The sequence below is a fragment of the Ranitomeya variabilis genome, chromosome 4 (genome assembly GCF_051348905.1).
Source record: "Ranitomeya variabilis isolate aRanVar5 chromosome 4, aRanVar5.hap1, whole genome shotgun sequence".
In the NCBI taxonomy this organism is placed as follows: domain Eukaryota; kingdom Metazoa; phylum Chordata; class Amphibia; order Anura; family Dendrobatidae; genus Ranitomeya; species Ranitomeya variabilis.
In genome coordinates, this window is record NC_135235.1 from 542,368,623 (window position 1) to 542,505,627 (window position 137,005).

At 44.3% G+C, this 137,005-nt stretch overlaps 2 protein-coding genes and 1 long non-coding RNA gene across 8 annotated transcripts; 2 read left to right on the forward strand and 1 right to left on the reverse strand.

Annotated features, from left to right (window-relative positions):
- The first annotated feature begins 23,712 nt into the window (after positions 1-23,712).
- On the forward strand, positions 23,713-86,466 carry SLC4A1 (solute carrier family 4 member 1 (Diego blood group)). 3 transcript variants are annotated; one of them, XM_077252523.1, is made up of 22 exons: positions 23,713-23,846; positions 29,357-29,445; positions 31,963-32,044; positions 33,721-33,772; positions 34,166-34,263; positions 59,620-59,699; positions 64,380-64,560; positions 64,634-64,769; positions 65,044-65,131; positions 65,479-65,545; positions 65,799-65,983; positions 66,124-66,322; positions 67,016-67,219; positions 71,913-72,061; positions 72,179-72,373; positions 72,832-72,999; positions 75,006-75,095; positions 75,177-75,352; positions 75,669-75,910; positions 80,027-80,196; positions 83,544-83,717; positions 85,326-85,554. In XM_077252523.1, exons 2-22 carry the CDS (start codon positions 29,428-29,430, stop codon positions 85,404-85,406), a joined length of 2,835 nt encoding a protein of 944 aa, XP_077108638.1. In that variant the 5' UTR covers positions 23,713-23,846; positions 29,357-29,427; the 3' UTR covers positions 85,407-85,554. The 3 variants fall into 3 exon arrangements, with proteins under 3 accessions (XP_077108638.1, XP_077108639.1, XP_077108640.1); XM_077252524.1 differs by lacking the exons at positions 33,721-33,772; positions 34,166-34,263 and having other exon boundaries at positions 85,326-86,466; XM_077252525.1 differs by lacking the exons at positions 23,713-23,846; positions 29,357-29,445; positions 31,963-32,044; positions 33,721-33,772; positions 34,166-34,263 and adding an exon at positions 56,059-56,095.
- Positions 32,085-37,435, reverse strand: LOC143765653 (uncharacterized). The gene is made up of 2 exons (XR_013213439.1): positions 37,305-37,435; positions 32,085-32,915 (listed from the first exon to the last, which is right to left on the reverse strand). It is a non-coding gene; the product is annotated as an uncharacterized LOC143765653 (long non-coding RNA).
- A 34,530-nt stretch (positions 86,467-120,996) lies between the features above and the next one.
- UBTF (upstream binding transcription factor) lies at positions 120,997-135,622 on the forward strand. 4 transcript variants are annotated; one of them, XM_077252503.1, is made up of 20 exons: positions 120,997-121,266; positions 127,855-127,954; positions 128,039-128,214; positions 128,577-128,660; positions 128,779-128,934; positions 129,463-129,527; positions 129,602-129,722; positions 129,802-129,912; positions 130,243-130,376; positions 130,640-130,781; positions 130,942-130,983; positions 131,072-131,179; positions 131,300-131,419; positions 131,506-131,616; positions 132,720-132,808; positions 133,012-133,201; positions 133,655-133,702; positions 133,803-133,871; positions 134,162-134,329; positions 134,415-135,622. In XM_077252503.1, the coding sequence occupies exons 2-20, from the start codon at positions 127,894-127,896 to the stop codon at positions 134,514-134,516; spliced, it is 2,097 nt and encodes a 698-aa protein (XP_077108618.1). In that variant the 5' UTR covers positions 120,997-121,266; positions 127,855-127,893; the 3' UTR covers positions 134,517-135,622. The 4 variants fall into 4 exon arrangements, with proteins under 4 accessions (XP_077108618.1, XP_077108620.1, XP_077108619.1 ...); XM_077252505.1 differs by having other exon boundaries at positions 121,099-121,266; positions 131,072-131,119; XM_077252504.1 differs by lacking the exon at positions 120,997-121,266 and adding an exon at positions 121,345-121,539.
- Positions 135,623-137,005: the final 1,383 nt, after the last annotated feature.

The window sequence follows — 137,005 nt, forward strand, 5'->3', positions numbered from 1 at the left end:
ATTCCGAAATTCCAATTTTAGCCCTGATGTAACTATACCCAAGATCCAACTATTGGACGTTATCTTGGCCCATTGGTCAAAAAAATATTTTAATCTTCCCCCCACGGGGAGGCCTGTTTTATCGGTAGTTGCATCTATGTCTTGATGATGAAGAGCCACTGAAGCATGTGGAGCGCCCCCACACCGCCGCAGGGCCGAGGGGTACCCGGAGCCGGGCCTCTGAGTCTCAGTTCTGGGGTTGTCACGGTGGCTAGACCCGGTCCGTGGCCCTGTCTGTCAGTGGGGGACGTCCGGTGCAATAAGTGGTGTTGTAACGGTGCAGTTGTGGGGTGCAGATCGCGGTAAATAACGAGGACACCAGGTTGCAGTCTCTTTACCTCTTTACTGGAGATCTCTGAGTCCTCAGTCCAGAGTACGGCTCACCAGGCTGCGCAAGTCCGGCCGGTCCAATGGCACCTCCAGAGTCCTCTTCACAGGTGGAAATCGGTGCCTTCCTTCTTAGCGCTATGTGTTGTAGTCCTCCCCTGCTATGCTTACGGAAAGTACCCCACAACTGTTGTGTCTGTTTCTTAAGTTCCCTCACAACTCGATTAAATGATGTTCTTCTAATCGTCCGTCCCTCCCTGATGTTACGGTTAGAACGGCACCCGTTTGTCGGGTAGGCCTGGAGTTCTTCCGGGACCCTAGAGACGCCCCTCTCCCGCAATTGCCTCCCAAGACTTCATAGGTGATATGTGTTAGACAGCCCGCCTTAAACTGACTGTCCTGCCGCTGTTTAGAGTATTGCTTGAAGCTGAATGTTATAATACTCCCTCGGCGTTCCGGCCACCGGTAGTGCGCCTCAGTAGGGTGTTGCTTCGGTCTTACAGCACGACCCCTGCTGGAATTCTCCTATCGCTTGATCTCGTTTCTCACTCAGCACAATCTATCTCGCTTCTAGTCCTTTCTTGAATCCCGCCGCTTCCCGGAGCTGGCGCGGACCCGTTACGTTCTTTCCAATGCCAAGCCTCTGTCAGGATCCCACCCCTGACAGAGACCCTACTGTCTCTTCCTCCACAACACCCTCTGCCACTGAGTGTTGCTTCGTCCAATCCAGTCAGCTTTCTGATCTAACTTCCTGCCTGACCCCCAGTTTACCCACTATGGTGGGGAGTGGCCTAATGAATAGAACCCTTAGCTCCCCCCGGAGGCCCGGCTGTGAAATGTATTGGTGTCTGTGATACCTGATCAGATGAACTCCTTCAGTGCCATCGGACGCACCATGGCTCCCCATAGTGGCGGAGCCACAGTACTGCAACGACCAGGACTCTGGGGCGCTGCACTCCCCCCTGGTTAAACACAGTACTCCGGGACTGGGAAGAAAACAACAATACAAGTTAGCAAAAAGACATACAATTTTTGTTGAGTGTAATAACAATAAGCATATTTAAACAGGCTTCCCTTTATGGGAGGTAAGGACACTTGAACGTTACAAACATGGTTAACATTATAAATTACAGGCTATAAATAACTCCTGTTACCCAACCGGGTATTCTACTAAGTGCAAACATTATTGAACAATAATTTAACTTTGCCTTTAAGGATATACACTCTTAGTCCATTAAAGACCTTCCTATAGTCACATTATAAGGTACTTCAACTTTTTTCATTCTCCTTCTTTAAATCTGCAGGACCGCCTGTCCTATCGGCACCAGACCTACTGCCTCTCCTTTCAGTTACAGGACCGCCCCGTTCAGCCAGGGCCTACTGCCTTTTCAACTACTATACACAGTATAGAACATAACTTTTCTTTCAGTTCGAGAACACTGAGCCGGCTCTACTTGGCTCCTATAAGGACTCACCCAGTAACCCTTACAGGTTCACTTTCTGTCCTTAGTAACACATTACTAACTTTCGATGGGGAACGCAGGGTTTACCTTCTACTCCCCCCCCCTTTTCTTATCAACATTATCAACTATCTTCTTTTCATTTAACCAGTTAAACACATATAACTTTTCTCAGGTAAACATTATCATCGTTTTCTTCCATTGACATTATTGCTACCGATCTTAAAGCAATATCACCATTTACGTGCATCAAATGAACATCCCCTTTAAGAGAGGACCAAGTCTCTGTGAGGTAGCACATCTTCGCAAGCTACCAGTCCATACTCAGCAAAGGTTCCAGTGCGGTATCTTCGCAAAGAGTCCTTGTTTAAGTAAAACCAGTAGGGAGCGCCTTTAATAAGGTGCAAACTATGTACAAAGAAGTTCCGATCATGCATTGTTCATGATTTCTCAGTTTTTGAATAATCATAGAAAAAATAGAAAAATAACCAAAAACAATAGGGATCCCGGGTAAACAAAGGGATCCCTTTTAGAGTTAGCCCTTTACGGGTATAGCAACAAAGTAGTGGAACAGTAACTATTTACAAATTCAGGGTATCGAGGTTTATTCTTCCAAGTCTGGGGCGGTCTCCCCCCTGGTGGAGGCAGCTCCTGAGCTGGTAGTTGGTCTTTCAGGCGACCTCAGATCAGCCGGTGCCTGAATTTGAAGGCTAATCCTGCTTGCAAGTTCTGGAGCCGCTACGAGGCGTACGGTGGTGATAGGAATAAGATCTGGCAAATCGGGATCATTCATGATCGGAGCAACAGGGGGCGCTCTTTCAGGCCCACACCGTCGAACGTTCCGGGCACACCATCCTTGTGCACTCCGATGGCGGGTGTAGGTCACCTGATCTCCCCTCTGTAACGGATCACCATTTCGGCTGCAGCAGGGGGTCTTCACGTTATAGCTAGTAACAAAAACATCAGTTGGTAGCCCCTGTTCTTGTATGGAACCCCATCCCCTCTTCGGGTGGTAGGCCAGCACGGTTCCCCGCTTTACCACGTCTTTCCTACCGGGACTAGACTTCTTACGTTGTGTGTCAGGCGATTCGGTCTCGTCTCGATCTTTCCAGTGTTGAATCAAACATTGCTTATACTGTTCCCAGGTAAGTACCGCAAGGGTGAGGCCCTCTTCCCGGGTCCCATCCGGCCCGGTCCAGGGGGTGTCCCACCGAAGGATCACCCCGTCTAGGCCCACATCTAGGGGTTCTCCCATCTTGGTTGGTAGTGGGGGCACTAGCTTCCCCATCGCGTTAGAGGTGAGGATCACCCGCTCCACCAAGAAGGAACGATCATTGCTAGGGTGAGGAGCGGTCACAGGAGCGGGATCGATCGGAGGAACCGGATCGGTCGGGGGAGCAGAATCGACCGGGGGAGTAGGGGCGCTTTCCATACCTGCGCCTGATGTGGTTCCACCGGTGTCGATCCGTTCCGCTGACAAGGACACTGGAGTCAGCTGCTGCTCGGACCGCGGCTCCTCTAAGGCGGTCCTCGGACGCGGCTCCGCTCGCTGTGGTCCCTCCTCCGCTGGCTCCGGGGTCGGGATTGGTGGACTCAGCTCCGCTATCTGTTCCAGGGGCTTCGGGTCCGCCTCCGATAAATGAGGGTAAACCGGGACTGCTCCTTCCTCGTTCCGGCGCTCGCTGTTCTTCGTCATGATCCGCTGATCGGTGGCAATGCATGCATCGGACTCCGCCATTTCTCCGGGGCCGAGCTTCTCCATCTCCTGCTTCCCGCCGTTGCAAATCAGGGGGTCGTCCTCTGCTTGAGGGCAGGTCCTCACCTTGCAGCCAGAAGCGCAGGGGGCGGTAGCCATTTCTCGCGCCACTCTGGTAGTCTCCTCCCATGGCACGCCCTCCTTCTTCTCTGGCGTAGCAATGGCGGCGGCGTTTGGCGGGAACTTCTCTGGGTCAATGGCAATACACAGTCTCTCAATAAAGTACAGTCCAAGCACAACAAATCACAGTTCCAAGGCACACATTCTTCAGGCTTTAAGTAGATCCTGTTCGTGACGCCAAGTTGGAGCGCCCCCACACCGCCGCAGGGCCGAGGGGTACCCGGAGCCGGGCCTCTGTCTCAGTTCTGGGGTTGTCACGGTGGCTAGACCCGGTCCGTGGCCCTGTCTGTCAGTGGGGGACGTCCGGTGCAATAAGTGGTGTTGTAACGGTGCAGTTGTGGGGTGCAGGTCGCGGTAAATAACGAGGACACCAGGTTGCAGTCTCTTTACCTCTTTACTGGAGATCTCTGAGTCCTCAGTCCAGAGTACGGCTCACCAGGCTGCGCAAGTCCGGCCGGTCCAATGGCACCTCCAGAGTCCTCTTCACAGGTGGAAATCGGTGCCTTCCTTCTTAGCGCTATGTGTTGTAGTCCTCCCCTGCTATGCTTACGGAAAGTACCCCACAACTGTTGTGTCTGTTTCTTAAGTTCCCTCACAACTCGATTAAATGATGTTCTTCTAATCGTCCATCCCTCCCTGATGTTACGGTTAGAACGGCACCCGTTTGTCGGTAGGCCTGGAGTTCTTCCGGGACCCTAGAGACGCCCCTCTCCCGCAATTGCCTCCCAAGACTTCATAGGTGATATGTGTTAGACAGCCCGCCTTAAACTGACTGTCCTGCCGCTGTTTAGAGTATTGCTTGAAGCTGAATGTTATAATACTCCCTCGGCGTTCCGGCCACCGGTAGTGCGCCTCAGTAGGGTGTTGCTTCGGTCTTACAGCACGACCCCTGCTGGAATTCTCCTATCGCTTGATCTCGTTTCTCACTCAGCACAATCTATCTCGCTTCTAGTCCTTTCTTGAATCCCGCCGCTTCCCGGAGCTGGCGCGGACCCGTTACGTTCTTTCCAATGCCAAGCCTCTGTCAGGATCCCACCCCTGACAGAGACCCTACTGTCTCTTCCTCCACAACACCCTCTGCCACTGAGTGTTGCTTCGTCCAATCCAGTCAGCTTTCTGATCTAACTTCCTGCCTGACCCCCAGTTTACCCACTATGGTGGGGAGTGGCCTAATGAATAGAACCCTTAGCTCCCCCCGGAGGCCCGGCTGTGAAATGTATTGGTGTCTGTGATACCTGATCAGATGAACTCCTTCAGTGCCATCGGACGCACCATGGCTCCCCATAGTGGCGGAGCCACAGTACTGCAACGACCAGGACTCTGGGGCGCTGCACATGCACCTTTCTTCTTTGGCTCTGCTGGTTCCCAATCCCGGTCTGAATAAGTCTTCCGGAAGGGCATACATCTCCTGATGGCAATTCTGAAAGTAGGATTAAACACTTTAGGAAATCCCTTCTTTCTATCCTCTGCCTTCGCAATGATATCATCCAGCATGGGGCCAAATAAGTACTCACCCCTGCATGGAATTGTACACAATTTTGCCCTAGCTTGAGCATCAGCCTTCCAGGTCTCAAGCCAGAATGCCCGCCGGGCAGCATTCGAGAGGCCTGCCGATCTGGCTGCTAGTTTTAAAGAGTCTACTGACGCATCCGCCAGATACGCTACACCTTCACAGATCTGAGATAGAGAATTAAGCAGTTTGTCTCTAGGGATCTTAGCTTTTAGCTGCTCCTCCAGCTGACCCACCCAGACCATAACAGATCTGGCAGTGCAGGTGCTAGCGATTGCAGGTTTAAAGGCTCCAGACGATGACTCCCAAACCTTCTTCAATAACATGTCCGCCTTCCTGTCAGATGGATCTTTAAGAAGACCTACATCTTCCAGGGGTAGAGTGGCTGACTTTGATGTGGAAGCCACAGCTGCGTCCACCTTAGGGACCTTTACCCATTCAGCTAGTACTTCGTCATCAAAGGGGTATCTCCTTTTTGCGGATGATGGCAAGAACCCCTTATCTTGTTTATCCCATTCACGTCTAATAAGATCTTTAACTGTCTCAACAACTGGAAATGATTTACGATTTTTCTGACACAGACCCGCAAACATGATGTCTTGGGTTGATCTGGGTTCCTTATTATCTGCAACCCCCATGGTCGTGCGAACCGCTTTAACCCCTTAATCCCATATGACGTAATATCCCATCAAGGTGACCTGGGACTTAATTCCCAGTGACGGGATAGTACGTCATATGTGATCGGCCGCACTCACGGGGGGAGCGCGGCCGATCGCGGCCGGGTGTCAGCTGACTATCGCAGCTGACATCCGGCACTATGTGCCAGGAGCAGTCACGGACCGCTCCCGGCACATTAACCCCCAGCACACTGCGATCAAACATGATAGCAGTGTTCCGGCGGTACAGGGAAGCATCGCGCAGGGAGGGGGCTCCCTGAGACGATCGGTACAAGGCAATGTGCTCACCTTGTACCGAGCGTCTCCTCCCTGCAGGCCCCGGATCCAAAATGGCCGCGGGGCTACTTCCGGGTCCTGCAGGGAGGTGGCTTACCAAGTGCCTGCTCAGAGCAGGCGCTGGTAAGCCAGGAGCCCTGCATGTCAGATCGCTGATCTGACACAGTGCTCTGCAAAGTGTCAGATCAGCGATCTGTCACTATACAGTGATGTTCCCCCTGGGACAAAGTAAAAAAGTAAAAAAAAAAAAAATGTAAACGTGTAAAAAAAAAAAAAAAAAAAAAAATTCCTAAATAAAGAAAAAAAAATATATTGTTCCCATAAATACATTTCTTTATCTAAATAAAAAAAAAACAATAAAAGTACACATATTTAATATTGCCGCGTCCGTAACGACCCCACCTATAAAACTGTCCCACTAGTTAACCCCTTCAGTGAACACCGTAAAAAAAAAAACGAGGCAAAAAAACAACGCTTTATTATCATACCACCGAACAAAAAGTGGAATAACACGCAATCAAAAAGACGGATATAAATAACCATGGTACCGCTGAAAACGTCATCTTGTCCCGCAAAAAACGAGCCCCCATACAGCATCATCAGCAAAAAAATAAAAAAGTTATAGTCCTCCGAATAAAGCGATGCAAAAATAATTATTTTTTCTATAAAATAGTTTTTATCGTATAAAAGCGCCAAAACATAAAAAAATTATGTAAATGAGGTATCGCTGTAATCGTACTGACCCGAAGAATAAAACTGCTTTATCAATTTTACCAAACGTGGAATGGTATAAACGCCCCCCAAAAAAGAAATTCATGAATAGCTGGTTTTTGGTCATTCTGCCTCACAAAAATCGGAATAAAAAGTGATCAAAAAATGTCACATGCCCAAAAATGGTACCAATAAAAATGTCAACTCGTCTTGCAAAAAACAAGTCCTGACATGACTCTGTGGACCAAAATATGGAAAAATTATAGGTCTCAAAAGTGGTAACGCAAAAAATATTTATTGCAATAAAAAGCGTCTTTTAGTGTGTGACAGCTGTCAATCATAAAAATCCGCTAAAAAACCCGCTATAAAAGTAAATCAAACCTCCCTTCATCACCCCCTTAGTTAGGAAAACATAAAAAATTTTAAAAAAATGTATTTATTTCCATTTTTCCATTAGGGCTAGGGTTAGGGCTAGGGTTAGGGCTAGGGTTAGGGTTAGGGTTAGGGCTAGGGTTAGGGCTAGGGTTAGGGCTACGGTTAGGGCTAGGGTTAGGGCTAGGGTTAGGGCTAGGGTTAGGGTTAGGGCTAGGGTTGGGGCTAGGGTTGGGGTTAAGGTTGGGGCTAGGGTTGGGGTTAAGGTTGGGGCTAGGGTTGGGGTTAGGGGTGGGGCTAGTTAGGGTTGGGGCTAGGGTTAGGGCTACAATTAGGGTTAGGGCTACAGTTAGGGTTGGGGTTAAAGTTAGGGTTAGGGCTGGGGCTAAAGTTAGGGTTAGGGCTGGGGCTAAAGTTAGAATTAGGGTTGGGGCTAAAGTTAAGATTAGGGCTACAGTTAGGGTTGGGGTTAAAGTTAGGGTTGGGGCTAAAGTTAGGGTTAGGGTTGGGGCTAAAGTTAGGGTTGGGGCTAAAGTTAGGGTTAGGGTTTGGATTACATTTACGGTTGGGATTAGGGTTAGGGGTGTGTCAGGGATAGGGGTGTGGTTAGGGTTATGGTTGGGATTAGGGTTAGGGGTGTGTTTGGGATAGGGTTTAAGCTAGAATTGGGGGTTTCCACTGTTTAGGCACATCAGGGGCTCTCCAAACGCGACATGGCGTCCGATCTCAATTCCAGCCAATTCTGCGTTGAAATAGTAAAACGGTGCTCCTTCCCTTCCGAGCTCTCCCGTGCGCCAAAACAGGGGTTTACCCCAACATATGGGGTATCAGCATAGTCAGGACAAATTGGACAACAACTATTGGGGTCTTTCTCTTGTTACCTTTGGAAAAATAAAAATTTGGGGCGCTAAAAAAACATTTTTGTGGGAAAAAAATTAATTTTTATTTTCACGACCGTGCGTTATAAACTGTAGTGAAACACTTGGGGGTTCAACGTTCTCACAACACATCTAGATAAGTTCCTTGGGGGGTCTAGTTTCCAATATGGGGTCACTTGTGGATTTCTACTGTTTAGGTGCATCAGGGGCTCTGCAAATGCAAAGTGACGCCTGCAGACCAATCCATCTAAGTCTGCATTCCAAATGGCGCTCCTTCTCTTCCGAGCTCTGCCATGCGCCCAAACGGTGGTTCCCCCCACATATGGGGTATCAGCATACTCAGGACAAATTGGATAACAACTTTTGGGGTCGAATTTCTCCTGTTACCCTTGGAAAAATACAAAACTGGGGGCTAAAAAATAATTTTTGTGAAAAAAAAAAGGAATTTTTATTTTCACGGCTCTGCGTTATAAACTGTAGTGAAACACTTGGGGGTTCAAAGCTGTCAAAACACATCTAGATAAGTTCCTTAGGGGATCTACTTTCCAAAATGGTGTCACTTGTGGGGGGTTTCAATGTTTAGGCACATCAGGGGCTCTCCAAACGTGACACAGTGGTTTACGCCCACATATGGGGTATCAGCGTACTCAGAACAAATTGTACAACAACTTTTGGGGTCCATTTTCTCCTGTTACCCTTGGTAAAATAAAACAAATTGTAGCTGAAGTAAATTTTTTGTGAAAAAAAGTTAAATGTTCTTTTTTTAAAAAACATTCCAAAAATTCCTGTAAAACACCTGAAGGGTTAATAAACTTCTTGAATGTGGTTTTGAGCACCTTGAGGGGTGCAGTTTATTGTTTTCTATCATATAGACCCCTCAAAATGACTTCAAATGTGATGTGGTCCCTAAAAAATATTGGTGGTGTAAAAATGAGAAATTGCTGGTCAACTTTTAACCCTTATAACTCCCTAACAAAAAAAAATTTGGTTCCAAAATTGTGCTAATGTAAAGTAGACATGTGGGAAATGTTATTTATTAATTATTTTGTGTGACATATCTCTGTGATTTAAGGGCATAAAAATTCAAAGTTGGAAAATTGCAAAATTTTCAAAATTTTCGCCAAATTCACGTTTTTTTTTCACAAATAAGCGCAAGTTATATCGAAGAAATTTTACCACTATCATGAAGTACAATATGTCACGAGAAAACAATGTCAGAATCGCCAAGATCTGTTGAAGGGTTCCAGAGTTATAACCTCATAAAGGGACAGTGGTCAGAATTGTAAAAATTGGCCCCGTCATTAACGTGCAAACCACCCTTGGGGCTTAAGGGATTAACTAATATGTCCATATTCTCTACAGGGAAGCATGGTCTACCCTCCTCATCTGAGGAGGATGACGATGAGGATCCTGAACATTCATCCCGCTGATCTCCTAAAGACGGGCTGGAATCTGAAGGTAAGCCAACACTAGGTTTTCCATGCCGTCTGCTTTTAAGGGAGCATTTAATCTCTTCCCTGATAACCGCTCTTATGTCAGATGTACGGAGGGGAGCCTCTTCTTCTAAAGTTTGGCATATACTAGCCTGACAAAGCTATTTAACATAGCTGTCTGGCAAAGGTACTGTGCATAAAGCACACTGCTTGTGTTTAGCTTTGGTTGCTTTTTTAACCTACAACAAAGCACAAAAATGGGACAATTCAGCTACTAGTTAAACATCACACACTCACCCAAAGCTGTTCAATGGAGTACCAATTGCGGAGGAGGTGAATCACCGCGTGACGCTGGGGTACTCGAGTGCTGCCGCCCCCGTGCCACACCGCTGCCGCTTCTTGAGCGGCTACTACTGCTGCTTTTTCTGTGCTGCTCGGGCACCTCCACCTGTAGGTGCTCTGCGTCCCCCACAGAGGACATCTTGCTGCACGCTTTCCACAGCCCCGGCTCCCTCCTAAGTTGGCCAGCCACGCCTCCTCCCCGGCCTCCCTCGGAAGTGCCTGTGATCCACTTCCGGGTCACGAGCGCTTTGCCTTCCGCTCCTGGATGAGAAGCTGGGATCCCCAGCACTGCGCTCGCGCGACCCAGGGCGGCATTTCCCGGGCCCTGGGATCCCGACATCCATGTGTCCAGCTAAGGAGGGGTCTGCGTGCAGGACACCTCCCAACGCTGCTTCCAGTGCCCCCGTCTCTGCCGTTCCCACATACACAGACCCAAACTGAGGAGGCGAGGGGGACCGCCCCTCTTTAACCTGTAGGTTCCTGTCCTGATGGTGGGCGGATCCCCTCTCTCGTAGGGTGCTGTCGTGGCGATAGGAAAACACAATATATATGGAGCAGGCTGCCACACCATGCTTGGCAGAATAGCATGAAAAGACGAGACACAGCCATAATGGGCAGTCAATATGAAAAGAAGAGGTGCAGGGGAGAGCCCACGCGTATCGCTATACAAGATAGCTTCATCAGGGAAAGTATCATTTTATATTTTTATGTGTTTGTGGTTTTGGAAGTTCCAGTGTTCCAATAAAATCATACATTTTATACTATTTATATTACTGAATTAGGTGTGCACACCAACCTTGCTTCTTTTCTTTGTATTGTCCGGTGACATAAAGCCCTCCGGGTTAGTAATGGAGAGGAGTCTATAAGACACCTATCTTTCACTAATCCTATAGTTACATTGTAAATAAACACACAGCAAGTATAAAGTATTTTATCTAAGGCTGCTTTCATACTAGCGTCGGTACGGGCCAGTCGCAGTGCGTCGGGCCGACGTACCGACGCATGCTGTGAAAGAAAAGCACAACGGGGGCAGCGGAAGCAGTCTTACGAGTTACGACGCTTCCGCTGCCGCATTGTAAGGTCCGGGGAGGAGGGGGCGGAGTTTCGGCCGCACATGCGCGGTCGAAAATGGCGGACTAGACGCACAAAAAAAGTTACATGTAACTTTTTTGTGCCAGCAGTCCGCCAAAACACGACGCAACCGTCGCACGACGGTTGCGACGTGTGGCGATACGTCGCAATGCGTCGGTAATGTAAGTCTAAGGGGAAAAACGCATCCTGCGGGCAACTTTGCAGGATGCATTTTTTCTCCTAAACGTCGCATTGCGACGTCTGCCAAAAAACGCTAGTGTGAAAGTAGCCTTATATATAAAGCTGAATGTGTGTGTGTGTGTGTGTGTGTGTGTGAATGTCCGGGATTGGCATCTGCACCGTCGCAGCTACAGCCACAAAATTTTGCACAGTCACACGTCTGGACCCCGAGAGCGTCATAGGCTATGTTGTGAGGTGAAATTTTAACCCCGTGCTTTCCAATTCACCAAACAATTTTGCCACTATCTACATAATGGGGAAAAAGTGAAAGGAAAAGTGTTGGAGGCAAATTAACAGCTGCCAGATGTGAACAAGGGGGACTTAAAGAAAGAGAGCGATGGCGCCAAAGAGTATATACTGTACAGTTGCTAAGGTGGGGCCCCGACATGGGATACTCACCACACCACGGGGATATGAACACACACACAAAATGCGCCACACACTACCAAATGCTTGAACACACATACCACCCTCAGCACATATTTCACCACACATACACCAACCTCACCACATAAAAGTCGAAACACAAAAGTCACCGCTCAAAACTCGCCACGCGCAAAATTCGCCACATGCAAAACTCACCACATGCAAAACTAGGCTCACGCAAAACTCGCCACATGTGCAAAACTCACCTCATGGAAAACTCGTCGCACGCAAAACTTGCACATGCGGAAAAATTGCCACATGCACAAAAGTTGCAACACATGCAAACGTTGCCTCACAAAAAACTTGCACATACTCAAAACGCAGCACACATAAAACTCGCCACGCGCAAAACTCGCCATGCGCAAAACTTGCTGCACACAATTTGCTACACTAACCTGTCACATGCAACTCGACACACAAAAAGTTGCTACACGCATGTCGCCACACAAAACTCATCTCACAAAAGTCGCTACATGCATGTCGCCACACGCAACTCAACACACACAACTTGACACATGAAACTCGCCCTAAAACACACACAAGTCTGGTATTATTCAAAAATAAAAATCTGATTAATAAGCAGACAAACTACAAGAAAAACAAATGTATCATATAGGAAATATGGCAGCTGTCAGTCACATGACCTGTCTATTATGTGTATGTGTGAGTTAATACATACTGCCAGGAGGGAGGGCTTCCTGTTGGCTGGGGATTTATCAGGCTGCCAATTTAGCTTACAAATACTGAGGTAAAAATATTGACCAAATAACGTGTGAACGAGGTCTAATACAGGAGGAGATGACATACAGGTACATACTATATACAGGGGAGATGACATACAGGTACATACTATATACACGATCAGATGACTTACAGGTATATACTATATACAGGAGGAGATGATGGAAGGAGGTGGAACACAAGAAGAGTCCGGGGGCAGTTACCTTCTCTGCTCCGTGCCTGGAACCATTGAGCTGTGCTACAGGTTCCCCGGGGGGCAGACTAAAAGACGGGGACAGGAAGGAAGCCGGGCAGAGAGCGGGAAAGGCGCGCGCGCAAGTAGCAGAGCAGCGTGTGCAGCGGTCAGGGCAGGACGCAGCTGCGCTCCGGGGAGGAGATTGCCCAGAAATAATGCATCTTGTGATTGCATGAAAGCAGACTCTGTTGTGACTGGAGAGGGACGCCTTGACACCCGTGCAGAGACAGTGGCCCGTGCAGAGACAGTGGCCCGTGCAGAGACAGTGGCCCGTGCAGAGACTGTGACCCCTGGTATCCACGGCATCAGTGCAGAGCCCCTGATTCCTGTTAAGAGACTTAATAATAGACTGAGCATCGTTATCCTGGGATAGGCTGTGCTGTTAAAGCTAAAGACTCAGAGCCAAGGGGACCCCGTTTGCCAGGCATCCCCTCTGTCTATCACATTAACTCCCGAAACCCCCAGGCTGTGGGTTCCTAGAGACTACACAGCTCACGATAACAGAGGGATAACAAGTGCCGCTGTTTCTCGGCGCCTACGTTGGAGAAGAAGACCCTTCAAGCAAGTCCTCATCAGACTGATAAGTGTTCTTTTTCTCAAGAAAACCCGCTTAATTCTGTTACACTGTTTGACTCCCATATTTTGCACCATTATCTTTTCAGTTTATATTCTACTGTTCTCTCCCTGCGAGGAGAATATTGTCCCTGTTAATAAAACCCCCTCAACAGTTGGTCTGTCTGTTCCGTGGTGACATACTCAACCCTGCACCCTATTACACTGACATACAGGTATATACTATATATAGGAGATGTCATACAGGTATATACTATATACAAGAGGAGATGACACACGTATATACTATATACAGGAGGAGATGACATACAGGTATATACTATATACAGGAGGAGATGGCACACGTATATACTATATACAGGAGGAGATGATATACAGGTATATACTATATAAAAGAGGAGATGACACATAGGTATATAGAGGAGGAGATGACATACAGCAGGTATATACTATATACAGGGGAGATGACATACAGGTATATACTATATACAGGAGATGACATACAGGTATATACTATATATAGGAGGAGATGACATACAGGTATATACTATATACAGGAGGAGATGACTTACAGGTGTATATTATATACAGGAGGAGATGACATACAGGTATATACTATATACAGGAGGAGATGACATACAGGTATATACTATATATAGGAGGAGATGACATACAGGTATATACTATTCACAGGGGAGATGACATACAGGTATATACTATATACAGGGGAGATGACATCCAGGTGTATACTAAATACAGGAGATGACATACAGGTGTATACTATATATAAGGAAGATGACAAACATGTATATACTGAGGGGAAAATGAGAGGTGTGAGGTGAAAATTAAAAGGTGTGAGTGCAAAATGAGAGGAGTGAGGGAAAATAGTGGAGTGATCAGAAAATGACAGAGGTGAGGTCGAAATGACAAGTGTTAGGGGGAATGAGAGGAGTGAGGGGGAAAATAAGAGGAGTGAGGGGGAAAATGAGAGGTGTGAGGGAGAAAATGAGAGATGTGAGGGAGAAAATGAGAGAGGTGAGGGGGAAAATGAAAGATGTGAGGGGGAAAATGAGAGGCATGATGGGAAAATAAGAGAAGTGAGGTGCTATAACTAACCACAGATATTTACTATGCCCAGGCAACGTCGGGCTCTTCAGCTAGTTTGAAATAAAACACAACACACTTTTCCATTTTTATCTAAAAATAACAAAAACAGTTATACTCACCTAACGCCTAAGGGTATGTATCCACGGGCTGGATTACATCCTGATTAACTGCAGATTGAGCGCTGTGTACAACCGCAGTGTTTAATCCGCAGCGTCCAGATGTTACAGCATAGTGGAGGGGATTTTATGAAATCCCATCTCCACTATGCGTTCGAACACGCATCCGGCGGCCCTGCATTTACGGACATGCGGCTAGAACGCAACGCGTCTGTTTACTTTGCGGCGACGCTCCATCGCCGCAAGGTAAATCACAGGACCCTATGTATGGGGTGCAGCGAATCCGGATGTGTGCAATGAACACATCCGGAATCACCACGCGTACAGAAGAGGGCGGCGCTTTTGGCGGAGCGGGTTTTCTGCTCCGTCCAAAGCACCGTCAATCCGGAACGTGGACACGGGGCCTAATTCCACTGAATCTCTTGTCTCCTGTAATAAAATAAAAATAAAAAAACAACAATATCCCTCCAACGTTTTATCACATGCTATAATCTATGTCTGGGGATTAATAGTTTTCAATCTGGATGTTGTCAAGATGCGACCATTCAGGCTGAGATCCACTGGTGAATAAGTGGCTGTGAGCACAGCATTACACCAGCGACAACATCATTGAGGTTATCTCCAGTCACTGAGGCTGCGTTCCCAGCCGGGCTGAACTGCGGTGACCTCAGTACCATGAGGAAAAGTCATTGAGTTCACTGCAGTTCAGCTCAGTGAGTTCACCGCAGAAATTCACATGGTGATCAGTGGTGAACTCACAACCTTGCTAACTGCACCGGTGCTTCTGTTGAGCCAGTACGTGTGGTACTGATGCAGCACATGGGCAGCACACAGTTGCCACACGAGTGCCGCAAGTATTACACACACACACGGACAGCTCCGGGACTGGTTTTTCTGGTACCAGAAATATCAGGACATGTGAAACCGGCCTTAGGTGTTTTAATATACAGTAATAGATAACATTTTTGGTTTTAAATCTTCCAGACCGTGTGCTGGATCATACTGATCAACATTACACCCCCAATTATTTCACAATTCTGGGCAAATTAGCTACTTAAATAGCCTCCACTGCAGTACCAGACACAACCTATTAAAGAATCATAGAATCATATTATCATAGAATCATATAATCATAGAATGATAGAGTTGGAAGGGACCTCCCGGGTCATCTGGTCCAACCCCCTGCTCAATGCAGGACTCACTAAATCATCCCAGACAGATGTCTGTCCAGCCTCTGGTTGGAAACTTCCATGGAAGGAGAACTCACCATCGTGGCAGCCTGTTCCACTCATTGATCACCCTAACTGTCAAAAAGGTTTTTGCAATGACTAATCTGTGTCTCCTCGCATTCAGTTTCATCCCATTGCTTCTAGTCTTTCCTTGTGCAAATGAGAATAAAGATGATCCTTCTACAATGTGACAGCCCTTGAGATATTTGTAGACAGCTATTAAGTCTCCTCTCAGTCTTCTTTTTTGCAAGCTAAACATTCACAAATCCCTTAACTGTTCCTCATAGGACATGGTTTGCAGACCGGTCACCATTCTGGTCGCTCTTCTCTGAACTTGCTCCAGATGTTGATGTTTTTTTTTTTTAAATGTGGTGCCCAAAACTGGACACAGTATCCCAGGTGAGGTCTGACCAAAGAGGAGTAGAGGGCAATAATGACTTCACGTGATCTAGACTGTATGCTTCTGTTAATACATCCCAGAATTGCATTTGCCCTTTTTGCTGCTGCATCACACTGTTGACTCATGTACAGTTTATGATCTATTAGTATGCCCAAGTCTTTTTCACATGTGCTGTTGCTTAGCCCTATTCCTCCCATTCTGTAAATGCGTTTTTCATTTTTATTGCCCAGGTGTAGTACTTTGGATTTTTCCTTGTTAAAAACCATTCTGTTAGTTGCTGCCCACTGCTCCAGTTTATTTATATATTTTTGAATCATCTCTCTCTTCTCTAGTATTAGCTATCCCTCCTAGCTTTGTGTCATCAGCAAATTTAATCAGTGTACCCTCAATTTCTTCATCTAAATCACTGATAAAGATGTTGAACAATACAGGGCCCAGGACAGAACCCTGTGGTACCCCACTTGAGATATTCTTCCAACTGGATGTACAGCCATTTACTACCACTCTTTGGGTCCGATCACTAAGCCAGTTATGAATCCACCTAACAGTTGCCTTGTCCATTCCATACTTAGTCATTTTTTCAATAAGGATGGTGTGAGATACTTTGTCAAATGCTTTGCTGAAGTCAAGATATACTATATCTACAGCATTTCCCTGATCCACCCAGTCAGTGATTCTGTCATAGAAGGAAATTAAGTTAGTCTGACATGACGTATTAGTTACAAACCCATGCTGACTCTGGTTAATCACTTAATTCGTATCCAGGTACTTACATACATGTTGTTTAATAATTTGTTCAAAGATCTTTCCTGGTATGGAACCCTATAGTTCCCTGGGTCCACCTTCTTCCCTTTTTTGAAGATAGGAACGACATTTGCTCTTCTCCAGTCTTCTGGGACTTCTCCTGTTCTCCAAGAGTGGTGCTGTTTCTGTGGAAAACAAAAAGTATTATTTCTGTTTCTGCATCTTATACACACCCCTTTAAAACATTACCTATTAGTAATTAATTTTTGCACAGTTTTAATCTTTGTTCCCCAGATCACAGAACTGCAGATAATATTATAAAGCTATAAAAATAAAGAACTTTTTTTTTTACTCATTCTCGCCAGGTCCAGCCCTGAGTCTCTGCTGCTGTTATTTTCTGTAGCTATGACTTTATTTTAACAGTGCCACAGCCAATCAGTGAGGCTGCAGTTAGTGTAAAAAACAACAAAAAAAACAGTTCTTCACTCTTCCTCCCCAGGTCCAGCCCTAAGTCTCTGCCGCTGCTCCCAGTGTCAATTATTTTCTGCAGCTCTTTAGTCACATTGACAGTGCTGAAGCCATTGAGACTGGGAACAGTAGTGGAGATTGTGTGCTGGACCTGGTGAGGGGGAGTTAATTGAAGCATTTTTTTAATCAATCTTAACTTTAGTCACCCTCCCCAGGTCCAGCACAAATTCTCCACCTCTTCTCCCAGAGTCAGTTATTTTCTGCAGCTCTGCAGTCACATTGGCAGTGCTAAAGACAATCAGTGAGCTCAAGTTGACTTCACAAGCCACTCAGAGCCCCTGAGCTCACTGATTGGCTGTGGTGCAGTTATAATGATGTCATAGCTGTAGACAATAATAGCGGCAGAGACTTAAGGCTGGACCTGGGGAGGAAAAGTGAAGCAGAGTTGTTTTTTTTGCTTTTTTTTTACACTAATCTCAGCCTGGGAATAAGGTATCCAAAACCAGAAAACCCCTTTGACATGGCACAAGGAATATGTTGTTATGTAGCTGGTAATATTAAGAGCTTTGATTAATAATAATTAATAGATTTTGGCCTCCTATGCATATGAAGATGATGGCATCCTGTAAGAAATATTGGTTGGCGGCACGTTCCTATTATTCTGTGTGATTGGCATTGGGAGGAGCGCGCCTCTACACCATTTCTTTTAGGATGACGGCAGGGAGGAGCTGCACGAACTGAAGCAGCAGAAACAGCTTAGTCACGTAACAGCAGGAGGACCGAGTGTTATATCAGCAAATGACAGATGCGGCCATATTCAATAGCATCACATCAAGAGAAGCAGGAGGAGGGGATGGCGAATATCGCCTTTCTACAATGTCAGCGCATTTTTTTAAAAATCACCCTTAACCCCTTCCTTTAGATACATTCTGGGCACTAATGTCCAAGGCAAAATGAGCAATATTGCTGTGCCTTCCAGGGTAATGAAAGAATCATGTCTGTTTTTGCATCTACTTCACAAGAAGCTCGGCCTTTGTTGATTTTGATTAGCAAAGTATTTTTGCACCATTCTTATTCATGAAACCTAAGCCCATGTCAAATTTTTACAAAAAAATAATTTTGAAAAACGACTTCGGTTTGCATATGATTGGGATATTTTATTATCAGTTTTATTTATTTTTATTCGGATTTTTTTAATGATACTTTTATTTAGTCATTTATTATTTAAGAGGAATCCTCAAAAGTTTAGAGAAGCCTTTTTTATACTTTCATATTTTTTTTTACTTCTTTCGCTTATTATTACTTTATAGTCCACTATCTTATTCTATTCTATACTTTTTTTTTTTGCAATATTTTTTTGGGCTTCTATCAAACTAAAAAAGCCCTGTGGACACTCGTAGGCTCTGTTCACACTCGTGTCTGGATTTTCAGCTTGTCCATTTTTTTTTTTTTTTTTTTTAAGGAACAGACCAATGGAATTAATGGCCTAGATGGCTAAATTACATAACTAATGCAATGAATAAAATAAACCCCATTGATTATTATTATCTGGGTTCTGTTGTGTGTCTGTTTTCAGTATGGAAGAGAGTATGGAATATTTCTTCCGTCTTAGAAAAATTACAGCAAACGGAAACCAGTCATACCCTTATAATAGTCAGTGGGGTCCATCTGCTCTCATTTTAGTTATGTTATGGATCCATTTCAGATCTCAATTCCATTTATCTGGTCCCAAAAACTTACACACACGTAATGTAGCCATACACCCAGGCTCGGACTGGCCCACAGTAGAGCAGGAGAATCCTCCGGTAGGCCACTGTGAAGGACTGCAGGTGAGCGGTGTGATTATACTTGAATCACAATTTGCAGAGAAAGATATCTAATCATTCATTAAACAAGCTAGTCTAATTAATATTACATAGAAGCAATAGCAAATTTGTGCTAGGGTCAGGTTATTTTTGCATGTAGCTGAACAGTGGGCCGAATAATCAATGTTATAGGTGGGCCTTTGCCCACCCAGTCTAACACGGCATATATGTTAAGAGAAGACCAAAACATGGCATGATCAATGCCTTACAAGGGTCTTAGGTAGCCCCTCCAGCATAGTCATGTGACTCTACCCCTGGTGAAATTGTGATTGCTCCGCCAGTCTATACACAGCTGTCATATGAGCACTGTATGGGCTCGTGCATATGACCGATTATCTTGGATGAGTGCTATCCATGGTTTTCATGGACAGCACTAGTACCCATGATAATCTATGGGGATGTGCACATGTCCTATTTTTTCCACGAACTGAGTGGTTTGCGTAAAAAAAAGTCAGAGGAATATCCAATTTTGATCAGGGCAGCAGATCAAAATTGGCAATGCAAGTCTATGGGTCCATAGAAATAATCAGACCACAATTGGATGTCCGGTTTTCATGGATTTACAGAATGAAAATGGAGGAGAACCTTTTTTTTCCACTCCACATCTGAAAAGAATTGATGCCACTCTGATCAAAGTCGGATCAGGATAATCGAACTATTTTTCTCGGAAGTGGAGAATCGGTGGTGTGACCCTAGTCTATATATGAGAGATTGGGAAGTCAGGAACCATAAAATACTATAGTTTCTTTCTCTTCTAGGTATCTGACGGTCAGACACTCAGTCCGAGGCTGCATGATCTCCCGTGCAATAGCCCTACAACGCCCCCGAAACACTGTGCTGTAGAATAAAGGTCAATTACTGCCAGCCGTAAACAGGTGTATGGCCAGCTACTAAAGTGATTGTGCCAGGAAAAACATCACTGAGACCCCCACCCATCAGAAAAGTGAAAAGGGTCCGGGTTGGTTCCAGAAACAGCACCACCTTTGGCTGTATCTGGAATTGCAGCTCAGCCCCATGAACTAAAATATTTGAATACCAGACACAACCTTCCGGACAAGATTTTCAGAAATCAGTGTAGACGCTTATTTCTAATATCAGACAACCCCATTATCTAGTTTATGCTGAAAGTTCCCCTGAACTGAAGTAAATTGGATGGCTACGTCATTGCTAGACTTTCCTGCGCCCATGCAAAGATTCCATTTGCTGCCCTAGCCTTGTATTCAAAAGCCTCACATAAGGCAGACTGGCCTGTCGGCATTGCCTGGCACCATGCCCCTTGTATGGTTATGATGCACAAAACTGGTGGCAGGCAGGCTACCATTGAACTCTGCCACTCAGTTTGGGCAATAAGCAGAGTCACTACGTATCCTCTAATATTTGGATGTTCCTAAGGATGGGTAGTGCAACGGGTACCTTTGATACTAACCATATTAACCAGCACCCCAGGAATACCTTTTTATACGTGCACCTGTCACACATACGCCCTGAATTATGTTTTCTTTTATTATTAGTCAGACCTGTTTATTTTGACAATGACGTCTAATGTTCAGCTGTATATGATATAGAAGGAAACCATAACTCAGCTGTAAACCAGGCTTTGCTCAGGGTCAGGCAGCTGCTGGTAAAGCTGAAGGCAATATGGTCAAAATAAAGGAAGTTATTCCATCTTTACTGAACTTGTGTCCGAACCTTTAAAGACCTTAACAGGGTTTTCTAGTTTAGAAAACTCATTGTCAAATGCTCTATTAGTACAGACGTGTTCCCGATGTATTTTTGCCACATAGTAAAAACATGGCAATTTTACAGCTTTTTTTTTTTTTTAATCATGGAGGAAAAAACCCGCATCAGAAATGTAATATGTGAACAAGGTCTTATGGTAGAGGCTCAATAGATCTGTCATTTCCATACATCATTTATTTCAACATGGGCTGTGTAATGCTTAATTTCTCCTGTGGTGGCGCTGCAGTCACTGCCAGTTTTCACCAGAGACTACGGCTGATAACTGCAGACCCCATAAGCAGGTGAGTCAGAATATTTTCAGAGAATACTTGTAACAATAAAACAAAAAAACTAAAAAAAAAGAGATTTTAGGCAGTGGAGAATCCCATTATCGGCTTAATTACATTACAAGTAAGACATCAGTCCGATATATACAAAGTCTCTGCTCATTTATTAATATCCTTTGCAGGAATATGTCAATAATTGAAACAAACAAGTCTACAATAATGAACCCCGACATGCTGGATGCGGAACCAGGCAGCAGAGCTGACAGTCAACCTGAAGCTGGGACAATGAGACACTGGAGGATACTGGTTAGTAGACATCTAGACCGGGTTTTGTGGAATAGTGAATGGGTTAAATGGATTGTAGAAGGATAGAAAAAGTCTGCTTTTTTTCCCCTCTAAACAGCGCCACTCTTGGGCTGTGCTAGGTATTACATTAGTGTGAGTAAGGGCAGCGGCAGATGAGAGTATGGAAAATTCCAACATGTACATGATCATATACAGCTTCCTAGGTTTTGTAATAGAAAACAATGTGTAAAAGTCGGATGGTCCGTGTGGGATCCAATTTTTTTTAAGCACCCATAGACTTGAATGTGTGAGTCTTATCTGAGACAGATGAAAGTACTGCATACTGCAAGTCCTTAGTCAGAAAAAAAATTGTTCATCTGAACAGCCCTATTGAATAACATGGGTCAGTGTGCTATCTAAAAAACAATTGGATATAACACGTCCGATTGATACGGTGGTCTGCATCAGCCCATAAGCTGAGATGCTTTTCTACACACAGCCCATGGACAAGAGTTGTACTAATTCTGGAAATAAAGCAGACCCTTTTTTAGTCCTGGATATCCCATACTATACTGATTTACATATAATGAAAGCCAGGGGACTAGAGAAGATGTGGAAAGCTGCATGTATTAAAATGTGATTTATCTTACCTCATCTGTTCTGGTTTTCAGGCTCTGCTTTTACGACATTATCATGGTTGGTCAGTTGTCCATGAGATAAACTGTATAGAAGTCTATAAAGTACAGACATCTAGTATCCAACGTGCAAAATATTATGGAAGACAAAATCATTATTATGAATCCCACTAAGTCTTGGTTCTAATTCCATATAAAGAGGTTCTTGAATTCTATGATCATCTTCATTCATCTTGGTACTGTTGACTCCATAATTTCCATCCCCTTTCTGCTGAGCGCCTCCTCATCTCCATCTAATTTTCTGCTGGTTGCCCCCTCGTCTCCATCCCTCTTGTGGCTGGTGGTATCTTGCTCTCATCTTTGTTGCTGCTAATAGCTAATTGCTTTCATCACTCTCCTTATCTTTATCAATGCTGTGGCTGATAAACCCCTAGTCTCAATCCTTCTTATTGTTGGCTCCTTGGTCTCCATCCTTTTTTTTATTAGTAGACCTCTGGTCTCCATCCTCATTGTTGTGGCCTCTATACTTTCTCTTGCTGATGTCTATCGTCTCCATTTCTCTTTTTGGTAGTAGGTACCTCACTAGTCTCCACACTTGTGGCTGGTTGCCCCCTGGACTTCATCTTTCTAGTTGTTGGGGTCTGCCTTGTCTCCATTCTTCTAGTTGCAAGTAGTCCCCTGGTCTGCAGCCTACTTGTTGTTGGAGGCACCCTGGTCTTCTTCCTTCTTTTTGGCTTCCTGGTCTCCTTCCTTCTAGTTCCTGGTGACTCCATTGTCTACATTCTTCTAGGTCCTTGTGGCCCCCTGGTCTCCATCCTACCCTGGTCTCCATCCTATTTGTTGCTGGTGGCTCCCTTGTCTTCATCTTTCTTGGTTTATTCTAATAAATTGAACCTTCTTATAATCACTATTAAGATTAATTTCATTCTGGTCATTTGCGCTTGATACAGGAGTTAATGTTTCATTTGGTCAAGGGTTCCATTGTTTGATCGCCTTATGTTCATGAGCTGAAAATACTTGTGAGGTGATCTAGAAAATGATCCAGCTCTGTATTATAGGGCATACAGAGAGTGGATGTGTGCACAGGTGATCAGAGACAATAGCCAGATCTATAATTCATGATCTGTTTCAGTAGAAAGAAATCCTAAATGTTAAAGGTTCAGCTCTGTTTCATTGCCAGGTCTATGAAGATGGAGTGTAAGTGTGTGGAGAAAGCCGGGATAAATACAGAGCCAGGAGGGCCATATTCTAGGGGGCAATAGATGTTATTAGAGATCAAATGTGTTATGTAGAAGTAAAATCATCCTAAGAAATAGATTTTGAATGGATTTTAAATTATCTTGAGAATGTTGGATTTCAAAAAAAGGATTGAAGACCTGAAAGATTAAAAAAAAAAAACTTTTGACATGCCTGTCCACATAAAAGTATAGCAGACCGAAATGTTAAGGACAATGAAGAACTTGTGTTTAGGCCCCAACCATTTGTGGGATCATTATTGGTCAATGAGGCTGTAATTGCCGTACTAGATTCCTAGAGACCCTCAAAATTAAGTACTTCCCCCAAAAATACATTATGTTAAGAGAGCCTCAATTTTAAGGAGAAGGCATTGGGAACTAGAGCACAGAAGAGGAGGGGCGAAGAGGTGGAGGTTTGAGGGAGCTGTGTGTATGGGGAGATAAGGCTAATTTTTGGCAGAGGGAGGAGGCTTAGTGACTTTGGTGACTCAGGGTTTTGGAAGAAACAGTTGGTCCCAGGAGAGCAAGACCCGAAGCGGGACAGGACCCTGCAAAGACTGGTTATCCAGGTAAGTTTCAAATGGGGAGTCCTGGGAAATCAAGAGATAAATAGGTATAAATGATGATTATGTCAGAAAAGTATAACCATATATGATGAATTATTGAATGGATGATCTGGTCTGTGGGGTTTGAGATTAGTCGTGAACCATAAATTCAAAGAAACATTGAAATCTAAATAACCTTGACCAAATCTCTTAAAAAAATTGGTCATAGACTGCTGAGTTCTGGATCTGTGTAAAATGTGCATATATTTAGTCAAATATTTAAGAAAATCCCATCTGAGAAGTCCGTGAACCTCATGATTTGGGAAAGCTATTTGGGAGAGTGGTTATACATTTACAATTAATTGCATCCATGCTTGTCCATTGGTATTCTTAGTAGGTAAAAAAAAAACTGTCACATTCAGTATCAATGAAGAAGAACATTTATAGCATGTATGACAACACCAACCAATTGCATGAATTCCCATTGGTTGTAGTATTATTTAGTACTAGACATAAGACTTTTGATAGTGGTTTTCCCACCTAACCATTGATGACGAGTCAACTAGGGGGGCACCGATAGCTGGGACTTCTATATAATAATTCATCAGGTTTGTGGCACCTTCTACCTGCAACTAAGCACTGTGCCCAGATCTGAAGCAAGGCGCCATGGTCCCTTCATTTTAGGTGTTAGTATTAGGTCCAGCAGATGGACCTCCAATCAGACAATGATGTTGAGAAACCAGTAGATGACATTTTATGTAACATGATCACATGGTTATTAGGATAATGATGATTGTGCTAATTACATATTGGACCATGTGTCATTGAGAATGTTTGCCGCTCTAATTTGAATAATGCACCCATCACACATAGGTCTCCTCTCTCCACCCAACGTTTCTCCTCCCATATCTGCTGACCTTGCTCACGGAACATAGATTCTGCTTAGTGACTTGATCAGAGATACTGTTGGTATGCAATGTCTGTGCCCGGGTGATAGCAGCAGATCTGAGCATGTTTATATGTCAGGGTTGAGGGGTCAGGGGCTATTACTCTAAAATACTACTCACGACTAGAGAATATAGATGAAAATTCTCCATCAATTATACAATCATATTTGCTGCAAATGGAATCGAATCAATACCTTGTAAACTTCCTGCCCATTACCTCTTGCCAAGCCAACTGTTGGCTATCTACCAGGTGTCATTTTAATAAGTCCAGAAGGGACAACTTATGTTGTAAGGCTGCACTACTGGAAGAAAAGTCTTTGGCCAAGAGTAGATAAAAATGTTTTTATTACTACGACACATTTCAGTGGCATACTGGCATGGTTTTCTCAAGTGAAAAAAACCCCAAAATGTCCAAAACACATTTTTTCACTTGAGAAAGACACCAATAAAGTGTTGAAACACGTTGTGGTAAATAAAACTTTTTTTTATCTACTATTGGCCAATGAGCTTCTTCCAGCAGTGTAGCCTTACAACGTGAATCATCCCTTGTGGTCTAAAATCTCTTGGAGGATCTAGCTCCCTAGCTATGGGCTTGCAGCAGCTGACACTTCACATTTACTCATGAGCAATACACTAGTCTGTCTAGTGAAATGATTCTTAAGGATCTTTTCATGATCATGGAAATGCAGTTGGCCCGTCTAATGAAGCTACTAAACAACCATGGATCAGCTTGCTTGTGGCCAACCATCAGTCATTTAATGGCCATGGACGGCCAATGTAAATGCGTTCTTTCATATTAGAGCAAGTTGAGCTAACCCGCGGGACAGCCACTATCTTATGTCTATGGGCATGTGCTGACTCTCTTGAAAAAGGATGGCAGGGAAGAAGAGGATCAGGCATGTTGATTTTCATAGTTCCATCTCTTGTTCTCAGGTGTGTGTGGCAGTCACATATTCCACTTTGCCCATTTAAAATACACGAACACGTCAGAACAGTGGGGGAAGGGGTTGGGAAGAATAGATGTTGGTCGAACAAGTGTCCAGCCAGCACTATTCAAAGTGTATGTTCTGCTTTAGGGTCCTTATAGGAAGGTCAACACCAGGAAAATGCACCTTCTAATGTACTTAAAGCTCCAACTTGATAATTAAATTATGTAAAATAGAACCAGGGGAATGTCCAAGTGGTTAACCCTTAGCAAGTCAAGTGGTCATAGACAATTTCTAAGCATTTTTTTTTTATTGAGACAGTTATGTGTCAATGTGCTGCAAATAGCCGCTAATAACCATAGTTGACTTGTTTCTGTCTCACAGCAAAACAAGGTCTGAATGGGTCCATAGAAGCAGATACTGAAGGGGTTTCCTATGACCTCATGCATTGTTCTGAACCAAGATATTTCAGATATTGAATTCAGATGGTGACGAAGGTAGAGGATGAGTAGAGGCAATGCTAGGGTTCATCTCGATGCCTCAGTTGGGTGTGGTGGGGATTCCTCTGCCATCCTTATCTTTGGTGTCACGTAGTAGGGAGTTCCCCATTACGAGATCGTCTTATCGGCTGTAACAGAGCAGTCTTGGAGAAAGACGTCCACTAGTGGACGTGAAGAAAACATGAAAAAAAAAGTTATCTCCTTATGCTGCTGTACAAAAAAATATGTATGACATCAGGAATCCCTTACTAGAATATAGGAAAAACAACATGACCCAGTGTAGATGTGACAGGAGCCAGATGTATTCCAAGTGTTGGATATCGGTCGGATGTCTCTAACACAGCCAAACCAGATCTCCACTTTGCACTGACGAGGGGCAGTACCCCGAAACACAGTGTCTGCAAATTGAGATTCTGGTTTGGTTATTATCCTAGGTCATGTGACAAAGCTCGTTAAAGGGTCGACATTGACTTGTAGGATTGCTACTAACAATAGGTGGCACTAGAGTTCTAGTTCTCTTCCTCTCTGAAGAGACAATTTGCATAATTAGCATATTTCCCAGAGGAGCATTACGGCTTTAAGTCTCCTCATCTCGGCATGCTGAGCATGTCAATCTCCACTAGGAGAATCAATACTTCTTGGATATAAGTGTTGGATCATTACATTCAGAATTTCAGATCAAAAATTAGTTGGACCTGTTCATATTTGCACACCAGTTCACATATATAATTAATCTACATATATAATTTGTAGAGAAATATGGTGCACACTGAGCGTTGATGAGTGGGTGCAGGTTGAACTTGGAGATCCAAGTAGTAGATTTGTAGAAAATGAACCACACTCTAATGAAGGATTTCAGTCTGATGCTGGGTTATTTATCACAATAATTCACCATAGTGCTGGATAAGGGGATAGAAAAGAGACAAGTAGTGTTAGGCCGGGGTCACACTTGCGAGTGTGATGCAAGAAACTCACGCGAGTCTCTCGCATCAATACCCGGCACAGCCGCCGGCACTCAGGACCAGAGTATGCGGCTGCATAGAAATACATGCAGCCTCACACTCCGGTCCGAGTGCCCGTGACAGTGCCAGGTATTGATGCGAGTTCTCGCCTCACACTCGCAAGTGTGACCCCGGCCTTGGATACACTGTACAATTCAGCACTCACTCTTATACAGATCTTGAGTTACTACTTGAGTTAAGCTATGTGCACACGTTCTGGATTTTTTGCGTTTTTTCGGCGGTTTTCCGCTGCAAAAATGCTTTTATAAAGCTTACATTAAGCATCCCATCAATTTTAATGCATTCTGCAATTTTTGTGCACATGTTGCTTTTTTTCCCCGCAAAAAAAAAACGCATCGCGGAAAAAAACGCAGAATGTTCATTAATATTGTGGATTTTTCGCGGATTTGCCGCTATATTATTGCATTGGGAACCTCCGGAAAAATCAGCAAAAAAAATCGGAAAAAAAAAAATGCCTGAAAAAAAAAGGGATAAAAACGCGAGCGGATTTCCTGCGAAAGTAGTCCGGATTTGCTGAGGAAAATTCTGCAAACTTTCCTGAACGTGTGCACCAAGCCTTAAAGGGGTTTTCCCATGAGCACATTTTATTTTAATCAATCTGATCTTTGAATAATAATAACTTCCACTATTGGATGTGTTAAAAAATGTCCCTGTGCTGAGATAATCTTATAAATGTGCCCCTGCTATATACTGTGTAATGTCTGTGTCTGACCGTATAGGGACATGGCCTGATGATACCACAGCTCCTGGGCAGGGGAGGAAAAAAAGAGTATATAGACATTAATCATGGGACAGTGGCTGATTCTTTCTGCAAGGTAAAACATTGTTTAAAAACAGGCAGGAAAATGTTTTACCTCACAGAAAGTAGCAGCTGTGATCTCATACTGTCCTGCCTGTATACTCTTTTGCTTCCTCCACTTCCCAGGCGCTGTGGTAGGATCAGACCATGTTCCTGTACGGTCCGACACAGCCATTCCACATTACACAGCAGGGGCACATTTATCAGAATATCTCAGCACAGGAACATTTTTTTAAACACATCCAATTGTGGAAATTATTCCAAGATCTAATGTTTAAAATGTACTTTGTGGAGAAAACCCCTTTACGAGCTCAAATGTCTCAATATTACTTTCTGGCTGACAGGCTGGGGTCACACAAACTTATTTCATGGTCCATAAACAGACTGCAATGCTTGGTCTGGCAGCTTGTCTCCCGACCATGAGTTACAGGCTTATGTATGTCTCTGAGGCTGTAAGTTCAGGTCGGGATGCCAATAGTCAGTCCGTGAATTGTGTGAAATGCCATTGTGTGAACCCGGCCCTATTTTGGGTTCACAGTGAGTTTTTTTCCTGAGTTTCTGGAATGTAAATGTTTTTTCAATAGAAATTTGGGGTATGTGCATACATCATCTAATCACTGGCACAGCCACCAAAATTTCCCAGGCGCAGCTGCTTAAAAAATACACCACAGTTGTCTCCCTGAGGCGGCTTCGCTGCCAGCGGCTCTCACATTATACTGTTAAGTATACAGAGTAGGCGGCTAAATTGCGGGAGTTGCTTGAAGAATGAGAATGTCACTTCCTTTAACTACTTCAAGATTTCCAAAACCTGAAGCAGTTAAAATAAGTGACATAAGACAGAACCTGTGCACAGCAATGTCGTTTTGATTTTGCTGTGTATTATGTTCATTTGATGAAGCTGCGCAGGCTGCACCTCTATGACTGAAAGCTGGAGACTGATGGGAGCAATAAAGTTAATTTCCTCACAGTGTTTGGGCTTTCAGTGTGGCGGATACAGTGCTTTACTACGTTATTAACTCCATATCTGCAGGTTAATGGCAATTTATTAAACTTTAGGTCATACTTTCCCTAAATATGTCTTCTGTCTCTGTCTACCATTACAGCCTATATGTTAATTCTATCCACACCATATTCCAAAATGATAAGTTACAGAGGAGCAAGGACATAATAATAAGGACACCAAGGTTAGGCTGAAGTATGTAAGACTCACAGATAATTGAAGAATCAATGGTGGATGGTAGGGTAGATCCGACTTGTAAGATTGAGTAAAGGGTTAATTGAGTGATCAGGAAGAGATGTACACAGTATATTTTGCTAACACCATTGTCTTACCCACATAGGTCCCAGGCCTTGTGTTATGGTCACCACTCATTGGATACTGGAGCAGGCAGGGAAATAACCAGTGGACAGAATGACGTCTAAAGGAGAGGTAAGAAAAGTCAGGTCTTCACTGTCCAAGCCAACGGAAATTAAGGGCCCGATTCCTCATTACATTTTCCGCTTGAATAGATTTCAAATAGTGGCATTTTAATTAGCAACAAATTTGGAGATTTGGGCCTTTGTTTAAAGCTGTCCTTGGTTGTTTAGCTAATTTACTGCATTTTACAACAATGTGGCTTATTCAGATGTTTTAGACCGATCCCTCAAATGTGACTATTCAAAAAGTTCCAACATTTTTACATAACTGTACTCCATGTACTCCAGTTCCCCCGGAGTTATATATATATTATATATATATATATACACAGTTATATGAAAAAGTTTGGGCACCCCTATTAATCTTAAGCTTAAGGTTTTAGAAAAATTGTTTTTTTTTGCAACAGCTATTTCAGTTTCATATATCTAATAACTGTTGGACACAGTAATGTTTCTGCCTTGAAACGAGGTTTATTGTACTAACAGAAAATGTGCAATCTGCATTCAAACAAAATTTGACAGGTGCATAAGTATGGGCACCCTTATCATTTTCTTGTTTTAAATACTCCTACCTACTTTTTACTGACTTACTAAAGCACTTTTTTGGGTTTTGTAACCTCATTGAGCTTTGAACTTCATAGCCAGGTGTATGCAATCATGAGAAAAGCTATTTAAAGTGGCCACTTGCAAGTTGTTCTCCTGTTTGAATCTCCTCTGAAGAGTGGCATCATGGGCTCCTCAAAACAACTGTCAAATGATCTGAAAACAAAGATTATTCAACATAGTTGTTCAGGGGAAGGATACAAAAAGCTGTCTCAGAGGTTTAACCTGTCAATTTTCACTGTGAGGAACATAGTAAGGAAATGGAAGAACTCAGGTACAGTTCTTGTTAAGGCCAGAAGTGGCAGGCTAAGAAAAACATCAGAAAGGCAGAGAAGAAGAATGGTGAGATCAGGCAAGGACAATCCTCAGACCACCTCCAGAAAGCTGCAGCATCAACTTGCTGCAGATGGTGTCACTGTGCATCGGTCAACTATACAACGCACTTTGCACAAGGAGAAGCTGTATGGGAGAGTGATGCGAAAGAAGCCGTTTCTGCAAGCACGTCACAAACAGAGTCAACTGAGGTATGCAAAAGCACATTTGGAGAAGCCAATTTCTTTTTGGAAGAAGGTCCTGTGGACTAATGAAACAAGATTGAGTTGTTTGGTCATACAAAAAGGCGTTATGCATGGCGGCAAAACACAGCATTCCAAGAAAAACACTTGCTACCCACAGTAAAATTTGGTGGAGGTTCCATCATGCTTTGGGGCTGTGTGGCCAATGCCGGCACCGGGAATCTTGTTAAAGTTGAGGGACGCATGGACTCCTCTCAGTATCAGCAGATTCTTGACAATAATGTTCATGAATCAGTGACAAAGTTGAAGTTACGCAGGGGATGGATCTTTCAGCAAGAGAATGATCCAAAACACCGCTCCAAATCTACTCAGGCATTCATGCAGAGGAACAATTACACTGTTCTGGAATGGCCATCCCAGTCCTCAGACCTGAATATCATTGAACATCTGTGGGATCATTTGAAGAGGGCTGTCCATGCTCGGCGACCATCAAACTTAACTGAACTGGCATTGTTTTGTAAAGAGGAATGGTCAAAAATACCTTCATCCAGGAACTCATTAAAAGCTACAGGAAGAGACTAGAGACTGTTATTTTTGCAAAAGGAGGATCTACTAAATATTAATGTCACTTTTCTGGTGAGGTGCCCATACTTATGCACCTGTCAAATTTTGTTTGAATGCAGATTGCACATTTTCTGTTAGTACAATAAACCTCATTTCAAGGCAGAAACATTACTGTGTCCAACAGTTATTAGATATATGAAAGCATGAAGCACGTGCACCATTTTTGAAGAATTTCGTGCAAAAAATGGCAACGAAAACCACAAAACAAAAAAGTGACAAACAATGCAAGTAAAGATTCGGTGGCCAAAGGGTATTTCCAAAAAACATACTGTATATATAAGCACCTGGAGCGCAGCCATAATCACACCATAAACTCTTTGGACGCATAGGAAGACACGTTGTACATGGTGTGTTGTAGGAGGCTCTTACAGATTTTTACATTGGGGCCCAGGAACTTCAGGCTAGATCTCTATGTATCATCTGTTTTAAAATGTTGGCCAATGAGTTGACCCCTGGACCTGACCCAAGAACATGTCACATCTACACATAGTAAACCAGGGGGGTAACTATATTGAGTGCAGTTATGGTCGGGTCCTGGAGCCTAGGGAAGTCTTAAAAGTTCCCTTTGACTCTTAAAAAGATGAATACTAGCAAAAACCCATGATAGTCGGGGGTCATATTTGAGATTTCACATTGGAGCTGATGAGCACCAATTATACTACTGTAGTCAGCCTTTACTAGATCCATAGAAAGCACAGCCTCAGGCCTGTAACATGGGGGTTAGAATCCTTCTAATGCAGAATTATTGTTTGGGTTACACTTTTTTTAATTATGTTGTTGTCTTTAAGTTCAACTATGATAAAGACTTGGAAGAAGCACTGGATACTGCAGGCTTCGATGATCCAGAGGAAACCATAGGCAGTGGAGATCGTAAGTAACAAGCACATTTACAATTACGTACAGACAGAAATCCAAATGAAATATACTGGTTTTATGAAAAAACTATTTAAAAGAGATTGTCCACCCTTGATCACAATTTTTTTTCTGGTGCCATTTCATATACTTTTCTAGTGTTTTGAACTCTCTTTTAGTAACAGGGATCCAAAATCAATGCACATATGAAGTGGTAAATGATATTCTGGTTTCCAGCAGCCACCACTAGGGGGAGCACTGCATACTATTGTATTACAGAACTCTTTGTATTATCTTATGCAGAAGGCTCCTGAGCTCCCTCTATTGGTGGCTGCTGCCAACCAGAACTGTACATGTCTCCATGGCTGCTGATATAGTCTATAGTGCGCCAATGGAAACCTGGTGGGTAAGGAAATCAAGCCTTGCATGTTAGTAATGGGACGCCCCAGCATCTAAAGGAAGCACTTGTTACAATGACACTTTAAACTTGTCTTTCTTTTTGAGTCACTTTCCTAATATATTTGTAGAGGTTTCCCATATCCTTCAAAAGATTTTCAACTTTAGACATTTTAGCTTAATCACAGGAAATTATTCATTTCCGATAGGTGGTGGTTGGGTTAGTCTGACCCTAACTTATCGGAAAAAGTGGAATCCCAGATTCTCAAGCAAGCTGCTTTGCAGATTCCATTACTCCCATAGACTTCAGTGGAGAAAGACTCCTTATATGGATGCTTGTTCTTGCCATCGATTGGAGGGGTAACATGCCTTAAATGTCCAAGAAGCATCAATCCTTTCAGCGCAGCATTGTAGTTGCTGTAAATTAACATCTGTATAGTCTTTGATGCATCTTTGCTTCTTTGGATATTATTAATAAAAGTCCATAAAAGACCTAGCAAAGAGAAAAGGAAAACAAATTAGGGGAATCCATTTCATTTTTCGTCACCTTTCCTGACATGTCCATTTTAGTGAATAATTGTATTCCCAAGAAAACAACTATCCTGGCGCATATTTTCTTTGTTCCCTGTGTTGTGCCGTCCCCCTGTTATTCCTCCAAGAAATGTATGAAGAAATTGACAACTGGGTGTTACCAATCGCCTTGTCAAAGGGGTGTATCCCTGCAAAGTCTGATGTCTCAGCATTGATTGGACAGTGTGAGACTGTATGGACACGCCCCAGCTGGTAATACCTAGGTCTAGTTGTCATAGTCATCAACAACACAACACAGAATTATAACAAAAGATGTTCTAGAAATGATATTTGCTAAAATAGTCATGTCAGGAGAGCGGACTGTTCTTTTCATGCTGTATCTTTGGATACTTGAAGAAACCAAGACAAATTTAGCATATCCATATGGATGTCAAAATGGCAGAACACAACGATTTATTCCATAGGGCTCCTTCACACATCTGAAAAGGACCCATCAGTTTTTAATATCAAAATTATATTATTTCTCTACTGCAGTAAGACCATCAGTAAAATACACTAGAAAGTAGGTTAATGCAGAGGAGCCATATATTCTATGTCACCAATATTGGTAGAGCCAGACTCAAGAAGAACCCCAAAAATGGAACTCTGCCACCTTGATTGACTTTGTTGTCAGGACTGTCTGAGGCCATAAGGATATGATATTATGGAAGACGGTCAGTAGTTCTCAGGATCAGGACATATTATAGCATAGTCTTTGCTTTGTGTAGGACAAAGTCAACAGGAGGAGAAGAGGAAGGCAAAACTTTACAAATTCATTAGGTGAGTTTGCATGACAATTTTAGGACTAACCATGAAAAAATATTCCTCTAGTCACAAGCCAGTCACCAATTCTGGGTGAGTCATTGATACCAATGTTCCCTAAAGTAAGATCCATGGTTGTCTACAATGGATGACTCCTACACCCCCCTCCCAAGAAATGTCATAATTACCTGTGTAATTTTTACCATATTGGCCACCCATAGTGATCATAGCCAACAGAACTAAGATACTTCCCTCAATCCTAATAAGAGTAGAATGTATGTACATAGTACAATCCATAGAATTATATGCCTTAAAATGGTTAAAAAAAAAAAAAAACAGATTGGGGGGTCCAAAAGCAACAAAATGAGATATTACAATCTCCTGCTCTCCTCCTGCGAGTCTGTTTTTCAGACGGTCAACAGATTGGAGGATCCGAGGATCATATAATCTGGAAAGGAGGAGGCAGAAGGAAGACAGAGGGAAGGGAGGACGATACCGTGGGAGAAGAAGTAGGTGACTTCTATCATTTGGTCTTCTGTCCAGAGTTCAGGTTGAGTCACTTATTGCTTGGCAATGAGCAGTGAGCCTCAGCTTTCATTAGCATAACATAAGCAGATGGCACTTATTTTGAGTCACCACCACATCCCACACTGCTATCAAAACTACCTTTAGGTTCCAATTTTAATAGGATTGTAGCTCATTGTTAGATGCTCCAAGGCCTTCAACCCATGGTTCTGCCTCTTATTAGTGTAAAATTACATTGGTAAATCGGTTATGTATGCACCAGTAAGAAGAACCCTAATTGCAGCATATGTCCTATGAATATACAAGCCACTGATTTAGTGAGAAGATCCTAGAAACATGACCTGGGCACACTATAGGCCCAGGGGCAGGATTCAAAATGAACTGTTTGCAGTATAAATGGGTAATCTTAGTGTACTTTAGGTGGCAATAGAGTTGCATAAAGGCTGGCAAAAAGCAAAGCCAATAAATACATTGAGTACCCCAATCTGGTACAAGTCGGAAGGCTTCACTAGAGCAAAGCCATGATAGATGCTGCAGGAGCCACCACAACAGAGTCTAGGCTGGAGAATCAGATCAGTCATTTCGTGATGACGGAACATCGCCTCATGTCTAGGACCATTCATGAAGCCACTAGATATGGAATACAGATCTGTTATTTATCAGATGCCTATTTCGATTGGTTACAAGTGGTTTAAGGCTGTCAACACAACCAGACTCCAGTTTTTGGAGGAATCTGCTCAAATTCTGATCCTTTTGGAACACCAATCCCTCAATCTGACCAGACAAAGTGATGGATACTTCTGATATCCCCATTATCATGGACTTATTTCATGCTGACTCTATGAAGGAGGATGAGATGTGTAGCTTCAAAACATTTCTTCAATGTTTGTCAAGATGGAAGCAACAGAATTTGCCAGAAAAAAATCTTCTATACTCATGTTTGGCTTGGTTGGTTTTTGAGTTTCTCTTCCGATTATTACAATATTCCCACCCATTCATTATCCACTTAGTTATCAGTCTGGATGAGGTGGAAGGTAAAAGTAGATTGGGGGCCTTGCTATATTGTGTACCTCTATCCTAAAGCCTCCTTGCGTCTCAGCGTATAACCTTCATATTCTACAGATCAGGGATATGACACCCATAAATGTCTACTGGCTCTTCGTGCCTCAGATTTCATATTAGGAATACAGAGGTTTCCCACATCCTATCAGATTCCCTATTATAGAGATCTTTGTCCCCAGAAGCGATGTAGGAGGCGAGCCCTCGGAGCTGTAAGGCTGTGTTCACACTGGTGGGATTCTGCACTGAAATCTAACCATAGTCTGCATCCAATAAATGTGCACAGGATTTTCACAGCCCATGTAATGCAGAATTTACTCACTGATTTTGTGGCCCCGCTGCAGAACAAAAAATTTCAGAAATAAGTTGCGTGCTAATTTTATGCGTTTTCAGCACAGAAAAAAAAAAAGAATTAGCCGCATTCGCATTGAATGATGACGAGCCTAATACTCCTGTGGCTCAGAACAAGTGAAAACTGCAAATCAGCAGCAGAAATCTGAGTATCAGCAGGGATTACGGATTTATCCCCCCACAAGTCAGGCAGTGTCGGCCTATACTCAGCCTCAGTGACCATTACAGCGCTCCTCCTATTAATAACGTCCATGTAAACTCGGGAACAGCGCCCCCTATAGGTCATTTAATTGAAAAGTACTCAAGCTGTTTATATTGTTTAAAGCTACAATGAGTATTAGGAAACTGATAGAATCAATTTTACAGAACATAAAATATCCCAAGAATATGTGTAGTTAAGTGTCACTAAATAAGAGGACTAGCATGACAAATATGGCCTCGGTCCACTAGCTTATGAGATGTGGTGTGTATACAGCATACATACTACACATATATCCAGCGCGTTCCCCCACTTATATGCTGTATACGTATACACAAAGCCTGTTTATACAGAGCACATCATAATCCAATGGTTTTATGAGCCGCCTGCAGGTAACAGGACAAGTGGAATGGTCGCCCAGGGCCGAGCTCAGGTGACCTGATCACTTACCCATCCTTCTCCCAATGCATTTATCAGGGCTCCAAGGGTAATCCATATAATACGTCACAATGGCAGCTGCACGGTCAGGTATGTTATATCAGGGGCAGACATGTAGCCTGTGAAGCTGCACAGGGGCCCAGAGTAGTGGGGGGCCACTCAGCAACAACATTTTTAGAAGTAAAAGAATGTTGCATCTGGCCCCAACCAGTGCACAGGGTAGCCTCTGCCCCCAAGGGGATAGATACATGTTTGCCCACTTAGACCCAACACCATCCGTAAAACGGGGCTCTCAAAAGTCTCGTCTGAATGGAGCAGGGGTCGAGCATGTCCACCCCCCACCCATTCATTCTCAGTGGGACCACAAAACATCGCCACGCTCCAACCATCCACACTGCTCACACATGGGGCCTATCTTCCAATGTAATATACAATTGTCATGCTGCCAACATAGGCAATGGCGCAGACAAATTCAACTCGGTGTAAGGATTCATCCTATGGCTACTGCAAGGGTTAAATGCCCTTTAAGGTTTCTGCACCCATAAATTAAAATTGGTTTAGTGCATTTTTTTTTTTTCGAAAAAAAAAGCAGCGGAAAAAAAATCCTCCAAAACTCACCGTGGGAACGTAGCCTTACTGCTTATTTCGGCCTTCACTTGTTGGGAGCTATAATAACCTTATACAAGAAGCCGTGCACGGCCATTAGCAATAAGTCATTCCATTACACTGCGTTTCTAATAATCCATTTGAAAGCTGCTGAGACTTCAACCAGGGGGGCCCAAAAGGTCCTTCTGCCCCCACGTGGGGAAAGCAGAGCTACAGATATGAGGTCCGGGTACACATCCTGTATTGGGGCCCAGGAGCTTCACATCTTAGCTTATTTCTATGGCGGATTGGTCTTCACTGTCATTCTGCCCCCTCAGTGTGTTCCCGTATTACACAAGATGAAATTACACAAAGTGACAAGCTTGTAGATACCTCAGACATTAGTTTCCAGCCCAGTGTCTGTTCCATGCATGGTCATGGGTGGAGTTCAGGCTTGTGGTCTCTGGTGTCATCAATTAATGCAGATTGCTGAAAATGCAATATTTTGTTAAGGCTGTGTTCACACATAGTGGCCAAAATTGCCTGCAGCTAAAAGCTTTCATTATTAGTGGCCAATTGGCTATTTCAGCTGTTAACAAGAAGCTGCATTTTTTTTTTTTTGCAAATGTTGGCCATCGCCATGTTTGCATGGTTCCTGGCTACATGCGGATGCAATGTGTGACTGCAGCCTTAGGCCAGTGCTTCCATGAGTAATGACCGCCTGAGAAAGCCCACTGTGATATGGGTTTGCCTTATATGTGTATATACAATCTAGCAACTGCGAAAAGAAAGCCTCAGCACATCGCATTCAAAATGTTGCCGTGGGATCTCAGATTTAGGCCTCGTGCAGATAACCATTTTTTTTTTTTTGCGTATGAGAAAAAAAGTACCATTTTTAATCAATGCGCTGTATCTCATTTTCTGCCATCTTTGGTCCTTATGCCCATTTTTACCATTAGTGTAACATCAGTTTTTTCTCATTTCCAAAATAAAGAAACGGACACCCCCACTCGAGTGGTCTTTGTTGTCCTTTCTCATTCTCGAGTCCTCTACCAGAGGCCTGGGAGTTTGAGGGCTCTGCGCAGGATCTTAGTTGTTCCCAGCATTGCGCTTTTCTTTTCTGGACAGAGAGCTCAGGTGTTGCTCCTAGGATCTGTTGTAGCCATTCTCCATTCTTCCAACTTAGGGGTCACTGCTCCAAGTTCTCCTATCACCACTGGAATCACTGTTGCCTTCACCTTCCACATCTTCTCCAGTTCTTCTTTGAGGCCCTGGTATTTCTCCAGCTTCTTTCTGATGTTGCTGTCACTTGGAACTGCCACATCTGTTATCATTGCTGTCTTCTGATCCTTGTCTACTATCACACTGCCTGGTTGGTTAGCCAACACCTGCTTATTCGTCTTGATCTTGAAGTCCCACAGGATTTTAGCCCTTTCATTCTCCACCACTTTTTCTGGGGTCTGCCACTTGGACTTAGGGGGACTTAGCCCATATGCTGTGCAGATCTTCCTGTATACAATCCCCCCTACTTGGTTGTGGCGTTCGGTATATGTTGTTCCTGCTTGCATTTTGCACCCTGCCACTATGTGTTGGACGGTTTCTGAGGTTTCTTTGCATAGTTTGTGGAGCACCCGCCAGGGCCTAGGGATACTCGGTACCGGGCCGGTTCTTACAGGGATGTGTCACGGTGGCAGTGACCCGGTCCGTGGCATTGGGCATCCAATAAAAGGGGTAGCAGTAAATGGGAAATAAAGTTTGTAAAGTTTGTTCGTAACGCTACTTGTGGTATTCAGTCAGGGGTGACTGACGCTGCTTAAAGGGGTCCACTGGGGTGATGTTATGGCAGCTGGGATGATATGGCTTCCCACTGGTGAAGCTGGGTCCCCAAGGCTCCCGGTGTATTTGGCAAAGATGGTGTGGTGCCAGAAATAAACAGAGGACACAAAGTTTCAATCTCTTTACCTTTTTACTGTAGAGTTCAGGCAGCGACAGTCCAGGGTACCGGATCACAGGTACTGGTATGGTCCGGCCGGCTTGGATTCAAATCTGGAATCCCTCTAACCAGGTGGGGTTGGAAGCCTTCCTTCTAGTGCTGCATTGTAGTCCCTTGCTGTTTTAGGCCTCACACAAGGTCCTCACGTTCTTTCTCTGTCCCCCTTGCTGGTAGGACAATACCCGCATGACAGGTAGCCTTTATACAGGGTCTCTCAGATGACGCCAGGTTCTCGGTGCTACTGTGCCTTCGGGTGTTAATGGTGGACAGGAGACCTGCAATCTGCTGTCCACCGGTTTCTGCCATGGGGCATGAAGTTACCCCCACAACCTCGGTCTTCCGGCTACCGATATCTGCGCTTCAGCTTGGAGGAAGTTCAGTCGCAGCTTGCTTCCCTCCAGCTCTTTACTCTCCTGCGCTCCACTTTACCTCTCAGTCTCCTACTGACTGCTCTGTTCTCATTTCTTCCAGGAGCTGCAGCACCTCATGTGGCTGCACGGCCCCAGCTTTCTTCTCAGACTCTCTCCGTCTGCTTCCACTCTGCTCTGTCAGACTCCTCTCTCTGTTTCTCCCTCCGACAGACTGACCATCTCCTCCTCCAGACCAGAATATATATTATCTAGTTAAGCTCCCCTGAAACCGGGTTCAGAGCTCCCCCTTCTGGCCTGGAGTCAGAACAGTGTTGTATGTGCTGAATACCTAATAAAGGGATCCTTCCTTGCTTCCAGGCATGACATCACTCTCCCTGTGAGGAAAGCAATGCCACTGTAACAACCGGTTACCTGGGGTGTTACATCTGCACCTTGGGTCTTGTCTTGTGTGGTAGATTCCTGCTTCTATGGATCTGGTACTTAGTGCTTGCTCTTGTGCCGCTATGATTAGTGCCTCTGTGTTGTCTCGGAGTCCAGCTTTCTCCAGCCATTGGTAGGATTTCTCCGTGTCAGCCACCTCCATTATCTGTCGATGGTACATCCCATGCGGCGGCTTGTCTTGCTATGGCGCTTCATGTTCCTGTTCTTCCTTCCAGATCTGTTGTTGTTGCTGCCTTAGACTTTCTCTCAACATCTCATCTTTTGGTGCCATTTTTCTGATGTATTCTTGGATACTCTTTGTTTTATCCATGATGGTGGCTTGGATGCTTATCAAGCCTCGACCACCCTCCTTTATGTCGATATACAATCTTTGGGTGTTAGACTTAGGGTGGAGACCTCAATGCATTGTGAGGAGCTTTCGTGTCTTCACATCTGCAGCTTCCATCTCTGCTTTGGGCCAGCACACTATGCCAGCAGTGTATCTGATAACTGGCACGGATTTTATTCTTCCCATTGAGCTGGCTCTTCAGGACCTGTCTTACCCTTTGATGGTATTTGGATGTTGCTGCTTTCCTTGCCTCCTCATCATGGTTACCGCATCCCTGTGGGATGCCGAGGTACTTGTAGCATGTCTGTACATCTACTATGTGCTGTCATGATCTCTGCAGGCAGAGATCATAGCAAGCCTATAGAGGGACAAGCTCTCGGAAGATGGAACTATACTGACCATGAACTAAGCCTGCCGCGCAACTAGAAATAGCCAGGTAGCATTTCCTATTTATCGCTAGATGCCCAGCTCTGGCCTAAGACCTAAATAGCTAGCAGAGGGAAATATAAGACCTGGCTCACCTCTAGAGAAATATTCAAAAGAAGACAGTAGCCCCCCACATATAATGACGGTGAGTTCAGATGAAACAACAAACGCAGCAGGAAAATAGTCTTAGCAAATTTGAGGTCCGCTTACTAGATAGCAGAAGACAGATAGTATACTTTCATGGTCAGCAGAAAAACACTAACAAAACACCATCCAGAGATTACCTTAAACTCTGGCATTAACTCATAACGCCAGAGTAGCAATCCCTGATCAACGAGAGCTTTCCAGACACAGTAACAAAACTTCAGCTGTGAACTGGAACAGATAGGCAAAACAAAACATGGACAAAAGTCCAACTTATCTAGTAGTAGTCTAGAAGCAGGAACAAGCACTGAGAGGCATCAGATAACATTGTTGACCGGCAAGAAACCACCAGAGAAATGAGCTTAAATAGCGACACCCACTACTGATGGAATCAGGTGAAACAGGAAAGAGGATGACAAGTCCAATTCCACAAGCGGCCACCGGGGGAGCCCAGAATCCAAATTCACAACAGTACCCCCCCCTCAAGGAGGGGGCACCGAACCCTCACCAGATCCACCAGGGCGACCAGGATGAGCCCTATGGAAGGCACGAACAAGATCAGAAGCATGAACATCAGATGCATTGACCCAAGAATTATCCTCCTGGCCGTAACCCTTCCAGTTGACCAGATACTGGAGTTTCCGTCTGGAAACACGAGAGTCCAAAATTTTCTCCACAACGTACTCCAACTCACCCTCAACCAACACCGGAGCAGGAGGCTCAACTGAAGGTACAACAGGTACCTCATACCTGCGCAATAACGACCGATGAAAAACGTTATGAATGGAAAAGGACGCAGGGAGGTCCAAACGGAAAGAAACAGGATTAAGAATCTCCAATATTCTATAAGGGCCGATGAACCGAGGTTTAAACTTAGGAGAAGAGACCCTCATAGGGACAAAACGAGAAGACAACCACACTAAATCTCCAACACAAAGCCGAGAACCAACACGACGATGACGGTTGGCAAAACGCTGAGTCTTCTCCTGGGACAACTTCAAATTGTCCATAACCTGCCCCCAAATGTGATGCAATCTCTCTACCACCGCATCCACTCCAGGACAATCCGAGGATTCCACCTGACCGGAGGAAAATCGAGGGTGAAACCCCGAATTACAGAAAAACGGGGACACCAAGGTGGAAGAACTGGCCCGATTATTGAGGGCGAACTCTGCCAATGGCAAAAAAGCAACCCAATCATCCTGGTCAGCAGAGACAAAACACCTCAGATATGTCTCAAGGGTCTGATTAGTCCGCTCGGTCTGGCCATTAGTCTGAGGGTGAAAAGCAGACGAAAAAGACAAATCTATGCCCATCCTAGCACAGAATGCCCGCCAAAATCTAGACACAAATTGGGTACCTCTGTCAGAAACAATATTCTCAGGAATACCGTGCAATCGGACAACATTCTGAAAAAACAGAGGAACCAACTCAGAAGAAGAAGGCAACTTGGGCAGAGGAACCAAATGGACCATTTTAGAGAAACGGTCACAGACCACCCAGATGACAGACATCTTCTGGGAAACAGGCAGATCTGAAATAAAATCCATCGAGATGTGTGTCCAAGGCCTCTTAGGAATAGGCAAGGGCAACAGCAGTCCGCTAGCCCGAGAACTACAAGACTTGGCCCGAGCACAAACGTCACATGACTGCACAAAGACTCGCACATCTCGTGACAGAGAAGGCCACCAGAAGGATCTTGCCACCAAATCCCTGGTACCAAAAATTCCGGGATGACCTGCCAATGCAGAAGAATGTACCTCAGAGATGACTCTGCTGGTCCAATCATCCGGAACAAACAGTCTATCAGGCGGACAACGATCCGGTCTATCCGCCTGAAACTCTTGCAAGGACCGCCGCAGATCAGGAGAAACGGCCGACAAAATTACTCCCTCCCTAAGGATACCTGTGGGTTCAGAATTACCAGGAGAGTCCGGGTCAAAACTCCTAGAAAGGGCATCTGCCTTAACATTCTTAGAACCCGGTAGGTATGACACCACAAAATTAAAGCGAGAAAAAAATAAAGACCAGCGCGCCTGTCTAGGATTCAGGCGTCTGGCAGTCTCAAGATAAATCAAATTTTTGTGGTCAGTCAATACCACCACCTGATGTCTAGCCCCCTCGAGCCAATGGCGCCACTCCTCAAACGCCCACTTCATGGCCAAAAGCTCCCGATTCCCAACATCATAATTCCGCTCTGCGGGCGAAAATTTGCGAGAAAAGAAGGCACAAGGCCTAATGACGGAGCAGTCGGAACCTTTCTGCGACAACACTGCCCCAGCTCCGATCTCCGAAGCGTCAACCTCAACCTGAAAAGGCAGATTCACATCAGGCTGACGCAACACAGGGGCAGAGGCAAAACGGCGCTTAAGCTCCTGAAAGGCCTCTACAGCATGAGGGGACCAATTAGCAACATCAGCGCCTTGTCTGGTCAAATCAGTCAGTGGTTTAACGACATCCGAAAAACCAGCAATAAATCGGCGGTAAAAGTTGGCAAAGCCCAAAAATCTCTGAAGACCCTTAAGAGAGGAGGGCTGAGTCCAGTCACAAATAGCTTGCACCTTGACGGGATCCATCTCAATGGAAGAGGGAGAAAAAATATACCCCAAAAAGGAAATTTTCTGGACCCCAAAAACGCACTTAGACCCCTTCACACATAAAGAATTAGACCGCAGAACCTGAAAAACTCTCCTGACCTGCTGGACATGAGAGTCCCAGTCATCAGAAAAAATCAGAATATCATCCAGATATATTATCATAAATTTATCCAGAAAATCGCGGAAAATATCATGCATAAAAGACTGGAAAACTGAAGGGGCATTAGAAAGACCAAAAGGCATGACCAAATACTCAAAGTGGCCCTCGGGCGTATTAAATGCGGTCTTCCACTCATCCCCCTGCCTGATCCGCACCAAATTATACGCCCCACGAAGATCAATTTTAGAGAACCACTTAGCACCCTCTATACGAGCAAACAAATCAGTAAGCAATGGCAATGGGTATTGATACTTAACAGTGATCTTATTCAGAAGCCGATAATCAATACATGGTCTCAAAGAGCCGTCTTTTTTTGAGACAAAGAAAAACCCAGCTCCCAAGGGAGAAGAAGATGGACGAATATGTCCCTTTTCCAAAGACTCCTTTATATATTCCCGCATAGCAGCATGTTCCGGCACAGACAAATTAAACAAACGACCCTTTGGATATTTACAACCCGGTATCAAATCTATGGCACAATCGCACTCACGGTGCGGAGGTAACGACCCAAGCTTGGGTTCGTCAAAGACGTCTTGATAATCAGAGAGGAACTCAGGGACTTCAGAGGGAATGGACGACGAAATAGAAACCAAAGGTACGTCCCCATGAATACCCTTACATCCCCAGCTCAACACAGACATTGCTCTCCAGTCCAAGACTGGGTTGTGAGACTGCAACCATGGCAATCCCAGTACCAAATCGTCATGTAAATTATACAGCACCAGGAAACGAATAATCTCCTGGTGATCCGGATTGATACGCATGGTTACTTGTGTCCAGTATTGTGGTTTATTATTAGCCAATGGGGTGGAGTCAATCCCCTTCAGAGGAATAAGAGTCTCCAAAGGCTCTAAATCAAAACCACAACGATTGGCAAAGGACCAATCCATAAGACTCAGAGCGGCGCCAGAGTCAACATAGGCGTCCGTGGCAATGGATGACAAAGAGCAAATCAGGGTTACAGACAAAATAAACTTAGACTGAATGGTGCTAATGGAAACAGACTTATCAAGCTTCTTTGTACGCCTAGAGCATGCTGATATAACATGAGTAGAATCCCCACAATAGAAACACAATCCATTCTTCCGTCTAAAATTCTGTCGCTCGCTCCTGGACAGAATTCTATCACACTGCATACTTTCTGGCGTCTTTTCCATAGACACCGCCAGATGGTGCACCGGTTTGCGCTCCCGCAGACGCCTATCAATCTGAATAGCCATTGTCATGGACTCATTCAGACCTGCAGGCAAAGGGAACCCCACCATAACATCCTTAACGGCATCAGAGAGACCTTCTCTGAAAGTTGCCGCCAAGGCGCACTCATTCCACTGAGTAAGCACAGACCATTTACGGAATTTTTGGCAGAAAACTTCAGCTTCGTCTTGCCCCTGAGATAGTGCCATCAAAGTTTTTTCTGCCTGAAGTTCCAAATGAGGTTCCTCATAAAGCAAGCCCAAGGCCAGAAAAAACGCATCCACATCGCGTAACGCAGGATCCCCTGCTGGCAATGAGAAGGCCCAATCTTGAGGGTCACCCCTGAGCAAGGAAATCACAATCCTAACCTGCTGAGCAGGGTCTCCAGCTGAACGAGACTTCAGGGACAAATAAAGCTTACAATTATTTCGGAAATTCTGGAAGCTAGCTCTATTCCCTGTGAAGAACTCCGGCAAAGGAATTCTCGGCTCAGATACCGGAGCATGTACCACAAAATCTTGTAAATTTTGTACTTTCGTGATGAGATTATTCAAACCCGCAGTTACACTCTGGAGATCCATTATTGTCAGGTGCACACAGAGCATACAGAGATTAGGAGGAGAGAGAGAGAAAAGACTGCAGCAAGGCAGACTGGAGGAAAAAAAAAAAAAATTTCAGCAGACTTCTTATAACTCTCCTTTCTCAACCTGGGTCTTTAACACTTTATGGGCCGGTCAAACTGTCATGATCTCTGCAGGCAGAGATCATAGCAAGCCTATAGAGGGACAAGCTCTCGGAAGATGGAACTATACTGACCATGAACTAAGCCTGCCGCGCAACTAGAAATAGCCAGGTAGCATTTCCTATTTATCGCTAGATGCCCAGCTCTGGCCTAAGACCTAAATAGCTAGCAGAGGGAAATATAAGACCTGGCTCACCTCTAGAGAAATATTCAAAAGAAGACAGTAGCCCCCCACATATAATGACGGTGAGTTCAGATGAAACAACAAACGCAGCAGGAAAATAGTCTTAGCAAATTTGAGGTCCGCTTACTAGATAGCAGAAGACAGATAGTATACTTTCATGGTCAGCAGAAAAACACTAACAAAACACCATCCAGAGATTACCTTAAACTCTGGCATTAACTCATAACGCCAGAGTAGCAATCCCTGATCAACGAGAGCTTTCCAGACACAGTAACAAAACTTCAGCTGTGAACTGGAACAGATAGGCAAAACAAAACATGGACAAAAGTCCAACTTATCTAGTAGTAGTCTAGAAGCAGGAACAAGCACTGAGAGGCATCAGATAACATTGTTGACCGGCAAGAAACCACCAGAGAAATGAGCTTAAATAGCGACACCCACTACTGATGGAATCAGGTGAAACAGGAAAGAGGATGACAAGTCCAATTCCACAAGCGGCCACCGGGGGAGCCCAGAATCCAAATTCACAACAATGTGCCCTACTGGTTATTCCACTCCATCAGTCTTAACTACCTTGCCTCTCTTTATTACCAACCTGCCGCACTTCTCCAGTCCGAAGGACATCCCGATGTCTTCGCTGTAGATCTTTGTCAGGTGGATCACTGAATTGATGTCTCATTCATTTTTTGCATACAGCTTGATGTCATCCATGTAGAGGAGGTGGCTGATGGTGCTTCCACTCTTGAACTGTAATTATCTGAGTGGGTTCAAGCCTATGCAGAACAGCAGTGGGGACAGTGCATCACCTTGGTATATGCCGCATTTGATGGTCACTTGCGCTAGTTGTCTTGAGTTGACTTTTAATGTTGTTCACCATAGCCCCATTGAGTTTCTGAGGAAGGTTCTTAATTTCCTGTTGACATTGTAGAGAGCCAAGCATTCACAGATCCATGTGTGTGACATTGAGTCATAAGCTTTCCTGTAGTCAATCCAGGCTGTGCTGAGATTGGTCTGTCTGGATTTTGAGTCTTGAGCGACTGCTCTATCTACTAGGAGCTGGTGCTTAGAGCCTCTGGTGTTGATCCCAATGCCTTTCTGAGCTGGATTTATATACTGGTTCATATGTCTCGGTAGCTTGGTGGCTATGATGCCTGACAGGAGTTTCCATGTTGTTGTAAGGCAGGTTATTTGGCGGTAGTTGCATGGAACTGTTCCTTTGAGGAGGATCCTTCATGATCAACACTGTTCTACCTTGTGTTAGCCAAGCTGGGTGGTGGCCTGCTTCTAGCAGTTGGTTCATTTGCTTTTTAATTTGTTTAGCCAGCAGGTGTGGATCATGTCTGGGCCACGTGCTGTCCAGTTCTTCATTTTCTTGACCGGCTGTTGGATGTCTGCTTCTGAAATTGTGACTGGTTCTTGCTCTAGGGGGTTGCTGTGTTTCCTTCCCAGATCTTGCAGCCATATTGCACTGGTGTTGTGTGTTTATTCCTTCTCCCATATGTTCCTCTATTATTGTTGCCTTTGTACTGTTGCTCTGTAGTTGGGAGTACTGTTGTGATTTTGCTTTTTGCTCCCTCTAGTGGTCATTAGTGATTTGACTCTGGAGCGTCTGTCTTTTCCTATATCCTCACCTGGGCCGTTAGTTCAGGGGCGTTGCTATATAAGCTCCCTGGACCTTCAGTTCAATGCCTGGCATCGTTGAAATCAGAGCTAATCTGTTGTGCTCTTGTCCTCTGATCCTGGTTCCTGTTTTTCAAGCTAAGTCTGCTTCTTTGCTTTTTGCTTTTGTTTTGTTTGGTATTTTTGTCCAGCTTGTTCCTATCTGTATCCTGACCTTTGCTGGAAGCTCTAGGGGGCTGGTGTTCTCCCCCCGGACCGTTAGACGGTTCGGGGGTTCTTGAATCTCCAGCGTGGATTTTTATAGGGTTTTTGTTGACCAGATAAGTTATCTTGCTATATTCTGCTATTAGTAAGCTGGCCTCTCTTTGCTGAACCTGGTTCATTTCTGTGTTTGTCATTTCCTCTTACCTCACCGTTATTATTTGTGGGGGGCTTGTATCTTGCTTTGGGGTCCCTTTCTCTGGAGGCAAGAGAGGTCTTTGTTTTCTTCTCCTAGGGGTAGTTAGATTCTCCGGCTGGCGCGAGTCATCTAGCGATCACCGTAGGCATGATCCCCGGCTACTTCTAGTGTTGGCGTTAGGAGTAGCTATTTGGTCAACCCAGTTACCACAGCCCTATGAGCTGGATTTTTGTATCTTGCAGACTTACACGTTCCTCTGAGACCCTGTCCACTGGGGTCATAACAGTATGCCAGGCCAGTATTAAATGTTTAATGCATTGCAGAAGTGGGATTATAAGAAAGAAAATTTTGAGTTTTTTTTTTTCTTTTCCCCTTTACCTCAGAGTGGCTTAAGCTTGCTGCAGACATGAATGTCCAGACCTTGATTACAAGTGTGGACCAGCTTGCCGCTCGTGTGCAGGGTATACAAGATTATGTTACCAGAAATCCTAGGTCTGAACCCAAGATTCCGATTCCTGAACTGTTTTCAGGAGACCGATTTAAGTTTAGGAATTTCAGGAATAATTGTAAATTATTTTTGTCCCTGAAACCTTGCTCGTCTGGAGACTCTGCTCAACAAGTAAAAATTGTTATTTCATTCTTACGGGGTGACCCTCAGGATTGGGCTTTTTCGTTGGCGCCAGGAGATCCGGCATTGGCTGATATTGATGCGTTTTTTCTGGCGCTCGGTTTACTTTATGAGGAACCCAATCTTGAGATTCAGGCAGAGAAAGCCTTGCTGGCTATGTCTCAGGGCCAGGACGAGGCTGAGGTGTATTGCCAAAAATTTCGGAAATGGTCCGTGCTGACACATTGGAACGAGTGTGCACTGGCCGCTAATTTTAGAAATGGCCTTTCTGAGGCCATTAAGAATGTTATGGTGGGTTTTCCCATTCCCACAGGTCTGAATGATACCATGTCCCTGGCTATTCAAATTGACCGGCGGTTGCGGGAGCGCAAAACCGCAAATTCCCTCATGTTGTTGTCTGAACAGACACCTGATGTGATGCAATGTGATAGAAAAACCGCAAATTCCCTCATGGTGTTGTCTGAACGGACACCTGATTTGATGCAATGTGATAGAATCCTGACTAGAAATGAGAGGAAAATTCATAGACGCCGGAATGGCTTGTGCTACTACTGTGGTGATTCTACACATGTTATCTCAGCATGCTCTAAACGTATATCTAAGGTTGTTAGTCCTGTCACCGTTGGTAATTTGCATCCTAAGTTTATTCTGTCTGTAACTTTGATTTGCTCACTGTCATCTTATCCTGTCATGGCGTTTGTAGATTCAGGTGCTGCCCTGAGTCTTATGGATCTCTCATTTGCTAAGCGCTGTGGTTTTATTCTTGAACCATTAGAAAATCCTATCCCTCTTAGGGGTATTGATTCTACGCCATTGGCAGAAAATAAGCCGCAGTATTGGACACAGGTTACCATGTGCATGACTCCTGAACACCGCGAGGTGATACGTTTTCTCGTTCTACATAAAATGCATGATTTGGTTGTTTTGGGGCTGCCATGGTTACAGACCCATAATCCAGTCCTTGACTGGAAGGCTATGTCAGTGTCTAGTTGGGGCTGTCGTGGTATTCATGAGGATTCCCTGCCTGTGTCTATTGCTTCTTCTACGCCTTCGGAAGTTCCGGAGTACTTGTCTGATTATCAGGATGTCTTTAGCGAGTCCAGGTCCAGTGCATTGCCTCCTCATAGGGAATGTGACTGTGCAATAGATTTGATTCCAGGCAGTAAATTTCCTAAGGGAAGACTGTTTAATCTGTCGATACCTGAACATACCGCTATGCGTTCATATATCAAGGAGTCTCTGGAGAAAGGACACATCCGTCCGTCTTCTTCCCCTCTTGGTGCGGGATTCTTTTTTGTGGCTAAAAAGGACGGATCTTTGAGGCCTTGTATTGACTATCGGCTTTTAAATAAGATCACTGTCAAATTTCAGTATCCTTTGCCGCTGTTGTCTGACTTGTTTGCCCGGATTAAAGGTGCCAAGTGGTTTACCAAGATAGACCTTCGTGGTGCGTACAACCTTGTGCGCATTAAGCAAGGGGATGAATGGAAAACCGCATTCAATACGCCCGAAGGTCATTTTGAGTACTTGGTGATGCCTTTTGGGCTCTCTAATGCCCCTTCAGTTTTTCAGTCCTTTATGCATGACATTTTCCGGAACTATCTGGATAAATTTCTGATCGTTTATCTGGATGATATTCTGTTTTTTTTCTGATAATTGGGACTCGTATGTGGAGCAGGTCAGGATGGTCTTTAAAATTTTGCGTGAAAATTCTTTGTTTGTCAAGGGCTCAAAGTGTCTTTTTGGGGTTCATTTTTTCCCCTTCTGCTGTGGAGATGGACCCAGTCAAGGTCCGAGCTATTCTTGATTGGACTCAGCCCTCGTCAGTTAAGAGTCTTCAGAAGTTCTTGGGTTTCGCTAACTTCTACCGTCGTTTTATCGCTAACTTTTCTAGCATTGTGAAACCTTTGACGGATATGACCAAGAAGGGCTCCGATGTGGTTAATTGGGCTCCTGCTGCCGTGGAGGCTTTCCAGGAGTTGAAACGTCGGTTTACTTCGGCGCCTGTTTTGTGCCAGCCTGATGTCTCGCTTCCCTTTCAAGTTGAGGTGGATGCTTCAGAGATTGGAGCAGGGGCCGTTTTGTCGCAGAGAGGCCCTGGTTGCTCTGTTATGAGACCTTGCGCCTTTTTCTCTAGGAAGTTTTCGCCTGCGGAGCGAAATTATGATGTGGGCAATCGGGAGTTGTTGGCCATGAAATGGGCATTTGAGGAGTGGCGTCATTGGCTCGAGGGTGCTAAGCATCGTGTGGTGGTCTTGACTGATCACAAAAATCTGATGTATCTCGAGTCTGCTAAACGCCTGAATCCTAGACAGGCCCGCTGGTCATTGTTTTTCTCCCGTTTTGACTTTGTTGTCTCGTATTTACCAGGTTCAAAGAATGTGAAGGCCGATGCTCTTTCCAGGAGCTTTGTGCCTGATGCTCCTGGAGTCGCTGAACCTGTTGGTATTCTTAAGGATGGTATTATCTTGTCAGCTATTTCTCCTGATCTGCGACGTGTGTTGCAGAGATTTCAGGCTGATAGGCCTGATTCTTGTCCACCTGACAGACTGTTTGTGCCTGATAAGTGGACCAGCAGAGTCATTTCCGAGGTTCATTCCTCGGTGTTGGCAGGTCACCCAGGAATTTTTGGCACCAGAGATCTGGTGGCCAGATCCTTTTGGTGGCCTTCCTTGTCTAGGGATGTGCGGTCATTTGTACAGTCCTGTGGGACTTGTGCTCGAGCTAAGCCTTGCTGTTCTCGTGCCAGCGGGTTGCTCTTGCCCTTGCCTGTCCCTAAGAGACCTTGGACACATATCTCCATGGATTTCATTTCTGATCTTCCGGTGTCTCAGGGCATGTCTGTTATCTGGGTGATATGTGATCGCTTCTCCAAGATGGTCCATTTGATTCCTTTGCCTAAACTGCCTTCCTCTTCCAATCTGGTTCCTGTGTTTTTCCAGAACGTGGTTCGTTTGCACGGCATCCCTGAGAATATTGTGTCAGACAGAGGATCCCAGTTCGTTTCCAGATTCTGGCGATCCTTTTGTAGTAGGATGGGCATTGACTTGTCGTTTTCGTCTGCTTTCCATCCTCAGACTAATGGACAGACGGAGCGAACTAATCAGACTTTGGAGGCTTATTTGAGGTGTTTTGTCTCTGCTGATCAGGACGATTGGGTGACCTTCTTGCCGTTAGCTGAGTTTGCCCTTAATAATCGGGCTAGTTCCGCCACCTTGGTTTCGCCGTTTTTCTGCAACTCTGGTTTCCACCCTCGTTTTTCTTCGGGTCATGTGGAACCTTCTGACTGTCCTGGGGTGGATTCTGTGGTGGATAGGTTGCAGCGGATCTGGAGTCTTGTGGTGGACAACTTGAAGTTGTCACAGGAGAGGGCTCAGCGCTTTGCCAACCGCCGCCGCGGTGTGGGTCCCCGACTACGTGTTGGGGATTTGGTGTGGCTTTCTTCCCGCTTTGTTCCTATGAAGGTTTCCTCTCCCAAATTTAAACCTCGTTTTATTGGTCCTTACAAGATATTGGAAATTCTTAATCCTGTATCCTTTCGCCTGGATCTACCTGTGTCGTTTGCTATCCACAACGTGTTTCATAGGTCCTTGTTGCGGCGGTACGTTGTGCCTGTGGTTCCTTCTGCTGAGCCTCCTGCTCCGGTGTTGGTTGAGGGCGAGTTGGAGTACGTGGTGGAGAAGATCTTGGATTCTCGTCTCTCCAGGCGGAGGCTTCAGTACCTGGTCAAGTGGAAGGGCTATGGTCAGGAAGATAATTCCTGGGTGGTCGCCTCTGATGTTCATGCGGCCGATTTAGTTCGTGCCTTTCATGCCGCTCATCCTGATCGCCCTGGTGGTCGTGGTGAGGGTTCGGTGACCCCTCACTAAGGGGGGGGTACTGTTGTGATTTTGCTTTTTGCTCCCTCTAGTGGTCATTAGTGATTTGACTCTGGAGTGTCTGTCTTTTCCTATATCCTCACCTGGGCCGTTAGTTCAGGGGCGTTGCTATATAAGCTCCCTGGACCTTCAGTTCAATGCCTGGCATCGTTGAAATCAGAGCTAATCTGTTGTGCTCTTGTCCTCTGATCCTGGTTCCTGTTTTTCAAGCTAAGTCTGCTTCTTTGCTTTTTGCTTTTGTTTTGTTTGGTATTTTTGTCCAGCTTGTTCCTATCTGTATCCTGACCTTTGCTGGAAGCTCTAGGGGGCTGGTGTTCTCCCCCCGGACCGTTAGACGGTTCGGGGGTTCTTGAATCTCCAGCGTGGATTTTTATAGGGTTTTTGTTGACCAGATAAGTTATCTTGCTATATTCTGCTATTAGTAAGCTGGCCTCTCTTTGCTGAATCTGGTTCATTTCTGTGTTTGTCATTTCCTCTTACCTCACCGTTATTATTTGTGGGGGGCTTGTATCTTGCTTTGGGGTCCCTTTCTCTGGAGGCAAGAGAGGTCTTTGTTTTCTTCTCCTAGGGGTAGTTAGATTCTCCGGCTGGCGCGAGTCATCTAGCGATCACCGTAGGCATGATCCCCGGCTACTTCTAGTGTTGGCGTTAGGAGTAGCTATTTGGTCAACCCAGTTACCACAGCCCTATGAGCTGGATTTTTGTATCTTGCAGACTTACACGTTCCTCTGAGACCCTGTCCACTGGGGTCATAACAGAGTACACCTTAGATAGTTCTTTGGAGAACAGGGCATTTATCTTCTTGGCCTCAGCTTCTCTAGTGTATCTCCCTAGTCTTCCAGCGAGTGTTGTCAGCCTTTGTTTAGCAGTCTCTAGGGCTTCAGGTGGGGTCAGGCCTTTGTGTTTGAGTTATGGTGGTGGTAGGTATTGATGCAAGTGCTCTATTGGCATCTTCTAGCATACTGTTTGGTGGTGTTTCTTTGCTAAAGGTACTGTTACACTAAACGACTTACCAACGATCACGACCAGCGATACGACCTGGCCGTGATCGTTGGTAAGTCATTGTGTGGTCGCTGGGGAGCTGTCACACAGACAGCTCTCTCCAGCGACCAACGATCAGGGGAACGACTTCGGCATCGTTGAAACTGTCTTCAACGATGCCGAAGTCCCCCTTCAGCACCCGGGTAACCAGGGTAAACATCGGGTTACTAAGTGCAGGGCCGCGCTTAGTAACCCGATATTTACCCTGGTTACCATTGTAAAAGTTTAAAAAAAAACACTACATACTCACCTTCTGATGTCTGTCACGTCCCCCGGCGTCCACAGGGTTACGTACTGCTGCTAAGAACTTCCTGCACTGAATGTGTCAGCGCCGGCAGTAAAGCAGAGCACAGCGGTGACGTCACCGCTGTGCTCTGCTTTACTGCCGGCGCTGACACATTCAGTGCAGGAAGTTCTCGGCAGCAGCGCGTAACCCTGTGGACGCCGGGGGACGTGACAGACATCAGAAGGTGAGTATGTAGTGTTTTTTTTTAAACTTTTACAATGGTAACCAGGGTAAATATCGGGTTACTAAGCGCGGCCCTGTGCTTAGTAACCCGATATTTACCCTGGTTACAAGTGAACACATCGCTGGATCGGCGTCACACACGACGATCCAGCGATGACAGCGAGTGATCTGACGACGAAATAAAGTTCTGGACTTCTAGCTCCGACCAGCGATATCACAGCGGGATCCAGATCGCTGCTGCATGTCAAACACAACGAGGACGCTGCAACGTCACAGATCGTCGTCGTTCTCGCTGCAAAGTCGCTTAGTGTGAAGGTACCTTTAGCCTTGGCAGTCGATCTCTGGTATTGATGGTATTTACTTTATCTAAGATCTTTTGTTTCCGATCAGCTGCAGGGCTCTGTAGGTGCAGGAGTGGATCAGGATTTTCAGGGGGTTGCACATGTTGTTCTTCCAGGTCTTCATGTGGGGTGGATCTGCAGTGCAGTTGGTACATCTCAAGGTGTGATAACAGCTATAGATATACAGACTTGTGATCAGCCCCATAGGACACATACCCTGTTATGGTCTATCAGTTAAAACACGCATAGAACATGGAAGTCAAAAACTGACGTCTGAATGAGGCTCTATGTTAGGGCTCCTTCAAAGTGGATTTGTTGTGCTAATCCCCAAATTTTGCTTGCAGGCTTCACTGTTGAACACTTCTTGTAAAATTTACACTGGGGCTCCGACAAATTTGACCACAACATAGGTTGGTAAGAACCAAAAATCTGTCTTTAGCAGTGTAATGCAGGTGATTTAAGGGTCACTTTGCAACCCCTTAGGTGACTGCGACTAGCAAGTTGCACACAGATGGAACTAGTTTAATTTTCTTGCAACTTGCCTGTATCCTAGGGGTTGCAATGTGATCCCATTTACCTGGATTACCATGCTATGTAGCAGCAGTACAGAACATTGTTTTGCTACCTAGCACAAGCCTTAAAACCACAGCAACCAAGGGTTAGCGTTACCTATCAATATGCAATGTAATTTATAGTGTGATATCTCTCATGCCAAAGGGCTCTATCCATCCACCCGTCCATCTATCCAACTATCTACCTGTCCATCTACCTGTCCATCTTTCCGTCTATCTACCCGTCCATCTATCTATTATCTATCTATCCCTCCATCTACCCTTCCATCTATACATCTATCTTCCTGTCCATCTATCCATCCATCTATATGTCCATCTACCTGTCCATCTTTCCATCTATCTACCCGTTGTGGTGATATGCTACCTGAGTGTGTTGGGGGACACTCGATTGGCATAGGATTCAAGCACTCAGGCATGGTACCTCACACAAATCTGGTCAAATCTGGTTTATTAAACGTCATAAACCACATGACATACAGTCTATTTCATTATGTCCATGAACTTATCACGACCACCAGTCTGTTCATGCAGCAGATAAACTTCTCTGCCATATATTACAATCCCCTTGTCCAGGATTACCTTTCAGGAGTTCCACTCCTCATGCTGACTTCACGTCAATCCCAGGTCCTCAACACAGTCTGACCAGGTCTATGGTCTCTAGGTGCTTCCAGGACGACTCCACTCCCAGGAGCCTCCAACACTGACCATCCAGGACCTACAGCACACAGGCCACTCAGCAGTGTCCAGCCAGGACACATGGAAGTCTGTCCACACTTGCAGACTACCAAAACACTCCCACCATGTGCTACACACACCTCCTTTACATAGGTGTAACCACACCCAGGTACCTGTCACATGTCCAGTCAGGTGAGCGTGACTTCACCACAGGTCCTTAAACACAAAACCATCTTAGGTGTTCAGATACACCTCTTTGGGTGGGTTTGTAGGTGACTGGACCCACCCATCTCTCCAATCTCCTGGAAGCCTTCCCAATGTAAACAAATCCCTCAGCCGTAGATCTGCTTGAGCAAAACATACCCAGGCTTCCATCACAGGGTCACCCACCTCTGCGATACATATCGGCCATTCACAACACTGCCAGTCATTGTTTCATCACAACTATGCCTCCAAGTGCATCTTGAAGTGCACTCACAGCGCCCCCTGGCTGTAACATTGGTCACTGCACCACACCGTCCATCTATCCCTCCATCTACCCATCCATCTGCCCGTCCATTTACCCCTCCATCTACCCCTGAATCTACCCGTCCATCTATCCACCCATCTATATGTCCATCTACCTGTCCATCTTTGCATCTATCCACCTGTCCATCTATGTGTCCATCTACCTATCCATATGTGTGTCCATCTATCTATTATCTATCTATTCCTTTATCTCTCTATCTAGGCATTTAATGAAGGGTAAAGCAGTGAAACGCCACCACTTTATCACGCGTGTTTACAGTCAGCAGGGTGAATTGCTGAGTAATTTAGTGTAAACAGTGGCTGGATGAGTGACAGCATTACCCGGTATTGAGAAAACTCAGTGACGTGCGCCGATAGGTCAGGGTATGGAAGGAGAAGGGGTGTCACCGAATAAAAGACGCAAAGTGTCACCCTGTCTTCTTCATCCCATCGCCCCTGAGGATGCAGAACAGGTGAGATTAGGATGTCAGTTAATTCTTGGCAATTGTTTCTCTGGTCTTAGCTCATAGGCTGCATTGTAATAATTATGGATAGGTTCACTATACAATGTACCTGGGGTCTGCGAGGAAGAATCGGCATCTATGTATCGATAGAAAAATAAAAGCAGTACTTTTCGTGCAAAGCCCCCAAGATAATTACCAAAATCTCTTACATGCAAAAACTCTAAAATATTGGGTCTGCACTCCAAGCCAGATGATGAAGAATTGGACTTTAATCAGTCCAGGAGACATTTTGGCCTTTCTCAAGTGTCTGTCTATCTACAATTGTGTGTAATTGGAATCTTTTGGCTTGAGTTTATGCTGTCACTCATCCAGCCTAAGTCCTGTCAAATATAACGTTTTTTTTTTTTTTTTAAAGCGCGCCACAAGGTTTATTACCATCCGGTTGATTTTAACCAAAAGTGTCTTATCTTTTTTTCAATACCCCGGATTTTGCATTACAAACTGCACCCATTATTAAATAGATCTTATGAACCTGATGAGGCTGGTATGTTCATTCTGAATATCCATATCACAATGGCTGTGTGATCTCTTTTGAAAGTTTTCCAACCTGATATCAGAATGAGCTCAGCTGCACCAATAAAATGCTAATCTAAACGCTGGGATTATACAGTCATCCTGACACGGATTCTCAAAGTAAGCACACCAGCATCATTAGGTTTATGAGATCTATTTAGTAATGTATAGAGTTAGTATTGAGAAATCTGAAGACAGATTTACTTAAAGGCTTTTCGATGACTTCTTCATAATTCCGTGCTTCCATCCATCTATTTCACAGTCGTCCTCTAGTCTGACAATTTTTTAAAGGTTTTCCAAGATTATTAGACAAATCCAATCCCTTTAAGAAGCCTGAACATTTTTTTTCTACAGTCATGCTAAAATACATAAGGAAGGAGTGTGTAATTTAAAGGGACAGTACACCTTAAGATTATCCCTTCTACTGTCTACTGATCAATTGATATACAGTAGATCCTCTGTACTGTATCGTGGATCACCAGTCACACGACTACTCCGAGTCACTGTCAAAGGCTCGGGCAATGGCCAAGCGGGAAAACCTCTGTGGGCAGATCTGTTTCTGCCTTTCCGGACTCATCAGCTCACAGCAGAAACTTATTTCATATTACACATATAACACATATTTCAATTTCCTTAGAAGAACTTGTCAGTAAGGTAGCAAAAATTCTGCCAATCTTTTAACTACTTCTGCGTTATGTCTTCATGTTGCCTCAGTGGAACTACAAGTCTCATCATAGCTATAGTTAGAAGTAGTTCACGTTCAGACTTCTGCTTCCTCCTTAAAGAGATTTTCTCACTCAAGATATTTTTAACCTATCCACAAGAAAAATGTAAGTTTTCTGTAAACCTGGCTGCTAGGATCCCAATAACCAGAAGAACAAGGGTCCTGAGTCCTCGTTTCCTTTACCACCAGCCCATCCAAATCCATACTCATTGTGGTTTGGCATTGAGAGGAAGGAGGACTCAAAACCCTGATTCTGTGGACAAGTAAGGGTCCTATTTGTGGGACCCCAAGGGTTCATACATTTATCCTGTTTCCATTTGTGGGAAATTCCACGTCTATGGGAGTTTAGGACAGAGCCAAGGGTGCTGTACACATCAGGGTCACATTGATCGTTACCAGGGCCGGTTTTAGACAAAGTGGGGCCCTAGGTGAAAGTTTAAAGTGGGGCCCCAAATGCTGACATATTGCTTTATCACACAGAAACATTTTGGTTGTATTTGCATGCGCTGAGTTCAGACTGTTAAATGAGAGTGATCGACAATATTGAAGTCGTTCAAAGCTTGTTTCCCGGCCTCTTTACACCGCCTGAGGAAGAATGATGGGCACAGAACGATTACTAGTAGATTAATCTGTCCACATACAGTATCATGTTATCAGAAGCATATCTGCAGTTTTCACTGGGCGATGTGCTGCTGAGAACAATGATTTATGTTCTGGCATAAACAATCCAATCACTTGTTGAATAGGCAGCATTTTGCTTGTTTAGTATAATGTGCCCCATAGTCCTCCATATAGTACAATACACCCCATAGTCCTCCATATAGTACAATGCAACCGCCACAGGAGTATAATGCAGCCCCACAGAAGTAAAATAGAGGCCCCACAGGAGTATAATGCAGCCCTCAGGAATATAATGCAGCCCCACAGGAGTATAATGCAGCCCCATAGAATATAATGCAGCCCCCCAGGAGTATAATACAGTCCCATAGGAGTATAATGCAGCCCACACAGGGGTATAATGCAGCCCCATAGATTATAATGCAGCCCCACAGGAGTATAATGCAGCCCCCATAAAGTATAATGCCGCCCCACAGGAGTATAATGCAACCCCATAAAATATAAAGCAGCCCCGTAGGAGTATAATGCAGTCCCTCACAGGAGTATAATGCAGCCCCATAGGAGTATAATGCACCCCCCCATAGACTATAATGCAGCCCCATAGGAGTATAATGCCCCATAGAGTATAATGCAGCTCCGCATAGAGTATAATGCAGCCCCATAAGAGTATAATGCAGCCCTCCATAGAGTATAATGCAGCCCTACAGGAGTATAATGCAGCTCCCCTAAAGTATAATGCAGCCCACAGGAGTACAATGCCCCCACTGGAGTATAATGCAGATTTATAGAATATAATGCAGCCCTGCAGGAGTATAATGCAGCCCCATAGGAGTATAATTCAGCCCCATAGAGGTATAATGCAGCTCCCCATAGAGTTTAATGCAGCCTCATAGGAGTATAATGCACCCCCTTAGAGTATAACGCAGCCCCATAGGAGTATAATGCAGCCCCCCCATATAATATAATGCAGCCCCTCATAGATTATAATGCAGCCCCATACAAGTAAAATGCTGCTCCCTCATAGAGTATAATGCAGCCCCATATTACTCTAGTATTATGGCCACCAAGTACTCACTGATTTAAAAAAATAAATAAATACATACTCACCTCTTCTCGTTCCCCACTGCAGCGCGTTTCCTCACCTCAACAGCTCTACTGCCCGGAACAGCGTGTTGCGCAATGAAGTTATATCATTTTGCCCGCTGAGGGATGATGGGAGAGGGAGCACCAAGTGACACTCTCACCTCCATCATTGCTTTCAACTGTATCGGCATCTAAGATACCGTTGTGCGATGCAGAGGGGGTGCTGGCACCGGACCCCATTGAATCATGGGCCCCATAATGACCACGTGGTCTGCTGCTATTAGCAGCACGCCACTGGCTGGGGGCTCCTGGGGTAATGGGGGCCCTAGGCAGATGCCTAGTCTGCCTGCCCCTAACGCTGGCCCTGATTGTAACGTACCCAAGGGTTCTGCTCTCTAACATGTGCTTCTTCGTGGGCTGTGACACTACTACTCCCAGCATTCTGTAGCAGCCATAGTAGATTTGAATACCACTTTGATTGTGCTCAATCATTTTATAGCAAAGGTATATAATCATATAACTGTGTCTTTTCTAGATTCCATCTCTGAAACTCCTGCCCCACTCTTCCCTCCTGCAGCTCCATCCTATATCCCACCCAGACGTGACGTTGACGAGGTGAGACCTTTCTAACCTGTTATAGTTGATGCCTTTTACCATGTCCACTATTGAACAGAAATGTGTTAATTTCACCTCAACAAATGTAAAATTTGCTCTAATCCATTTCCCAGTATAATGCACTGCCCTGTATGGACATAGAATGACAACATTCTGATTACCTTCTGCCACCACTAGGGGGAGCTGAGGATGTGAGTTATAAAAATAAAAATAAATCAATGATAACATAGTAAGCTCTTCTACTCCCCCTAGTGGTGGCTGCATGCAGCCTGAATTTTATCTTTTAACTCAGCTAAATGACAAATTCAATTCAGCTACATCTGGCAAACCCATATTAATTTTCTCACAATGACATTGTATATTTCTCAGTTTTATGCTTATTACCTTGCAGGGCTTCTCTATATTAATGTCATGATTCTCAAAGCCTCCCGTCACATTCATGAAGGGTGTGTGCAGGAATGGCAGCATGTGTTTACAGATAACATAGCTCCTTGCAGAGTCGTTAGTTGTTCTCAAGTCACGAGCCGGGCCAAGCTGCCTCCTGTCTGCGGTCACCAGCAGTATATGAGTCTTGAAGGGTTAATTCTTCTTAGTAGAACTTTTTTAAAGTTAAAATCTGTTTCTTTTGCCTGTTAGAAATGTACAGACGTAGCAAAGTTGAGTTTGTCATTTGGAGCAAATCATGTGACTTTGTGTCATCCTCAGTGATATTCCATAGGACTGCAGGTCGACCTAGAGTTATCTCTGAGAACAGAAGGAGCGGTTCAAGGTGGAAGCCTTGATCTGACTTCATCTACCATTGATATCCAGATTAAATTGGCAAAAGACCACCTGACCCCTCAGAGACTAATTGGCGACCTCCGATGCTACATTCTGACTACATTGATATAAATGGCTTTTCTATGGGGGTCACTTTTAATGAAGTTATCCTTATAAATGACTAACCCAGCACTGCTACATCTGACTTACATTTTGTGCTGAAGTAAGGCTAAAACATCATGTGTTAAAGATTTTTGGATCTTTGGCCCTGCAGCTGTAAAGTTACTGTACTTAAGAGGAGCAGCAAACATTGTTCTGATGTTCTGATCTCGTGGCAGGCAGTGACCTGTGTAATTTGTAGGGGTATTCACTTACTAAGCATAGCAAACACTGAAACATTCCTTCCTCCAAACTGTCACCACTGGAAGTAGATGAACCACTAAATTATTAGGTCCCCTAGGAAGAAAGTTAGAAAAACTATATATGGGGGTCTGTGTAAGAAATAGATTCCGCACTACGTAGCATGACAAAAAGGTGAAAAGATTTATTCCATGCCCAATATACAGTGTGTCCGTAAAGTCATGGTGCACTTTTGAGCAGTCACTGGAAAGCAACAAAAGACAATAGAAATATGAAATCTGCTCCAAATAAAATAAAAACTCTCCCAGTTTCATACCTATTCAGTGCAGTTCGATATGAGCTCCATTTGTTGCCCTACACACATCAAACCGATAGTGAAGTTCTTGGCACACATGGGTAAGGAGTCTGGTGTAACAGAGTGAATAACGTCTGTGAGTCTCTGTTTTAAGTGATTAATGTCGTTGATACGTTCAATGTACACATGTTGCTTCACATAACCCCAAAAGTAAAAGTCTAAGGGCGTCAGATCCGGGGATCGTGGTGGCCATGGCTTGGCAGAACCCCTGCCTATCCACCACCTGGGGAATGTTCCATCCAGAAACTCACGAACAAAGGTGGCGTAGTGTGGAGGAGCGGCATCCTGTTGAAAGATAACACCTTCTGGAAATTGTGGCACTGCATACAATTCCAACATGTCAAGATATGTGTTTGCCGTCACAGACCGCTCCGTGAAAAAAATGGGCCTATCATGGGGTTTCTCCATCAAACTGCCGGTTTCCTTCAACTGCTTATCCCACCAATTAATGTTATTCCTGTGTGGTGGCACTTCATTATAAACACGCCGATATTCACGTAGCACTTTGGTCACGGATTCCAATTTAGCGAGCCACAGAACACACTGACCTTTCCTCTGTACCATCCACATCTCCACTGGCATGGAAAACCACACACCTGGCATAAGCTTGTGATTGCATGATGTCACAGACCTGGCAGTGTATTAATCAGAGTTCAGTTTATCAGGGGTTAATCTGATTGGGGGCTCAGCAACAGCTTAAATGTGTTTGTGTTGTTTGATTGGTTCCTGTTATCTCTCCTCATGAACAGGTCTGATATGAATGGGCCAGAGAAAGGGCGCCAAAATGTAAACTATAAATAGATCCTGTGACTGGTCAAAAGTGCACCATGACTTTACGGACAATTGTATATAGTACAGTAGTGATTTGTATACTTTGGGCATGGAATAAATCTTTTCTTTTCTTTTTGTCAAGCTACATAGCGCGGCCACTATTTCTTCCATATTATCGTTATCCAAGATCTGGAGGATTGTACCCATACTCGAGATTGGCGCTGCCTTACTTTTATCTATCTATCTATCTATCTATCTATCTATCTATCTATCTATCTATCTATCTATCTATCTATCTATTTATCTACCTCATATCTATCTATCTATTTATCTATCTCATATCTATCTATCTATTTATCTATCTCATATCTATCTATCTATCTATCTATCTATCTATCTATCTATCTATCTATCTATCTACCTATCCATCTATCTATTTATCTATTTGTCTAGATGTAAAAATAAAGTAAAGCAGCACCAAGCTCAAGAGTATAGGTGTGATCATCCAGATCCACCGCCTCCTGAATTATATATATATATAATACTAGTGAGAGAGAGAAGAGAGCAGTGCCATCCTTCTGCTCTGGTCAAGTCTGGTATTGCAATATTTACACAAATTGAGTTTAGCTCCAATATCTCACAAGCCATAGACATGATGGCATAGGGGGCACTGTCTCTGGGAAACACTGACTGTTTCTTCTAATTACCCGTATCCCTTTAATATACCTCCATTTGATGCACATTATGAATATTAGAGTTTTGATAAAAAGCAGCAGAGAAGCCATTTATTTTTTTCTTCTAAAATAAGAATAAAATGTCCATTCAGTACTTGTCCTTGAGTCGTTTTCCACGCTTTAGTTGTAAAATTCCACCAAGCTGAGGGTTTTTTTTTACAGCTGCTTATTGCAACCATTTATATCAACCATTACATCTCACATAGAGAAGGTTTTTCAGCTTTCCCATATTCCTGAATGGCAATTTTGACAAGTTATGCAAGCAAACTTAAGGGAGCAGAGGATAGATATAAAGTGGGGTGACAACCCCTGTGGGAGCTGTAATGGCCAGAATTGATAGAATAGACAGATTGATAGGAATGGGATATACCTATTTATGTCATTATATATTTCCCTATTTGGGATCTATAGATATATCTGGAGCAGAAAACAAAAAGGTTCATTTTGCTTGGAGGAACCGCTTTGTCATTGATTTCAAAAGACACCATGTAATGCTTCATGTCCCCTGTAGAGGCGCTGTGGAGGAATTGAACACCTGTTGTCTTATTTCTTTATAGATTATATATGATTGCTGGGGGTCCTACAGTGTGACACCCTGCCAAAATGTGATTTTTTTTTCAGAACTATACTAACAAATGGGCATTAATCCTTTTGATAAAATTTAGCAAAGTTAGAATGACTGATCCGGCTCCTGTCCTCAAACCCACCCGCATTATCACACATGGCAGTGCAGAACAGACTGATTTTCAGGTTTAGCCAGAATTATCTGTGCTTTCTTACCCCCCTCCTACTTTTTCCAACACTACTTTGACTCTTGCGATAAAACAGTACTTCTCCTAGCAATGTCTTCCACAATTTCCGGGGGACACAAGTCCTTACCCATCTCTCCGTCCTGATACCTGAGGTTTTATGGGTAAGATATGCAGCGACAAGGCGGAGGGCGGGAGTGGAATGCTAAAGCGAGTGCGGCGTGTGCCGTAATGGCTTTATATAGACAAGTCATGTTGATATATACACAATGGCCGGGGATGTTTCTGGTAGTTATATATATTGTCTATATACAGATATAAAAGCTCTCTGTGTACTGTATGTACGCTAAACACAAGCTGAACTGCTTCTGATCGTTTAGATCTACTTGTAAATGAGATAATGTGCCGTAATTTCATGCAATGCTGTATACAGTATTTTTTTTTTTTTACATCAGATATAGCAGCGTAGAATTTACACTTTGCATGGTTTAGATAATCCTTTAGCTTTGCCATCCGTCCTATGAAAAGCTGCAAATAACCACCCAAAATCCAAAATTGTCCGTGACAAAGGACCAGCTCAACCCTGCTACATCTGGATGCAGCCACACATCTTCAGTGTAACATGAGACTATATCATTAGAGAAGGTTCACAATTTTCTCTCTTTCAGAGATGACCTGACAACGCACTAATTTTTCTTGTCACTTTTTGTAGGACTTATCTATGAGGTGCTTATTTTTGTCTGTACCCTTGGGGGGTAATTTTGTAGGTCAAATGCCTACCTTAGTGAACGCCATTAAACTGATGGGTTAGCTTCTAATCAGTTCCACTATGGTGACCTCAATGTGTGTAGCTAATGATGAGTGTCCTTCACTTGGTCCCATGACTATCCCTTTTTCATTGTGGTTCTTTACTATAGATTGTACCAACTTTTTGACCTTCCCTTTCCACCAGACCTACGTGGAGTTACAGGAGTTGGTCATGGACCATACCAATGAACTGCATTGGGTGGAGGCAGCCCGTTGGCTAAAGACTGAAGAAGACTTCCAGGATGATCTAAAGTGTTGGGGAAAACCTCAGCTCTCCTACCTCACCTTCACAAGCCTCCTGGAGTTACGACAGGCTTTAAAAAATGGTAAGGGCTTCTACACTATTGAAGATGTTGGAATACAATGGTTCTCTCTTTTCTAACCGTTTATTTACCTTAGGAACAGTGATTCTTGACCTGGCTGAAAAGACTCTACCTGGAATATCTAGCCAAGTCATTGACCAACTTATTTATGAAGGACATGTTCGACCTGAGAACAGAGAAGAGGTCTTGAGGGCACTTCTACTGCGACACAGGTATTGCTCAGTCGTCTTATTATATTTCCTCTATGTATTATGTAGAGTCATGAACAAGTAGATACAGGTCCGTCTTAACCCAAACTCAGGGCTCAAAGTAACACTCCTACTTATGATAGCCAGTACAGCTGACTGCTGAGGGCAACTCAGTGTGTCACCAAACCACATGATCTCTTAAAAAGCCGCCAAATATAGTTTTCATTATTTGTAAATTTAAGTTAATTCATAAATTCCCAAGAAATGTATACATGATAACAAAAGTCAATTTCTACAGCCACGCTGATGGAGAAGAATCAAAAGAGGACCCCGAGAGTGGACAACCTCTCCTACATCAGCTACAAATGAAACCTCTCTCAGAGAAGGCAAGAAATGGTTCCTTAAATCTGAACAGTAATGTAAAATCTGTAACAGCTTTCCAACCCACCTATCAGGTCCCAATCATAATACTGGTGTGTACCTATGTGGCAGAGAGGCCTTTAGGTGGGAAAACGTTGCAAGGGTCACAGAAAGGATATTGAAGGGAAACCCATCATCAGGCCCTTCTGTCTTGAGTGGCAAACTTGGCAATACAATGGGACCCCATCTCTTTCAGTTACACCACTGATGCCACCCCTTGATCAGCTTATGCAGTCTGGTTGTATAACAGTTCTTGTTTTTTATACTTTTAATGAGATGTATATTTCTTACCATGCACCCTCAAACTCAATAGGAACCTCTCACGGGAAATTTAACAGAGCGTTTACCAGAAAATGCCGAAGCCTCTGTGGTTTTGGTGGGTAAGTAAAACTGTCTAGGTGGGTTCTTCTATCATTGATTTTTGCTGAAGAAATTTGTAGACATTTTTGTTATCACATATATGGTTAATTCTTGATCTTATGTCTCTTTTTCACCATCTTCCATGACCACATTACCATTCCTTCTTTTAGGCTCCTATACCTCTACTCATCTTATCATTCCTTTTTTGTAGACCCTTCCAATTTGCCATGCTTGCCATCCCATCTTCTCTCTCACCATGTTCCAACTCCACAGGTAGTGCACATTTCCTGGAGACCCCCACACTGTGTTTTGTTCGTCTGAAAGAAGCTGTTCTCCTTGAGTCAGTCATTGAGGTTGCTCTGCCTATCAGGTTCCTTTTCATTATCCTTGGACCTAGAGATACCTACAAGAGTTACCATGAAGTTGGAAGAGCTGTGTCCAGCATGATGGCTGAAAGGGTGAGTAAAGTTGTCTCTATAAATTGGTATGGGGAAATAATGCAGAATATGGGAAGCTGAAAAAAGAACCAATTGTTCTAATTGCAATCTTTGATTTCTTTTTCATTGCTGATCTTGGTTTCCTAAATATGCTTCCTCAGGTCTTCCGAACTGATATGTACTTGGCTGGTGGGCGCCAGGATATCTTGAAATCCCTGGATGACTTCTTAGATTGTTGTATAGTCCTGCCCCCCTGTGATGCTACCAATGAGCAGTTACTTAAGGACCTTCTACCAGTCCAACAGAACCTGCTGAGGAAGAGGTATCAAGAAATCAAAGTGGTTCCAGGTGGACACAAAGGTAAAGCTCACATGTTGCCAACATGACATTATCACATATATACTATCACACTAATAAGGGATGAATTAAATCAGTTCATCCACTTCGGCGGAAACCTTTTATTAGTAATTTTTGGGTTGTTCCCCTTTCCAATGGAGGAAGTTTAAAGAGCAGCAATCATTTTAACTTTTCTTTAAAAGAGCAGCAATCATTTTAACTTTTCTTTAAAAAAAAAAACCAAGAAGACACATGAAAATAAGAAGCTGTGTAATATATTTTAATAGGGAAATATGCTTCTTTCTCCTCCTGGACTGATCATCTGTCTCCAGTGGTACAGATTTTCTTAATACTCAGTTATGGTGCTCATAAAGTTCTATGGAAATGTTTAGCTGTCTACCAGGAGAACTTGCATCAGAATGCCTGCCTCTAGCTCCTCCCTCCATAGAAGTTTAAAAGCACCAACGGTCATCTCCAATTTCTGTCATTGGACAATTTGTCTTCAATAAATATTTAACATTTTTAAAAATATTTAAAATAAAGATTTTTCCCATGAATTGAGAGAAAAAGATCAATCCAGTAGGAGAATTTCTCTGATAAGATATATTACAAAGTTGCTTATCCTCCTGCGCACCATTGATTTAAGAAATAAATCTTAAAACAGTGGTCACTCTATTAGTCGTCTGCTATTAATCTATCATTCTGTGTATTCCATAGATGACAAGCTTAAAGCAGAACCACCTGAAGATCCTTTGCGAAGAACCGGAAAGCCATTTGGGGGCCTTGTGCGGGACGTTAAACGACGTTACCCAAAGTATCTCAGCGACATCCGAGATGCTCTTAGTCCACAGTGCTTGGCCGCTGTCATCTTCATCTACTTTGCTGCCCTCTCTCCGGCTATTACATTTGGTGGTCTGATGGGTGAGTACCTACCAACATTGGGAAATGATGATTATAGTCAATTTGCTGCCTAACAGCTATATTGACCTCTGCTCATCCTTTTGATTCCTATATGCAAGATTTTGCAACTCTCTAAACTATCTTCATTATTCATTAATATTTTCTTACCATTTTGCCGCAGAATCTGTCACAGAGCTAAGAGCAGAGCTCAGTTAGATTTGACAGCACTCTCAGCTCTGCCTCCCTTCTGTTAGTCTTAGAGATATAAGCAGCGATGTTGGGGGGAGGCTTATTGTAGATCACTGTGAAGACAGGGAATACATCAAGTTATTAAGTAAGAGCAGCTCTGGTTAGCACATAATCCATCATCAACTATAGAAGGGGAAATCATCCCAGGAATGAAGCTGGACTGAGGAATCTAGTGAAGATCACAGCATTCTGATCACCCAGACCTCCCATCCAGCCTATATTACTGGGAGACACTACCACAAGAAAAAAAAAGTCTATAACTAAGGCTACTTTCACACTAGCGTTGTACACTGCACGTCGCAATGCGTCGTTGTGGATAAAAAACGCATCCTGCAAAGTTGTCTGCAGGATGCGTTTTTTCTCCATAGACTTTTATTAGCGACGCATTGCAACACAGTGCCACATGTCGCAACCGTCGTGCGATGGTTGCATCGTGTTTTGGCGCACCGCCGCCACAAAAAAAGTTACATGTAACTTTTTTTGTGCATCGGGACCGCCATTTTCGACCGCGCATGCGCAGCCGAAACTCCGCCCCCTCCTCCCCGGACCTTACAATGAAGCAGCGGAAGCGTCTTAAGACTGCTTCCGCTGCCAACATCGGGCATTTTCTTCACAGTATGCGTCGGTACATCGGGCCGACGCTAGTGTGAAAGTAGCCTTAGATCTTAGCTGCAAACTACATATAAGGGAAGGGGATCTGTAATTGAAAGAAGTAATGAAAACTAAAGCAAGCATCCCAGTAAGTCACACATCACTAAAATCCGGGAATGTGTCCACATTATGCTGCTGTAAAATTAGATGGCAAAATCCTGATGACAGATTCACTTTAAGAGGTTGTCCACCGCATATGACCTACTAGTTAAAAGGGTCCCCCCAACAATAAGGTGATTACAAGGTGCCCTGCTGGTGGAAACTCCAGCAATTAGCAGTAATCTCTGGAGGTGTATGGCTGCAAGTGTTCGTGTACCCTGCAGAGCCTCTAGAGGAGAAATAAAGTATTACATACTTCCTATTTTAACCAAAGGGACATTCAGTGGTGTGAAAAAGTCCTTGCCCCCTTTGTGATTTTTTGTTCTTTTGCATATTTGTCACACTTAAATGTTTCAGATCACCAAACAATTTTAAATATTAGACAAAGATAACACAAGTAATCACGAAATGCAGTTTTTAAATGAAGGTCTTTATTATTAGGGGAAAAAGAAATCTAAATCTGTGTTGAAAAGTGATTGCCCCGAAACCTAATAACTGGTTGGGTCACTCTTAGCTGCAACAACTGCAATGAGTATATGACAACTCTCTGGAGGGATTTTGGCCCAATCATCTTTGCAGAATTGTTGTAATTCAGCCACATTGGAGGGTTTCTGAGCATGAACGGCCTTTTTAAGGTCATGCTACAGCATCTCAATCGGATTAAGGTCAGGACTTAGACTAGGCCACTCCAAAGTCTTATTTTGTTTTTCTTTAGCGATTCAGAGGTGGGCTTGCTGGTATGTTTTGAATAAGTGTCCTGCTGCTTAACCCAAGTGCACTTCAGCTTGAGGTTGCAAACAGATAGCCATATATTCTCCTTCAGGATTTTTTGGTAGACAGCAGAATTCATGGCTTCATCTACCACAGCAAGTCTTCCTGGTCCTGAAGCAGGAAAACAATCCCAGACCATCACACTACCACCACCATATTTTACTGTTGATATGATGTTCCTGTTCTGAAATGCTGTGTTACTTCTACGACAGATGTAATGGGACATACACCTTCTAAAAAGTTCAACTTTTGTCATGTTAGTTCACTGAGTATTCTCCCGAAAGTCTTGGGTGTCATCAAGATGTTTTCTGGCAAAACTGAGTCAAACCTTTATATTCTTATTGCTCAGCAGTGGTTTTCCTCTTGGAACTCTGCCGTGCAGGCCATTTTTTCCCAGTCTCTTTCTTATGTTGGAGTCATGAACGCTGACCTCAACTGAGGCTAGTGAGGCCAGTAGTTCTTTGGATGTTGTTGTGATGTCCTTTGTGACCTTTTGGATGGGTCGTCGCTGCGCTCTTGGGATAATTTTGGTCGGCCGGCCACCCATGGGAAGGTTCAACACTGTTCCATGTTTTCACCATTTGTGGATAATGACACTCACTGTGGTTCGCTGGAGTCCCAATATTGAGAAATGGCTTCATATACTTTTTCAGACTGATATATCTCAAGTACTTTGTTTCTCATTTGCTCCAGAATTTCTTTGGATCGTGGCACGATGTTTAGCTTTTCCAAACGTTTTGGTCTACTTCACTCAGTCAGGCATGTCCTATTTAAGTGATTTCTTGATTGAGAACAGGTGTGGTAGTAATCAGGCTTGTGTAAGGCTATGAAATTAAAACCCAATTACCCAAAGATGTGATAAACCACAGTAAATGTATGTTTTAAGGTGGGGGGGCAATCACTTTTTTACAAAGGTTTGGATTTCTTTTTCCCTTGTAAGGAACTTTTCACCCCCCCAGGACGTTTTTAAGTAAAAGAGCCACCTTCAGCAGCACTAAGGCTGCATTCTGTGAAGGTGGCTCTTATGTTTCTGATCCCTAGTAACACTGAAATATTGACTTTTATAAATTGCGCCCAATACCTGTATTGAGTCCCAGAGGTATGGTGTCTCCCCCCTGTTTCAGCCACCTCCCAGCCGTTCAACATCCCCCTCTGGGACTCAATACAGGGGCGCAATTTATAAAAGTCAATATTTCAGTGTTACTAGGGATCAGAAACATAAGAGCCACCTTCACAGAATGCAGCCTTAGTGCTGCTGAAGGTGGCTCTTTTACTTAAAACCGCCCTGGGGGGTGACAAGTTCCCTTTAATAATACAGAACTTCATTTAAAACTGCATTTTGTGTTTACTTGTGTTATCTTTGTCTAATATTTAGATTTGTTTGGTGATCTGAAACATTTAAGTGTGACAAACATGCAAAAGAATAGGAAGTCACGAAGGGGCAAACACTTTTTCACACAGCTGTAAATCATGAGCTTAGGTGCAACAATCTAATTACAATGCTGACTTAAGGCCCGTCTCACATAGCGAGGTCGCTAGCGAGATCGCTGCTGAGTCACAAGTTTTGTGACGCAACAGCGACCTCAGTAGCGATCTCGCTATGTTTGACACGTACCAGCGACCCGGCGCCTGCTGTGAGATCGCTGGTCGTGTCGGAATGGCCTGGACCTTTTTTTGGTCGTTGAGGTCCCGCTGACATCGCTGAATCGGTGTGTGTGACAAGGATTCAGCGATGTCTTCACTGGTAACCAGGGTGAACATCGGGTTACTAAGCGCAGGGCCACACTTAGTAACCCGATGTTTACCGTGGTTACCAGCGTAAAAGTAAAAAAAAAAAAACGTACATACTTGACTGACTGCCGGCCGGAAAGTAAGAGCAGATCACAGCGGTGACGTCACCGCTGTGATCTGCTTTCACTTTACGGCGGCACTCAGTCAGAAGCAGACGGCAAGGGACCTGACGGACACCGGAATGTGAGTATGTACGGTTTTTTTTTTTTTTACTTTTACGCTGGTAACCACGGTAAACATCGGGTTACTAAGCGCGGCCCTGCGCTTAGTAACCCGATGTTTACCCTGGTTACCCGGGGACCTCGGCATCGTTGGTCGCTGGAGAGCGGTCTGTGTGACAGCTCCCCAGCGACCACACAGCGACAAAACAGCGACGCTGCAGCGATCAGCATCGTTGTCTGCATCGCTGCAGCGTCGCTGTGTGTGACGGGGCCTTAAGGTAGTATAATGCAAGTTTACTCTTATCTTCCTTGATGCAAATGAACTTTTCTGTGTAATTCAACTTTTATTTATTCATCTATCTTTTTTTACCTAAATGAGGCAGCAACTGCACATACAATGGGATGAATGTTGTTCTCAAATGCTAATGACCTGCAAATATCTGTTGGGTAATATCATTGTAAAGCTGTTCGCCTGCTGCACTGAAAGCCTGGCTACTGGGAGGAAATTAACTTTTTACCTCCCAGCTGCCTTTGGCTTTCAGTCAAAGAGGCACGGCCGGCATGGCTTCAGTCATTGCTCAGTTCATTGTAAGTGACAGCTGTAACCACTCCCCGGCACTGCCTGACAGCCTGTTCTACACTGGTCCACTGCTGAGCTGGCTGTCAGTCGGTTTCGGGGCCTCTATGACTGAAAGCTGGATGCTGCCGGGAGGAAACAATTTCCTCCTGGTAGCCGGGCTTTCAGTGCGACTATTAACCTGTAGATTAACCTCATATCTGCAGGTTAATAGCATTTGGGAACATTGCAGGTTCCACTTAAAGTTTACTTTCTTAATCATGAAAAATGAATGTGTTTAATTTGTCGACTGTAAAGTTCCTGACAGATTCCCTATAACATCTAGAGATTTGTAGCATCTCTACAGCATAATAGTATAGACTTGGATATTTCAGACAAAAACCAAATGGTAACATACATTTCACTTATGCCTTAGCTCAGAAGACCGATAACTGGATGGGGGTCCCTGAACTGATGGTCTCCACTGCCATCCAAGGCATTGTCTTCTGTCTCTTGGGAGCCCAACCTCTGCTCATTCTTGGATTTTCTGGACCTCTTCTGGTTTTTGAAGAAGCTTTTTATAAAGTAAGTTATGATTCACACCTTTGATAAATTTGTAGCTTGTATGTACCGTCATGTCACCTTCCAAATACACCTGTATTTGATGCTTTAAGAAGAAAGCTATACTGTCTTGTTTTTCAGTTCTGTAAAAGCCAAGAGATTGAATACATTGTGGCACGTGTGTGGATCGGATTCTGGTTGATTCTCCTTGTCATCATAATAGTGGCCATTGAAGGCAGCTTCCTGGTCCGCTTCATATCCCGATTCACACAGGAGATCTTTGCCTTTCTTATCTCGCTTATCTTTATCTACGAGACATTTGCCAATTTGGCCAAGGTGAGCTTTAAAGTTTACAGAGCTAAACTGGTTTTATACTATTTCAGACCCAAGAAACGTATTTTAATTGATAAGGAATTAGATGATACCATGATCCTGATGATTATTGATGACTCAGGCACCAAATCCTAATTAGATTGGGAACTTGATGTCTATTTCCAATACAAATTAAGAGGCCATGACTGTTGACTGGGAGGCAGCAGCTTTAACAGAAAGCTTCTCCACTCTTCCTTCTATAATGCTGATCTATGCGTACTAGGTTATATTCCGCAGTCAGGCTAAGTTCCATCTAATGTCCAAAGGGCAGAGGGAGTTCTCCAGGGAGAAGGACACTTTTTTAAGCTTGACAATTATTAGATGGGAGATTTTGTTTTCTAACAGGCTAGATGATAGTGACAACTCCTTTGTAAGAATATATTTTGCATTGATAATTTTAAATAATTTTATTTTTTTTCCAGATTTTTATAGCTCATCCTCTCATGTCACATTACAATGCATCGAGTGTCCATAATACAGAATTACCTCAGCCAAACACAGCTTTGCTATCGCTGGTGCTGATGTCTGGAGCTTTCTTCATCGCCTACTTCTTGCGTCAATTCAAAAACAGCAGCTTCTTTCCTGGAAAGGTAATGTTGTGGTGGTACTATACAATTACAACATGCCCTAGAATGTACCGTAATTTTTAAATCATTGTGTGCTATATTTTGAAAATTAAATCAGTCCCAAGCTTAGAAGTCTCAAAGATAATAACCAAAATGGGCCAACTGGTTGAGGCATATCAGTTATTCTGATGCAAGAGAACAGGATACTTATTCATCTTTAAGTGGAGTTAAACAAGGGAGAATACGACAGGAGAAAGACTCGGGTGTTTTGGTTACAAGTAAGCTGAGCAGCAGTACTCAATGTCAAGCAGCAGCAACAAAAGCAAATAATTTAATAGGGTGCATAGAAGGAGAGAGAAAAACCTGTGATCCTAGTGTTACAAAAACCCTCTTTAAATCCTTTGTAAGTCAACATCTTGAATATAGGATTTAGTTTTGGGCTCTGCATTCAAATAAGCATAGTAGAAATCTAGAGTCTATTTAAAGCCAGGCCAAGCCAGGTCCATTCTTGATTCCTGATTTATACGACTGTCTGACTGTGCCCTTATAATGAGAGGTTAAACCATTGTACTTGTTTAGCTTAGAAAAAATATGCCTTTATGGTGATATAACTCAGATGTGTGGTCAATACAAAGAACTGGAATAACTTATTCCTTTCATGGATTTTGGAAAAAAATAGGGGGTATTCACTACATGTGGAGGAAAAAGGTGATTCTGGCATTTAAATAGGAAAGGGTTATTTAAAGTTAGGGTAGCCAGACTGTGGAATGCCTGATCACCTGAAATGGCAGATACTATATCAGGATTTTAAAAAAGGGTTGGATGCTTTGGTAATAAATAATCTAGCAACAAATAGATAATTGGTCAAAAAAAGCTTGAACTTTATGAACCTTTGTCTTTTTTTCAATCTCTTTTGTATGATAACAAGTTTGTGGCCATAGCCATAGGAAGGCTGAACTTCACTTGAGGGCAGAAATTAAAGGGAAGCTTTTTGGTCGGATAACGCTATTAGGCTGCCGTCACACTAGCAGTATTTGGTCAGTGTTTTACATCAGTATTTGTAAGCCAAAAACAGGAGTGGAACAATCAGAGGAAAAGTATGATAGAAACATATGCACCACTTCTATATTTATCACCCACTCCTGGTTTTGGCTTACAAATACTGATGTAAAATACTGACCAAATACTGCTAGTGTGATGGCAGCCTTAACCTGTAGATACAGGGCTAATCCTCAGGTTACTAGAGTTGGGAAAGCACCTGTCCAGCATATCGAAAGTGCGGTACCCTGGAGAAAATGGATGTTATTCCTCCCATGAGCAGCTGGCTTTCAGTCATACAGGTGTGCTGACACAGCTACAGTCACCATTCACAGCACTGTGAGCAGTGGCTATAAGAATCTCACGGCATTTGACTTACAGCCGGCTCTACAGCGTGTATGTGCAGAGTAAGCTGTCAGTCACAGTCCCACGGAGTGCTTACAGCCGCTTCTCACAGTGCTGTGAATGGTGACTGTAGCTGTGCTGGCACACCTGCATGACTGAAAGCCGGCAGCTGCTGGGAGGAATAATGTTCACTTTCTCCCGAGAACTACACTTTCAGTACGGCTGTAGGGCACTTTGCTAAAGCTATTAACCTGCAAATTAACTCCATATCTATAGGTTAATAGCGTTATTCGACGTGATAGGCTCCCTTTAAGTCTTCAACAGATTTTCCATCTTGGTTTTCAAATTGCTGAAGTGGAGTTACTGGTTCCATCTCTGTAAGCTTCACTATGACTCTAGAATTCCCTTTTCTATACGTGTCATAAACCCGTAATTTAAGATAACACTAGTGTCAGGCTAGACAACATCAAGTAATAAAATAATGCACCTTAACAATGTAATAAAAAATTATAGAAAAATGAAACATCAATGGATACTGATTGGGACAGATAGTTTTTTTTTTTTTCATATACTAACGTGCCATGATGGCAAGACCAAGATAGATGTTGTTGGAATTCCATCCTTAACCCTCAATAATTGTTTTCCAGCTCCGTCGTATAATTGGAGATTTTGGCGTTCCCATTGCAATCCTTATTATGGTTTCGGCCGACTTTTTTATTGAGGATACGTATACCAAGGTCAGTATATTCCTACTAATATACCAGGTTATATCTGTCATTTTCATATACACTAATTACATATGCTTCATCCATTTCCAGAAACTTGCGCTCCCCAAAGGTATTAGCGTCTCCCTTCCTGCAAACCGGAGTTGGTTCATTTCACCCATGGGGCTAAACCCAGAAGTCAAGCCTTTCCCTGTGTGGATGATGTTTGCGTGTGGGGTCCCAGCAATATTGGTCTTCATCCTGATCTTTATGGAATCCCAGATTACTACGTAAGGATTCTCTATAATTAGTTGTGATATTGTCATTTAATTTTACTTATATTTCTACATAAATGGCTATGACAATCTTTTATGCACAATTTATAAATACAAATTTGCATTTTTTTCCCAACAGAAATGACACCAATCTTGTCTGGTGTTGCAGTTCAGCCCTATTTACTTGAATGGAGCTGAGCTGCACTACCAGACACAGCCCATTGCCAAAAGTTGCGCTGTTTATGGTCTAAGAAATATTTCTGCCCATGGATGAAATGTTATCATATATATATTCCCTGTGTTCAGATGCTGACTTTACTCTGTCCTTCAGGCTCATCGTCAGCAAACCAGAAAGAAAAGCTGTGAAAGGTTCTGGATTTCACTTGGACCTTCTGTTGATTGTGGGCATGGGGGGCATATGTGCCCTCTTTGGAATGCCCTGGCTCAGTGCAACCACAGTCCGTACAGTCAGCCATGCCAATGCTCTCACTGTCATGTCCAAGGGAGGAAAACCTCAAATAGAGCGCGTTATTGAGCAACGAGTCAGTGGTCTCTTGGTGGCTGTTCTCGTGGGTACGTATAAGACTGAATAATGTCTTTATGCCTCAATGGGGGAGATTTGGGAAACTGTCAAAACGAAAAACTATTTTTATTGTCAATAGCAACCAATCACAGTGCACCTTGCATTTCTCATGGTGCTTTTAAAAATGAAAGCTGTGCTGCTATTGGTTGCTATTGCGTTGCTATGGGCTATTGGTTGCTATGGGCATCTTCCCCATATATTTAGTTCATTTACTCAGTGCTAATATGGTACTGAAACTTAGGAAATCAGAATATCTAGTACATCGCAAAGCTCCTGATCCCAATGGAGAATCTGTAATGGGCCCTCACCTTACATGCGCCATTTACTATACCATTGGTTTATGACACTATTGGGCCCCATCAGGCACCAGCGCTGAGACCGCTACATAGTAGATATCCCATGTGATATTAAAGGGGTTCTCCAGGAATAGAAAAGAAAATACAGAAATAAAATAACATTATAAATTCCAAAATGCCTCTAAACTATGAAACAACCCATTGGGTGGGGGTGGGGGGGCGGAGGGAATGCCACTCATGAAGGGGGAGGGAGCCATATCGGTGTCATTCCAACAATGTCATCACTTTGTCTCCCGGCAGTCACGTGACTAATGTGTCAAACGACCATATTTTTGGTTCGATTGCCATCCAACAAAACATCGGATTGCTCTTGGACCAATGTTAGTCTATGGTGCTGTGCACATGTCCCATTCTTTTTTTTCTTCTCGGACTGAGTCTGTTCAAGGAAAAAAAAATCGCAGTATGCATAATTTGCATCCGTAAATCGTATCGCACTGGGCCATGCAAGTCAGTGGGTCCACCAAAAAAATAGGACCACACATCCGAGTGCGGTATGATTTTCTCAGACTGACAGAATGGAGAAGACGGAGACTTTGTTTTCACATCTTCTCATCATCTGAGAGAACCGGATCACACTCTGATCAAACTCTGATCAGTATGTGATAAGATTTTCTCTGCTGGGAGAAAATACAGTCATGTGATTCTATAGAGTTTTTCAGCATTGGGAGTCAGAAAACCTTATGAACTTGCTATATGTGTCTTCGCCCTTGAGAGGTTGGTAACGAGGGGCTACTGAACACCACGGTGGGTTAGGTAACCGTTCTGTCTTGCTCAGGGTATCTGGATACAGCAGTAGGATAGTGAGTTAAATGTTCCTAGCTAGAACTTTATTTCCAGAAGTCTAGGTGGGACAACCCCAGTAATGGTGACCACCATCTTCCTGCACCCACACATCAGATCATCATGGTCTTGAGTCACTAGCTCCATATAGTGGAACTGATTGTTACGATGGACGCGGCAGGTTCTGAATGAAGAGCTCATTAGATATATAGTCAGGTGAATGCTTCAGTTGTGGCATAGAAATATATGTAATGCTGCGCGCATAAAGAAAACCTGTGTTAACCTTTTAATTACATGTCCGCAGTCCCATCCTCATAATGGCATAAATCACATCCTGCTTGTAGCTACAAAGTGTGACCTCCGGTCCTCATATTCCATTGCTGCTGACAACAAACAAGACGAGCTGACATTGACCCTGGGGGTATTCAGCTATAGCGAATGTGCAGCGCCAGGGATGGGGGAGGATGTGGAAAAATGGGTCAGGCATTGAAAGGAAGGACGCAAGGAGTATGAGATACATAGAGGACACACATACTGTACAAGAAATGGAGGAGAGGTTTGAAGTCATGTAATGTAGCAAGTAATTATCTATGAAAGATGGCACCGACACTGCAGAAAAAAATTTGAAGTAATTTGACATTTTCAACACTCCAAGCCCACGAGTTATAGGACTGTAATATTCCATTATATGCTCCATCGCTATATGTGTACACGTATTGGGGGCTGGTCAAGGTTTGTGGCCCCATTCCCCTGTATTTTTGAAAAGGAGAATTCTATAGAAATTGGGTACCTGCTGTACAGTGGGTACAGAAATTATTCATACCCCTAAATTTTTCACTCTTTGCTTCATTGCAGCCATTTGGTAAATTAAAAAAAAAGTTAATTTTTTTCTCATTAATGTACACTGTGCACCCCATCTTGACTGAAAAAAAAAAACAGAAATGTAGACATTTTTCCGAATTTAATTAAAAAAGAAAAACTGAAATATCACATGGTTATAAGTATTCAGACCCTTTGATCAGAAATTCATATTTATGTCACATGCTGTCCATTTCCTTGTGATCCTCCTTGAGATGGTTCTACTCCTTCACTGGAGTCCAGCTGTGTTTAATTAAACTTTTAGGACTTGATTTGGAAAGGCACACACCTGTCTATATAAGACCTCACAGCTCACAGTGCATGACAGACCAAATGAGAATCATGAGGTCAAAGGAAGTGGCCAAGGAGCTCAGAGACAAAATTGTGGCAAGGTGCAAATCTGGCCAAGGTTACAACAGAATTTCTGCGGTACTCAAGGTCCCTAAGAGCACAGTGGCCTCCATAATCCTTAAATGGAAGAAGTTTAGGACCACCAGAAGTCTTCCTAGACCTGGCCATCCAGCCAAACTGAGCAATTGTGGGAGAAGAGCCTTGGTGAGAGAGGTAAAAAAGAACCCCAAGATCACTGTGGCTGAGCTCCAGAGATGCAGTAGGGAAACGGGAGAAAGTTCCACAAAGTAAACTATCACTGCAGCCCTCCACCAGTCGGGCCTTTATGGCAGTGTGGCCTGACGTAAGCGTCTCCTCAGTGCAATACATATGAAAGCCCGCATAGAGTTTGCTAAAAAACACATGAAGGACTCCCAGACTATGAGAAATAAGATTCTCTAGTCTGATGAGATGAAGATAGACGTTTTTGGTGATAATTCTAAGCGGTATTTGTGGAGAAAACCAGGCACTGCTCATCACCTGCCCAATACAATCCCAACAGTGAAACATGGTGGTGGCAGCATCATATTATGGGGGTGTTTTTCAGCTGCAGGGACAGGATGACTGGTTGTCATTGACGGAAACATGAATGCGGCCAAGCACAGAGATTTCCTAGATCAAAACCTCTTCCAGAGTGCTCTGGACCTCAGGCTTGGCCAAAGGTTCACCTTCCATAAGACAATGACCCTAAGCACACAGCTAAAATAACAAAGGAGTGGCTTCAGAACAACTCGGTGAAAATTCTTGACTGGCCCAGCCAGAGCCCTGACCTAAACCCAATTGAACATCTCTGGAGAGACCTGAAAATGGCTGTCCACCAACGTTAACCATCCAACCTGACAGAACTGGAGAGGATCGGCAAGGAAGAATGGCAGAGGATCCCCAAATCCAGGTGTGAAAAACTTGTTGCATCATTCCCAAGAAGACTCATGGCTGTACTAGCTCAAAAGGTGCTTCTACTCAATACTGAGCAAAGGGTCTGAATACTTATGAACATGTGATATTTCAGGTTTTTTTTTGTTATACAGAATATTTGCAAAAATTACTAAATTTCTGTTTTTCTTTCAATCAAGATGGGGTGCAGGGAGTACATTAATGAGAAAAAAATGAACTTTTTTGAATTTACCAAATGGCTGCAATGAAACAAAGAGTGAAAAATTTAAAGGGGTATGAATACTTTCAGTACCCACTGTATATAAGAAAGTTCTATCCTATAGCACAATCACAGCAGCATTGTAAGGACTGGGTTCAGATTGCATAATGAAAACCTGTTCATTGTGGGCCACCGGGGGCCAGTCACCCTATTGCTCAAGCTTAAATCAGTTATAATTGGATTAATAAAAACATGTTATTTTCCAAAATGAATGCCACATCTATTCATAGGTAATATGTGGTATTACAGCTTGGCCACATTCACTTTACTGGAGCTGAGCTGCAGTACTGGACAAAACCTATAGACAGGTGTGGTGCTGCTTCTAGAAGAATGGCCATGTTTTTTGGAATCTTATAAAACCCCTTTATTTTGGCCTTGATATGAATGATGGGCCTGGAGCACTAAATATAAGGCACATCAGAAGATGAGGTCTCAAGTCTCTTTAGTTTCATGTATATTTGTATACTAGAATGGGAGATGGTTTAAGAGACCATCGTATTCCCATGTATGAATGTGATATCTGGTGAGGTGATGAGAGAATTTTCATCTATACGTATGTCTCTTTCCAGGTGTCTCCATATTGATGGAGCCAGTTCTGTCCCTCATCCCGCTGGCTGTTTTATTTGGCATTTTCCTGTACATGGGGGTCACCTCACTGAATGGAATACAGCTTTTTGACCGGATCCTACTCACCTTGAAGCCACCAAAATATCATCCTAAGGAACCCTATGTAACACGGGTGAGTAATACCAGGAGAAAAACGTCATCTTCGAGATTTGGATAGTGGATGGTCCTTGTGATTAATTGGAGACTTGTGCTAAATTGGAGGTCCCTCTTACAGATTTTACATTGAGGTATAGGTGCTTCCTGTGATGCTTTTGGCTATGGCATGTCTTAGTAAAAAAAAAAAAAAAAGGTAATGGAAGCAGATGGAGGAAGTAGCAATGACATGGGAAAAGAAGCAAGTAAAATATTATTAAAGAGGAATAGTCAATTGCAATAAATATGTTTGTTTGTTTGTTTGTTTTTTCCCATGGTGTAAATGCTGCTGCTTCTTCTTCTGAATCTGATATTTTTTATTCTCGCTCCTCCTTGTTCCTGTGATATCGCCCTGAATGTAAATCTAGTCTTTTATCTAATGCACCTGATCCTCATCAAGAGTCCCAATAGATTTGAGGACCACACCTAGTTAGCTTTTGTGAAGGATGACAGCGGAGAGATCACACAGAATCCCACCGCTGCAACCACATGTGATGAACCCGGCCCTCACCACCCCTTCTGACAGTGCTATTACGTCAGATGGATCACATATTGCGGTCTCCCCTCTTCAACGTGATGTTCTGAACCCCATTGGGACACAGATGGTTAGCTTGGTACAGTTTTACACAGACGCCCCCTGTCCATTCGGACCCAGGGAGGCACAGGGAGTGAGATAATGTGGCCCACACAGTCACTGATGTGGCACCACACTCACAACCCTGACAGGCTGAGGGGCCCCTTTCACTAGCATCAGTGAAGCAGAGCGCTGCCAACCCAGTATGACTGCTACAAGTTCTTCGTTAGATATAAGCCCAGTCTTTAATGCAGTTATATCGGGCCAGACACCAGCCCCGGTAGCATGGAAAGTTAAGCCGAGAAATGGACTTGTGATTTGTGGATTGAGATAAAAAATTAGCCCAAGGTCAAATTACATATTTAATCGCCTTACGTGCACACTAGAAAATGCACGATATACACAATGGTTATACATATACAATGGTCAGAAATGCAAATACAAGAGTGAAAGGACAAAAACTATAAGCAGACGGATCATGTCAATTACCCGGTGATGTTCGATCATGTGTGCCCTGGGCCGCAGGGGGCATAGGCTGCCAGCTGGCTCCTAGGTCCTTCAAAGCACGTTAAGGCCCCGTCTCACATAGCGATTTACCAACGATCACGACCAGCGATACGACCTGGCCGTGATCGTTGGTAAGTCGCTGTGTGGTCGCTGGGGAGCTGTCACACAGACCGCTCTCTCCAGCGACCAACGATTAGGGGAAAGACTTCGGCATCATTGAAACTGTCTTCAACGATGCTGAAGTCCCCCTGCAGCACCCGGGTAACCAGGGTAAACATCGGGTTACTAAGCGCAGGGCCGCGCTTAGTAACCCGATGTTTACCCTGGTTACCAAAAAAAACAAACAGTACATACTCGCCTTTCGGTGTCCCTTGCCGTCTGCTTCCTGCTCTGACTGAGCCGCCGTACAGTGAGAGCAGAGCGCAGCAGTGACGTCACCGCTGCGCTCTCACTGTACGGCGGCTCAGTCAGAGCAGGAAGCAGACGGCAAGGGACACCGAAAGGCGAGTATGTACTGTTTGTTTTTTTTGGTAACCAGGGTAAACATCGGGTTACTAAGCGCGGCCCTGCGCTTAGTAACCCGATGTTTACCCTGGTTACCAGTGAAGACATCGCTGGATCGGTGTCACACACACCGATTCAGCGATGTCAGCGGGACCTCAACGACCAAAAAAAGGTCCAGGCCATTCCGACACGACCAGCGATCTCACAGCAGGGGCCTGATCGCTGGTACGTGTCACACATAGCGAGATCGCTACTGAGGTCGCTGTTGCGTCACAAAACTAGTGACTCAGCAGCGATCTCGCTAGCGATCTCGCTATGTGAGACGGGGCCTTTACTCAACATGGCCCCCTTCCAGCCCTCTGGACTGAACCTAAATCCCCTCCCCTTGCCTCTTCAGATAAAAACTCCAAATCCTAAGATGGGTCATAATTCCTTAATAGATGGTCCTAGGGAGGTAGTTTTGGCACCATTGGATGCGGCCGGGCCCCTGCTTTGCATTAAGACCAAACACAGCTTTGCTATCTGGTGTCTACTAGCTGGTCTGTGTATCTCCATACCCCTGGGTGCTAGAATGGGCCGCGACCCAGGTGGTCGTTCGCCATGTTCTGGGCATCTCAGAAATATACACGATGTATGGCTAGGACGTATAGTATCTCCATAATTCCTTATGAAATTATGTTTCTGGAATGTTCTAGGAGGTGTCTGCAGCAGGACTCTATATTGCAAGCAAGCCTTTATCCTGCTTTGACCTTGTCAAGGTGTAACATCTGTCACTCACAGCCTTTGAATCTTGACTCCCCCTACTGACCTAGGTGTTCTCTTACAGCTGCATGCTGTTTTGTAATCCAATGCCAGATAGTATTCAAATGATTGATATGAAATTATATCTCCAATATTCTTCACAGCTATAAAGACTAGATTTAGATACATATTTATGGAAAGTGACAGAAGTCGCACATGTGTGGTGACTAGTGATGAGCGAGTTTACTCGTTGCTCGGGTTTTCCCGAGCATGCTCGGGTGGACTCCGAGTATTTGTTAGTGCTCGAAGATTTAGTTTTCCTTGCAGCAGCTGCATGATTTACGACTGCTGGACAGGCTGAATACATGTGGGAATTCCCTAACAAACAGGCATTCCTCACATGTATTCAGTGTATCTGGCAGCCGTAAATTATGCAACTGAGGCGATGAAAACTAAATATCCGAGCACTAAGAAATACTCGGAGATCACTTGAGCGTGCTCGGGAGAACCCGAGCAACGAGTATACTCGCTCATCACTAGTGGTGACACTCCATAAAAGTCTATGTGACTGAGTGGAGTACAGGAAATGGAACAACAGCATGCAAGCACAACCAATGCTCCATTTATAAGTGTGGACATGTGCCCCCTTTTACAAGATCAATGTGTGTCCCCAATGGGGCTCACAATCTAAATTCCCCATCAATATGTATTTAGAGTGTGGGAGGAAACCAGAGTACCAGGAATAAACACACACAAACACGGGGAGAACATACAAGCTCCTTGCAGATGTTTTCCTTGGTGGGATGTGAACCCAGGACCCCAGCGCTGCAGTGCTAACCACTGAGCCACTGTGCTGCCCTCATATTCAGTTCCCCTGCAGCGCCATCCCAGGGAAAATAAACCATTACACAGTTCCCTTATAATTAATGGACCGCGAGTGTAAAGCAGGTACGTGCCATTGTATAGACATTGGAAATGATATGTTTTATTTTTCTTTGCAGGTTAAAACTTGGCGTATGCATGTATTCACCCTAGTGCAGTCGATCTGCCTGATTGCTTTGTTTGCTGTGATGTTCACTCCTGCCTCCCTGGCACTTCCCTTCGTCCTCATCCTCACTGTGCCCGTCCGCCTGTTCTTGTTGCCTTGCATTTTCACAAGCCTGGAGCTCAAATGTGTAAGTATTCAAGAAAGCCATATAATGAGCAAACTGGATTAAAGATATCCGCCGATGTCACAAATGATTAGTGGGCTTCCACCTACTGCAGGTACATGGTGCCACCCTGAACAATACTTTCTACAGTGACCCTATGTAAACCAATAATGATGGGGGGCCTCTAAGACAGTTAGACAAATGTGTGTTGCCCAAAACTGCAAATAGATTGTAGCCCATTAAAACTCGTTTTTTTGTTAGTACCGTAATGTTGGAGCTTTTCCATACTGACAAAATATGGTCACCATATTGATCCTGCCTGGTATCAGTGTAAGGAGATGGACATACTGCCCACGTTCCCCCTTGAAGACACAAGTATTGTTATGGTGTATAATCTGAATTAGGTTTTTAGCTGGACTGTTAATTGTATATTTTTTGTATAGTTGTGGGACTTAGTCCATGTGAGTACTTTGGGGCTTTTAAAGAGAAAGGGCCCAGATAGGTGACCACAAATCCTAATATATTAAATGGAGTCTGTCACAGAAAAAATGTACATTATACTAGCTGTACCATTGTACCCGCTATTGGTACAGTGCCCGAGAAAGTGACCTTTAATTTAATTGCAAATGAGTGGGCTTTAGTGCACTCTTGGCATTGCCATGCATCAGTGTACTGTCCTGTCCCCTTAATTTGCATTTTAGGGATTTGTCCAGAGTGAGTGCTACCCTAACTGAGCACATATGTCTACGGTGTGTGCACCGACGTTACCAGAGTCTGACCAAGTGCAAGCTGCATCAGTACGATCACACACAGTGAGGGCAGACCGTCACTGGATCTGGTACTGTGTGCAAGCGGGTGGGCTCAATGTGGTGGTCGCCGCACGGCTCTGCTCCGTTAGGGCGGTAGGACCCACTACGAGTTTTGGCATGACGTGGCAGTGGGCATTATACAGTCGGATCAGAATGTTACACTAAGAACCTCATGTTATAGTTATATACATTTTTGCCTAGAGGCTTTAGATCAACGTATGATTTTTGGAGGTGCTGTCCGTTCTCTTTTTTTCAGCATAAACATACTTCTGACCACATTCCAACTAGACTTCTGTCCTCAGTCAATTCACTTCTATTGGGCAAGGGCTGCTCATGTCTAGTCCGACTGTAACCAGGTGTATGCATATCGCACATGACCACCCACTCCTAGCACTGAAGAATCCTGACAGTGAGCATTGTGAGGATTCACAAGTCTGCAGTCACATAGACTTTCATTCCAAACCTGGACAACCCCTTTAATATACATTTTGGGGGTAGCAGACTCCCAAACAAACAAATATATAAAATTAATTCTAGGATTCTGCAAAGTGGTCACAAAATCAGAAAAATATGTCATCTTTTTTTTTTTCCGAAAACGGCTCCACACATGTCTACAGGTTGTGCCTGGTATTGTAGTTCCATTAAAGTGAATGGGACGGAGTTGGGATACCAGTCACATCCCATAGAATTCTTTTTTAAAGAAAGCCGACATGGTTTTTCTACCCCTGCACAACTCCTTTAAGTAGTTGGTGTTGTTACCCAGCTCCACAGGAGGATCCCTATTAGTTTATTAAATGTCTACCATCGATATTACTCTTTTCAGCTGGATTCAGATGACGCTTCTGTCAACCTGGAAGAAGAAGAAGGTCAAGATGTCTATAATGAAGTCCAGATGCCTGTCTAACCAAGTGCTATGTCTTGAGCCTGAGTAATGCTGCCATCACCTATAGCCATTTTCTAAAAGACCATCCTTAGAGCCCACGGGATCATGTAACACAAGTATTGAGAACCTTGAGGAGTTCTCCGTCCTTAGCTGTGCAACTTTTTGACCGTGATTTTTTTAAATATGTTTTATAATGCACTATTTTCATATGTGACTGAGAAAAAAAAAAGGGGCAAAAGAACCTGTAATTTTAGATTTTTACAAATTATTGTTTTTATTTTCTTATTGAGAACTCTTTATTAATTTATATGGAAAACATAGCCAAGTTCTTTCCAAAACATCACCACTCTATAGACTGCTTCAGGTATTTTTACCCAAGCTCCATGTAAATAATTGGATGTGTTGCCATACCAGGCATGTCCTAAATACAAGAGTGGCGCTGTTTCTGAAAGAAAAGAGCTAGGGTTTTTATTATTTGCTTTTATTTTTTACTATTATTATTTTTTTAAATCCCTCTTAGAATCCTATTGCTTATTTTAATGCTGCTTTTCATTTAAAGGTACACTGGGCACAACGTATACATGGGGTTATGCCTAATGCGGAGCCTCAGAGGGTGAAGCATGACACAGGAAGGCGAAAACCCCTTTAGCCATTATTATACCTGGTATATATGTATAATTTGTCTCCAGTGCTCCTTTAAGGCTAAAGTGCTTTGCCTTAAAAAAAATAATAAAATAAAATAAATAAATAATATACAAATCTGTACATATGCTTAAAATATTATTTTTCAATATAATTATTAAAATATTCCCCTCAAGAACAAAATCCTGTTTAATTATGCACTGAAGATGCCGTAGTGTTTTAAAACTGATCATGATAAAATAGGAAATTTTTAGTTGGACGTAAGGAATGTGCCTTTTGAATAAACTGAAATGATTTTTTTGTATTATTTTCATATCTATTTTTTCGTAAGAGAAATGTTGTTTTTTTTGTGGCAATTTGATGCTTTGCAGAACTGGATATTATAATATCTGAGAAAAAAAAAGTAATTTTATACAGATAATAAAATATTTGACTCATACATGTATGTTCTACTTCCATTTATTAAAAAAAGATCTGGCAAACCAGGCAGGGCTGACAAAATGGGCACTCGTCTAGGGCTCTCATTTCTTTAGGGGGGTCTCAAGGAGAAAACTTAAATTAACATTTAAAATCCTTCTAAGCTGTATGATTAACGGGAGGTTAATTTTCCCTGTACGAAAGGGGGGCATTGCTGAATGACTATATGCACATGAGGACAATTGCTGAGATTTGTTTGACGGACAATCCACTGACTGCTTTTGAGGATCTTTGTGACTACTGGAAATAAGAGTGACCACTGGAGACCATATGGGTTTTATGGCCTTGTTCAGCATTGGTTGTTTACCCTGCATAGTAATGCCTGCTCTGGTCTTATGCTAATTGGTTAATTGCTGACTGTGGCCATTTGGTTCCTGATGCTAGCAGTCATTTCATTTCATATATATTTAGTCTGGCTGGAATAGCACGCTCGCGGGGTCGTGTGTGTAGCAGATATTAAGTGCAACAGGATCAAGTGCTTGGCAGTTAGACAATGGCAGTTGGACAGGGCAGGAGACAGGTAAGGTGCATACGTTTTTCAAACAATCATGCTTCTTGGTCAGTCATACTACATTATGTATTGATCATATCAATCTGCTTCTTATTTGTTTTTACTTCTGCTTTCTCACAACTCACCCGCCCTTCAACACATTCTGGGCACTCTCTCTATATCCACCCCTCCCTTCTCCCCTCTCCCATGTATAACTCTGAGGCTCTACTGACATTTCTTACCCACTCCAAACCAGCCACTACCTCCATGCAGCACTCAAAACGTCCATACAAATCATCCTACCACCTGCTCTTTCTGTTTTTTCTCCTTCTACTAGTTGCAGGAGACATCTCCCCCAACCCTGGGCCTCCCTCCACCAGCATACATTACTCTCTTCCAGCTGCATATAGAATCCCTGCTAATCTTATTAACATTCAGTGCATGCCTTCTCCTATTGCTTTCCACTGTGCTCTCTGGAATGCACCGTCTGTGTGTAACAAACTAACTTACATTCACAATCTTTTCCTCTCTAATTCCCTTAACCTTCTGGCTATTACAGAAACCTGGATCCAGCACTCAGACACTACCGCCGCTGCTGTTCTCTCATTTGGTGGGATGAAATTTTCACATACCACCAGACCTGAGAACAGACAGGGTGGAGGTGTTGGTTTTCTCCTTTCATCACAATGTGCTTTCCAGGTCATCCCCCCGGTTCCCTCACTTACATTTCCTTCCCTTGAAGTCCACACTGTCAGACTCTTTATGCCCTTCTCCTTGCGAGTGGCGGTTGTTTATCGCCCTCCAGGCTCCTCCCACGTGTTTCTAGACCACTTTGCCACCTGGCTTACTCACTTTCTATCCTGTGACATGCCAACCCTCATCATGGGAGACTTTAACATCCCCATCAATGATCCCTTCTCCCAATCTGCCTCTCATCTTCTTTCTCTAACTTCTTCATTCGGCCTCTCACAGTTTACTAATTCTCCTACGCATGAGGACGGGAATACTCTGGACCTGGTTTTCTCCCGTCCCGGATCGCTGCACGACTTTACTAACTCCCCTCTCCCGCTCTCGGACCACAACCTTCTTTCCTTCTCTGTCAAGAATTGTCTCCTCACCCAGGACACCCCCACTTACCACACTTATCGGAATACACGTACCATTAATACCTAGCAGCTTATGGACAATCTCCACAAATCTTTAGCCCCCATCTCCTCCCTCTCCTGTCCAGACTTAGCATTGTCACGCTTCAATAATACACTGAAGAATGCCCTAGATGAAGCAGCCCCTTCTACACGCAGAAAGACCCAACACAGACAACAGCAGCCCTGGCGCACTATGCAAAAAACATGCTTTCTTCAGCGTTGCTCAAGGTGTGCAGAGCGGCAGTGGAGAAAATCTCTCTTAGCAGAAGACTTCATCCACTATAAGTTCATGCTCAAAACCTATAACTCTGCCCTTCATCTGACCAAACAATCCTACTTGACCACACTCCTCACCTCACTATCCAAAAACCCAAAACGACTTTATGAAACCTTAAACTCCCTCCTGAAACCTAAAGTACAGGCCCCCATCACCAATCTCAGTGGTGAGGATCTGGCAACTTATTTCCTAGAAAAAATCAACCACATCCATCAGGATATCTCAGCCCAATCTCCTCAGTGCCTGGATCCCCTTCCCTGCCGCACCTCAAGCTCACTAGACATCTTTGAGCCTGTTTCAGAAGAAGAAGTTTCCAAGCTCCTCACTTCTGCTCGGCCTACAACCTGCAACAGTGACCCCATTCCTTCACATCTCCTGCAGTCTCTCTCACCAGTGGTCACCGCTCACCTGACTATAATATTTAACCTCTTTCTTTCTTCAGGTATCTTTCCCTCCTCATTTAAACATGCAATCATAACCCCTTTACTTAAAAAGCTATCTCTGGACCAGAAGTGCACTGCTAACTACAGACCTGTCTCTAACCTTTCGTTCATCTCTAAACTCCTGGAACGCTTGGTCCACTCCCGTCTAATCCGCCATCTCTCGGATAACTCTCTTCTCAACCCCTTACAATCTGGTTTCCACTCTTTACACTCCACTGAAACTGCCCTCACTAAAGTCTCTAATGATCTAATAACAGCTAAATCCAAAGGTCATTGCTCTCTGCTGATTCTCCTGGATCTCTCTGCCGCATTTGACACTGTGGATCACCAGTTCCTTCTCACTATGCTCTGCTCCATAGGCCTCAAGGACACAGCCCTCTCCTGGTTTTCCTCCTACCTCTCTGACCGCTCCTTCACTGTATCTTTTGCCGGCTCCTCTTCCTCTCCTCGTCCCCTTACTATCGGGGTTCCGCAGGGCTCAGTCCTAGGCCCCTCCTCTTCTCTCTTTACACGGCCCCTATTGGACAAACAATCAGCAGATTTGGGTTCCAGTATCATCTCTATGCTGATGACACCCAATTATACACTTCTTCCCCCGACATCACCCCTACCCTAATTCAAAATACCAAGGATTGTCTGTCTGCTGTCTCTAACATCATGTCCTCCCTCTATCTGAAACTAAATCTCTCTAAAACGGAACTTCTTGTGTTTCTCCCTTCTACTAGCCTTACTCTACCTAACATTGAAATTACCATGGAGAGTTCAACCATAACTCCCAAGTAGCATGCCCGCTGTCTTGGGGTCATATTCGACACCGAACTTTCCTTTACTCCCTATATCCGATCACTCACTCTCTCTTGTCACCTGCATCTTATAAACATCTCCAGAATCCGACGTTTTCTCACCTTTGAAACTGCTAAGACTCTTGCTGTCGCTCTTATTCATTCTCGTCTGGACTACTGCAACTCTCTTCTGATCGGTCTCCCTCTTACCAAACTTTCTCCTCTCCAATCCATCTTGAATGTGGCAGCCAGGGTCATATTTCTGTCCAGCCGCTTCACCGATGCCTCCATCTTGTGCCAGTCATTACACTGGCTACCCATTCGCTACAGGGTCCAGTACAAAACTCATCTCTCTCACCCACAAAGCTCTCCACAGTTCTGCACCGCCTTATATCTCCTCTCTCATCTCTGTCTATCGCCCTACATGTGCCTTCCATTCTACAAATGACCTAAGACTAACATCCCCTGTAATCTCACACCTCCGTCTCCAAGACTTCTCTCGTGCTGCACCAGCTCTCTGGAATGCACTTCCCCAGACGAACAGACTGATACCTAGCCCCGACCTATTCAAGCGCACTTTGAAAACCCATCTCTTCAAACCTTCCACATCAACTACTCAGTAAACTAACTTTGCCCTGTTCCCTCCTTCCAAATATTATTCTGAATCTGCACCCTACTATTCATCTGTCTCCACACCCTCCATGCACACGATAACTGCACTTGACACTTGACTATTGCACTTAACACACGGGCTGATGACCGGATCTTGCAGCTTTATATGAAAATCCCTATTTATTATAATTGTCAGACCTGAAATAACAAGCACTTTTCACCTATTGTGTCCCCCCATTTCCTTGTAGATTGTAAGCTTGCGAGCATCGACCTCACTCCTAATGTCACTGTTTAAATTGTCTTAACTTGTATTGAATTTATTGTCTGTACATGTCCCCGCTTAATTGTAAAGTGCTGCGGAATATGTTGGCGCTATATAAATAAAAAATTATTATTATGTCCGATTTTCTCACGTACGAGAAAAATTGACTTATTATTTTAAAACACTGATCAGAGTGTGGTCTGAGTGTCATCAGTGTTTCTCGTACATGGAGAAAAAAATTTTCGGCTTCTTCTTTCTGACAATTTGTGAAAATCGGAACTTACTTGGATTACATCCGAATACGGTCCGTTTTCTTTTCACGGATACATAGACTTGCATTACCGAATTATTATTATTATTTATTGTTATAGCGCCATTTATTCCATGGCGCTTTACATGGGAGGAGGGGTATACATAATATAAACAAGTACAATAATCTTAAACAATACAAGTCATAACTGGTACAGGAGGAGAGAGAATCAAACTATGATATGTCTCCAAGCTTTTCCAGTGACCGTTCCGTCTGTGAAACATTACAGACATGTGAATGGCCCCATAGACTATCACAGGTACGAGTGCTATCTGTGGAAAACATGGCTAGCACTCGTACATGATAATTGGACATCTGAATGATGCCTAACATGCAGCACCAAAGCTATAACACATGCCCTGGTGCCTGCTGCTGACTACGTCTCTGGGTGGCACAGTGACACTGATCCCTCTATTGGGTCCTCCCCACATTGAGCATGGTAACAGCATGCCACTATACAATCCATCCACACCAGCGTCATCGATTCTGGTTTTACAGGATTTGATCTAGGCACCTGTTATTTGTCCGCATTACTTGTTCTGCTGGGCTTTTTTAAATGTTGTGCTGTCTTAAAGGGGTTGTCCAGGCAAATAATAATGACGACCTATTATTCGGATAGGCCGTCATCACTATCAGAGTGCTGGCGATCAAACACCTGGCAGAGTCCTTTCTGTATACAGAAGTTTTAGTTTTAATATCACAATCCCATTAGTTTTGGCTCTGTATGTCTCTCAGAACCTGGAATTCTGTAGTGTAATGCTGCTGCCCTCCAGAGGGCGCTGCACCAGCCCAGTAGTACGTGCTCTTCTATGGGTTTTACTTTCCAAGCAGAGTGAGCAAAGACTTCAAGAAATGGCAAAAAATCCGCAACAAAAACGCGACAAATTCGCACCTGCGTTTTCTGCCAAGAGATGCAGAATCCGCACCAGAAATTCCTAAGCCTAATCCGCAACGTGTGCACGTAGCTTATGGAGAACACCAAAAATGGTGATATGTACCAGGACAGCATTAACCATGCCAGTTACTAAAATATGATAATCTTTATTAAATCTAAGTTAGCCTGACAAAGCATTTGTGAAACGTGTCGGGTTTTGGTGGGTGAGACTACTCTCTATTTACATTTGTTACCTCTTATTTCCCCTGAGGATTGATTATACTAGTTTTTTTTTAATTGACCCTCTTGCACACAACAATAGGAGTTAATTAATACAGTCATGACCGAAAGTGTTGGCACCCTTGAAATTGCTCCAGAAAATTAAGTATTTCTCTCAGGAAATTAATGCAATTACAAATGTTTTGTTATACACTTGTTTATTTCTATTGTGTGACTTGGAACACCATAAAAAAAACTGGAAACAAAGGCAAATTGGACATAATTTTACTCTAAACCCCCAAAATGAGCCAGACAAAATTGTTGGCACCCTCAACTTAATATTTGGTTGCACACCCTTTGGAATAAATAACTGCAATCAATTGCTTCCTATAACCATCAACAAGCTTCTTACACCTCTCTACTGGAATTTTGGACCACTCTTCTTTTGCAAACTGCCCCAAGTCTCTCATATGTGAAGGGTGCCTTCTCCCAACAGCAATTTTAAGATCTCTCCACAGGTGTGCAATGGGATTTAGATCTTGATTCGTTGCTGACCACTTCAGAACTCTTCAGCATTTTGTTTCCATTTCTGGGTGCTTCTTGAAGTATGTTTGGGGTCATTCTCCTGCTGGAAGGCCCATGACCTAGGGCGCAAATGGAGCACCCGCCAGGGCCTAGGGGTACTCGGTACCGGGTCCAGTCGTCATTAAAGGGGTGGTCACGGTGGCAGTGACCCAGTCCGTGGCCCTGGGCGTCCAAATTAAAGGAAAGGTCTTTAAAGGGGTTTTTAGGAATAAGAATGTTCGTGACGCCACCTGTGGTATTCGGTCAGGGATGACCGACGCTGCTTAAATGGGGTCCTCTGGGGTGATGTTGTGGCAGGAGGGATGATATGGCTTCCCACAGGTGAAGCTGGGTCCCCATGGCTCCCAATGTAGTAGATAAAGATGGTGTAGTAAGAAACAGAGGCCACAAGGTTGCAGTCTCTTTACCTCTTTACTAGTGTAAGGCAGCCACAGTCCAGGGTATGGATCACAGGTGCTGGTGTGGTCCGGCCGGCTTGGAAGCGACTCAGGAATCCCCCTAGCCAGGTGGGGTTTGGAAGCCTTCCCTTCTGTACTGTGTTGTAGTCCCTTGCTGCCTTAGGCTACTTTCACATTTCCGTCGGTAGTCGCTCATCACAAAGCGTCGGCGCGATGTACCAACAGAAGTGTGTGCTTTCACATTTCCATCTGCAGTCCCGGGCAGGAAAGAGACAGAGAGTGAGATTTCCTGCCAGGCATTTGCAGACGGAAAAACAGGATGCAACGCACAGAAAACCGTTCCCTTGAACGTTTTTTCCAGACAACGGGACGCCAAAATTCGATGCAACCAGTGCACGACGGACGCAACGTGTGGCCATATGTCGCGATCCGTCGGCAATACAAGTCTATGGGAAAAAAACGCATCCTGCGGGCAAATTTGCAGCATGCGTTTTTTTCCCCAAAACGACGCATTGTGACGGATACAAAACAACATAAGTGTGAAAGTAGCCTTAGGCCTCACACAAGGTCCTCACATTCTCTCTGTTCCCCTTGTTGGTAGGACACTACCTGCATGGCAGGTAACTCGAGCCTTTTTACAGGTGTCTCTCAGATGACTCCGGGCTCTATCTGTTACTGTGCTTTCGAGTGTTAATGGTGGACAGGCGACCTGTAATCTCTGTTATGATCCCAGTGGTAGAGGATCTCTGATATTCCGGCAAGATAGCAAAAACATAAATACTGCTCTAGGGAGGTGGAAACTGGCCTAACCGCATAACTGATCCTAACACACACAACTAGAAGCAGCCGGTGAACGTGCCTACGTTGGTTCTAGACGTCTCGAGCCAGCCGGAGAACTGACTACCCCTAGAGGGAAAATAAGACCTCACTTGCCTCCAGAGAAATTGAACCCCAAAGATATAGAAAGCCCCCAACAAATAATAACGGTGAGGCAAGAGGAAAACACAAACGTAGAGATGAACTAGATTCAGCAAAGTGAGGCCCACTAGTCTAGATAGACAGAAAATAGATAGTGGACTATGCGGTCAGCAGAAAACCCTACAAAAACATCCACGCTGAACATTCAAGAACCCCCACACCGACTGACGGTGCGGAGGGAGAATATCAGCCCCCTAGAGCTTCCAGCGAGCCAGAAAATCAAATATTAAGCAAGCTGGACAAAGACACTGAAAAATGCAAACGATCCAAATCATTCAAAACGGACTTAGCTTTTCTTGCATGAGACAGACTGAAAGGAATCCGGAGGAGACCATATAGGTCTGGATACAACGATGCCAGGCAAGAGACTGAGTCCGGAGGAGACTTAAATAGGGAACACCCGCTGCTTAACGACACAGCTGGAGCTCAGGCCTGCAACAAGACATGCCTAACACAATACCGTTAGTGACCACCAGAGGGAGCCCAGAAACACAGTTCACAACAAATCTCCTGTCTGCCGGTTTCTGCCGTGGGGCATAGAGTTACCCCTACAGCCTCGGTCTTCCTGTTACAGGAGTTCTGCGCTTCAGCGTGGAGGAAGCTCAGTTTCAGCTTCCTTCCAGCTCTTTACTTCTCCTGTGCTTCTCTTCCCCTTTTCAGTCTCCTACAGACTGCTCTTTTCTCTCTCCTTCCAGGGGCTGCAGATCCACGGGTCTGCACGGCCCCAGCTTTCCTCTCTCAGACTCTCTGTCTGCTTCCTCTCTCCTCTCAATATGCAAATTGCCTCTTCTGAGAAAAAAGGACTTAACTCTATAGCGCCACCTGTTGGAAGTAGCGATCCTACAAGTCACAATCAACCCTCTAACGAGTCGTGCAATATGACTTAGGATAAAAGCCAAATCAGTATCTCAATTCGCGGACACGGTGTTTCGGGCTGTTGGCCCTCGTCAGTGTGAAGCATGAGAACTGATTTGGCTAGGTGAGAGGCTCTGGACTGGGGTCTAAGGGGTAACGTTTCTCCTTATGGAGAGTGACATACCATCTGGCTTGTCAAGGTAAGGAGGCTTATTTGCCGTACAATGCTCCTCTGGGAAATTAAATATGCAAATTGCCTCTTCTGAGAAAAAGAGGACTTAACTCTATAGCGCTACCTGTTGGAAGTAGCGATCCTACAAGTCACAATCAACCCTCTAACGAGTCGTGCAATATGACTTAGGATAAAAGCCAAATCAGGTGGCGCTATAGAGTTAAGTCCTCTTTTTCTCAGAAGAGGCAATTTGCTTATTTAATTTCCCAGAGGAGCATTGTACGGCAAATAAGCCTCCTTACCTTGACAAGCCAGAGATGGTATGTCACTCTCCATAAGGAGAAACGATACCCCTTAGACCCCTCTCTCCTCTCACAAACTGACTAACTCCTCAACCCAGTTCAGAATATATACTGTATATCTAGGGAAGCTCCCCTGAAACTGGGTTCAGAGCTCCCCCTTCTGGCCTGGAGTCAGAACAGTGTTGTATGTGCTGGTTACCTGTTAAAGGGATCCTTCCTCGCTTCCAAGCATGGCATCACCTTCCCCGTGAGTAAGGCAATACCACTGTAATAACCAGTTACGTGGGGTGTTACACAAACTCAGCTTTCTGACACTGGGCACTGCATATCCTTTGGTAATCTTCAGATTTCATGATGCCTTGCACACAGTCAAGGCACCCAGTGCCAGAGGCAGCAAAACAACCCCAAAACATCTTTGAATGGCCACCATATTTGACTGTAGGTGCTGTGTTCTATTCTTTGTAGTCCTCATTCTGTTTTTGGTAAACAGTAGAATGATGTGCTTCGCCATAAAGCTCTTTATTGGGCTCACCTGTCTACAAGATGCTTTCCCAAAAGGAATTTTGCTTACTCACGTAAATTTTGACAAACTGCAGGCTAGCGTTTTTATATCTCTATGTTTCTCAACACATTCCACTATGTAATGAATAAAGATTTACAACTGGAATATTTAATTTGGTGATATCTAGGATGTGGGATTTTAGTGTTCCCTTTATTTGTTTTGAGCAGTGTATATTTAGGTGTGATTTTCATATTGCCCACATCTGTTATTCGCCACTGGTGAGGTTGAACGAGCATCACATGCTTGAAACAAAGTTGTTTACTCGCAATTTTATAAACGTGGCAAGAATTTTATTCCACCCATTTTGGGGGGTTTATTGGAAATTATGTTCAATTTGCTTTTTTTTATATAAAAGGAAAAACACCAGCACTCGCACACAGAACGGTATCCTTAGCCGCTGGGATCAGAACAGCCAGGTGCCAAGGCTGTAGTATATATGGACAAAAAGTGTTAAAAACAAACTGATGCCGCGCTTAGGATATGTAACTACTAAATAAGATCTCCTACCGGTGCTTCTGCTGAATGCCCAAAATAAATGGATAAATAAATACATGTGCCCTAGTAAATATGTGCAATAAAGAAAACAGATGTAGCACGTGTGTGAGCACAATGTCTATCGCCAATAACTAGTGGCTCAGGTAAAACTCACCAAGTTGCTGTGGGGTGGTAAATGTACAGCGATATCAGATGCGTGGGTCACCTGTCAGGATTGTTATGCGGCGTTCTCCATGAGTGAGCGCTGGGCACAAAGGTGGGCAGGAGGCAGCCGCGGACAGGCAGGATGCCGATGGGTCAGCGTGGAGACCAGGAACGCCCTGGCCGGTGGCGTCCCTGGATACAGCAAAAAAAGATGGCCGACGAGAACGCCAAGTGTGTGACGTCACAGAGGCTACGGGGCCGCACTAGGTGCAAGAAGGTTACCGACGCGTTTCGAAGGAACTCAGTCCTTCTTCATCAGGGTTCTTTCTTTATTGCACATACTTGCTTTTTTTTGTTTTTTTGTGTGTTGTTCCATAACACACAAAGAAAATAAATATATCAAAATAGAGATTCCAACAGCATAAATAAATAGCACCAGCTAGAAGCATTGCTATGCCTGCTTCTCCATTGATTATATTGCAAAATCAAAAATCGTGGATGAATAAACTATACCACCTAAAGATGAGTACAAAGTACTCATAGACCACTATAGCACTCAAAATGTAAAATCAATAAAGTTTATTGAACATCAGTATTAAAAATACATCGTAACATATGAGGATCTCAAAAGACTAAGTCAAAAATCCATGTACAGCAGTGGTGATATATTAAAATATGTCACATAGCATTGTATCGTATATACATGTATTCTAATCCCATATGAGCTTCACAACACATCCTATAAGGTCACAGTCTCATATACATAGTGGGTGAAACGCGTGTCGGGGCGTTTTGTGCGGTGGTGTCTGTGACTCATAATAGGTAAGCATTGATTTACAATCTCTACATGCATATCCCTAATGTTAAGTTTCCTTCATCCGGGTATGAATATGTATATGAGACTGTGACCTTATAGGATGTGTTGTGAAGCTCATATGGGATTAGAATACATGTATATACGATACAATGCTATGTGACATATGTTAATATATCACCACTGCTGTATATGGATTTTTAACTTAGTCTTTTGAGATCCTCATATGTTATGATGTACTTTTAACCCCTTTCTGACATGGGAACACAAAACCCATTACTTGAATAAAAATTAAGACACAAACACAATTTATTGGAATATAATGGCCGAGGTGTTTATTTAGGGTTACTAAAATATAACACTTTAATTTAAATAAATAAATAAATAAATAACCAATTACGAATAAATTATAAACCATACCAACCAAATCCACCCAGACACCTGGGCGATTTTCCACATGCCAGCCTCAAAGAGGCATGGCCCCCCCAAAACACCGCAGCCATTTCTCAACCATGGATTGAAGATCCAGGTTGAAAATGTCCAACCCCGGGGCGTGGCTTCGGTCTCAGAATATGTGAGACACGTTTCTTGGGAGCTCCTGAGGTATTACCTCCAATCCTACTATCATCTCGACTAAATTTAGCCATCCACTTATTTTAAACCCTAAAAACATCACTATTATCGCATAGGCCTCTTTTGAGACCTTTACTTCACTTTTTTGCCCTTTCTTGTGAGGACTTTGACAGATTGGACTTTCTGGGCCTGCTGCAGCCTGACAGGCTCGGGGCTTGCCCTGTATGCTTGGATCATCTTCCCTCTAGCCCTTCTTTCCGGCTGAAAAGAGGGTGATTATAAAAGATAAACCACCAGGAGCGGCTTAGGAGTGAGTCATAAAGTGAGTACGCGCTCTCTCACACACCAGCCACTTATTACCTCAGACTAGAAGAAGACGGCCGCCATCTTGCCAACGGACGCGGCGCGCACAGGGAGGAAGCTGAGCGGGAGGACACAGGGCTTGTCGCGTCTCTGGACACAGCGGCTGCCAACCTTCCACGGCGCAGGGCTCCGGACCCCCATCCGTCAACGGTAGGAGGACCCGGGTACCGCCGATACTCAGAGTCTTGCGGGCGTGCTGGTGGAGACCGGCGTTCTGGCTGCTGCTGTGGTTTTGGACGTCGGGCGGACCCAGCGGCGTCTCACCTGGAGCAGACAGAGACATCGGAGGGAGGTTGTCCGACGCTGCAGTGCTCCCCTTCATCGCCGGATCGCATCTCTAAGCTGTGCCATTCAAGAGGAGTCACCGGAGAGGATCCCCCCTCGTTTTCCCGCCAGTCCGCCATTACAGGCGCGATTGCACCATCTCCCTGCCGGACCAAGTTTTTCCTGCCAGAGAAGATCAGTGGCTCAGCATTCTCTCTTCATTCCCCGTCTCACCACAGGATCAGGTACTTTGTTGACTCATCTTACCTACCTGGGGCTGTGGGATATTGCCCGTTCTCCCTTCCATGCTACACTACGGCAGCATTTCTGAGGGCTTGCTGTGACCTATGGTACCTCTTCTTTATATAGCCACTAAAAGATCTAGACACTTGCTTTATTGAAATTACCTGGGGCTGTGGGATTTTGGCCATTCTTTCTTCCATGCTACACTGTGGCAGCATTTCTGAAGGCATGCTGTGACTTATGGTACCTCTTCTTTATATAGCTACTAAAAGGTCCTGGACACTTGTCTTATTGAAACTACCTGGGGTTATAGGATATTGCCCATTCTTTCTTCCTGCTGAAGGGGTCAAGCTTCATTACACCCTGAGAAAAACGTTATGCTACACTAAGACAGCATTTCTGTGGGATCGGTGGTACCCTTTTCTTATATAATCACCAGAAGATTTGGACACTTGCATTATTGAAACTACTTGGGGCTGTGGGATGTTGCCCGTTGTCTCTACCTACTGAACGGGTTAAGCTGCATAACACCCCGAGATAAAAGCTATGCTACACAGTGACAGCATTTCTAAGGGCATGCTGGGACCAGTGGTACCCTCTCCTTAGATAGCCACCAAAGGATCCGGACACTTGATTTATTGAAATCACCTGGGACTATAGGCCTTCATAATTGTCCTATTCGCTTTCAACCCTCTGATATTGCCAAAAAACGTTCTAAAGATCTCTGGCTGACAACAGAGAAGCTATTAGTCAACAGCTTTTTTGTGCAAACTGTATTTGACTCATCAGAAGTCACAGCTACAATCTTCATTTCTCCACAGACTCTTCTTCAAATCTTGATTTTTTTTATCTTTTATTTTGGTTTATTATGTTTTTTCATTGTTTTCTGCCTTATTTTTAGTTTTTATGCTTGTTTCATTTTTGCTATTCAGCTCCTATACATGTCTCATTTGCATATTTGAGGGGCCCACCTCTATTTTGGTGAGATAAAGCGGTATTCAGGTGCCTTCACCCATCTGCAGTGCTACATTACTGTGCATTTCCTACAGGTTTCAATCCAGCTTTTGAGCATATACTTCTCTCAAACAGGTGGATAAATTCGTGTCTCATCTGCTTAATAGGTTCCTTATTTACATGACACACACCGGAGACTATTGAACAAGCTAGAACCTGTCATCATATCTTTAATTTTTTATGTTTATTTAGTTTTATTAATTTATTATTGAGGCAGTTTTTTAGTTACCTTTATATTTAGTTTTTATGATTAGTTGATTATTGGTACCATCTAATTGTCACACTGAGATATAACTACCTCCCATCTTGTTGGTAAACGCAACAAAGCTTAAGATATATAATCCTCTAATTTTCACTAAGATGTCAAAGGGGGCCTTTAATTTTAAAGTCATCACCTCAACCCCAGTCAAACAACAAAAAAGTCAAAGAGTTGAACAAAAGCACTTCTATCACAACCCAGAAGAAGATCAGGTTAATACACTGAGCCCTGAAAGGTCAAGAACGCCACATAAAAATAACAAAAGAATTTCAAATATCCCAAGGTTAAGCAGGAAAAATAAAAAACTCACATTTAATTCTTCGGAACCTACTGAGACTTCCAGTTCAGAGATGCAGAACAACACCCACAATCTCAATAACTCAAATAAACCCCATACAGAAGAAATGGATCAATCCCTTTCCACTAAAAGGAAGGCATCAGGAACTACCACTGAAAAATTTCGTACTAATGCACAATACTCAGACGAAGAGGGAACATATTTTAGTGATCCTTCTTCTCAAAGCCCACTAAAAAGCAAACTAAAAAAAGATTCTGATCATACTTCAAATCCTGAAGATTCCTCCTCAGCATCCTCCCCTAGTTCTGAAAAACTTCTAATTGAACTAGCTAAAAAAATTAGCCTAGACATGACAAAAATTTTTGAAAACCATGCAAAAACACTTCAAAAAACACTTGATGAGTTTGGTAACAAGTTTATAGAGCAGGAGAAAAGAATGGAAAAAATAGAGACAAAAACTGAAGAATCATCTAAAGCTATACATAGTTTATCTCAGGAAATTAAACAGCTTAGGACCAAAATAGCGGACCTTGAAGACAGGAACTGCAGGAAGAACCTCAAAATACGGGGTATTCCTGAAAATGTTCCTAATGAAAATCTTGCTGACTACGTCAAAAATGTCTTCAAATCAGCCATTCATCTCTTTCAAAACTTGAGGTTACTATAGATAGAATCCACAGATTACCTCGGCCACCTAAAATCCCAAATGACACTCCTAGAGATACAATTTTACGTATCCATTTTTACAATACAAAAGAAAAAATCCTGCAATTTCTGAAAAAAGAAAAATCCTTTCCTGAACCCTTCCAAAAGCTTAAAGTTTTCGCAGACTTGTCAAAAGAAACATTGACGTCAAGAAAAGAATTTAATGACACCACCACTTTCCTTAGGGAAAATAACATCTCATACAGATGGGGCTTCCCGCTCAAATTGCTGATATTTCATGAAGGGAAAACAAACCCAATATTCTCGCCTCTAGAGGGCAAAAACTTTATTTCAGCTTTAAAAAAGAATCCCCCACAGGGGAGAAACCGTTGACTTCAGGCATACTTTAGGTCTTAGACCTCAATTGTTGTCATTAGTCAGGCTTTCAGCCTCAAACATGAATCTATGACTTGGCTTCTAAATGACCTACAGAGGTAATTTCTCACTTCCCAGTTCTTAGTCAACCCCTAAGAAAAAAGAGTCTAAAGGTTAATTGTTCCAGTTTTAATACCTAAGTGTTTTGGTATATTTTATATACCCCCTCTCTTAACACTTTTTTGGTTTGTTACTCAGTTTAGTGTTGAAACACGTCAAGACCCCCTCCCAGTGAGACCATTTCTCCCCTCCACTTACCCTTTAAGAAAACATGAGCATTAGTGTAATGACTTATAATGTCAGAGGACTGAACAGTCCAAAAAAGAGACACTCCATATGGAAAGAACTAGTCAATTCAAACGCAGATCTAATCTGCATCCAAGAAACTAAGTTTAAATTAAATGACCATCCAAAATTCTCACACTTCAAATTTCCACATGTTTATGAATCTTGTAGTCCAAAAAGAAAAGCCGGGGTTGTCACGATAATTAAGAACTCAACATCATTTGAATTCCCAGAAGAATTTAATGATCCTGAGGGCAGATTTCACATTTTAATATGTCGTATTAACAATCATCTTTGTACAATAGCCAACCTTTATGTCCCTAATACTAGACAAATTAACTTCCTCAATAAAGTGACCAAACTACTTAATAAAATTAAAAAAGGAGATACGATTCTGCTAGGAGACTTTAATTCAGTTCCAAACTACCAAATTGACTCATCCTCTAAGAAGAGGCCACAGTCTGCTGATTTGGATGGTTGGCTGTCCCGAAGTGAGCTCTTTGATATTTTTAGATGTATTAACACATACTCCATCGAGTATACTCATTTCTCTGAGGTACATCAGATGGCCTCGAGAATTGATTTAATACTTTCGGATGTGTTTACACTCCCAAAATTCGAAAAAATATACATAGGAGACAAAACAATCTCTGACCATTCTCCAGTAATCGGGATGCTCGCTTTGGGACCACCGATCAACAATAAAAATACGTGGAAATGTAACCCATACATTATCAATAAGCCTTCCTACAAAAACTTAATTGAAAATTCAATTAAAAATTATTTCAAGGAAAACGACACGGAAAATATGAACCCCATCATCAAGTGGTGTGCCCATAAGGCAGTTATTAGGGGAATAATTATCCAACTCACATCACAAAAAAAGAGAAATAACAAATCTAAGATAGAAAACATTCAAACTCAATTAAAAAGGAAAATCAACTCTCAAATAGCCCTTCCTACGCCATCTTTAAACCTACAACTAGAAATTTCTAAACTGAGACAAGAACTTAGACTCCTGATCTTTTCCTCTTTTGATCAAATGGTAGCCTCCTCCAAATTTAAAATGTATACTTCCATCAACAAGCCCACCAAATTCATGACCAGCAGAATCAAAAATAAAAGAATACGAGAAAGAATCAACAAAATCAGAACTTCTGATGGAAGAATCTTAGTACATCCACAAGACATCGCAAATGAATTCGCAAATTACTATGAAAAAATGTACAATATAAACTCCCTTCCCACCCTCTCGCAAAGCCACGAAAAAGCCATTACCAATCTCTCCTCCCTCAATCTCCCAAGGATCTCAGCGGAGGACTTGGCCTCTCTCACCTCGCCCTTCACAGCTGAGGAAATAGAGGATTGCATCAAAAACCTTAAAGCGGCAAAGTCCCCAGGCCCTGATGGCTTTGGTAATGACTATTACAAGACATTCTGCGGTCTTCTTTCCCTGCAGCTATCTCAAACCCTTAATTCAGCCTCTTTCTCCGGTGCTTTTCCCAAGGAGATGTTAGAGGCATCCATAGTTCTTATACCTAAACCCAAAGGAGATCCCGAAAACATTACAAATTTTCGTCCTATATCTCTCATAAATTCGGATATTAAAATTTACGCTAAAATCCTTGCCAACAGACTTGGAGAAGTGCTGCCTGAATTGATTAATAACGATCAAATAGGCTTTGTGAGAAACCGCCATGCTTCAGATGGTACAAGGAGAGCAATTAATGCAATAAAAATTGCTATCTCCACCAAGCAACCTACAATATTTATTTCTCTGGACGCTGAAAAAGCGTTTTACCGCTTAAGCTGGTGCTTCCTCAAACAAACGCTGATTAAATTTGGTTTCAATAACAACTTAAGCTCCTCCATATTTGCTTTATATCAAAACCCCACAGCAAAAATCTTTACAAATAATCACTCCTCTGCCCCCTTCTCCATTTCCAATGGAACGAGGCAGGGATGCCCCTTGTCCCCCCTTCTTTTTGATATGGCTATGGAGCCTCTTGCCCAACATATCAGACAGAATGAAAACATTAAAGGTATAAACACCCCTTCTCGCCAACTTAAAATTAGTCTTTTTGCAGATGATATTTTGCTCACCCTCACAGACCCCATAAATTCTATAAAAGAACTTCACAAAATACTCAAAATATTCTCATCACTCTCACAATTTAAAATCAACGAGAGAAAATCCAACATATTACAAATCAATCTCAATGAAAAACAAATTCAAAAAATAAAAGAAATATCCCCTATAAATTGGGCACAAAAAGAAATCACTTATCTAGGGACTATCTTATCTAGCAACTTTTCCCATTTAATAAAGGCTAATATAAGCGCCCTACGCAAAACAATCGGCTCCGATTCTACTCTGTTTGGGAATAAGAGTCTTTCACTTTGGGGCAAAGTCCTAGCTATGAGAGTTTACACACTGCCTAAAATACTGTACGTATTAGGTAATATTCCTCTCCCAATTAACGACTCAATGCTTACTTCTCTCCAAAAAGACATAAATGCCTTTATCTGGAGTCACAAAAAGCCAAGAATCCCCTTAAGTCTAGCATACAAAGAAAGAGGTCATGGAGGCTTAGGTGTCCCCAACATATCAGCTCACCATCAAACAATAATCATCAAACAGAGTAGGCATTGGTTGTTGAGTTCTGGCTCCCCGGTTTGGATAGATCTAGAAACACATATAAATAATAACAAAAATCTTAAAAATATAATTACAAAGTCTTTCTTTGGTCAGCACACAAGCATCCCCAACCACCCTGTCTTCCAAGCAACCATAAATGCTTTGAAAAAAATTTCAACTCTAAAAAAAGGGACTCCAAAGATGTCTATTTTAAGACTTCTACACCTCCTCCATACTATAGCTAGCTTCACAGACCAAACCATATCGGCAACATGGAAGGACTACCATATCGAAAGGCTCAAAGACATACACGATGGAAACAATTTTCTAAAATTTAGCAACATTAAAACCAAATGTAACCTTCCGTCGTCGATGTTCATCGAATATTTATCCCTGAAAGAGCTAATTTCTTCCTTTTTCAGGAGGAAACCCAGACTCTCAGAAGCCACTCTGAATCTTATAAGCAACTTGAATCACTTCATATTCTGGAGCCACAAATATATATATGGTTGGCTAAATCATGATGCTGATATGGTAAAAAGCTCTCATACAAATAAATGGGAAAGAAAATTAAATATTTTGCCTTCGCAAGATGACTGGCAAACAGCATTAACCTCAACATATGACGCTACACTCTCAATGTCTCTACAGGAATCTCATTTCAAGGTCATTTCTCGATGGTACTACACTCCAGTCAGACTGGCCCACTTTGGAAAGGATAATTCACATTTATGCTGGAGAGAATGTGGTCGAAAAGGGGATATACTTCACATGTTTTGGAGTTGCCCAAAATTAAATTTACTTTGGTCTCAAACCTCTGACATCATAAATAAGATTACAAAGAAAACAGAAAGCTTAAGCCCACAAACAGCTCTCTTATCATTAGGTCTCTCAGAACATAGTCCGGACAAGAAACATATCATTCTTCAAATCCTGCTCACAATTAAAAATACTATAGCCGCAATGTGGAAAAATAAGCTTCCACCTTCCTTCTCGGATATTACGGAGAAAATCTCATTACATAGGTCTTATGAAATGAAATTTGCAATGTTAAATAACCAACTACCCAAATTTTCAAAGAAATGGTCTCACTGGGATAACATCTATCCCCTATCCTCCCCCTCCCTCCCTCCCTCCTAAAATCAATATATAACTTAATATTCTAAAAAAGACGTACTGTTTTTATATACATGAAATCAAACTTACAATGTCTATACATGTCAAACTATATATGTTATAATATGTTATAATCTATACTTTATACGTAATCTTACCCTGCATGAATTTACAAAAAGTTTTGCAACATAAAAATTTCCAAATGATTAATAAAAATTATTTGAACAGAAAATGTCCAACCCCACATCCGATAAATGAACTAGATCATTTCTGTATAAACCTGGAGTAAAATCTTCCAAATCCCAATGCCTAAAAGAAAATCCAGCTATCAGGTACATGTAATGCTCCATAGCTCTATTGACTCTTTTACGAATCTTATTAAGAAAGCTGAGATTTGGATTTGACCAAGTCAGCCTGGGGACGATCTCTGAAAAGATAAAACATGTGCTGGGAAATCTGCACTTCAAGTAAGATAAATCATTCTTCATTTTTACCAAAAGATCCAAAGTTTTACTTTTTCCGAGATCATTACCCCCTAAATTAACTATAATTACATCAGGCAACGGGAATAACTCAATTAACTTAAGCAATTCTTCAACTAAGGGTACCGTCACACAGTGAAATTTCCATCGCTACGACGGTACGATTCGTGACGTTCTAGCGATATCGTTACGATATCGCAGTGTCTGACACGCAGCAGCGATCAGGGATCCTGCTGAGAATCGTACATCGTAGCAGATCATTTGGAACTTTCTTTCGTCGCTTGATCACCCGCTGACATCGCTGGATCGTTGTGTGTGACAGCGATCCAGCGATGTGTTCGCTTGTAACCAGGGTAAACATCGGGTAACTAAGCGCAGGGCCGCGCTTAGTAACCCGATGTTTACCCTGGTTACAAGCGTAAAAGTAAAAAAAACAAACAGTACATACTTACATTCCGGTGTCTGTCCTCCGGCGTCTCAGCTTCTCTGCACTGTGCGCGCCGGCCAGCCAGAAAGCGAGCACAGCGGTGACGTCTGACGTCACCGCTCTGCTTTCCGGCCGCTGTGCTTACACAGTGGAGAGAAGCAGAACGCCGGAGGACAGACACCGGTATGTAAGTATGTACTGTTTGTTTTTTTTACGTTTACGCTGGTAACCAGGGTAAACATCGGGTTACTAAGCGCGGCCCTGCGCTTAGTTACCCGATGTTTACCCTGGTTACCCGGGGACTTCGGCATCGCTCCAGCGCCGTGATTGCAAAGTGTGACCGCAGTCTACGACGCTGGAGCGATAATCATACGATCGCTGCGACGTCACGGATCGTGCCGTCGTAGCGATCAAAATGGTACTGTGTGACGGTACCCTAAGTCCCTCCATTTCATGCCTTTGACACCATGCCAGAAAATTCTGACTTGGGAACAGCTGAAAGATAGATTTTCTGAATATGACCTTCGGCATGCTCTATTCTGTGCCCAAAACACAAAAGAGTGCCCGATAATCTAAATTGATAACGGATCTGAAAGACAATATTGACATTTAGTAAAAGTAAAGTCCTGGACGAACATAAATCTTAAAACGTCTAGAGTTCCATCTCCCCAGCTGCATGATTCTATCATCCTGAAGACCAGCTCTTGCCGCTTCAGTTGCAGCTCCGATCCTGAAGGAATGAGAGGTGATTCTCATATGTTCTTTACCTAACTTACCCAAACACTTTTTAAGAACTGCGTTAAATTGAAAGATAGTGGCCGGTTCACCATTTGCATGAACAAAGAGCGGACCAGGCCTGTTTGATCTCAATAAAAGCCAACGTTTTGCGTTCGCTACCGGGCAAATAGGAGAGTCGGGAATAGCATTTAGCCGGGTACTAGCCCCTCTACCTAACTGATCCACTTTGGACTTTCTTATAAATAGGACTAAAAAATAATCCTTTAGTAATAGATCAGATAACATTAAACCTGAAGGCTCAGATTTTTTAAAAGACACTATCTCCCCCACCCTCATTGCCCCAAAAAATGCGAGACAAAAAGCAGTGCTAAACAAACATGACTCAAAACTATCAGTACAAACTGATTGTGAAATTAAACATAAATCCTTTAATAATTCAAAAGATATAGGCCTCCTCTCATCTTCTTTAAAAGTGCCCTTCTTAAAGCCTTTCAAGAACTGCTTTACTGGAAAAAATTCGGATAACGGAGTTTTTCCAGTCAACTTTAAAAAAAACAAAACCCCGGCGAGGGATTTATAAACAGCAGAATAAGATAACCCCTTCGATACTAAAAACTCTGCAAATCCAAGGGCTGAAATTGAGGATGATTCTAAGTAACTAAAGTCATTAGTAAGGCAGAAATTAACCCATTGTTTCCACGCGACTGAATAATCAGCCCATGTTTTTGGTGCCAATGAGTTTACAATAAATTTTGGAATTAAACCTGTATAATGTCCCAAACATGAGGGGGGCAAGGAGTTGGTTCCTTGTCTGCGTCCGGAGCCAAACGACGAAACATTGACCACTGCTGATGACAAATAGAATCACAGATTAATAAATCATCCGTAACGCCTATCTTGGATTTTAGCCAAATATTAAACTTCAGACAACATAAAACCAAGGCCCTCAATATTCTAGCGGCCATAACATTCTTTGAAGATAATGTATTGATACAAAAAACCACACTCTGGCTGCCCGAGAAAATTAAAAGCCTTTTGTTTTCTAATAAAAAACCCCATGTAGAAATGCATACAAACAGCGAAAAAATGTCCAAAACCATTTGATTCCCAATCAATGTAACAGTACTCCAAGACTCGGGCCAACTATGTCTCATCCAATGGCAATCACACAAAATTCCGAAACCAGATGACTTATCGGAATAGAAAGATAAATGAATAGAGTCAGCACTAACCAATGGGCTCTGCCAATACGAAATGCCATTATAATTAGCAAGAAACTCCAGACAAATCTTAATATCCTCCCTAATCTCAGAATCGATCCTAATATGGCAATGGGCAGACTTAATCCCTTTTGTAGCATCATAAAGACGCCTGGAAAAAACCCGCCCCATGGGGAGAACCCTTAAAGCAAAATTCAACAAACCCAAAACAGATTGAAGCTCTTTTAATGTAATTTTTTTCTTTGCAAGAACATTAAGAAGAGCACTCTGAAGTTTTGAAACTTTCTCCATCGGTAGCCTGCACTCCATTCTGGAGGAATCCAAAACAATACCCAAAAATTCCAAAGTGTTAGTAGGCTGAACCGTTTTTTCCATCGCTATAGGGACACCGAAATGAGAACAAACTGCGATGAACTTATTAAGAAGGTATTGGCAAATGCTAGAATTAGGAGGACCTACAAACAAAAAATCGTCCAGATGATGAAGTATACCCCCTTCACCAAATTCAGACTGAACAACCCACTGCAAAAAGGAGGAAAAAGTTTCAAAATAAAAACATGAAAGTGAAAACCCCATCGGTAAACATTTGTCAAAAAAAAATTTATTGTCAAAACAAAAACCTAGGGAATTGAAACCAGATGGGTTCACCGGAAGCAAACGAAAAGCGGCTTGAATATCTGATTTTGCTAAAAAAGAGTCTCTACCAAATTTTTTAAGGATATCAACTGCTGAATCAAATGAAGCGTAGTGAACCGAGCTTACCTCAGGTCTGCTTACATCACGGCACCTGCATCTCTGTATCAATGGTTCTCACCCTGACTGCCTCCTGATGAACCGTAGTTCGGGGAAACGCGTCGAGGCGACTACTGAGAAACTGGGAAGCTAAGTGCTCTTATTTGGGGACATGACCCCCCTTTTTCTTGCTATCTGCAATAGCTTCCTGTTAATATCAGACTGTACACTATAGGTTGGTTGGCTACTGTGAATCATCTATTGTTTGTAGCTAACAACTGAAAGCCATTTTTGTTAGATGGCTAAAAAACTGCATTTAGTTTGCTTTTGAGGCCACTACCACCTTTTACTTTGCTTGTGGCTAAGATAGGCTGTGGTTGTGCAGTTCTGGTCTATATCTATTTTTTGAACCATTTTTGTATTATCATCCCCCCGGATATTATTGTCCTATATTCATCAAACTGTATTTCTTTGGCATATTTATATGTTTTTTTGAAATCTAGTGGGCATATTATCGAGAGCGTACATGGTTATGCATTTGAATAATGCTCGCTCGTAATGTCCATATGACTATAGCTGGATAATTGGACAATACTGGGGTTATATTCTGTGCACCTATTTATAGCTGTTGTTCTGCACACTATACTTCATTTCTTTTTATAGCTCATTGTTTTCCCACCTTTTAGTGTTATAGGTGGTTAACAGGGTGAGCAGTGGATAGCCGCCGTCGAGTGGGGGCGCCAGAATCGAGTCTATCAGGGTGCCAACCTCCACTGTCAGGCAGGGTGAGCAGTAAAGTATAGGGACAGTGTGAGGATAGGTGCACTTCTGTGATCCTGTTTTGTTTTATGTCACTGGGATTTTTGAATTTTTAGATATTTAATAAAAGTATTTTAAGGGAATATATGTTCACATAGAGCCCGCATTAGCAGATTCTTTTAAGGCTTCAGCCATCATAGAGCTAATTAAAGATTTCAACTCTACATGAGACACAGACAGGGGCATAAGAAAATTCTCACTCCTTCTGGAGCGTGTCAAATCTTGATCTTCCCTCACATTTTCACTCACGCCCGCTGTGGTGGGCGAGCTGAGATGGACTGGGACTTGCCTTGCTGGGATCTCTTCTTCATCTACCTCAGAATCCGATGATCTCCAAGCTCGTGCAGGAGTTTCGGTCATCTGGGGATCCTGCTGCCATACACGTGGGCCACTACCTTGATCCTCAGAAGCGACATCCATGGACTCCGCAGCGCTTTTACGGCCGCGACGTCTAGAATCATCGCTGGTGGGGCCTGCTGACAGGCGCGGCGCCAACGTATAACGTCGACGGGATTCCCGAGCCGGACTGTGGGACTTCCGGGTCTTCGGCTCAGATGTCTTCATGCGCACAGACGGTGCACGGCTACTGGACCTATCCGTCGCAGGGGGTGGTGAGTAGGGCATCTTCGGGTGCCAACTCCTCTTGGCTCCGACACTCTCCTGACACGCCTGGGATGTCACACCTACCGGCTGGCTGAGCAATGGAGAGGGGACCGGAGCAGAAGCTTCGCCCGCTGACAGGGCAGGTTTAAACGCAAGGCAGCTACGCAACCACTCTGCTCCATCTTCCTCGCCGGCCCGTAACACGACCTGCTGTAGCAAACTGTCCATCTTCTTTCTTCTTTGATAACTGACAGGACTGAGGTACCTCAGGGCTATAAATAGCAACACTCTTCCCGGTCTTTTTCAAACCAGCCAATCACCTTCCTGGTAAAAGGCGCCAAAACAACTGGATAAAACCAGTATCCACAGCTCGTGAAACCTCACAGCTTAACCAAGGGTTGTTTTTTAACCCTAAAAACCACAGTTAAAATTGACCCTTCTTTTTTTATTTTTTTTAATTTATTTATTTTTTTTAATTTAAAACAAAACCACCACCGTCTAAATAAAAACTCATAGTCAGGGTCCGTGTTCCCATGAGACCCCCCCTACATAGGATTCAGGGGAGGGCTACCATTAGACGTACTATCCCATTGAGGTGGGGTGGGTCCGTATGACCACCGACAGGATAGTACGTCATATGCGATCGCGGCCGGGTGTCAGCTGACTATCGCAGCTAACATCCGGCACTATGTGACAGGAGTAGTCACGGACTGCTCCTGGCACAATAACCCCTGGCACACTGCGATAAAAAATGATTGCAGTGTTCTGGCGGCATAGGGAAGCATCGCGCAGGGAGGGGGCTCCCTGCGTGCTTCCCTGAGACCCCCGGAGCAACGCAATGTGATTGCGTTGCTCCGAGGGTCTCTTACCTCCTCCTCCCTGCAGCAGGCCCGGATCCAAAATGGCCGCAGCATCCGGGTCCTGCAGGGAGGTGGCTTCACAGCACCTGCTCGGAGCAGGCGCCGGGAAGCCTGGAGCTGTGCACGTCAGTTCGCCGATCTGACACAGTGCACAGCAAAGTGTCAGATCAGCGATCTTACACTATAACATGATGCCCCCCCTGGGGCAATGTTATAGTGCAAAAAATATATATATTAACATGTGTAAAAAATATATATATATATATTGTTCCTATAAATACATTTCTTTATCTAAATAAAAAAAACAATTAAAGTACACATATTTTGTATCGCCGCGTCCGTAACGACCCGACCTATAAAACTGTCCCACTAGTTAACCCCTTCAGTGAACACCGTATTAAAAAAAAAAAACGAGGCAAAAAACAACGCTTTATTATCATACCGCCAAACAAAAAGTGGAATAGCACGCGATCAAAAAAACGGATATAAATAACCATGGTACCGCTGAAAATGTCATCTTGTCCCGCAAAAACGAGCCACCATACAGCATTATCAAAGAAAAAATAAAAAAGTTATAGTCCTCAGAATAAAGCGATGCAAAAATAATTATTTTTTCTATAAAATAGTTTTTATCGTATAAAAGCGCCAAAACATAAAAAAATTATATAAATGAGGTATTGCTGTAATTGTACTGACCCGAAGAATAAAACTGCTTTATCTATTTTACCAAACGCGAAATGGTATAAACGCCTTCCCCAAAAGAAATTCATGAATAGCTGTTTTTTGGTCATTCTGCCTCACAAAAATCAGAATAAAAAGCGATCAAAAAATGTCACGTGCCCGAAAATGTTACCAATAAAAACGTCAACTCGTCCCGCAAAAAACAAGACCTCACATGACTCTGTGGACCAAAATATGGAGAAATTATAGCTCTCAAAATGTGGTAACGCGAAAAATATTTTTTGCAATAAAAAGCGTCTTTCAGTGTGTGACAGCTGCCAATCATAAAAATCCGCTATAAAAGTAAATCAAACCCCCCTTCATCACCCCCTTAGTTAGTGAAAAATTAAAAAAATGTATTTATTTCCATTTTCCCATTAGGGTTAGGGCTAGGGTTAGAGCTAGGGTTAGGGTTAGGGCAAGGGTTAGGGCAAGGGTTAGGGTTGGGACTAGGGTTAAGGCTACAGTTAGGGTTGGGGCTAAAGTTAGGGTTAGGGTTGGGGCAAAAGTTAGGGTTAGGGTTTGGATTACATTTACGGTTGGGAATAGGGTTAGGGGTGTGTCAGGGTTAGGGGTGTGCTTAGGGTTACCGTTGGGATTAGGGTTAGGGATGTGTTTGGATTAGGGTTTCAGTTATAATTGGGGGGTTTCCACTGTTTAGGCACATCAGGGGCTCTCCAAACGCGACATGGCGTCCGATCTCAATTCCAGCCAATTTTGCGTTGAAAAAGTAAAACAGTGCTCCTTCCCTTCCGAGCTCTCCCGTGCACCCAAACAGGGGTTTACCCCAACATATGGGGTACCAGCGTACTCAGGACACATTGGACAACAACTTTTGGGGTCCAATTTCTCATGTTACCCTTGGGAAAATACAAAACTGGGGTCTAAAAAATAATTTTTGTGGAAAAAAAAATATTTTTTATTTTCTCGGCTCTGCGTTATAAACTGTAGTGAAACACTTGGGAGTTCAAAGTTCTCACAACACATCTAGATAAGTTCCTTGGGGGGTCTAGTTTCCAATATGGGGTCACTTGTGGGGGTTTCTACTGTTTAGGTACGCAATGTGACGCCTGCAGACCAATCCATCTAAGTCTGCATTCCAAATGACGCTCCTTCCCTTCCGAGCTCTGCCATGCGCTCAAACGGTGGTTCCCCCCACATATGAGGTATCAGCGTACTCAGGACAAATTGTACAACAACTTTTGGGGTCCAATTTCTTCTCTTACCCTTGGGAAAATAAAAAATTGGGGGCGAAAAGATAATTTTTGTGAAAAAATATGATTTTTTATTTTTACGGCTCTGCATTATAAACTTCTGTGAATCACTTAGTAGGTCAAAGTGCTCACCACACATCTAGATAAGTTCCTTAGGGGGTCTACTTCCCAAAATGGTGTCACTTGTGGGGGGTTTCAATGTTTAGGCACATCAGTGGCTCTCCAAACGCAACATGGCGTCCCATCTCAATTCTTGTCAATTTTGCATTGAAAAGTCAAATGGCACTCCTTCGCTTCCGAGCTCTGCCATGCGCCCAAACAGTGGTTTACGCCCACATATGGCATATCGGCGTACTGAGGACAAATTGTACAACAACTTTTGGGGTCCATTTTCTCCTGTTACCATTGGTAAAATAAAACAAATTGGAGCTGAAGTAAATTTTTTGTGAAAAAAAAGTTAAATGTTCATTTTTATTTAAACATTCCAAAAATTCCTGTGAAACACCTGAAGGGTTAATAAACTTCTTGAATGTGGTTTTGAGCACCTTGAGGGGTGCAGTTTTTAGAATGGTGTCACACTTGGTTATTTTCTATCATATAGACCCCTCAAAATGACTTCAAATGAGATGTGGTCCCTAAAAAAAAATGGTGTTGTAAAAATGAGAAATTGCTGGTCAACTTTTAACCCTTATAACTCCCTAACAAAAAAAAATTTTGGTTCCAAAATTGTGCTCATGTGGGAAATGTTACTTATTAAGTATTTTGTGTGACATATCTCTGTGATTTATTTGCATAAAAATTCAAAGTAGGAAAATTGCGAAATTTTCAACATTTACGCCAAATTTCCGTTTTTTTCACAAATAAACGCAGGTAATCAAAGAAATTTTACCACTATCATGAAGTACAATATGTCACGAGAAAACAGTGTCAGAATCACCAGGATCCGTTGAAGCGTTCCAGAGTTATATCCTCATAAAGGGACAGTGGCCAGAATTGTAAAAATTGGCCCGGTCATTAACGTGCAAACAACCCTTGGGGGTAAAGGGGTTAATATTGATGTTCAATAACCTTTATTGATTTTACATTTTGAGTGCTATAGTGGTCTATGAGTACTTTGTACTCATCTTTAGGAGGTAAAGAAAATAAATGTGTATAACAAAATGTGTATAATTGCAATAACTTTCTGGGAGAAATACTTCATTATCTGGAACAATTTCAAGGGTGCCAACACTTTTTGCCATAACTGTATTTATATGTTTATTAGTGTTGATTGAATAGCTTCAGATAAGTGCTTATCCGAATAGCTATAGCGCTTAGTGAATAGCTGTCTCGGTAACCCGGATACCTGGAGCGCTCCCGATAATCAGCTGTCCGGCACCGCAGCTGCAGGTGTCGCTGCTGTTTCACAGTCACAACACATGCATGAAGAGCCTATGTATTGTAACTGTCACATAGCCGCGACAACTGCAGCTGCAGCTCGGAACAGCTGATTATTGGGAGCGCTCCAGGTATCCGGGTTCCCTCTGCAGCTATTCGGTAAGCGCTACAGATTGCCGAATAAGGAGGGAGCCGACGATGTTCGTTCATCTCTACTCCTGAGTACAGGCACCAAGAAGGGGGTGCTAAAAATTGGAGAAGGGAAGGTTCAATAACGACACATGGGCGATTAATTTACAGTATCATATTCATGTAGTGTGTAGAAATTGCACAGATGTTTAGGATGGAGAGATTTAAAGGCAGCTTGCTATCCTCCTGAAACATGTGCAGCTATAACAGGACACCAGGCCCAGCAGGGTTCCCCAGCCTTCTCAGCTTCAGAGAAGAAATTCACAAACACACCAGTTAGCCGTGCCCAAGCTTCTACAGGAAGACCTCCTATGGATATCATGCTGTCTAACTGCTTTGTTGAGTCAGCTAAGATTTCATAAGGAGAATATGCACTTATTGTACGTCCTAGCCACACATCAGTTACATTTTCGAGATCTCTGGAATGGACCAAACGCCTTCCAAGGTCTTAATCTGTTGTAGCACCCCAGGGTGCGGTGAGACGTATAATGGCTAGTAGGAGCCAGGTAGCAACTCTGTGTTTGGTCTCCAAATGTAATGAGAGACTGGCCGGACCTGATGGCACCAGAAACACTACCCTATGACCTAAGGAAGTTATGATCTTTCATAGGTTTTGGGAGATGTAGCTACAAACCTCCAGGGGAGGGGGATAAGAACGCTCCCGGGCACAGAAAAGGGTGTGACCTACCAAGGGGATACAGGCTTGTGTAAGGCCGTGTGGTCTCTCTATGATATGCTTGCTATTCACTTCGAAAGTGAGGTCCACGCCGATTAATGTGCTGTGAATGAACTAAGAATCAGCTGGCAACCCATGCGCCCAGCGCACATATGGTTGAACATCAAACTGGTTATTGACATGATCCATCTGTTCATAACTTTTGTGTTTCACCTGTATTTGCATATCTGACCATTGTATATGTATAACCTATGTGTATATAGTGTATTGCCTAGTGATCCCGTAAGGCGATTAAATATGTAATTTAACCTTTGGTTGCTATTTCATCTCGATCCACAAATTCACATGTTCATATTTTCGACTTAACTTTCCATGCTACCAGGGCTGGTCTCTGGCCTGATATAATCCTGTTAATGGACCGGGGTTAAATCTAACGAGGAACTGGTGGCAGTCCTATCAGGCTGACCGGGTGCTGTTTCACTGGTGCTAGTGAACAAGGTCTCTCAGCCTGTCAGAGTTGTGGGCGAGTGTGGTGCCACATCAGTGACTGCGTGGGCCACATCCTCTCACTCACTGTGCGTCCCTGAGCCAGTTTGAACAGGGATTATCTGTGGAAAACTGTACCAAGCTGACCTTACATGTCCTCAATGCTAACTGCAGTGACCTCAATGACCATAGAAAAAAGACCGATGATGTCTTCGCTGGTCAATGATGCTGTGGTTGCAGCAGCTCATTCACCGGTGGTTCTCAGCCTGGACGGTCGCATCTTGGCACCGCCCAGGTTGAAAACTATTTCTCCCCCACACATGAATTATGTTGTGGGACAGAATGACGGATAGGTGAGGGATATTGTTTTTTTTTTATTTTAGTTTTATTACAGGAGATCGAGGGCTTTGGTGGAATTAGGTGTGAGTATAACTGTGTTTATTATTATCTTTAAATAAAAAAGGAAAAGCGTGTTTTGTTTTATTTCTAATAATAGGCTTTATTCTGGCTGTGTCTTTATTTACCATGTAACTATAGGATTAGTAATGAATAGGTGTCTTATAGACGCCTCTCCATTACATACCGTGGGCTTGATGTCACCTGACAAAAAAACTGTTTTTCCCCCAGACATGGATTACGGCGTGGGACAGAACGACGGGGCAAGTGGGAAGTCGGGCAAAGCGCCAGAATTAGTGCATCTAATAGATGCGCCTATTCTGGGCAGCTGCGGGCTGCTAATTTTAGGCTGGGGGGGGGGCAATATACATGGCCCCTTACCAGCCTGAGAATACCAGCCCCCAACTGTCTGTTTTTGCAAGGCTGGTTGTCATAAATGGGGGATCCCATGCCTTTTTTAATTTATTTAAATAATTTAAAAAATACGGCGAGGGGACCCCTCTATTCTTGATAACCAGCCTTGCTGAAGCTGACAGCTGAGGGTTGCAGCCCCCAGCTGTGACTTTTGCCTGGCTGGTTATCAAATATACAGGGGAACTATATATTCACAGCGCGGGCGCCGGCTGATGAATACTCTCATCAGTTGCTCCTGCTCTCGATGTTATCAGCAGCAGCAGGCATTGGCTGATGGGAGCAGTAGTCCCATCAGCCGACACCAGTGACCGGAGCTAAGCTTTATACCTCCAATCACAGCTGAGCTGAAGCTGTCTTTTGACAGCGTGGGAACTTTTTGCAACTGTTTGACCGAACCTGAGCATCCAGGTGTCCACCCATCTCTACTCCTGCGCATGTACTGTAGGTCATAGGAAGCTGAATAAAATGATACCTTGATATCTGCACTCCGATGTCTAATGCCAGAGAAATCCACATTTTTCTTAATATGTAAATGAGCTGTTAACATCTATGGGCGTGATACAGATCTACATGAGACTGCACCTCTAGATCATGTTTTAAATTAAAGGAGGTGTTAACAATGAGAGATATGTAGATCGGGAGAACAGACTGTCAGTTATGACATATTTCACGTTGGTAATGCCCCTTTCATCTACAATAAGCTCTGGAGGCCGATGGGATCTATGTCCCACCCATAGATCTTCACAGCTCATTACTTATTAAGAAAAACATGGATTTCTCTGCAACAAAACATAAGATTGCAGATATCAATGTATCCTATTATTCAGCTTCCTATGACCTTCATGACCATATAGACGGCTTAGGAGGGTTAATCCTGCTGAGAGATTCCCTTTAAAGGGAACCTGCCTGGACAAGTTTATTGTTGGAGCCATTGTTATGGCTGGATGAGACCTGATACATTAAGTACAATACCGATTTTGTAGTAATGCAATGCTACATACAGATGAGCTTGGAAGTGAGTTGGGGGCACGTGTTGATGCCCTCTCAGTATATCACACCTCCACTGCATTTCCAGGACTCTATGTAACCAGGCCAGTTACATCATCCTGACAGATTTCCTTGAAATGCTAAATGTAGACACCCATTATCCTCACTGATATGTTTCGCCAGCTGGCAGCACCCTCAGGGCATCTCAGGCTAATGGCATGGGGGCTGAACTCGGTACTTCTCCTGGTGTTTTCATACATGGCACAGGAGCCTTTGGGCTACTCAGTCATCAGTGCCTCGCTGCCACCCTCCCACATCCAGAATCCCACCCCTGCACAGCACCACCCTTGTACAAAAGGCTGAGATACAGCAGTGGGCACTGCCACATGACCAACACTGGCGCCACGTTGTGCGGCACTGACGGGACCATCAATACTAAACTCCCTTATAGCCATTGCAGAATGAAAGGGTTAACCATTGTAGCTTTGTGCACTAATTCCTCCACATTTCCGGAAACTGCACAGTTTACATCTAAACGCTTCACAGCATCATGAGGCCACATGGTGACGAGGTTGTCAGTTGTCACAGCAAGTCTTATCCATTACTATTGGCATTGAGAATCATCGTGGGAATGCCAGGGGGCACTCACCACCCATAGGATAATACCAGCAGAAGGCATTGGGTGGGCACATCGGCAGCACTGTACCCAGGGCTGGCCCGAGAGATTACGGCGCCCTAGGCGAAACTATTTTGTTGCGCCCCTACTACTTTTAACATACCTCCCAACTTTTGAAGATGGGAAAGAGGGACAAAGTTTGCGCGCCGCAGCAAATTTTGGGCCACGCCTCTGACCACACCAATTCATAACTAGCCACACCCATATCCACGTCCCAACCACACCCATTTAGCACTGCTGATCACACTGTTTCATAAAGAATAATTATAAACAAAAAAATATGGCCACACAGTGCTCCATACTGTATAATGGCCACACATGATGCTCCATACTGTATAATGGCCACACATGATGCTCCATACTGTATAATGGCCACACAGTGCATCATACTGCATAATGGCCACACATGATGCTCCATACTGTATAATGGCCACACATGATGCTCCATACTGTATAATGGCCACACATGATGCTCCATACTGTATAATGACCACACATGATGCTCCATACTGTATAATGACCACACATGATGCTCCATACTGTATATTGGCCGCACATGATACTCCATACTGTATAATGGCCACACATGATGCTCCATACTGTATAATGGCCACACATGATGCTCCATACTGTATAATGACCACACATGATGCTCCATACTGTATAATGACCACACATGATGCTCCATACTGTATATTGGCCGCACATGATACTCCATACTGTATAATGGCCACACATGATGCTCCATACTGTATAATGGCCACACATGATGCTCCATACTGTATAATGACCACACATGAGGCTCCATACTGTATAATGACCACACATGATGCTCCATACTGTGTACTGGCCACACATAATACTCCATACCGTATAATGGCCACACATGATGTTCCATACTGTATAATGGCCACACATGATGCTCCATACTGTATAATGGCCACACATGATGCTCCATACTGTATAATGGCCCCACATGATGCTCCATACTGTATAATGACCACACATGATGCTCCATACTGTATATTGGCCGCACATGATACTTCGTACTGTATAATGGCCACACATAGCTACTCCTACACACGCGGCTGCGCTCCGTACACACGCGCTCCGCTCCATACACCTCGTACACACGCGGCTCCACTCCGTACACCTCATACACATTTAGCTCCGCTTCATACACCTCATACACACACGACTCCGCTCCGTACACCTCATACACTCGGCTCCGCTCCGTACACCTCATACACACACGACTCCGCTCCGTACACCTCATACACACACGGCTCCGCTCCATACACCTCATACACATTCAGCTGCGCTCCATACACCTTTTGAAAAGATTTTGGATAATTTTCTCTCTGGCGCCCCCTTAGGGTCGGCGCCCTAGGCGGCCGCCTAGTTCGCCTATACGTTCAGGCCGGCCCTGACTGTACCAGGGCACAATGGACACAGAAGGGGCATTTGCCGTGAGCAGCTGCTGACTGGTCCTACTAAAACAGCAGGGGTGAATATGTAGGTGCCCCTTAAGGGGTAAGCATGGTAATAGGGGCATGGTGGCAGAATTGTGTCTTTGTGTGCCCCGGACCCCTAATAATAATAATATATGGCACGGCTGCTTCTGTACTGGCAGTAGTTACCGTAGTCACTGTGAGGTGGGGGTTATTTGGGCATTGTGACTGGCACAGAGAGGGAGCACAGGCTGGTACTTTTATAGTGGCATGGATGCCTGCTGGCCTACCATGGGCATAAATATAAGGGCACTGTGGTGGCACACGAGATGAGGGGTAGCATATTGGGCACTCAGAAGTGAGGGCACAATGCTTGAGGCTGGCACTGTGCGGTTGGCCCTGGTATCTGACACAACACTGTTATGGGGCCTTAGACTGCAGGTAAGGCACACGGCCTAGTGGGGGCGCCGCATCCCCCCTCCGTGCACCCGGCTCATCAGCAGGGCTGCAGCGCCCCCTCTGTCATCGGCTCCTCCCGTCACCGCCTCTCTGACGCTGCCAGCAGTAAAGGTGGAGCCGAGACCGGGGAGAAGGAAGAAGCCGGGAGGCGGCGGCGGCTGACAGTGCCGGTCATAACATAATAAACAGTCGTGCCCGCTCTGCCCCCGGTGCCGGCTGCCTGCACGGTCTGCTCCTGGGCATGGAGCCGGGTGTGCTGGAGGTGGTGCCCGGCTCCGTGCCCAGAGATCTCCGGGTGCTGGAGGTAGTGCCCGGCTGCATGCCCAGAGATCTCCGGGTGCTGGAGGTGGTGCCCGGCTGCATGCCCAGAGATCTCCGGGTGCTGGAGGTAGTGCCCGGCTCCGTGCCCAGAGATCTCCGGGTGCTGGAGGTAGTGCCCGGCTCCGTGCCCAGAGATCTCCGGGTGCTGGAGGTAGTGCCCGGCTCCGTGCCCAGAGATCTCCGGGTGCTGGAGGTGGTGCCCGGCTGCATGCCCAGAGATCCCCGGGTGCTGGAGGTGGTGCCCGGCTGCATGCCCAGAGATCTCCGGGTGCTGGAGGTAGTGCCCGGCTCCGTGCCCTGAGATCTCCGGGTGCTGGAGGTAGTGCCCGGCTCCGTGCCCAGAGATCTCCGGGTGCTGCCCGGTGCCCAGTGATCCGGGCTCTCCCCGTACATGGCGCTCCTGCCTGGATGGATGGCTGTGAGGCGGGCGGTGAGGGGAGGGAGGGAGCTGGGCAGCAGCTGGAGCCTGTGACGGGGCGAGGACGGAGGGCGCCCGGCTGATTGGAAGGCAGCGCAGGCACTGAGAGCGGTGGAGGCGGGGGAAGTGCGAGCTCTCTGCGGGGACGGAGACGAGTCCACGCCCGGGGCCAGCGCTGCGGATCTGGCCGTCATTCAAACGTTTCTCGTCGGTAGAGGAGCAGAGGAGCCGCGGAGCGCTGACAGGTGAGGACCGGGCCCCCTCCCGCAGCCTGCGGGGCCCCCCTGCCGGGCAGTGTGAGCGAGACGCGGCTGCGGCGGCGGGAGGAGGAGGCGGCTCCCCGCGCTCTGTCTGCCCGATCCTGCTGCAGCGACGCTGGGCGGGGAGAAGGAGCAGGCAGCGCCCCCCTCCCCCGGAGCTCTCGCCATTACCCAGGGGCTGCTGCAGCTGCTTTGTCTCCGAGACTCGGACGCTGAGCTCCGGCTGCGCCTTTGTCCTTGAAGGAAGCAGGGGAGCGGGTGAGTGCGGGATTCTCCGCGGGCTCTGGGGCGCAGGGATCGGGCACCCCCGGACGGAGGCGCCGCAGGGCACCGCGTGCTCCGGGGCTTCCCACACATGGCAGGGTGCGGTGTCCGCCGCCAGGATCCGGGGAGATGTGATCATCGGGGTCACCTCCAGGGACCGGGCGTAGCCGCCTCACTGCACCCGGATCTCGCGCACCTTTCCCGGGCACACATGCCGCGTGCTCCCGGTCACCGATCATACGATGAATTTCGGGATCTCGCGATTTTGTTCTTTCACCGATCTGGAGACATTTTTATTTTTTTTGTTTGTTTTCGATCGGTGGAGATTTTATTATAATGGGCGATTCTCGGGACCGACAGGGGGAGCTCCGGCCTCTGGGATCGGCGCTGCCGGCAGCGGGGTCCGCAGAGCTCGGCGCGGCTCCCCTCCTCCTCCCGCAGCTGCTGCTGCCCCGGGAGCCTCTTGTTTTTCTCGGGCAGGCTGCTAGTTCCGCGCTGGGTCTGGTGAGGTCGCTCTCCGCAGTCTCCGGCGGCTCCTCCTCCTCCCTGCGGCCGGAAGGTGAGGCAGAGCAGCGTGGTGAGAGCGAGGAGGTCGGAGAGCGGCTCCTCACAGCGGGAGGAAGCGGCGCCACGCGGTCAGCGGTGCAGGAGACGTGAGGGGGCGCCCGGTGCAGGAGAGCGGCGAGACGTGAGGGGGCGCCCGGTGCAGGAGAGCGGCGAGACGTGAGGGGGCGCCCGGTGCAGGGGCCGGAGGAGACGTGAGGGGGCGCCCGGTGCAGGGGCCGGAGGAGACGTGAGGGGGCGCCCGGTGCAGGGGCCGGAGGAGACGTGAGGGGGCGCCCGGTGCAGGGGCCGGAGGAGACACGTGGTGGCTGCGGGGAGCGTGCTCACATCGTGGGCAGCAAAGTCCGGGGTGAGTGGGTGCGGGATCGCGCGGGTGACATTGTTCCCGGGGACACGCCGTGGGTTTCGGGCTGAGTTTATTAGTTTTCGGTGATCGCAGCCGGACTGTGGATGGGTCCGCACCGGGAGAGGAGAGGTCCGGCAGACGACGGGGTGAGCACGCTCTGTGCTGCGTCATGTACCAGGAGAACCGAAACCGCGGGATCAGGACAGATCGGGTCACCGGGTGGAGGAAACGGGGACACGTTGAACAGCGGGCGGTGAGGGGGAGACTTCACGGACGATCCCCGGTCAGGAGACTGGAGGTCCGCCCCGCGCTGTGTATTCCGGATCCCGTCTCCTCCCGGTGCTGGGCGGGTACTAAGGGGAGAGCGGCGGGGGCCCTGCAGGGGGCGCTCTGACCTCAGCCTGCCCTTGTGCGGGAGGGGGGTCCCCGGGAACATACAGCTGCCAGTGCGACCTCACCGCCCCATTGTGTGGGATCAGGAGTACTGGAGCAGGGGGGCACATACATATCACTGTGTTATACTGGAGCAGGGGGGCACATACATATCACTGTGTTATACTGGAGCAGGGGGGCACATACTTATCACTGTGTTATACTGGAGCAGGGGGGCACATACATATCACTGTGTTATACTGGAGCAGGGGGGCACATACTTATCACTGTGTTATACTGGAGCAGGGGGGCACATACTTATCACTGTGTTATACTGGAGCAGGGGGGCACATACATATCACTGTGTTATACTGGAGCAGGGGGGCACATACGTATCACTGTGTTATACTGGAGCAGGGGGGCACATAATTATCACTGTGTTATACTGGAGCAGGGGGGCACATAATTATCACTGTGTTATACTGGAGCAGGGGGGCACATACGTATCACTGTGTTATACTGGAGCAGGGGGGCACATACATACTTATCACTGTGTTATACTGGAGCAGGGGGGCACATACATATCACTGTGTTATACTGGAGCAGGGGGGCACATACTTATCACTGTGTTATACTGGAGCAGGGGGGCACATACATATCACTGTGTTATACTGGAGCAGGGGGGCACATACATATCACTGTGTTATACTGGAGCAGGGGGGCACATACGTATCACTGTGTTATACTGGAGCAGGGGGGCACATAATTATCACTGTGTTATACTGGAGCAGGGGGGCACATAATTATCACTGTGTTATACTGGAGCAGGGGGGCACATACGTATCACTGTGTTATACTGGAGCAGGGGGGCACATACATACTTATCACTGTGTTATACTGGAGCAGGGGGGCACATACTTATCACTGTGTTATACTGGAGCAGGGGGGCACATACTTATCACTGTGTTATACTGGAGCAGGGGGGCACATAATTATCACTGTGTTATACTGGAGAAGGGGGGCACATAATTATCACTGTGTTATACTGGAGCAGGGGGGCACATACTTATCACTGTGTTATACTGGAGCAGGGGGGCACATAATTATCACTGTGTTATACTGGAGAAGGGGGGCACATACATATCACTGTGTTATACTGGAGCAGGGGGGCACATACTTATCACTGTGTTATACTGGAGCAGGGGGGCACATACTTATCACTGTGTTATACTGGAGCAGGGGGGCACATACGTATCACTGTTATACTGGAGCAGGGGGGCACATACTTATCACTGTGTTATACTGGAGCAGGGGGCACATACTTATCACTGTGTTATACTGGAGCAGGGGGGCACATAATTATCACTGTGTTATACTGGAGCAGGGGGGCACATAATTATCACTGTGTTATACTGGAGAAGGGGGGCACATACATATCACTGTGTTATACTGGAGCAGGGGGGCACATACGTATCACTGTGTTATACTGGAGCAGGGGGGCACATACGTATCACTGTGTTATACTGGAGCAGGGGGGCACATACTTATCACTGTGTTATACTGGAGCAGGGGGGCACATACTTATCACTGTGTTATACTGGAGCAGGGGGGCACATACTTATCACTGTGTTATACTGGAGCAGGGGGGCACATACGTATCACTGTGTTATACTGGAGCAGGGGGGCACATACGTATCACTGTGTTATACTGGAGCAGGGGGGCACATACTTATCACTGTGTTATACTGGAGCAGGGGGGCACATACTTATCACTGTGTTATACTGGAGCAGGGGGGCACATACTTATCACTGTGTTATACTGGAGCAGGGGGGCACATACGTATCACTGTGTGTTATACTGGAGCAGGGGGGCACATACGTATCACTGTGTGTTATACTGGAGCAGGGGGGCACATACGTATCACTGTGTTATACTGGAGCAGGGGGGCACATACGTATCACTGTGTGTTATACTGGAGCAGGGGGGCACATACGTATCACTGTGTTATACTGGAGCAGGGGGGCACATACTTATCACTGTGTTATACTGGAGCAGGGGGGCACATACTTATCACTGTGTTATACTGGAGCAGGGGGCACATACTTATCACTGTGTTATACTGGAGCAGGGGGGCACATACATATCACTGTGTTATACTGGAGCAGGGGGGCACATACTTATCACTGTGTTATACTGGAGCAGGGGGGCACATACTTATCACTGTGTTATACTGGAGCAGGGGGGCACATACTTATCACTGTGTTATACTGGAGCAGGGGGGCACATACTTATCACTGTGTTATACTGGAGCAGGGGGCACATACTTATCACTGTGTTATACTGGAGCAGGGGGGCACATACTTATCACTGTTATACTGGAGCAGGGGGGCACATACTTATCACTGTGTTATACTGGAGCAGGGGGGCACATACTTATCACTGTGTTATACTGGAGCAGGGGGGCACATACTTATCACTGCGTTATACTGGAGAAGGGGGGCACATACATATCACTGTGTTATACTGGAGCAGGGGGCACATACATATCACTGTGTGTTATACTGGAGCAGGGGGCACATACATATCACTGTGTGTTATACTGGAGCAGGGGGGCACATACATATCACTGTGTTATACTGGAGCAGGGGGGCACATACTTATCGCTATGCGTTGTACGGGGGGCGCATACTTATCGCTGTGCGTTGTACGGGGGGCGCATACTTATCGCTGTGCGTTGTACGGGGGGCAATACGCATACTTCCTGGCAGAAGCCGATAAGTAGACCTACATGTGTATGGAGCGAGGCCGCTGGACGGCTGCGCCCTCGTGTATGGAGAGAGTGTGACTGCAGGCTTTTGAGTCACACCCCAGCGCATGCCCGGGAGTATGCATATCGCATAAATCACCGCTCTGCTCTGAAATCGGTGACTCCTCCCAGCGCGTATTCTGAATACAGAGTGACTGCAGACTTTTCACTTTAGGCCAGACAACTCCTTCACATACAATCTACGTTTCATGTTAAAAACAGAAAACTGACCATAAATTCCTAAGGCTGGGTTCACATTGCGCTAGAGGCGTCCGTTAGATGGACTACGTTACACCACGGCATAACGCGGTGTAACGCAGTCCGTTAACGCCGCCATTAACTCGTCTGTTGGACGCATCGCTAGCACACGCCCACAATGGGCGTGCGCTAGCGTTGTGCCGTCATTGAGTGACGGACCCCGGTACGCGGGCTGCAGCATTTCCGGGTCCGTCACCGCTAGCGCAGATAGAGCTAGCAGATGCTCTATCTGCACTAGCGTGCTGCCATACCAGCACTTGCGTTAACAGCAGCCCGTTAACGCATGTGTTGAACGGGCTGCTGTTAACGCAATGTGAACCTAGCCTTAGAGAGTAAAGCAAGTGTGAAGTGAACAGTGCACTTCTGACTGCATTCAGCAGCCTGTGTAAGCACTGTGATGTATGTATACATGAGCCCACCAGACATGACAAGGCGACCCCTCTCTGGTGGGACCCTAAACCTAATATTTATCAGACCTGCCTCTCCTGGAATAAGTCTACTAATTTCAAGGGCAGTAGGATCTTGCATGTTTGGGAAATATTAGGGTTAAGATCTAGTGATGAGCGAATATATTCGTTACTCGAGATTTCTCGAGCATGCTCGGGTGTCCTCCGAGTATTTTTAGTGCTCGGAGTTTTAGTTTTTCTTATTGCAGCTGAATGATTTACATCTGTTAGCCAGCTTGATTACATGTGGGGGTTCCCTAGCAACCAGGCAACCCCCACATGTACTTATGCTGGCTAACAGATGTAAATCATTCAGCTGCAGCAAGAAAAACTAAATCTCCGAGTACTAAAAAATACTCGGAGGACCCCCGAGCATACTCGAGAAATCTCAAGTAATGAGTATATTCGCTCATCACTATTAAATGGAACCTGTCACCCCCAAAATCGATGGTGAGGTAAGCTCACCGTCATCAGGGGCATATCTACAGCATTCTGTAATGCTGTAGATAAGCCCCTGATGTTACCTGAAAGAGGAGAAAAAGACGTTAGATTGTACGCACCCAGGGGCGGTCCCGCTGCGGTCCAGGTCCGATGGGTGTCTCAGGTCCGGTCCGGGACCTCCCATCTTCATTCCTTGACGTCCTCTTCTGGTCTTCACGCCGCGGCTCCTGCGCAGGCGTACTTTGTCTCCCTGTTGAGGGCAGAGCAAAGTACTGCAGTGCTGAGGCGCTGGGAAAGGTCAGAGAGGCCCGGCACCTGCGCACTGCAGTACTTTGCTCTGCCCTCAACAGGGCAGACAAAGTACGCCTGCGCCGCAGCCGCGGCGTGAAGACCAGAAGAGGATGTCATGGAATGAAGACGGGAGGCTCCGGACCGGACCTGAGACACCCATCGGATCCGGACCGCAGCGGGACCGCCCCTGGGTGAGTATAATCTAACGTCTTTTTCTCCTCTTTCGGGTAACATCGGGTGCCTATCTACAGCATTACAAAATGCTGTAGATAAGCCCCTGATGACGGTGAGCTTACCTCACCATCGATTTGGGGGGTGACAGGTTCCCTTTAAGGTCCCATCTGAATAAGGTAAGGTCCCATCGGACTATAGTATGCCTTTGCCGTGGTTGGTGGGCTCACAAGAATTTGCCAATTTATGCGCCAAGCACCTTCATTTTATAACTACATTGCACATAGTAGTAATGCCGTCCATATGTCATACATTCTATGTTTGCGTACATTAGCACACAGTTCTGCTGTACCCTTTTATGTTAGTGGGCATTTTTCATGCGTGCCACGCTCACGTCTTTCTACTGTTCTCAGACCATTTGCTGTGCTAGCTTGCTGGAGATCTCCTACATATTGCATATCAGACTTGACTTTGCTCTATGAATGATCCCTAAAAATATTCCTACTCCATGTTTAACAAGACTTCACATCGGAGCAGGGGGCTCCACTAGGATACTGCAGGGCGTGCCATATGCCTATATCTCCCCTGCAACTTGCCATTTTTCATCTTACAGAGTCTCCTTGACTGGTGCGAAGGATCTGCCCAATAGAGGATGAACGGAGCAGCTGGTGGAGAAAAACTAATAGCCAACATGACAGCCCCAAGTGATCAAGGTAAGGAGAGTTATCCTTGTCCTTGACCTCTGCTGGTCATCCTGTCCAACCTTATTTCATGTATGATGTCTTATTTCCTGACAGAAAACTGGTCCCAGGAGGACATGCTTACTCTCCTCGAGACTATGAAGTCCATCCTGCCCACCCAGGACAATACAAAGTTCAAAACTGCGGAGTCTCACATGGATTGGAACAAGCTGGCCTTTAAGAATTATACAGGGACCATGTGTCATCAAAAGTGGCTGGAGATCTCTAATGAGGTGAAATGTGATACTGGCTCATGTTCTTCATGATTTACATAGGCTGCATAATGCGTTTTTAATATCAAGTCCACCAGTATCCAAGGCAAGGATAGTAGTCTCCTCATATTTGGAGACGTTTAGAACCAGAAAGCAGTTATGTTGCTAGATGCCACTTGAAGGACAACAAAGTGGTCTATCCAGAGCCTTCATTATCTAACAGAGGGCACATTGCCCCTTCTCATGACCTCCTATGATACAAGTGTGGTGAGGCCGACAAATAGTTTGACATAATGGCAGATTCAAGATCTTGGAGTGATGTTATTTGTACTGATATAAGCAATTTAATAACAGATGTGATGGCAAATTCTGTATCACTTTAGGTTAGGAAGTTCCGAACTCTATCAGAAGTCATTCAAGATGCAGAGGAACATGTGAAGCACCCATACAAAGGAAAAAAGCTGAAGGTCAGTAGTGATGTCTGCCATGAAACTCGGGACTGATTGTGATTTGCCCAAATTCATGGCCCATGATTTAAAAGGCAGCCATATTAATTAGCTTGCATCTTTTTATACTACTTATCAGAAACATCCTGAATTCCCCAAGAAGCCGCTCACACCCTATTTCCGCTTCTTCATGGAGAAGAGAGCCAAATACGCCAAGCTACATCCAGAGATGAGCAACCTAGACCTAACCAAAATCCTGTCCAAAAAGTATAAAGAATTACCAGAGAAAAAGAAGGTAGTGTATGAGACAAAGGTATTGAGTTTTCTAGGTGGTGGCGTTGAATATAAAAAGCGGGCACTTTTCAGGAAGCCTAAGGGTATGTTTCCACGGTCAGTAAACGCTGCTTGTTTGACGCTGCAGCGTCAAACAAGCAGCGTCCAGATGTTCCAGCATAGTGGAGGGGATTTTATGAAATCCCGTCTCCACTATGCGTGGAAACCCGCACGCGGCGGCCCTGCGACTCCGGACATGCTGCGCGTCTTTTCAGAACGCAGCATGTCCGTACACCTTGCGGGGACGCAGCGTCCCCGCAAGGCATATCACAGGGCCCTATGGCGAGGGGTGCGATGATCCCGGATGTGTACTGTACACATCCGGCACCATCGCGTCCCATTAAGGGGGCGGGGCTTAGCGCCGAGCGGCTTTGCCGCTGCGGCGATCCCGCCGGCGAAACGGACCGTGGAGACGTACCCTAAATGAGCAGTGTTGGATATATTACTGGTGGTTTGATCCAATATGTCCAATTTGTTTTTTTTTTTCTAGATGAAGTATGTTCAGGATTTCCAAAGAGAGAAGCTAGAATTTGAGAGGAACCTTGCAAAATTCAGGTACGTCACCTGGACTTATTTTCTAAAAGTTAAGGCATCACTATCAGGTGTCTGACCCTCAGTTTTGCTCACAGAGAGGAACATCCAGACCTCATGCAGACTACCAAGAAATCTGACGTCCCTGAAAAACCCAAGACCCCTCAACAACTGTGGTACAATCACGAGAGGAAAGTCTACCTGAAAATTAAGCCCGATGTAAGTGCAGGAGCCTCCATGCTTGGTCACAGGTCTGGATGGAGTTTGCCAGAGAATCACAATGCTATTTTCATTTCAGGCCAGTACCAAGGATGTGAAGGACTCCCTGTCAAAGCAGTGGTCTCAACTGTCAGATAAGAAACGTCTCAAATGGATCCACAAAGCACTGGAACATCGCAAGCAATACGAGGTGCGGATCTCATACTCCCATCATGCAGTTGGGCCGGTTTGGCTAATTCACAATGTTAAGATGATTATTAGGGGTAATCATTCGGGATATGCCATACAAATCTCTTGGGTGCAGGTGCCAGATGAGTGTCAGCATAGTGGTGGCCCACTTATGCATTGCGCGCTAAGCTTATTCTTTTGATGTGATTGTGACAGAGCTGTGATATCACTCACAACCTGTCAACGGTTTGCCATTGCTTTTAGAAGCAAGCAGCCTTGTTTTTTTTCTAATTCTATGATAAACTTTTTATGGCATTAACAATCCTCTAACCTTGTATCTATACCCTATCAGAACATAATGCGAGAATACATCCAGAAACACCCAGAAATGAACCTCACTGAGGAGGGCATCACCCGCTCCACACTTACCAAGGCTGAACGCCAGCTTAAAGACAAGTTTGACGGCCGACCAACGAAACCACCTCCGTAAGTTGTTCTCCGCGTCATTAGACTTTCTGAGTCTCGCTTTACTCTTTCTATATACGTTGACGGGTTGTATGAAATCGGAGAAATGTGCCTGCTTCTGGAAATTGCGCCACGTTGTCCACAGTCCCAAGTCTGGTATTGGGGCTGATATGCACTATTTAGCACATTGTGTGGACAAGAGTAACGCTGTTCCTGGGAGAAGCTCACACTTCTGTAGATACGGCGGTTGAGACCACCTAACATAATGGTGTTTGTACCCTCAGAAACAGCTACTCCATGTACTGTGCAGAACTAATGGCCAATATGAAGGATGTCCCCAGCACGGAGCGTATGGTCCTTTGCAGTCAACGGTGGAAACTACTCTCTCAGAAGGAAAAAGATGCTTACCACAAGAAGTGTGAACAGGTATTTGGTGTATACGGTGTGTAGTGTTCATAGATCCATGCTCAAGGGCCACATTTCCAAAAACAGTAGGAACTGCAATCAACAGCTATTATAATGAAGGAGATCAATTTACTTACTGTGATCACAGCTTTCCTAAATATTTTTTTTATTTTTTTTGTAGAAAAAGAAAGAATATGAAGTGGAGTTGATGCGTTTCCTTGAGGTGAGTCTTGTCTTATCGATGTGGACATAGAAGGAAAGACGCTCTCCTGGAGCAAGCCACTGATCTCTCATTAATTTTACTTGTCTAGAGCCTCCCTGAAGAGGAACAGAAGAGGGTCCTCACAGAAGAAAAGATGGTAGGCATTAGCAAGAAAAGCAATCCAGCATCGAAGGTGACTACTCAGGATGCTAACAAGGTTGGCTGGCGTTTACTTAACAATTTTTTTATTTTTTATTTACAACTTGTAATCATGTCCACTACATAATCTTTTCACTTTGGTTTATTTTATGTATTAAATTACTTGTTTCCTTGACAGACAAAGAGCAAACCTAAGAAGAAGGCTGTAGATGAGCGGGGGAAACTCCCAGAAACACCGAAAACATCTGAAGAAATCTGGCAACAGAGCGTGATTGGGGACTACCTTGCCCGGTTTAAGGTAAGGACAGTTGGTGAAAGTGGTGAAGCACAGTGACCCTTATGGAAGGTGTGTTCTCATCATAAGATCTTTACGTTTAATTTTAGAATGACCGAGCCAAAGCCTTAAAGTGCATGGAGTCCACTTGGTTGAATATGGAGAAGAAGGAAAAAATAATGTGGATAAAAAAAGCAGCAGAGGACCAGAAACGATATGAGGTAACTAAAAAAAAATTGAGGTTCTACAGGTTAAAGGTGGTGGATTGTCCAGTATAATATACTAGCTATTGAACCCGTTCTACGCCCGGGTGGCGAGCATTTATATTGGTGTATGGTCCCCATCCTGTCATGTGCTGCTCCCATCCTGCGCCCCCGTTTTAATCAGTGATGGCAACAGACACTGTGGCGGTATTGAGTCGAAAGTGGCTGCCTTGCTCCACAGACGTGTGTTATATATTCTTTAGAAAGTTACTTGGTAGCTTTGCTCTCGTATTGTATAGTGTAGATATTCTTACACATGCTCCTGATATCTGTTACGAAATCATTAATGTGGGCGGAAATGCCACGAGATCATGAAAGGGCGGGATTGTGACGCAGTAATCGGCGCCTGCGCAGTCCGCGCAGCAGTGTCTCTTCAGATGTATGTAAGTAACGTCATGAGGGCAAGATCGTGCCCCTGATTCCAGCACATAAATGTCCCCCTGCTCCCTGAATCGGTGCCTGCGCAGTCCGCGCTTTCCGGCGCCATGTTCTTGAAGAGACACTGTAGTATGTATTCAAGAAAATGGCGCAGGAAAGCGCGGACTGCGCAGGCGCCGATTCCGGGAGCAGGGGGACATTCATGCGCTGGAATCGGGGCGTAAGTAATTGCTGTGGCATGACCTGCTGCAACGTCATGAAGGCGGGATCGTGTCCACCGTGTCCCCACGCCCCCTGATTCCGGGAGCAGGGGGACATTTACGGGCCGGAATCAGGGGTCGTGGGGACACTGTGGGGGTGGAAACTTAAGTGATATGGGCGGGATAATGACACAGATTTCGGTGCCAGTGCAGTCTGCACTTTCCAGCGCCATTTTTTCTTGAATACGGACACTGTGTCTATAATCTAACGCTAGGAGCGTCACGCTTGCGCAGTCTATAAAGGCTTCGGACAGAGTGACGCTCCTACCGTCATATTATAGATTATTGGAAGTCTGCATTTCCTTTAATAGTTCAGAGCCGCAGTATCAGGCACAACCTTTGGACATTGGTGGTGCCTTGCTATTATAATTAGATAGGTGGCCACATCTGTATTATTTATTAAAACTTTGTTTTCCCTCTCAGAGAGAACTAAGTGACATGAGATCTGCTCCAGCCACAGCAGCTCCTGCGAAGAAAATTAAGTTTCAGGGAGAACCCAAAAAAGCTCCAATGTAAGTGTATAAGCCAGAGACTGAAGACTTCTGGTCTCCTTCATTTTACGTCATCTCTTCTGTGCCATCTGTTGTAGACAGTATATTCTCATTTGAGGTTGTTCATGGCATGGATAGGACCATGAGAGGCATCTGCAGTTTAGCACCAATGTAATGACCAGTAACCGGGTCAGGAAATTTACTTTTGTTTTTTCTTATTCCAGGAATGGTTATCAGAAGTTCTCACAGGAGCTTCTCTCAAATGGCGAGCTAAATCATCTCCCACTGAAAGAGCGCATGGTAGAAATTGGCAGCCGCTGGCAACGGATTTCCCCCAGTCAGAAGGAGTTTTACAAGAAGCTGGCAGAAGATCAGCAGAGAGTGTACCGCGTGCAACTTGATACATGGATGAAGGTGCGTACAAGGCTTGTCCATGTTGACTGCCTTTAGGGTAGAACCTCATGAAATTCCATAGAAATACATTCGGAGAACCATGGTCCAACGACTACATCAATGTTATTTTGCCATCGAATGGGAGCCCTGTGAACCACCTCTACCTGCAGGCGCTTTGTCTTATCTCTATGCCCTGCACATCATCCTTGTGGCATGACATAACCATGATGTCGCATCGGGCATGCCGCATGTAGAAGTCAGTTCACAGGACTTCCTTCTGGAGGCCATGTAATACCAGTGTGGCCAATGGGCTAATGTTTTGCTAATCAAATCTCTCATGCCTAGTTAAAGTATTGGCAACACCAGTCCTCTTTTGCCTCTGAATAAAAGTAGGTTAGGGCCGCCTTATGCACGTCTTCCTGGTTGTATGTCAAGGGCTAATTCTTTTTTTTTTTTTTCCATTTCAACTTTTAGGGTTTATCATCTCAGGACCGGGCAGCTTACAGAGAGCAGACATCTAATGTAAGTTTTACTTTGTGCACTAGTTGGGATCTATTTATCTATTTTTTCTATGTGAACAGTTGGATCATAATTCTTCAATTCATTCATTTTTGTCTTATAGAAGCGCAAGAGTACAACAAAGCTCAAATCGCCAAGTCCCAAATCCAAACCGTCCGCTCAAAGCAGATCAGTAAGTGATCAATGTGATTTGTATGGAGATGGGGTGGATTTTTAATATCTCTAGTAATTATGCTCTTCAACTAGATCTAGAAGTCCAGGAACTACTATAGAATATATGAGCCTTGCATTTTGTAGTTCCCAGACGGTTAGATTGAAGTAGTTATCTGAAGATGGGCAATGGCCTACCTGAGGCCTACATGACTTAAGCCCAGAGACCATTCTACAAGTCTAGGGCAATGTGAGAAGATTGTATGAGACTACTATAACTTAAACTGAGCTACTCTTCCTTTCTTCTTGGAGGATGATGATGACGATGATGATGACGACGACGATGATGATGACGACGAAGAAGATGACGATGATGACGACGACGATGATGACGATGAAGATGAGGACAAAGAGGATTCTTCTGATGATGGAGACTCTTCAGATTCCAGCAGTGAAGAAGACAGTGAAGATGGTGAAGAGGTGGGTCCAACTATAAATTGTTAGACTTTGAACCGTCCACAACCAGCCCATTTCTCTATATGACACTCCTGTTGATCTCCTGCAGAATGAAGATGATGACGACGAGGAAGATGACGATGATAACGAATCGGGATCCAGTTCTTCATCTTCTTCTTCGGGAGACTCTTCAGATTCTGACTCTAACTGATGAGGAACTGATAGCTGTGAAGAGGGGAGTGTAAAGAAGACAGAGCTGACGTATTTGAAGGGGATGGTCCAGCAGGATAAAATATCTTTAGTTGTGTTTGCAATGAATATTTGCTAGTTATGAAAGATGCAGTGATCTCAAGATGACAGAGCCAGACCCAGCAAAACCACTTTCAGTTTGTGGAAAAGCCTTTACTATGATGGACATGTCATCAATGTTGTGTGTGAAGAGGGCTGGCCGACTACTTCAATAGGGTGTCCAGCCCCCTCTCTGTTACGGCAATGCATAGACAAAGAAGGGACTGGTCTTCCCCTCTCTGTTACGGCAATGCATAGACAAAGAAGGGACTGGTCTTCTGAAATGAAGGTGTCAGCCAGCCCCTTTCACATGCAGCTCTGAGGGACATGTCCACACTGGCAAAATTCTCGTGTCAAGCTCTGGAAATCAGCGCTATTATCTTCAGATCTGGACACCATTCAAGTACTTTTAGTATCTAAAGAATTTTTATTTCTGTTAGACAATCCTCTAAACGACACCTATTCCCTATAATCGAGTCAAACCTGAAACTCTCCACTTTACAAGGAAGCGGACTCTACGGAAACACAAAGTGAAGGCAGCCATTTCAGGCTTTGAAGGACTCTTCATAAAGCCCCCTCGATGAGCTGCATTGTGTGTCCAAAATGGCTGCCTTCTCTGTGCATGGGGTAAAAACTTCTTCAGGGCTTCAATAGCCTCATAGGGCAAGAGACTTGTCACCATTTATAGGTTATGCTGTACAGTCGGTATTCGCACCGTGAACCTTTACACCCACTTTTTGACCTGGAATGATATGCAGAGCTTTTCAATTGTTTGTTTCCTGGCCCTTTTTATTTGTATTTTTTTTTTTAATATTCGTCTTTTGGTTTACTTCCATATTATGTCTGCCCACTTGCTTTTCTACTGTACCCTGCCTGTCACTTACTTGACCCCATCACGTATACTTGGTTGTGTCGGTTGTAGTTTATCGTCCCTCCTCTTGTGTATTTTTAACTTTCATCACTTGTGGGTTTTTGTTTTGTTTTTTTTCTTTTCTGTGTCCATAAAACGGTAGGACATTCTAATGAAGACCATTTGCAAAGTGGCTTTATTTTCAATCCTAGTGCATTGGAAAACAATGGCAGTGAAGGTGGACAGGTCCATTAAGTAATGTAAATTTTACTGAAGGCAGTGCACTCCTCGAAGTGAGGATTGTACCACCCAAATGCTACCATCAGTTTTTTTTTTTTTTTTTTTTGCTTCTACTTAGACTTTCTTCTCCACTCGGACACCATATTAGAATTTAAGGTTGTGTTTTCATAGCACTCATTTCGACACGATAATTATCTTCTGGGCCTATGCTGAAAACTCGAGTTGCCTAGAATGCATGGGTGGCTGTATCTATTCACTTCTATGAGTGGTCCAAAAAATGGCCACGCATTTTTGGAACTTGTGTAGATGAGAATTGAGAGAGCCATGCAGCCATTTTTTAAAATTCTCATTACTGGGTCTGGTTTTCGTAAGTGTGAGCTGTCTCTATCAGTGTTGGCAATAACACTTAATAACCCTCCAGAGAATGGCGGTACAGCAGGAAAGCAAGAGGTTTTCATATGTCAAATACATGTTACATATGTGTGAGGTAAAGTGCCCCTATTGTTTACAGGAAATACAGCCATTTTGTTCCTCATTTCATTGAGGTGTCCTGAGAACAAAATGGCCGCCTCTGTTAATGATAACCAAGGCACAATCCAACTAAGAGTAGTAAATATAACAGTTTTGGTTTTTTTTAACATATTTTATCCAGCTTGTTTTAGTGTGTTATTGAATTAACATTTCCCCTTGTAATTTTTTTTGTTTCTCGATCTGGGTGGAAGACCATTTTAAGAAACTTTTTTTTTTTTTTTTTTCCTTTTGTTTGATGGGAGGGGGGATTTAAATGTAGATTCTTACTGTGCTGGTTGAATGCATGGTGAGAGGAAAAACACTTAGTGCATTTTTAGCACTATAAAACAAAATAGGATGTCGGGGGTGCGTTACGAGGGGGAAAAAAAACAGAAAGACACTTTTTTTTTTCCCTCTGTATGGACGATATTTAAAACACATGCTTTTTTGTAGGTTAAATTGAAAATTAAAAAAAAATGTGTTTTTGTAACAGATTCATTGGTTTAGTGTAGACAGTTTAAAAGAAATTATGTGTAGTCTCATTATTTTTGTTTTGTACAAAAAGCAGAATGGGGGTTGGGTTGGGGGGGTGGAGTTTTCTGTTAAGTACTCTGGAAAAAATAAAACTAAAATGTAGGGATTGGTGTTTTTGACTGTTTTATTGTGTTTTTTTTTTTTGTTTTCCTGTCCCTGTTGGAATCCCCTGGGTTGTATGTGATGATGCAGTTCGGATTCTTTGAAATCAATGATGAGCTGCAGTACTATACACAACCTGTATTCCAGTGTGGCGCTGTTTTTGAAAAAGGCAGCCC

Coding starts and splice junctions, on each gene's coding strand:
- SLC4A1 (XM_077252523.1), top strand. Junction 72,062..72,178: donor TTGAAGAAGCTTTTTATAAA/GTAAGTTATGAT, acceptor CTTGTTTTTCAG/TTCTGTAAAAGCCAAGAGAT. Junction 75,353..75,668: donor ATGGAATCCCAGATTACTAC/GTAAGGATTCTC, acceptor TCTGTCCTTCAG/GCTCATCGTCAGCAAACCAG.
- UBTF (XM_077252503.1), top strand. CDS start 127,894: ATGAACGGAGCAGCTGGTGGAGAAAAACTAATAGCCAACATGACAGCC. Junction 128,935..129,462: donor AATTACCAGAGAAAAAGAAG/GTAGTGTATGAG, acceptor TTTTTTTTCTAG/ATGAAGTATGTTCAGGATTT. Junction 131,617..132,719: donor AGGACCAGAAACGATATGAG/GTAACTAAAAAA, acceptor TTTCCCTCTCAG/AGAGAACTAAGTGACATGAG.